This window comes from Rhinolophus hipposideros, assembly GCF_964194185.1.
Source record: "Rhinolophus hipposideros genome assembly, chromosome: 7".
In the NCBI taxonomy this organism is placed as follows: Eukaryota; Metazoa; Chordata; class Mammalia; order Chiroptera; family Rhinolophidae; genus Rhinolophus; species Rhinolophus hipposideros.
In genome coordinates, this window is record NC_138053.1 from 70,088,963 (window position 1) to 70,233,141 (window position 144,179).

Sequence of the window (144,179 nt, forward strand, 5' to 3'; positions counted from 1 at the left end):
AATTAAGTGTATTAAGTAAACCTTTATATGTAATATAAATTTAACACAGCTATATTAGTTTGCACTGATTGTGCATGTAAATCTGGAATTGAGAAAAGGTAATGAATTAATAACAAGATATTGATTTCTAATCCTGATTTCTAATACTGATTCCTATAATGGCTGCTCATGTATCAGGTTTAGGAGTATTCCTGAAACATCATTGCTGGCCAATTCGAGAATGACTCTCCTATCTCTTTTCCGAAGTCAATAATCAGGATCTCCTTTATTCTGCTCTTATCTTTTTCACTCTATGGTAATGATTACAGTCTTACATCTTACATTTCTGACATCACAAGGACATGTCTTCATTATTTCGCTAACTCAGAAAGGGAAGGTAATAAAACATTCTTTATAGTAAGCATTTTTCCATTCCAAGCTCAAAGAAGGAAGTTTTAGGGAGCATGAAATAAATGTTATCAGTCAAACTGAACAGACCTGTTAAGCCAGGAGGTTCTTTCCTTCTCTTACATTTATGGTCCTATCCTGATCAAGGGCAAAACAATGCATGGATAAATTAAGTAGTTCAAGATCATTTTTTTGGAATATTTGATTCACTTCCTAAATCATGTAGTATATTACTCAGCATAGTTCTTCAATTCTCCTTTTTGACTCCATTTCCTGGTTTATAAATAAAAATGCAAGGTCTTTTAGATAACTCAATTAACTTCTTATAGTTTAATATAGCCCTTTATGATATGTCTATTTGCTAAAGCTGTATGGTCCAAGATGACATTTTAAAACTCTTTATAAAAAGCTATGTTGTAAAAGCACCAAAGATCTGTTCTTAAGACTGTCAGTTAGGGGAGCGTCTATGCATATCTGGGGGCAAAGGGTATATGGAAATCTCTGTACTTTCCTCTCAATCTTCCTGTAAAGCTAAAACTGCCCTAAAAAAGTAGTCTTTAAAAAAGAAAAAGAAGGATGCCAGTTAGGTCTTTGCTACTGTTTATATTCTGATACTGGGAAACAAGAGAAACGAGGACCGGGCTGGGCAACTGTTAACATCAATTGACAATATCTCTCTTCACCATAAAAGAGTTAAGAATTATCTGTTTTAGAGAGTAGAATGGTAGTTGCATGGCACGGGTGGAAATGTGGAAATGTTGGTCAAAGGATACAAACTTCCAGTTGTAAGATGAATGAGTTCTAAGGATCTAATGTACCGCATGGTGACGATTGTTAACAAAACTGTTTCATATACTTGAAAGTTGCTAAGACAGCAGAATTTAAATGTTCTCACCACACCGAGAAAAATGGTAATTATGTGAGGTGATGGAGATGTTAACTAACCTTATTATGGTTATCATTTCACAATATATATGTATATCAAATCACCATGTGCATACCTTAAACTTACAAGAAGCTATATGTCAATTATATTTACAAGCTGGAAAAATGAATAGTCTATTTTATCTCTAACTTCAGAGTGTCTGTAAGTATACTGGGAAGGAGATTGTATTAAAAAGGAAAAAGGTGATAGATTTTTTTTCAAGGCAACAAATAGCTTCGAGTAAGTATTTTTCTTATTCTTTGACTAAAGCTTTCAATAGCTTAAGGATGCACTATTCTATCATTGGAACATTGTTATTTTTGGAGTTAAATGCTTACTTTTCAGGAAGCAGGGAAGTAATACCTTTAATATAAAAGTGTTTTATTACTTGTACAAGGCTTATGATGAGATCTCATAGTTAAGGTCAGATAAAGGAAGAGTTCTTGTTTCTAGGTAAAGGGATTGCTTTTGAAAGGAGCTCTTTTAGAGAAATGATTCCAAATGGGCATTGAAGAGAAAATTCCTTTTACAAAACAACCCCCAAGCTATTTCTTACCAAATGCACAAAAAAAATGGTTGTAATTTACATGCATTCATCCATAGTAAGATCACACTTAAAATAATTTGGACATAATAAGACCAGGGAAACAAAGTGCATTTATATGCAAGAACAAGAATTTCATATAAAATCAAACAAAGAAATCATAACCAGAATGACCACTAGAGGGCAGAAAATGGGGGGAAAAGATAAATAAGAATAGTGGGTTTCTAGAATCAGAATTTTCAAGCTTCTGGAACCTGTGAAAACAACTGTAATAGTAACAACAGTTAACATTTATGAGGTGCCTATTATATGCCAGGTCCAATTTTAAGGAATATATGTATATATTTACATTTAAGGAATATCTGTCTATCTATCTGTCTGTCTGTCTGTCTGTCCGTCTATCTATCTATATAGATATAAGTATATAAGTATATACTTATATCTATATAGATATATATTTAAGGAAAACACACTCATTCAATTTGATAATAACATTATGAGGTAGGTACTATTAGTATCTCCATTTTGTAGATGGGGAAACTGAGGTTAAATGATTAGTGCAAGGTCCTGTAAAAAGTAAAAGGCAGTGCTGGATTCAAATGCAGACTTCCAGGTCTGTAGATGTCGTCACTACTTCTCCCCATGTAGGACAACTCTTATTTGTGTGTACTTTTATTACAAAGAAAAGTACATACAATTAGCCTCTGAACTGGGAGAGAGAGCAAGAAGTTTCTAAATACAATTTCCTGACTTGCCTTTACTGCATTCCTGACAAACCAGGAATTTTGTGAGTGGTCCTATCTACACAAACCTTGGGAAACAAAAGTTTAAAACTGTTTTATTAACACTGCAAACTGCCAGCAGTATTGTTTTCTGGATAATCTGAACTAAGAAACAGGACCTATGATGGTATCATCCTTAAGGGTGGGTGTGAGGGGAGACTGACCGCAGAAGGAAGAGTAGCTGTATTAATGGAACACAGAGGAGTAATACAGGGCAATGTTGGGGCACTTCTGCGGACGTAGGGAGACCAGAGACCACAGCTTGTCTGTCAGCTACACTGGCGCTGTGAGAAGGAGGGTGTGAATTAAAAAAGAATGGCTGAGCCCTGACTGTTAAACCACAAGCTGGTCGTACCCCATCCTATTTCTAAACTCACCAGCTGTGCACAAGTTAGGGCCTTAATTTTAACCCCTGCCTCTGTGCATATGACTTGTCAAAGTAAGTAGCTGATACTCCAAAACCAGCGCATAGGAAAAAAATGAGAAGCCTGTCATGTCACGTCAGTGTTATAAAAAAAAGGCAATAAACTGAAACCTAAAATCAGCAGATTAATAGAGAGAATGAGGGTCTAACATCTGTATGGTCAATATTTTTAAGGAGATGCTTTCTTATTTTCTATCAAAATTTAATCAGGCAGTTTTTTGGAGGAACTTAACAATTGTATTCAAAACTATATATGGAATAATGAAGATCCATGAATACTTTAGTTACTTTTATCCAAAGAAAAGCAAAGAATGGGAACACCTCCTTCTGGATATAGTACAAAGATCATGATAATAATGACAAAACCAGTGCAGTTTTATTCAAAGGTGGGCAAATTAAATTAACAATGAGATATGACTTTACCCCCATTACTCTGGCAAAGGTTGACAGCTGGATATCACCAATTATCGGTTAAGAAGTGAGACAGGAAGTATAAACTTGTATAGCCATTGTGGAGACCAAGGTGACAACATAGGGTAGAATTAAAGCTATACAATTTATGCCCTGACAACCCCACTCCTGGGTGTTTCCCAGAGAACCTTCTACACAGATCCATAAGGCAACGTGTATCAAAGCATGTGTACATTACCATATATTTTAAAGCAAGAAAGAAGTTACAAACAACCTCACTGTCCTTATCAGGAGAATTAATTTTTTTTTAAAAAAAGCATACTAGTTCTACTAGGGTGGCATATAGAAGTGCCGAGCTAAAAGAACATGGATAGATTTTTAAAATAATGTTGACTAAAAAAAGTAAAAAACAGCTAAACCAAAAAAGTAAAAACAGCTAAACTATTTAATTAAATTCAAAACACTGACACTCCCAAAATACAGTACAATTTGCAGAGGATAGGGGAGGAAAAACGGTTTTTCCGTTACCCATCTTAGGTTCATTGACTGGGGGCGTCTATATTAGACTAACAGACAGAATGGTAAGAGAAAAACAGTTTATGGACATGTGCATTGTGCAATCATGTGGGAACACAAAATGAGGAGTAAATCAGAAGAAGTGTCTAGAACTTGGTTTTGTATAGCATCTTAAGAAAAGAACACATTTTTTGAGAAGGGACAAAAGGAAAGGACTGAGTTTCTAGGAGCAAATTGTGGGAAGGAAAATATATGGGGAAACTAATGATAGATAAAGTCTAGTTATAGTAAGTTTTGTTATGTAAATTTATCTGGTGCTCTCTTTAGGCTGATAAGGCTTTAAAGTTATCTTCTGTGATTAACTTCTTTTCTTCCTGGTAAAAGGAAATGGGGGTGGGGTGGGGGGGACACCTTTGTAAATTTATGTCCTGCTTGTAGGCAAATAGAGGAAAGTCAGATCACTTTTCTTGTATCTGTTTCTTCTCAGTTTCCTTCAGCTCAAAATAATCCTTATGCTAAAGTGGCATATTTTGGAGTGGAATATTCTGCTACCCTTCAAGTGATTATTACATACATTTAAGAGCAGATATGCAGCAAAGTGCTTCGGCAGTGAGGTGGGAAAGGTGATGGACACAGGACTCAGAGATAAAAAGGAAAAACAAATAGGAACTAAGAAAAGTCAAGTATGTGCTGACAATACTTTCAGAGTAAAATTAACTCAATTTCTGCAACCAATTCTTTTAAAAGTAAAAATATATATACATGTATATATATATATATATATATATATATATATATATATATATATACACATATACACTTTTAAAACAGTAGTGGAAAGCTCTAGATGGAAAATTTTGTCATGATATGTAACTCAAATTCACATTGCTATGTTTACAAACATATAGAATATTAATTTATTTTGAAAATCTATTTCTATTGAAGAAGTACTTTGAATAGGAAATTTTTCTCATGTATTTTAATAAACAAAATTATATTTGAGGTACTGGGGAGAAGAGGCCTTAGATTATGAGCCAAGAGCAAGATGGTTTGTATGACTGTGGGAAGCCAGAGCGCATGGCATATACTGTAGAAAAGCCTTTTCCTACATGCAATTTCTACGTCAATATACTGAAATATGAAAAATTAACAAGAGGAAATCGAGAGTAGGAAAAAAAGGAAGGAACTAATTCATTAAAAACAAAAAAGAAAGAAAAACATTCCAAAATCCTTGAGTTTTACGAGAATTGATTTGTCATTGTCAGGGCCCCGGACAGGCCACCCCAAAATATCCCAAAATGGTATATTGATTACTTTGAACTAAAATTATTTGACCAGCAGCCGGTGCCGGAAGGGCGCCTTGACCCTCTCGTCTCCTTGAATGCAGGAAACAAATCTTCCTGTGAAAGGTGCCCTTCCAGCTTCAGGAAGGCTGAGCGAGACAAGCTGACTGCTAGAGCTAAGAGCTCCAGAGCCAAAGAGTCTGTATAAACAAAGCTTGTTGCCTCCTTTTTAATGGACTATCCAAGCCCAAACCTTGCTTGGAGTCCTTTCTAAACAGCACTAACTTTTTTTTTTTTTTTTTGCTTTTTTTCTTTTGTGTCCTGTCAATTCTTCATAGTTTTATTGTTTCTTTATCTAAAAAGTGTACTATTCTGGTTGGGTCATCATTTCTCTGAGCATCATCATGACTCTTCTGTGTGCAACATTAAATTGTTTTTTTTCTCTCCTGATAATGTGATTTTAATGTCAATTTTATTATTAGTCCAGCTGTTAAACAGTAAGAAGGATAGAGCGGGCAAATTCTCCCCTCCCTGACAGTATTCTCATTGCATCCATAGGGCACTGAGAGGGACACAGGCTTCCTGTGAGGCAAACATTGGCTATATGTATATATGTATATATATACATACATATATATATATATATGTATGTATATATTTGCTCCAAGGAAACCAGGTGCCTAGATGCAAAACCATAAACAAGTGACCAGTATTTTGTATCCTCAGGGTTTTTATCTGTGAAGTAGAATTAGTCACCTTCAAATGAAGGGTGATCAAAGCCACTGAAAGTAAATAAAACATGAAATCATATTTTGATCTATTATCTCATATGGAACTGACAGGGAAAATGGAAACCTTTATTTACCCTTCATTTAGTTTTACAATTCAATAGATACGTTCCAGCTCCCCAAGGAAATATAAAATATTTTTATTCATTGTGCTACTTTTATGATTTTATTAGACTGTAATTTCTCAAAGATCTGAGATCTATGAATCATTTATGAAGACTGTTTATGTTTTAAACTTTCCCATCTGATTTTTACAACCTTTGAAGAACATGCTTATGAAGAGATGGTATGCTTACTATGCTGTAATACGATGAAATTATGAATACATACATAGTCCATTTCATAGTTAGCTTGTTCAATTTCATTTGGTAGAAAACTGTCCCAGTTGTCAATTAATCTAAAAAACATTTTTTATCACTTTACACATATGTAGATAGGTACTTAGCATTGGAAATTAAAAGTACACACACACACACACACACACACACACACACACACACACTATTCCCTGCCTTTGTACAACTTGCAGCCTAGAGGGGTTTTTAGACTTCAAATTGAATTTAAAAATCTACTTTCTTGTGACATTTCAACTGCTAATCCTCTGCAGCAAATAAAACAAACTTATTACCTTCTACATAAGAACTCTTCAAAAATCTTAAGAATCACCAGAACCATCCTTATACAGTTATTATGAGTATATCCTCATATCACATTTCATTTTCTCCAATGCTCTTCTAAAATGCAATACCCAGAACTGAATGTAGATACCATCTACCAATTGCAGTAAAATTATTAAATTATGAGAAAATAGATGGAATGTAATTTTAAAGTAGCCTGTTAACAGTATGTCAGTATTGTTTAGGCTTTGTAGTGTGTCAGTTTGGCTATGTGTAAGGGTGGACCACAGGGGAGACACCAGGGAGATTTGGAGGGCAGAGGAGAAGCAACAGCTTTTTTTGTAGCTCACACATGTTTCCGATCTGCTGACTCACCTCCTAGCGGGTAAGTAGATAGCTGGGCCTGCAACTGCTCTAGCTTGCCCTGGATCCAAGTTCAACTTCTTTTACTCCTGGGTCACTCTTGCACTTACATTGCTCTACATGCCCCCTCTTAGGTAACCACTGTTCTGAATTTTATGCTTATCATTCCTTTGCAGTTTAAAAAGTGTTAATGTATATATTATTGAATTTTGCCAAGGTTTGAACTTAAAACAGCATAATTTTAGACAGCCATATGACAAAAAAGACTTCTAAAATTTACTTAGATCTGTACATTTTGGCTAAAGGATATTTTCTAGATAGATGTCTCTCATCCCATACTATATTTTTCCCTTGTTAAATCTGATCGCACTGTTGTTGGACCATCAACCTAGACTGCTGACATTAGTATGGATCTTGGTTCAGCTCTCTAGCATATTAGATTTCCAAGCTCCCCTTTGTTTTCCCTCAAGTCTTGCTAAGAATATTTTCTATGTTTTTGCTCAAATGATAAAAATAGTTAAGAAGGGAGGTTCAAGGATAAGATACAGATACATGCTAATATAGGTTTCACTTTAGAATGGTTTGTAATTCAATTCCTATGTTGCTTTGCTGTTACCAAAGTGTTCTCAGCGTCATTCTTACCACACCTTGCTGTAATTGTTTATTTACTTATCACTTTCATTAGCTAGATAGTAATATCCTTGTGAGGGGACAAAGCCTGATTCCATTTTATATTTTCTGTGCAATAACAATTCTTGGCACTGAATAGACACTAAATAATTCTTTACTGAATGTACAAGCTTCATTCAGAAGGATAAATAGGAATTCAAGGTATGAAGAAAGTGGGAAGGGATGGTTTAGGCAGTGGATGCAAGAAAGGGGCAAAGTAAACTGGGCAAAATTAGGGACAAGCTTGGTACTGCTAAATTTCCTTGAAGGAATTCATATTATAGAAACATAGGCAAATAAACTAAACCTCACATTGGGCCTTCAGCGAGGCATCTCCACAAGTTTCAGAAAATATTATAGGAAAATGATAGTGGGGACCACTGACTCTCAAAAGAAACGCTTTTATTTTAAAAAGGCATGAAATGGGCTCTGTCTCTTCTTGTCTTACATCTGTTTTGAATAATGTGGTGCAACTTTTAAATGAGCTGAATAAACCATCATATTTTCTCATTTGAAAAAGAAACTCAGAGCAAAGGTATTTGAACATTTGCTTTGTTCTCTTAAGCCAGACTTTTTTGATACTGATTTCTTCTTCGTTATTTCTTTGTTTCTCTCTTTCATCTTACATAAATGGTTTTTGTCCTTGTAATATGCTTGGAGGAAGAGAGAGAAGAGGAGGGAAGGAGAGGGATAAAGGAGAGGATGGAAGGAGAGAAAAGGAGAGAAGAAAGAAAGGAGGGAGGGGTTTATAGATTTTTTCCCCCAAAGATTCTGATTCAGCAGATCTGAATTGGACTGTACTGTAAAACTGTATTTGTAGACATTTCCAGAATTGATGGTGATGGGTAATAAGGTTTGAGAACCACCCTCTAAGGGATATGATAACTGATAGACAAAGGAACACACAACCACAAAACACTATCTATAATGTGAGTATAGTGTAAGCTACTGATCCACTATTAATACTAGGGATACCGACAGTCAGTATTACATCAAAAATACCTCCCCAGGTTCTGGACCACATTACTGCTATCTTTCTGGATCTGAGGGAAATCAAGCACTAATAAAAGTTCTGACATGATTCATGTGCAACAAACTGACCATTTCCTGAAAAGATGTTGCTATCTTATTTTCAGAGTTTCACAATACACAGTTGCATTTGTAATTAGAATAATTTTGAGGCATGAGAGTTTTTCAATTATATTTCTATTGATCTATTTATCTTCTGTATTAATTAGATTATAGGTTGATAAATTCAATAGTATACATGAGAAAAATATAGAAAAAGGGATTGCCTGTAAGAAAAAGCCAATTGTGGACACTGGGTGGGAATGGTAGATTATGACAGGAAGGATCTCCAAGGGGAAAAAGATGACTCAAAATTATTAGTTAGTGCAAAAGTAATTGCAGTTTAAAAGGTTAAAAATAATTGCAAAAACCACAATTACTTTTGCACCAACCAATAGAAGCTCATCTCTTTTAAGCGCTTTCTCACATTAAGAATCACCTGGAATATTATTCCAAATTATTCAATAACAAACTGGTGGAAATTGGAGAAGCCTAAGAAAAACAACTACCCAGAATATAAAGCCATAAAAAATGTCCAAGTCCATGCTGATTTGAATACAATATAGAATCATTAAAGGAGGACATTATATATTCACAGCCCTGATTTTTAAACCAAATGAACTATAATTGATTATAATGCTAAAACTGTGCTTTGCTGCAATGGGTATATTTTGAGACACCTTTATTTTCAGTGGTTTAAAATTATTTTCTAGTAAAATATCTTTAAAAATCAACCAGTATCAGTGCTCCACTAACGTGTAGTTTTGAAACTACAGTGTATTTTTGTCTTTTTTAATATATAGTTTGATTTGAGAAGTTAAGGGTTGAAATAAGTTCAGGTTTCATTCAAGACTGAGAAAGTTGTTTAGATGAAACAGCCACTGCTATTTGACAGGCTTGTGTTGCTGTTTTAGTACCACTAATCAGTTTATATACAAAATAATTCTAATAATGTATAAATTGTATATTTGTACATAGTTTTATATTTTAGAGTAATACGCATTGAATTTTGCTTTTTCAAATAGAATTTGGACATTAGTCAAATATTTGACTTTTCTAACCACATTTCTTAGGGATACAGATTTATTATACTGAAAATTTTGTCATGTATATGAATTTGAAATAATATATTTGAAGATAGATGGGGGAGAGAGAGAAGACAGAAACTGAATTTATGTATTTTAAGGCCACCTCCTGTGCTTCCATTTTCTGAGGAAACTACTGTTTTGTTATTTGAGAATTTCTTAATATTCTTTTTTTAAAAAAAAGATTTTATTGGGGAAGGGGAATAGGACTTTATTGAGGAACAGTGTGTACTTCCAGGACATTTTTCCAAGTCAAGTTGTTGTCCTTTCAATCTTAGTTGTAATCTTAGTTACAGCCCACCATCCCTTGCGGGACTCGAGGAATTGAACTGGCAACCTTGTGGTCCAGAGCTCACTGGCCCATGTGGGAATCGAACCGGCAGCCTTCAGAGTGAGAAGCATGGAGCTCTAACTGCCTGAGCCAGCGGGCCGGCCCCTTAATATTCTTTCTGCAGATAAATAGAATTGAGGAAAATACTTTTGACAAAGTATTTAACAGATATAACAGGTACTTAGATGGTTAATTATAATTTAGACCAGTAAAGGGTATTAACAAGAAATAATACTAAAAGCTGATGTCAATGGTATGAAATTATTATAATGTAGTTTAATGTTGATGAAATTCCCCATCAGATATGAGTATAGAGAAAAATATCATTTTATATTCCAAGTCCATTTATATGCAATGCAGAATGTCGACATATATAGCTATCTGATGAATATTTGTAATATTGAAAAGTTAAATATTATGATTTTAGTTAAATAGTTTTGCATTTACTCTCCTTGAACAGAGTGTTAGGTATATAAGGCACATATCCTACTAATAGATAGTAATCACTAATGACATATATACACACAAGTACATATTTTTAGTAAAGGTACATACATACATTATTCATACACACACAACTATACATATTTCGGACCAGACTCTATTTGGAACGTTGGGAAATTTAAATTTTAGAGAAAAATGTATTGGTTTCTGTCAAATAAACAATAACTCCAATGGTAGAGATGCTAACCCAGTCAAGCACTAACTCTAATGGAAATGTATATAAAGTTAGTGGAATAGCTGAAATCGTGGAAGGAAGCAATTCAAGGAATTTGTTTAGTAACAGACTGGCAAGGGTCTATCTTCTCTTCTGCCTTTCTCTTTCTCTGTGTATAGACGATATTGTCCATCTTCCCATCTATAAACTCGAGTCGATTAGAGAAGTGAAACTGAAAGACAAATGTCTAGAATTTCAGTTCCCTGAGGAGTAATGAGTGATACTGATCTTAAACTACTCCAGTTCAAAAGGTTTGGCTGAAATAGGAAACATAGGTCGTGTAAGGCCACTGATGGGTACAATGAGTTATTTGAAAATACTACAGAAATTGCAAAATACTATGGCATTTAATATGAGATAGGGGCTAACACAAATATTTGCTATATAGTTATAGAGCTATTCCTGACAATGTTTTAAAGTAAAAGTGCTCATTTAAGTTTTTTTTTATCGTTTCTAAAATTTTATTGCATTGTATAATCCTTACAAAAAATAAAATATTCTGTAATGAAATGATAGTTTTTTATGGATAACACATATAATAGTCATAAACAGAAGATAAAATTTAGCCCTGCCAACCAACCTATGAGGGCCTTAAATTAGTCTTGCAAAATGCATTCATTTTCAATTTTGGAGAAAAAGTTGAAAAAGTAAGTGTGTGTGTGTGTGTGTGTGTGTGTGTGTGTGTGTGTGTGTCCACCTGCATATCCAGAATGTCTGTATTTTTTTTAGTACTCATTCTTATGTATATGACATGAATCATTCATCAGCATATTATCCTCTACCCGTGAATAATTTTTATTAATATGTTCCTTTGAGATCTTTTGAGTCATATCTATTCAGGAAAATTAAATGTTGAAATACAATGCATATTTATTGTACGTACATTATAATCTTTTAAAGATTTAATCTATCAAGTAATCATTAACAAATGCTGAGTGAAACAACATGTAAACTATTAATATATATAAACTGTCAATATATGTAAACTGTTAACCCTCATCTTACACTGAAAAATGACAGAAGGAAAGATAGGGCATCCCTTAGTTCCTTTCCCTTTTAGTGCTTCCTTACTCATCACACTAAGCAGCAGGTAGAGAGTGTTGGGAGAATGCACTGGTGTCAAGAAGCAAAATACAAACCATTGAGTTACTTTTGTGCAGTATTTCCACTTAGTTTGTAAAAACAAAATACATATGTATGTATAAGCTGTGAAATATGAATACAGTAATTTCAGGGATTCTGCATCTGAGTTAAATGCTCTTATATATTTGCATTTAAGCTGGTATTGCACATTATAAAGATGAATGGTAAAATCCTTTCTAATAATTACAATTTTTTTGTTTACTTAGAGCATTATATAACAAATAAAAAAGACATGACTAGTTGAGAGAGAGACCATAGAAGAGAGGTAAAAGCTTTATAGTTTATTAGTACTTGTAATGGAACTTCTTCCTGCTTTTGGAACAAGGGGCCCTGCAATTGCATCCTGCACCAGATCCTGCAAATTGTGGGACTATCTCTGCCTTATTTATTGAGGTCCTGGAGAGGATATCACAGAGGCAGAGAGGTTAGTGACCCTGTCTTCTAGGGGCTGCAGCGGATACTTTGACTACACTTTCTGCCTCCACCGTTGTGGTAACCCTCTCCAGATCCCTTCTGCCAGCTTCTTGGGGCCAAGTCACTCAGACTCACACCAGGCGCTGGCCTGCCCTTTTAACTTGCTTCGTCAACAAAGGGACAGCATCTCTAAAATGTTTTTCTCAAAGCATTGCCAAGACAACAGAGCTCTTTTTCCTTGGCTATGAAGCCCTGCCTAGCTACAAACAGATGGAGAATGCAATTCATCTCCTCAAAGGTCTGGAAGGTGCTCAGATCCTGCAGCAGTTGCTCTGCACCTGGCTTCCCCACGGACCCCATGATCTGAATGAACTTGCTGCTTACTTTTCATGCTGTCTCTGCGCCAACGACTTTGCTGAAGGGTTCTATCCTTTTTATTTCTGGTCCATGTGGGAGCTTATTATAGAAGCCATGATGAACTGAGATTTATGGTGTTTAGAACTTAGCAAGGAAAACTGAGAAACTGTAACAGACTCTACTTTATTACCCAGATTTTAAAGACTAAGCCTAATCCATCTATATGTTACCCCCAATGCATTTCATTTCACATTTTTTCCCCCAAGTGGCGACTTTATCTTTTGTACTGATTTACTGGTGCTCTTTTAATATTAAGGTTATTAATCCTTTGTAGATGATGCACTGCACATATTTTCTCCTAATCTGTGTTTTTAAAAATGTTGCAGTGTCTTTCACCATGTATAAATTTTAAATTTTATGTAGTCAAAAATTACAGTCCTTTTTTATATTTTGAAATGTTACATATACCAGGCAAGGCCTTTTCTATCCCCAAAATAATTTTCAAATTTTGATATAGCTTTTCAACAATTTTGTAGTTTTATTTTTAACTCTAATCAACTTGAAATTTATTGTTTAATATGATGTGTAAGATAGAGCTATAAATTTATTTATAAAAATGAATAACATATTGGCCTCAAATTTATTGGATTATCTTTACCTTCTCACTATATAAAAATTTATATTTGCTGTATACCAAATATGAATGTGTCTTCTTCTGTCCATCTATTCTTCTTCATTAGACTATTTGTCTTTTCCTGTACTAATATCACACTATTTAAGTTATTATAGCTTCATATTATATTGTGATAGCTAATAGGACAAATTCTTCAGTTGTCTTAAAAATTTCTTTGGTTAGTGTTCTGACTTACGCTTCATGGATACTTCTGAATCAACTATTTATGATCAGTTACTTTTAAAAGTAGAATTTAAACAGAAATGGCATTGAATTTGTAGATTAATTTGGGAAAGTTTGGCACCTTTGCAATGCTGAGTCCTCCCCATTTTGTTATACCTCTCCATTGTATTGTGTCTTGGAAAATTTTAACTTTTCCTTCATGCATGTAGGTTTACACAATTTTAGCTGAATATATTCATAAGCATATCATTGTTTTGTTTTCATTTTTGTCTTTGTTAAGGGCATTTTCAAATAAATGTTTGTAATTTGTTATCTCTGTAAATTAAAAAGGTATTAACATATATTTTCTTATAATTGGCCACTTCACTAAATTATCTATTCAGACTAATAGTTTTTCTGTTGACTTTCCATGATTTTCTATGTAGAAAAATCATACAAATTGCAACCACGTAATGAGGGTTTTTGTTTCTTCTTTTCCAATATTTATTTCTCTTACTTAATTTTTTGTTTCATCACATTTATTAGAACTGCCATAAAATGACTATGGTATATAATTTCAAACAGCAGAATAAACCAGACAGACTCTGGTTGATTTTGGTTAAAAAAAAAAAAAGAAAAAAAGAAGTGAGTTTTCAAGGTAACACTACAGAATCATATTTGGAAAACAGGTCAGAGAAGCAGCCAGAGTCAAATGCAAAATAAATCCATCTGGTGGACACACTAGGGCTGTTGCTACTGAACCTTGCAACCACAGCGGGCCCTACCAGCCCAGACAGTCCTGGACACTGGGCATTTCCACTGGTACCACTGTCATCTTGTTCCTTGGGAAGCCAGAGTGGCTTCTCATCTGCCTTTGCTTCATTATATTAATTTCCGACTCAAGGTTTTATTTGAGTGTCTCTGATTCTGATTGGTGAAGCCTGTGTCATATGCACAGTCTACAGTGGCAAGCAAAGTTGGAAAAGGCATGTTTCTTGACAATTTCCAGTTCCTCAATTAGTGGGAATTTTCCAAATCATAGAATTGGGGTTTAGATATCAGGCAGGAAAAAAACATTACAAAAAACAAAAAAACGTCATATTCATCAAGACATACTGAATAATGGCAATGAAAGTGTGATTTATTTTCTTTCTTCCCCTAACTGAAATTCCTACAGTATTTTGCTGTTTAATGCACTTTTTGTTTCTAATAGATACCCATAATTATACAAGAGTTCCTTCTATTCCTAGCTTACTATAAGTTTTCTTTTTTAATAAAAAAATTGATGTTGAATTTTTATCAAATAACTTTTGAGCATATATACATATACATATATATATTTGTATATGTTCCTTCTGGCTTGTATCTGCTTATGGCCCCCATCTTCCTCTTATTTGATTGATTGCAGTCGCACAGGGATGAGAGCCCTCAACAGGTCTCACTCCAAGCTGAGCTGACCATGCTTTATGCTGGTACCTGTTTAGCATCCTAGGATCTTCTTTCAACGTCAGCCTGTTGATTCCTGGTCTCACATTTTCCCCCTTTAATTTGATTTACTCTTGATTTTGAGGAGGACTTTCTTCATTATCTTGTTGAGCAAAACTATGCATTTTTTGAGACAGTGCATTCTTTAACATGTTTTTATTCATCCTCATATTTAATTGACATTTCAACAGGTCATATGAATTCTAGGTTGGAAACATTTTCCTTCAGAATTTTGGAGTCATTTTCTGCTGAGAGTGTCATAGCCATTCTATTTTCTGACCAGTTCCAGATCCTTTCCTCCTTCTATGGGATCTATAGAATTTTCTCTTTGTCCACAGTGTTCTGAAATTTGATGGGCCTCTGTTGGGGGTCTATTCATTTGGGGACTTGGTATAATCCTTCAGCCTGTATTATCTTCAGTTTTAGTTAATTTTTAAATCATTTCATTATTGATTGCCTTCCTCTGTTTTCTCTGTTCTATCTTTCTGCTGTTTGGTTGTTGGGTCTCCTGGACTAATCATTTAATAGTATCATTTTTCTCTTCTTACAGCCATCTCTCTGTCCTTTTGCTCTGCTTTCTCTGAGACATTTCTCAACTTTATTTTCTAACACTTCTTTCATTTCTTCCATCGTGGTTTTAAATCTGATCTCCTTTTTTTTTCCCTAAATGTTCCTTTTCATAATAATTTGTTCAATTTTTCATAGATGTGATATCACCTCTTAATGTGAGAATTTTTATGATACATTTCTATTGAAATTTCTTCTCTTTGTATATTTTTTACTTATAAATTATGTGTCTTCTGTTTTGGTTTCTGTTTCCATGTTAAACATTTTCCTTGGATGTTTGGCTTATACTTGTTTAAGATTGTGGAGATTAAAAGTTTATTTTAATCACTCTGAGCATGTGTATGGGACTTTTGTGACTTTGAGCTTCACTTGAATATTAATTTAAATATTTTTTGGGAACTCTTGGGTTGGTCATATATATAACTGAAAATATTATTTTAATATCCTACCTGGCGAGTAAAGGTAATGGCCCATTTGTAAAGAGCTCTCAGCATTCAGCATTTAGTATATGCATGGACACTGATCTTCCTATTTTCCGTGAAGTATTTCCCATAAAGTACCCAGGTGGCCAGCTATATGGGGCCAGAACCAGCTTGTACAGTCACACCAAGCCCCGAGAAAGGCCCCACATTTGGTTTAATTCTCTACTGTAGTCATCTTAAAATTAGTAATTTTTTAACAATGGGCCTGCGTTTTGGTTTTGCTCGGGGCCCCACAAATTATGTACCCAGTCCTGGTACCCACACCCCCATGTCTGTAGATCTAAGACCACAGACCCTGAGTTTGTTCTCTCCACTTTTCTCTGAGAGTGGAAGAGGGGCATTTGCCAACAACATACAATTCTGGTGGGGATCTAGGGATCTAACTGTTTGTAAGTTGGACTTCACACAATTCTCTCGTATTCTCTCTCTCTCTCTCTCTCTCTCTCTGAAAGTAGCTATGCCTAAATCTAGCTTCCCATGGGCATTAAGGTCCCATGCTTGCAAGCTAGCAGCTCATTTTTCTCTACCATTTCTGCATGTGTATGGCCACCCAAATCTAGACTGCTTGTTAATAAGCAGTCTTTTATTCCTCCATGAAAAAGGTTGCTCTTTATCAACAGTGGTCCTTCCTCTGAATGTTAAATCTGCATTGTGTGTCCAGTGGAACATCCTGGCTCTCGCATGACTCTGTGTGATAGGGGGATGTACGAGGTGGGGGTGGGGAGGCACCTGTGCCTTTCTTTCTGGTGACCATACACTTTATAAGTTTCACTAGTAAAATCTGTTTCTCAACCCGTTAGAGTGACTTGGTAGCATTCTTTCTGAGCTCCAGTGCACAACAAGGCACAGCTCCAAATGGATGCATTTTGCACAAAACTGTCTCAAGAAAAATATATTACTTTTGTGAAATCTATAATAATAATGAAAACAACAAAATCACTACAACAGACATTCAAATATTTTGTTTTACAGTTTGCAGTACTGCCAAAACTTTTATCTTTATCTTTATAACATTGGCAGATATGTGTTATTTCCCTATTTTATAGGAAAGGAAACTGAACCTTGGAGTGATTAAGTGATTATTCTCAAGTTCACAAAAAGATTAAGTGGCATTGTTCAAAAACAGAAGCCTTTTTTTTTTTTTTTTTTTTTAAGAATGGTTAATCTGACTACAGAACAAATAATTTTTGGTGATAACGTCACAAGACAAGAGGCATACTGGACAAAGTTATTACCTAAAACTAAATAGACAGTGACAAATGGTCTAAGCAGGTTTCATTTCTCCTGAGGCCCCTTTTCTTGGCCTGTAGGTGGCTGCTGTCTCTTTGTGTCCTCACATGACCTTTTCTCTGTGCGCGTGCATGCTTGGTGTCTGTTTCTCTTCTTGTAAGAACTCCATATTGGATAGGTCTAAGATTAGTCAAATTAGATTTTTGGCCCACCCATATGACTGCATTTAACCTTAATTAGCTCTTTAAAGATACCATCTCAAACACAGCCACATTCTAAGGTGCTGGGGAGTTAGAGCTTCCCAACATACAAATCTGGGAGGACACAATTCCGTCCACAACACCTTTGATCTGTAAAAGTCACCCTGTCCCCCTCGTGTCAACTTAGTTCTAGTGCCAAGTGACAATAGGGTATCAAGATTGGTCTCAGACTTGTCATCTTTGTGTTGGGATGACCATAGAGTCAACTTAGTGCTGGGGGAGCCACACAGCAGAAAGTTTGTATACTTTAAGCCATTTCTAGACTGGGTAGCTAGCAACGATCTGTCTCTGTGCCAAGGGTCTACAAACATAGGAAACCCCCCCAAAATTTACAGCATGCCATCTGACATGAGGGAGAGTGTGATGCAAGAGAAATTGGAGTAGAAATGAATGGTCATATTAAGTAGTTCCAGTTAAAAGTAGCTTAATTTAGCAAAGTTTACCAAAAAAACCCCAGAAAATGAACATGTTACTAGCTCCTGTCCCAGGGCTTTAGAATGCATGTGTATAAGTCAGGGGCCCAACTTCCCCTTCTAATGAGACCATACTCTTTCTGGAATTAGATGGAATGTCTGCAATTGAAATGAATAGAAGCTGTATGAAGCTGGGGGCATCTACTCTCATTCAAAGAATAAGTATGAAGAAAAGCTGCCTGTCAATCACGGGGATGACTGGAGTGGATATGTGACATTGTCAGGACCTCTTTATCATATCTTGAAAACCCTTCTAGATTTGGGTAAATTTTCTCATGATGAATCCTGCCTTCCCCCATTGAGGCCAGAATTCAAATGCTCAGCCCCTTGTGCAGCAAGTGCGTAAGCACGTGCCCTAGCTTTCGACACACCCAGGTGAATGAGAGTGATTCAGATATGAGCAGAGTGGCACTCCCGTTTATGCATAGCAGTGCTCCCATTTGGCTGGTGTAGGTGGCAGCAGGATTACAACAATGAGTTCTGATGCGTACGTAGCATCAGGCATGGAGGCAGCAGTGGGTGTGGGGCATTGTGTTCTGGGCATTTCATGTTTGATGGACGAAGCTTCAGTGTTATCCATATCAGGCCAGTTTACCGTGTGCTTTTTGGTGTTCCTGGAAGCTAATTCTTGAGTCTGTTTCTTCAACAATCCCAAATCCTGTATTACCTAATAATCTTTAAGAGATTTTGTTGTTGTTGTTGTTAAACTAGCTAGACTGGATTTGCTGTTTACAACATTTGTGTATCACATTTTAACATATAAAAAATGCTTACCCTGATTTAGAATTTAAAAAAATACAATTAAACTGTAAAAGGATGCCATTTTTTAACTGTCAGATTAACAAAGATCAAGAATTTGACTAGATGGCATTAATAGGGAAACCAGTCTGCTCACTGCTGGCGAGAAAATAAACTAATACAACTTAAAAGGAAAGCAGTGGGGCAACATCTATCAAAGTTGAAAACACAAATAGCTTTTGATGAAGCAATATTATTTCCCAGATTATAGTCACCATGTATACTTTCTTCTGAACCACTAAAGAAACACACAATAATATTAAGTTTTGAATTGTTTGTAAATGGGAAAGGGCCAAACAATATAAATGCAGTCAATTGAGACCTGGTAAATACCTGGTTGAACACCCACAGAAAGGAATAATATTTAGGTGTTTAAAGGGGAAAGCTCTATATGGAAGAAGCAGATGTACTATAGAAGAAGAAAAGCTGGGTGTGGGACAGTGCACACAGGATGCCATCTTCTGTGTGGAAGGCACAGGTACCCAGAAACATTTTGCATAGATTTAGAATATCCCTGGAAGAAGGCAGCAATGGATAACTGTCATCCCTGGGGGACACTCCAGGAGATGGTTACTTTTCAAAGAATATCCATTTGTAGCTTTAGAGTTTCATTCTTTCATTCTTCAATGGTGTGCTGGGGCACTGAGCATGCAAATATGTAAACCAGGCACTGTTTCAGCATTTAGGAAACTAAACGATGGAAATAAAACAGATGATTATAGCATAATCCACAAAAAATTGAGATGAGTGCACACAAGGTGTGTGGGAGCCCGAGAAGAAGTTCTTAAAGAGGGATAATCAGAGAAAGAATTTTCTGGAGAAAAGGGCACACAGAAATTCAAGTGAGGATTAGGCAGCAGATCTATAGGAAATACTATTCCAAAAATCAATAGACAAAAAGGGCAGGGCAGGGCAGAGGAGGGGAGGGGAGAGAAAAAGAGGTTGCCAAATTGGAGAGGGGTTGGTAGGTAGGTGAAAAAAGTGAAAGGATTAAGAAGTACAAATTAGTAGTTACAAAATAATGATGGAGATGTAAAGTACAGCATAGGGAATATAGTCAATAATACTGTAATAACTACATATGATGCCAGGTGGGTACTGACTTATCAGGGGGTCTCTTTGTAAATTATATAAATATCTAACCACTATGCTATACACCTGAAACTAATATAAAATAATTGAATTTCTTCTGTAATTGAAAAATAAAAAAAAATAAAAAAAATAATGAGAGGTAAAGTCAATGAGGCGCACAGGACAGCTGACTTTGGGCGTAATTCAAGTATCTATCATGAATAGAGTTCGGGTGAGGGAAGATGTTGAAAGGTAAGTTAGAGTTCAATAAGGGCCAGATCGTAAAAAACCTTAGATATTGCATATTATTCCCAAAGCAAAGGTGAGTTATTAAATTAGGACGTAGAAGGAGAATCTCGTGTGAAGACAGTGTAAGGCTTTTATTTAAATTAAGGCAGGGCACAGAAAGTTCTGGAAGACAGGAATGCTGTCAGCTGCCATTTAACTGAAAATCCAAATAATAGTGCTGTCACTAATAGCACTTGTTTTACACAGGTCAGGAGGTAGGCATCTCAGGGCTGGTGCAGCAGCTCACTGACATCACCAAGAACCCAGTCTTCTTTTCTCTTTCCTCCGCTACTTTTGGAAAAGTTAGCTGGACACCACATAACTGCAGAGTCACCACTGCCAATCCTGGCATCAAGGCTATATTCCAGGTTGAAAGAAGGTGTCAAAAGGATGTGGCAAAAATCTTTGTCTGTTTAAGGATTTTGATCTCTTTGATGAGAGGAGGCCTCCATAGATTTGCTATTTTTATCTCATTAGCTATGCTTCCCCTTAGACATACCATTGCCAGGGGGAGTGAGATTATACTCATTGCCTCAGACCAATCATGATTGATCTCCTGGGATGAGGTGGAGGACCTACATCCCTGAGATCAATGGATCTCCCTATGGTGCTTAAATAATTTAATTAAAAATATATGCATGTATATGTACACACTATATTTGTATGTATATACATGTACATGTATGTAAATACACAAATACACATGCATACACATATATATATTTTTTTCCCTTCCTTCCAGAGGAGAGAAAATGACTATCAGTTGGTCACCGGTTCCAATTTAGAAATGATACAACCTTCTGAGTAGCTCTGGAACTTTTCATTTATTCTTATTAGTATACAGAGATGAGTAGAGTACTTTCTTCTTTTTCCTTCCATACCAACATCTTATCTTGTTCAAATATATAATTATTTTCTTATAGTGTGACTAGAATCAAATCTGATGTGCCCTCCTGCATTAGTTTTCTATCGCTACATAACAAATTCCCTACACAACAAACTTAGCTGTTTAACACAAATTTATTATTTCACAGATTCTGGGTCAGAAGTCCTGGGTACTCTATTCAGTTCTCACCAGGCTGCAATCAAGGTGTTGGCTGGGACAGTAATCTCTTATAAGGCTTTGGAGCTTTTTCCAAGCTCACTGGTTGTTGGCAGAATTCAATTCCTTGGGGTTATAGGACTGACATGCTCAGCTCCTGGAGGTCGTTACTCTCAACAGGCAGCTAGTTCACAATGTGACTGTTTCTTCCAGATAAGCATGAGGGCATCTTTCTCAGTAGGAATATTTCAGCCTGCTATAATGTCATCTAATCAAGGCAGTGACTACTCCATCATATTCACAAGCCTGTCCACATTCAAGGACAGCCAGGGCATGCAACCAGGGGGGCAGGAATCTTGGGGGCATTGCAGAATTTTAGCTACCATAACCTATGACTTGTGTTTGTACTTTTGGGTTTTTGTTTATTTTCTAGTAATCATCAGTAGCAAATTTTTGTCTTCATTTTTAGTACTTTACATATTACTGTCTGATATAATGCTTTTCCCCAATATTATTTAAGTAAAATATTATTTTTCAATAAGCAGTAACCTACATCCACATTCTCATTCTCACTTTCACATCTTCCCACACACTTTTCACTCAATGACAGCTTATATCTTAAAAGAAAAAACAATATAGCATTATTTTATAAACATGAGTTTATAAAAAAAATAAACGTTTTTCCTATACTAATTTTCTAATAAGTAAAAACATAGCACACTAAAAGTACTGTTTTAAGACACTGTAAAGAATATAAAGAATTATAGAATCATTTCCAGGTACTGAAAAGTTATAATATAGTTGGGAAAGAAGATGGAATCACGTAACAAGTTGAATACCAATAAAATATTTAAATGGAAATTCAAGCCAAGAATGAAGGCCAAGTCACAAGTCTGTAAATTATTAATTGTCAAATTAATCCTAGGGACAGTATGAGTTCAGAGGAGAGTGTTTGGGTTATTTCTTGTGGTGACTCAAACTACCTCAACATTTAGTGGCTTCAAACAACAGTGTTATTATACCTCACAACTGAGTGGGCCAAGAGTTCAAGCAGGGCTCAGCCAGGCAATTCTTCTGCTCCAAGGAGCATCATCTGGGATCATCAAGAGGTGCTTGGCTGGCCTTGTTTAAAGGCTCCAAGAAGCAGTAGGTGCTACAAATCTAGCACCTACTGCTCTTTGGCTTGCTGCTCTCTTTCCACATAGCATTTCATTGTTCTGGGTGCTCTATGTGGTATGGGCTTCTCACAGAAATATGGTAGTCATAGTTCTTTCCTGGCAGCTGTCTTTTCAGAGTGAGGATAAAGGAAGTGGGTGCTGTTGTGGTTTGAATTTGGAAACTCAGTGTTACTTCAGCAATATTCAATAGGTCACAGAGTCCACCCATCCTGAGGGGAGGAAACACAGGACTCTCCTTCCTCAACACACCTCATGATGAGGAGAATGTCAAAGCATTTGTGACCACATTTAATTCACCATGAAGGTAAAGTTCAGTTTGGAAAGGTCAGAAAAAGTCATACAGGGAAGCTATTATATAAACTGGTTTGAAAGGATTTGGAGCATTTGAAATGAGTGGGGATAAAGCTAAAAATATCAATATCTAAGTATAAATAGTATCGATGGGAAAAAGACTTTCAAGATGCTTAGTGAAACAAGAATTATATTTCTCAACCTGTTCTGCTCTAACAACAAAAGTGATAGTGGGAATTAGCCTCAACTTGGGCAAGTCATTTTTTCCAGTTCATATGCAGGCAAATTCAACTGGAAAGATAAATGAGGTCCTTTAAATGAGGTCAGCTTATTTGAAGAAAAATGAATTTGAGAGTCAAGATTATACAGGACTAAATGGAGGAGATCTGTTACAGTTCAGTTTGTTTTGAGAAGTGCTTACCATTAAAACTCTCCTCAGGCATTGGCAAATGTTTGTAGTTCGTTCTGTGACAGGATGCAGGACAGCAAACAGGTGCGGTTTAGCAACCAATGATCAGGCGATTTGGGTTTAGCAAATTGAGCAATTTTGGTTTAGCAAATTGAGCCAAGGTCCTGAGGGGGCGGTCAGATAAAATGTTTCGTTCTTCAAGGTCTCATAAGGCTTTGTTCAGAAAGACTTAATCATTATAACCATAATTTTCTGACTGAGAAAAGGAGGCTTTTGTTAGATTTGCAGTTATAGATAAATAGCTTTCTAGATTAATTACTGTGTGTGTGTGTGCATGTGTGTTTCTTGCAATACATGCAGTCTATTTTGAACATAATGCCTGCAACTTGGTAGATATTTTATATTGGTTAATGAGTTGTATTACTCAAAGTCTCTCAACACTGATTGAAATAATCTACACTCTTTTCCACAGTTTTGCCCATGTAATGTTGAACCAGAAACAGTAGAATATCTTAGTAACACATACCAAATAAAAATTAAATATTTCTGCCTGAACTGAGTGTACCTCTCGTGAAGCACTTCAATTTTTAAAATTTGTATGTAACATTTGTTTTCAACCCTCTTTTTCTGGACACAGATATATTTTGAATTTATGAATATCAAACCTGATGTCCAAAAAACAAAGAGAAAGTAAACAAAGCTCAGGATAAGTACTTAAAAACAAAACAAACACCTTTTCAAGTGTTATAACTTCCTGGGGAATCATCAGATCTTACTCTTTTGCTATAATGGAGATTCTTCCTCCCTGCTCTGACAAAGCAATAGCTTTTAGTTGTTTTATTTTATTTGGTCAAGAGCACTGAAAACTCCAAGCTACAGTCTCACTGGGTAAGGAATAGCATTGTAAACAGTCTTCAAGTTCGACTCAGGTCCACAGGTTTGTGCCGTTTACATAGCAGTTATATTCGGTAGTTTTTGTTTGTTGAGCTCTAGGGGTTCCTCAAAACCTGTTAGGCCAAGAAACAAAAGGAAAAGAAAACACACACACTGCAGGGCCTTGGGACTCTGAAACCTTCATCTGGAGAGAACCCGTTAAGCCTTCAGAGACTGGAGGGGAGGGTGTGTGCAATTGGTACTTGGTACACAGAGTAAAGAAATATTAGTCCAGGAGGTAACGCAAACTTGTCTCCTCCGTAATAAGCCAGGGATGTCGGGGGAGGGGGTTGAGAAGAGTGTTTGTTCTCCTCTCATTTGTCCCATCAAAGTAAATAAGTAAATATATATATATATATATATATATATATATATATATATATATATATATATATATATATATATATATAGTTTCAACCCCTCCCCCAGCAGATCAATTAGACAGCAACTGCCCCGCATCTTTAGCAGGCTCCGTCTCAGACCTGCCAGAGCCCAGATGACAGAGGCTGGAGAGGACGCCGCTGGGATGTGGCCACAGTACATCCGGGCGCGCCTGCAGCGGACAGCGCGCTGCATAATTGATGGGGGGCCGGGCGCAGTTCTGGGTCGGCCTCGGACGCGGTGCGAGTGTCTCCAGGGAGCAGGGCAGGGCAGCCGGGCCCCTCCTACTTGGCCTTTTCTCGCGTGTCGCGCCCCTGGAACTGGCATCGGGCGCCGGGCCACCAGCGAGTATGCGCAGGGACTCCAGGCAGCGACGCTGGTTTGCCGAGGGACCCGCCTCGGTGAGAACAGCGGCGGACTCACCGACAACCATGCGCGCCTTCTCTCGCCTGCGGGGACCCCCGGCGCCTCCGCCCCTGCCGCTGGTCCTCCTGTGCTTCCTGGCCGCAGCGCGCCCGAGCTTGGCGGACGGCCATCCCCCAGGTGTGATGGGTGCAGGACGCGAGAGGGGACTGAGGGCGGGAAGGAAGGGGCGCGGGAGGTGCGTCCCCGCTAGCGGAGGGCTGGCCGGCGCACCCAGGCGGGGGTGCCGGGGAGAGGCGCGAGGATGCTGGCGGCCGCAGGTGGACCCGGGCGGCCGCCTCCTCCCATTGGCCACGCTCGGGTTACCTAAGCTGGGAGAGGGGACTGGGAGGCTGTTGTTCCTCCGCCCCGGCTCCTGAATTTGGAAACAACAGTGCCCGGGAGTTGGTAGTAGGGCAGTGTCAGGGTGTTCCTAAGGAGAGGGCGGTAGGGCGTGTGGGTGCCGGCGGGCGCTGGCCGCGAATGGCCTCTGCGAAAGGGGCAGTATTCTGGAAGCCACAGTCTCCAAGGCCCACGCTCTTCATTTGAATTGATAGTGAGGCTTAAATATCACCTACTCTTTTCCCTAGCGGGTAGATTGGCTTTGAGGACGTGAAACAACAACTTAACAACAACCAAGCAACCAAACAAAGCCCACAACTCATTGGATTGTGTATCTTTTTTTCACACCATGCTCTTTGACAATGAAGTTTTCCGTGGTGGTCGTTTTGTTAAAGACACTTTGAAAGTGGTATTTATGTGGAGACCATCATCAAAACCAAAATCGAATTTGCCATTTTAGCTTCACGTGTTTATAATTACCTTTTATGATGAAAGTATTCCATCTAATCTACTTTCTAACACACATTATGAATTTCAGTGCGTTATGAATTTCAGTGTTAGCAGCCTGTTAGGATAATACACCGCCTCACAAGTTGGCCAACATTGCCCATCAGTTAACTAAAATTGGGATATTGTTCTACACAAGGCTTTCAACTTTTCATAGGAATTCATTTTTATGAGTTCATAGCATGTGGATTTTTCATAACCTATAAAAGATGGAAAGATAATCAAAGGATACGATTATTTGTTGTTTTCTTTTTAAATAAATGTCCTTTAAAAGGCCTCTTTCACAACTTGGACAAAACACTTTTGGGTTGCTTCAGTTTCTAGATTTCTTTGCCCCACATCTCTTCTGTATTCGTACCACTTAAAAAAATTGTCCAGCATATTTTTCCCCTTCAAGCTATCCTTAATTCTTCTATCCCTGATTAACCCATCCTTCACCTCAAAATATTGCAGTTGTGAGGACCAATGCATTCTGGGTTAGTCCTAGAACGTTGGTTCTCTATTTGGCTGTGTGTTAGAATTACTGGGGAGTTTAAAAATACTACCTGGATGCTGCCGTCAAAAATTCTGATTCAGTTGGCCTGGGATTCAGCCTGGACATCAAGAGTTTTTTTAATTGCCTTGTTATTTTAATCATGTGATCCTATGCAGGTGAAAACCAGTACTTTAAAATGATATGGCCTAGAGAATGCACTGTTGGGTGGATATTTATTCTGTTGGCATCAGAGAGTGAGGTTCAATTTGACATTCAGAGTAGACTTCTAGAGAGAAAGTAGGAAACAAGTGAAAGTGGAATAAATTAACAAAATTGTAATTAAATGGGACAGTGTATGTATGGCAAATGTCTGTGTGTATATATATATATATATATATATATATACTCACAGACATTGTATATATATATATATATATACATGTATATATATGTATATATATATACATATATATAGTGTAAGTCCTGTCCTACTAGCTTCACTTAATATGGAATAATATGCCATATAAAAGGCATGAAGTTAGCATCCAAAACTTTAAGGGAGAATTAAAAATTGTCAGGCAACTTCATCTTGTTTTATAGATTCTGCATTGATTTCTGTGAGATTCGGTTTTCTCTTTGCTAAAGAACATTGTGAAGTTTACTGCTATTTTTATCTAGATGCTTTGAACTTAAATATAGGTGTTCTAGAAACCTAAGACTATTGGCCAAATTTTCATAAAAATGCTTATAATTTTTCATTTTTACTGTAGGATTATGTGCATTGCCTACACACTGCATTATGCAGTTGATAGATAGCCCTATGGTTTAGCTCTTATTGGCCCTGATTTTGAGATGAGGAAATTGGAATTTAGGGAGGTTAAATGATCGCCCAAGTACACATAATTAATTAAGCAGTAGAGCAGGAAATTTAGCATTGTTCAATCCAATTCCTAAGCCTGTCTTCTTAAACACAATACTCAGTTGTCTCTGAGATAATTGGATGTCTATGAAAGTTTGGAACCACTGACAAAGAGCGCAGTTGTGAAGCTAAATGCTTGATTTGAGCTGAAGGACATGCTGACACAGTGTGAGTCCTGCAATACAGTGAGGCACAGGACTCACCTTAACTCTTTGAGGCTGTTTCAGTTAAATAAGAAAAGTAAAATATCTTTGTAAGGAGAAATATGACTTAAATGGGAATATTCAAACATCTTTGTTTTTACTATTGTATGGAACAAATTGAGAGACTGGCTCGTGTTTATCTTTTGAAATAACTTGAAATGATCATTTTTAACTTCTAGAGTGACATGGCCTATGTGCTGCCTTTATCAACCTCCATCCTTTCTCTATGCCCCACCTCCCCATCCCAGAGCAACTGCCTAATAACAAATATTTGTTGGAATAAATATTATTTGAGCACCTAGATGTGCCTGATATTGTGTCAGTCTATATCTAAGTAGAACTTCAGCAGTTTTTAGCTTTCAATGTGTTTAATATGTCCAAAGGAACAGGTTGAGATAAGCCTATATTTAATAGGGTTGTATCTGATACATTAAAATATTGATCCTAAGTTTATCATATTTAAAATTACATTATGTAAACATTTTTAAAGATTTGGTTCAACTGTCTCTTCCATTTCCTGGTCTTCTGTCCCCGCCTGTTGTCCCTTTTCTTTTCCTTCCCAGAATGAGGTCTATAACCAGGAAGTGGGTATCCTTCTGTGTTGGAGGGTGGGATCCAAAAAGGCCCAGATCAGGGAATTAGAAGCTGTGCTGGGTCAGGATGGTGTCTAGGAGGAGAGTAGCCCTGTTGTAGTGTTTGAGCCTGAGCACAGGGAGGTGGACGCTCCTGCAGAGAACTGGCCTCGTGCTGGGCTTCAGAGCTCAGCAGAGTGACTGGGCCTCTGTGCAGGGCTTGCCGGACTTGTGGTGTCTAATGCTGATCAGGAGATGGAGGTAAAGCATGCAGGAGAGCAGACAGCGCAGGGTGTTGGAGCCTGAGTGAAGAAGACATCTTTGGGGTCTGGTGTGGCAGCAGCAATTGGAAATGAGTTATATATAGGGTGCTTGAGCAATTCAATAAAGCTAGCAAGGATAATAGGATACAGGTTTTTCAGTAGAAAAGAAGAAAATAAAGGCGGACAACTAGAATGAACCTTGTGGTATTAGATTGTAATTTGCAGCCTTAGTGTGAATTCATGACTTTAAATATCTATCTATTCCACTCTTATATTTACATTTGTATAAATAGATATGTAGATATAAATGTGTATATGTGTAACTATATGTATGATGCATATGGCATATATTTATATGCATATGTACTATACCAATTATATATACATAATGGGTATAGTACTTATGTATATAAATATATGTATGTGTATGTATATATAGTGTGATCAAACAATATGGTGGACGTTTAAATAAAACATTTATTGCAGTAAAAGATGTATTGCCATTAATCCCCCACAAAATACTCTCCTCGATTTGAACACACTTATCCTATCATTCTTGCCACTTTCTGAAGCAGTTCTGGAAGTCCTCTTTAATATGTTTCCTTACTTCATTCTCCATCATAACAATGCTCTCTGTCACACATCGCTTCTGGTGCTGCAATTTCTGTCAAATAAAAACATGACGGTGAGTCCTCATCCACTGGATCTGGTACCATGTGACTTCTGGCTCTTCCCTAAAGTCAAAATGACCATGAAAGGTAAATGTTTTGAATCAATTCAGGACACCGACACAGCCACGACAGCACAACTAAAGACACTCATGAAAGAGGACTTCCAGAACTGCTTCAGAAAGTGGCAAGAACGATGGGATAAGTATGTTCAGAGCGAGGGAGAGTATTTTGAGTATTTAATGGCAATGTATCTTTTACTGTAATAACTTTTCAAAAACACTCTCTGTATTTTGTGGTCACACCTTGTATGTATGTTGAATGTGTGTGTGTATGAATATGCATGCATATATTCTTAACTTTGTCCATGGAGATGGAGCAGTGATTTCCCAATAATGATAAGTATGCTTAGCACCCAAATCTTAATTCAAAACACTATTCTTTACTAATAATGACTAGGACTTGTTGGAGAAATGGCTGATTTTGGGCCTGGGATGGTGAAAGTATAAGATAAGCCAGGAACATCTTGTGCCAGAAAGCAATGAAGTACTTAAAGAATGATGGGTAATGTCAAAAGGATACAGGAGCCCAGAGTGAAGGGGCTCCCACTAGACAAATCTGGGACAGAATAAATAATAATACTAATGGACTAGTATTCATTAGTATCGACTGAATAATATCCATTGAATAACATTGGTATCCATGAGTACATACTGTATAAATTAATTAAATGACTCAATTAAAAGTTTGATAAGGCACAGAATATTACATAGTTTTAAAGTAACTTCACACAAAATTTTTACTAATGAAAAGGGAAAAAGAATAACTTTACGGTGGAGAAGCCTGCCAGATAGCACTTTAATGAAATGATCGAAGTGAAAATTATTAGTAAAGAGAGAAATAAAAATTGTATGCCATCTGATAGGATGCAATGAGAAGAACACAATCACCTCTGATATTCCTGCCAAAGATGTCTACTCTGAGTCTAAACATATTACAACATAACTCTCCTGGGACTTTCACAAGTATCAGTGTCATAAAAGTCAGGAGTAACTAAAGTTTTTCAGAGTGAAGGAGAAGAGAGGGATATGGCAGCGAATGGCAACATGGGATTCTGAGCTAGAACCTTTCGCTGAAAAAAAGTACATTTCAACAAAAGGACTTTTGTCGAAACTCAGATGAGGTGTAGGATGAGATGGTAATGCATAAATGCTTAGTTCCCTATTGTAACGTCAGTATTGGGGTGATGTGGGGTTATGTCCTTTGTAGTAAATATACAGTAATGTTTTAGATGGAAATGAGTCATCAGGTCATTAACTTATTCTCAAATGGTTCAGGGGGAAATTCTTTATTCTGTACTTGAAACTTTTCTGTTAGTTCTAGATTGTTGAAAAGAAACAAAAAGAATTTCAACTGAGAAAGTCTGAGTTAACATAGACATTAAACCACAAGGAATAGTTGAGAAATGGTCATGAGTGTATTTATAATAATTAGGTACCATTTTCGAAAGGAGTATTTGTTCTCAAATAGTAACATTATGTATCAAGGTTGTTTGTCCTAACCTGTAATCTTTTGAAGTTACTTTTGTATAACTGGCCTCCCGTATTTCACAATAATACATGAACCATAGAAATAAACAACTTAGGACCTACACACATTGACGTTGAAGGAAAAAAAAACCCTCACATTTTATTAAAAATAAACTCTCTATTCCCAATGAGACAGTCACTATTCATGCATAACAAAACATCTCAAATAATATATTATTAATTATATATTATTATACTATAATTATATTATTATATAAGTACTAATTATATTATTAGTACAGAAATAATAGATGTTATCTTTAAAAAGTGTGTTATTCTTTTAATTGACAAATTATATTTTTCTGGCACTTTTAAAGTTATTGTGGTTATGTCCTTACTAATGTATCCCTACTCCCAAGACAGAATCTTTTTTTTTTACACTCTTATAATTACATCGTTCTGAGATCCTGAAAGGGAATTGAGATGTAATATTTGATAGATCTTGAAGCCTAAAGTGCTTCTGTGATGTGGCCAAGAGCCTGCAGCTAGCTAGTAGCTATAACTTGTTTCCTGGTTAGTGTTTCAAAACCCATCCAGTAACTGGTGCTTCTTCGTAAAAGGTCCTCAAGGCAGGCTCCTGGCAGGAGGGTGTGGTTAGCAGGGAAAGGATGCAAGAAATGCCCATGTTTTAAAATAACTGCACCTAAGCTAAGTAAGAACAGGACCTCAGGGTGACAGGGCCATGGAAGATTATTAAAAATCACATTGAAGAATCAGAGTTGAGGATGTACCTGTTTTGAAATTAGGGCTTCTCAATCTTGGCTTTATCGACATTTGGGGCTGGATAATCTCTCTTGTTGGGGGCTGTCATGGTACGATGCTGAGCACCATCCCTGGCCTCTGCTTATGTAGTGGGTGAGTTGTGGCTCACAAAAAGCAACGGTCCAATCCTGACCCTTGGTATCTGTGAGAGGGACGTTATTTGAGAGTAGGGTCTTTGCAGATGTAATCAAAATAAAGTGAGGTCGTACTAAATTAGGATAGGCCCTTAACTCAATGACTGTGGTCTTCAGGAAAGAAAGGAGAAGGAGATTTGGATACAGAGACACACACACGGAGGAAAGATGACCCTGTAAAGACAGAGGTAGAAATTGGATGATGCAGCGGAGACTCAAGGAACACCAAGGATTTCTGGCTACTGATAGAAGAAGCTAGGAAGAGGCAAGAAAGATTCTTCCCTAGAGCCTTCAGAGGGAGCAAGGCCCTGAACCTTGATTTCAGGCTTTTAGCCTCCAGACTAGGAGAGAATAAACTTTAGTTGTTTTAAGTAAGCCACCATATGCATGGTAATTTGTTATAGCAGCCCCAGGAAACTAATATAACTTTCTAGATACAAGTCATAACTTTCCCCAAGTTTGACAACTAAAATATCTCCAGGCATTGCTAAATGCCCCCTGAGGTGGGGAGTAGGGGGTGGAGCAAAAACACCTCCAGGTGAGAAGTGAATACAATTTAAATCTTACCAAAGAATAACTTACTGGGTGAAACAATTGAAAAACCTACTGTCTAGAAAGAGCAGAAATCATAGTCAAACTTTTGGGTTTTTGTTTTTTAAGAGTTTTATTTGGCATAAGTTTCACTGTTAAAATATCTTCATGACCCATGCAGAGGTAGTTTGAAACATAAGTTTCCATACTGTACTTCAACATATATTTTACTGCAAAAGTCATATTTTAAAGAAAAGATCAATTTATTTATATTTCTATATGACCAAGTTTTAAAAGTATTTTTACAAGGCTGAGTGAAAGTACACATTGCTCTTGCCATTAGGCTTTTTGATTGTTTATTTAACTATTCTAAAAATGGCCTTCTTGTCCAACAGTTACCATATTATGTTAAAAAACCCCAAACAAACAGATAAACATACACACAAATTTGAGTTCCCTGTCTGGACTGTTTTCAGTCCCTAACTTAATCTGACTTATAAATGTCCTCATCAAGAATTTATTTTCTTGCCAAACCTTCTTTTCTCTTATTTTTTGGACAACCTCTCTCCCGAGTATAGTGTTTGGGAATCAGGGTAGCCTTATTCCCCCTTTTCTTCTTATGCTACTACTGCAGTTATCGATGGGATGGGAATACTAATATTCCCAGAACCCAGAAGTAGAACTCTAAATGTATTCTTTATAGGAAATATTGGTAATTCGCTATTTTAATGCTTTAGTTCAGCCATATCATGACTTAAATGGCTTTTACAATTTGGGATGATTATATATATAGTTGCTTCCATGAGGAAATATATTTTGATTTCCAAAACTATGTTTTATAAATAGTATCCATTCCTATGTTACAGTGCTCCTGTAATTAGGTTGCACATTTATAATGCTATAAATCAGAATGCTAAAATTAAGATTTATTAAAATAATTTTAATTATGCATATTGATAGCAATTGATTCATTGTGTGAATGAAAGAGAGAATGACATCCGAATAATAGCTTTTTTCTTATACTTTTCTCTACATGAGGTCTGGACTCTTCCAAGATTTTAAAATATTTAAAAATTTGGGGGCGGGGGAGATGGCAAGTTAGAGACAATTCTAATTCTTAAACAGAGGTATAGTTGGACTTATTTTCTGATTTAAATAAAAGCAAATCATAAAATGCAATGTAATTTTCCAGTGTTACTCATACTCTTTCTTTCCTACCCAATTTACTCCAATGAAATGGGGACCCAAAGTTAAATATGTGAAAATGTTACCTTAAGCAGAAATTACAGCATGTTCGTTTCATTTGAAAATATCAGTAGCATACATAATAAGTCGCTCTAACAATGTCTATTTTAAAATGTAATATATGAAAGATATTTAAGTAGATACTTTACATGAAATAATAATAGGTGACAATTAGGATGTTATTCAGTTCTTTGATACAACATCCTCATGCCCCGTCTCCCCTGCAGAGGGAGAAAAGCAAATCTTTTAATCTCTGGAACAACTATGAGATGTTACTCCTCTATGCTGGCATTTTTGCCACTACCTGTAAAAGAATACCACATGGAAAATTTTCAGCAATGCTTAAGGGACGAGTGTGATAACTTGAGGCTGTGTGTTCTGGTCATTGCACTCTCACTCAGTATTATATCCCTTTTCTTACCCTCCCTTCTTTCTCCATGAAATGAAACCCTAAGCAACAAGTCAGTGGCAGAACTTGGATTAGGATACAAAACTCCTGCCTCTCCATTTTGTGTTTCTTTTTGTGAGTCAGCCTAATCCTTTCAGGGAAATATTTAAACCACATCTGCCTGAATTTCCTGCCAATTTCCTTTAAACACCAACATCAGCTGAATCAGCCTCCTGCCAGCCGTCTTACAGAAGGCAATAAGGTTTACAGTCTCACTTTTTTGATTAAAAGATATCTTGGCTAAACAAAGAACTTCTCACTTTTACTATTCTAACACCTTCTCTAGACTGCCCTGCTTTGACACTCAGGATGTTTGTATATATTTGCCTCTTAAAGGGATTTTTCCGAAGGCAATGATCACAACAGATTTACATGTTCTTTTGCACTCAGGCCTTGTTGGGTAGAATCTGGAGCCTGATCAAGATGAATGCTTTAAAGGGAATACGAAGTTAGGAAACGGGTCGTAGCTGCTTTACGGGTATCTGATTGTATTTTTAATATATGAACTGGCAATTGGAAGTGGTCACAACAGCTAGAATATTCTGGAACCCCCCATACTTCCCTACTCCTGAAGCTTGGTTTTTTTCCTCTTCCTCCGATTCCTTCAACTTCCATAAGTTTAGATTTTGCCCAAGCCAAGTTTAGACCTCTGTTCTCTCCTTGTTCTAATGCAGGACCTCGTGAGCCTTTCCAGATCCTGATAATGCGTAATGGGAAAGTCACCCCAGCCTCAGAGCTCACCTCTTTGGCATTATGCCCATCTCTATTCCAGAGCCCCTCAAAGATGTAAAGCAGGCTTCATACTCTAGCTAACACGCCAACTTGTATAAAATACACAGGCTAGTTAGAGAGCATACTATGAATGGGCGCTACTCTAAATTCTAATGACTCTCAATCACAGATTTTTGTGGGCCCAGACTGATACTGTGATGATTCATGTAGCCCTTTGGGGACTGACTTTACTCCACTTCATACTCCTTATCAGCATCAAGCAAGTGCCAGGTGATCTGTGTGTTAGGTGACTCTCTTATTGTTGTGGATAGGGTGAATATAATAATAATAATAATAATAATAATAATAATAATAATAATAGTAATAATAACAATAAATGATGCCAGACCATCTCAAAAAGATTATGGGCTTGTTTCAAAGGTAAGAACCCTCAAGATTGCATTCTGGCAGCCGCCTAGGCCAAGAAAGGAGAACTCCCTAGCAAGGAAGCAAAGCTAGCAAAGAACAGATGATAGAACAGCTCCCTCCCTCCCTACCTCCCTCCCTATCTCCCTCTTTCCTTCCTTCCCTTCCTCTCTTTTTCCATGCCTCCATCTCTTTCTCCCTCCCTCCCTTCCCTCTCCATTTGCACCCTCCTGGCTTTCCATCCATAAGTGAACAGCAGCTGCCTTGACTTCCTGAGATAGTGTCTTTTTAATACAACCTCTGAGGGAACTATGCCCAAGAATGGAAAAAAGAATTTTCATTAGGAGAAGAATGTTGATAAGAGCCTTCTGGCAGTGATGTGTGTGTGTGTGTGTGTGTGTGTGTTTTAGAAGCAGAGAGAATGAATGAATATTAGATGTGGGTGGAGGAATAGTTTTGTATTCCTTAATAACCTAGTAAGAAACTCAGGCATATTTTCCTACGTACTGTCAGAGGGTACTACGAATTAGGTATCGAATTTGTTAAAGGATTATTTTATGGGAAAGTGCATTCATTCCACCTTCCAAAGCTGAATTAGAAGTGATCAAGCCTTTGGAACACAACTTGCTGGAGAATTAGGTTCTGCTAGGTAGATTTCATTTATTAGGCAAAATTGTAAAAGCTATGTGTAAGCTGAAGCGACACAAGCAATCACTACCTTTTGATAACATTTTTCATACAAAAAGAAATGGAAATAACTGGAAATCTCATCTTGCACTAGTTTAGAGAAGATGTTGAGGAAAATTTGCCTTCATTGGTTGATGTGAGCTTTTGTCTGTTAGCTTTTGTGTGTTACTGCATGTGAGGTTATGGTTAGCTTAGGGTTAAAAGAATTCTGTGCTGTGATTCGGCGTTGAGTAAATTCCCCGTTTGGTTTCATTCTCCTGAGCAGGGGAGATATGAGATGATATTGCTTTCTGTGTTAGATGAGGTTGCTTTTCTGTCTGTGCTGTGATTATGGGTTGAGTAAATTCCCCCATAATGTTGCTTTCTGTCTGTTTTGCTCGCATCAGCAGATGAAGTGAAGAAGTAGCTAAGTTATATCAGGATGACAGGACAGGTACGTTGCCAGGCTTTGGAAGACCTTGTGCTGATGGTCCCAAGCAGTGCTGATGTGGCTCGTCCGGATGAACTAGCCCTTCTGCCGGATAAACAACACTTTTATCATTGACTGCAGGACCCTCCTGGAACTGGGCATTTCCTGAGGGAGAGGCAGGAACAAGAAACTTGGCTCTAAGGTACATCTGAGAAAATATATAAGATAGACCTCAGTTAGTAGTGTAAAGTTTGTCATTTGGTCATTTGTCATTGGTGATTCTTCATCATTTTAACATTTTGGAGACTCTCAGCAACATGCACCTTACAACACCAGGAGATGTCCTGACTTCCAGCCACGGATGTGGTGAGGTCCGGCTGGTTCCCAACCTCTCCAGTGTTGTTTCCCATAGTTAGCCTTCTTGAGAACTTGTTAGCATTTTAGAAGCTTGTATGCAGCTTGCAGCGTACAGCATCAGAAGATGCCGTAACTTCCAGCAACAACAACAACAACAACAACAACAACAACAACAACAAAGGCAACAGCAGCAACATTCTTGGGAACTAGCGAGCAGTGGTGTGGGATCTCAGCTACAGACCTGGCAAGGTTTTGATTTATGACTTTTCCAGTGCTGTTCTCCCCCAGTTTGGTGAGATTTTGGCATCTACTGTAATAGTTACTATCTTATAAAGCTTATTACTGCTTTTGGATACTCTTTACTGATGTTATTTGTGTATTTAGCCAAGTGATTTTTGATCAATACCGTTTCCCCCCGAAAATAAGACCTAGCCAGATAATCAGCTCTAATGTGTCTTTTGGAGCAAAAATTAATATAAAACCTGGTCTTATTTTACTATAACATAAGATCGGGTTTTATATAGTATAAGGCCGGGTATAGTATAATATAATGTAATATAATATAAAATGTAAAATATAATACCGGGTTTTATATTAATTTTTGCTCCAAAAGGCGCATTAGAGCTGACTGTCTGGCTAGGTCTTATTTTTGGGGAAACAATGGTAGTAAACATATATTGAGATCTCTTAAACTTAGGTGTATGTATACTCCTTTGACATGACATTGTTATCAATGTATATAGTTTAGTCTTAACCACCTTTACTTTCTGTCATTAGCACATTCTTTTAAGTACCTCTGTCTTTTTCTATTGCATAATGCTAAATAAATTGATTAGATAGTGCTAAATAAATTAATGAATCCCACTCTAGCGTGTGTTCTCCTCTCTCTTTTCCCCACTTGTCATTACAGCTAGGAATAGCTTCTTGAGTGGAACATATAACATGTAAAATAAGAAAAGGCCAGGTTTAATTTAAATTGAATGAAGTTTAAGGAATGCAGCCCAACTGACAATAATTGTTTTCTTTTTTTCTTCTCTCACTTGTTTGATAGAGTTGGGGTGTTTTTTGTGGGAGATAAGGTTTGGGGCCCTAAAGTCAGAGAAATAGTAGCCAGTGTAACAAAATGAAGCTTTGAGGAGAGTGAGAAAGGTGGAAATGCAGACCTTATTTCTTTGATAAAAGTTTTCAAAAGAAGATATAAGTCACAGAAGAAAATCAAAAGTCAGTTTGGTAGAGGACACATTGTACTGTCACCAGAGCTGGAAAAGGAATAGCAGCCCAAATTCGTACTGTGCGTCCATTTTATCGTCTCTGTTTTCTAGTGTTCAATGCTCTCTATTTTATTCCTTTTTTATGCCCTTTATTATGGTGTCTCTGTCTCTATTCTCTCATCGTCTGTCTTCCTCGTCATGCCTTTCTTTTTTTCTACCACTGTAATTCCTCAATGTTTTCATTTGTGTTTTATAAAGAAACCACAAATTGTAGGATAAGAAAATAAGTTTTCTGCTCTGGACTCTGCCTCTGGCAACTGCTCTCTCAGTGCTTCTCTTAAATAAAGTTTCTAACTTCTTAAAAAAAAAGTTTTTAAAAAACCACTTACTGTAAATCAATAGGGACTTTTCAGTAGAAAAACAACATAGGAAAAATTGGAAATTGGGTCACAATTTTTTTTTTAGCCCAATACATTTCTGAATATCTGTGAAGCATATCAGACCTAGTTAATCACATGTTCCTGAAAACATTATTTTTCATTAATAGCATACAATAACATTTTAGCTCTGGTAAACCAGCATTTAGCTAGTCATTGAATCTTGGTAAGAGTATGTAATCACATGTTCTTTTTCTTACAGCTTTAACTTTTACAAGTCTACCTGTCCAAGAAGAAATGCTGGCAAAATATTCTAACATTTCCTTGGAGAGTCATAACATATCGCTGACTGGTAAATATATCATATTTCAATTAATACTATGCCAATGTAAGTTTTTATTTTTAATTAAGTCACTGCATTTTACCTCATGAAGTACTAATCCCTGTTCATGGTCTTGTGGGAGAAACACACCAGTCCTTTATGCAATTTTAGTATATGACATCTGACAATTAAGTTCGCGGACTCATCCTAGAAAAAGCACTGCATACCTCATTGCTGAATATCACTACGGTCACCTTTGAAGTACTCCCCTTGGGAAGCTATGCACTGATGCCAATGCCTAGTCCACCCTTCAAAGCAATTTTGGAACTCTTTTTCTGGAATGGCCATCAAAGCTGTCATCATATTACCCTTTATGTCCTGAATGTCATCAAACTGTCTTTCTTTCAACATTTCCTTCATTTTCCGGTGAAGAAAGAAGTCATTGGGGGCCAGATAAGGTGAGTAGGGATGGTGTTCCAATACAGTTGTTTACTGGCTGAAAACTCAGTCACAGACAATGCTGTGTGAGCTGGTGCATTGTGATGCAAGAGCTATGAACTGTTGACGAAAAGTTCAGGTCATCTAACTTTTTCATGTAGTCTTTTCAGCACTTCCAAATAGTAAACTTGGTGAACTACTTGTCCAGTTGGTACAAATTCATAATGAATAATCCCTCTGATATAAAAAAAATGTTAGCAACATCATTGCAACAAGTTAGCGAACATAATTGTCAGACCTCATATGTGTGTTATACATAGTACCTTATAATATATAATGTAGAACATGGAAGTATAATGCCATGAGGATGGTGTATTCTGTATATATGGAGGAAGCAGCTAGTCTAGATATGGGAGGGCTAAAAAAGACTCTCTAGAAAAGGGATAGCTGAGGGGGAGGAGGGTTTATTTTGATTTGTAGATACTTTTATTTATTTATTTATTTTTTATCAGTTCTTACTGGTTATCCATTCAAATCACTCTGCATTGAGAGGACAATTCATGCATCTAGTGGAAGACACTTAGGCAGAGAAATTAAAGATGCTATCAATGCGTCAATGACAGTGCTATAGAAACACAAGTAAAGAATTCTGAAATTCAGTTCTGCTTTCTCTCTTCACAGTTTTGGATTCCAGTGTTTCAAAAGTAAGCTCGGAGATCTTTAAATGAGGAAGAATAGTTATCTAGTAGTTATTAGTAACCATAATTCAAGGCTTAATTGGCATTTAAAATATTTTAAATCTGTGTATTAAGTCAATACCAAGTTTTATCCAATTATATGTCCAGTCTTTAAATGTCTTTTCGTCAGACGAACTGCTTTTGTATTTCTGTTTGGTAGGAACAAAAGGTGTGCTTTTCCTTCCCGAATCTGATACCAATGAAATGTTTGCATTGAGCTTTTTGGTAGAACATTTTTATGACATTGTACAACTCCTAATTGTCCCCAACTGTCCCCATGCTAATAGTTGGAATTTATTCTTCCTTGTAAAAATTAATTATAACGCTCCTGTGTTATTTTTTCTTTTATTTTCGGCATGTTCTAGCTGTCGGTTTCCTCTGTTAGGATGCAATATGGAAGAGGGATTCCAGTGATAACACAAGTTTGCAAATCCTTTGAACAGCTTCGTGTTGTTGGCAGCAGCATACCCCTCATTTCCCCAGTACAGTTGGAGGCTGGGGCGAAAAAAGGGTTAGAGCAAGAAAGGCCTAGAGCAAGACACGGACTTTTTAGTTGATGTTAGGCTGGTTATTTATTATACTTAACCTATTTGGAGGGTTTAACTCCTAACTATGCTTTTATTCTATGACTGCTGTTAAAGCCAGTATTTCTACTGTTATGAAGAGATCAAGTGTTCACAACTGTTCACTGCTTTCTTACCTTTGCCTTGGCCTGATCCAACTTTAGTCAGGATTTTCTCTTCCTCCCAAGCCCCTGAACTTCCGCTTGTCACAGGTCTGACCACTCAAGCTGTCTGTTTCCACCCACTAGTTTGCCCAATTTCTTCTCAAAAGTTCCTGCCAGACTGCTTACTCTTCCCTATAAAAGGCTTATGTCTGTTTGATTTTGAGATGCTTGCAGATCCAAAGTTTGGACTTTTTTTCTCTATTGTAATAAACTTTTTGAATGAAGTTTCTCCTTATTTAAGGCTGGATTTGTTTTTAGTTGATGAAAGAAAGATTTGACATTAATTTTGAAATATTTTGGATTTCTGATCTGTGACCTAGATGGTTGCATTTTCATGTAGGTGGTTGTTCTGCTTGCCTTCTCATGAAAAATTTTGGTTTTAGGAACTGCCTTTACTAAAATATAGAAGTTAAATCTGAAGATGTATTTATGATTATTAGGAACCACAGGCTTTCATCTCATTGCTATCCCTAGGATTTTTAATCCAATTTATGAATGGAACGTTTTCTTGTCATATCATTGTTTATTTGGTTTGTGCCAATATTAATTATGTCATCACTTAAGTTCATCTGTAAATGTCGCTTACATTTCTGTGGTGTCACTTAATTTATTTTCTCTTTCTCTCTGGTCATTTTAGAAGTTGATCTCTCTTTTAGGATAAAACTTTTCTTGTCAAGAAATTCAAATGTAATGCATTAGTGGCAAATTTTGGACCAACATGACAACATTGTCCCAGTTCTTAGCATATACTTAACTTACTAAAGTAAAGTAAAGCTTGAGACTGGGAAACACAGGATCCTGTGCCTGGGAGAACGAAATACATGACCTTTGATTCATGAATTCCTGGTTGTTTATTATAGTATGTTTTTAAAATGTTGCTAATTATTTACTGAATAGACACATGGTGTTGACGAGGTACCATGTACAGTCCTGCATGACAACGACTGGGATACATTCTGAGAAATCCCTGGTTAGGAGATTTCATCGTTGTATGAACATTCTAGAGTGCACTGACACAAACTTAAGATGGTACCCTACTCCACACCCAGGCTATGTGGCATACCACCGTTGTACATGCAGTCTGTCATTGACCGAAAACTCACTATGTGGTACGTGACTATGTCTTTCTAAATAAAAGTTAATTTAATCCTCATAACAACCCTGTGCAATGGGTAGTATTATCATTTTAATTTGCAGATGAGGGAAAAGAGGCACGAAAAGAGTTAAGAGAACCAATAAAGGTCACAGGTGGCAAGGAGTTCAGTTTTAAACCCAGGTAGTCTGGCACCAGGGGCCATGTTATTAACCCTTATATTATGCAGCCTTTCTTAATGCCCAATTACTAATTCCTTTCAACAGCATCATTAAAACAATTATACCTATTTTAAGGAAAGTTACATTAGTTTGAAACTATGTAAGTTTCAAAAAACAATGAAAACAAATCTATTTTAATTGCCTTATTTCTAAATAAGTTTGTGTTAGAAATTGCATTTGCTGAAAGAATGAATATATTGTGAAGGTGTAATTGATTTAACTAAAATTATTTTTTCCTTTCTGATACCACTGGACTTTTAAACCTGATCTTTTGATAATGGACTATTTTTATATCACTGTACTGTTTCCCATTGTCAATATTTAGAATTTATTTTATGTGTCATAGCAGTAGAGTGTTTCGTTATTGTTATCTTTTTTTTTTTTTTTTTTTTGCACTTCCTCTGCATATTATACTGTTTGGTATCTCGTTCAGTGTGTTATAATTGAACCAAAGAAATTAAAATCAAAACATCTGCTGGCAGTTTTCTTGACAACCTTGGCAGTGCCAGTGTAGGCTTTCCCCAATGGCACATTTTATTTATCATGTTGACATGTGAGCAGCTGGCCTGACATGGTCCTGGTAAGAGATAGAGGTAGATAAAGCAGTCACTAGATGTAGAGATATGTAGACTAAGGTACAGAGTAAACTTTGGGAAGACGAGTCAGGGTCAGGAAAGGTAGCCGTGTTGCCTTGGAGCCAGCCAGGCCACAGGCCTGAGTGAGGATCACTCAGACTCCAGGGCTAGATGCCTGGTCAATGAGATTGAGAAAAACAAGAAGCAAGAGTCCCCTACATTTGGCTGCTCAGATATTTTGCTGCAGAGAAGGTCCTAGAATGAATCAAACAAAGTGCAAATGTTTATGATGTTTTTCAGAGGCAGACTAAAAAATGAGTGCTAACATTCACAAAGTAAGAGAGAGAGAGAAGATAGAAGATAGATCCATTGTAGTAACATAAGTGGCAATAGTTGCAATTAACTTTTGTTTTTCACCACGGTTTCTCATTAGCAAGAATATGGAAATTGTGGGCTGGATAAATCTTTGTTCTGGGGGGATTGTTTGTGGGGATTGTAGGTGTTCAGAAGCATCCCTTGCCTCTATCCACTAGGTTTAAGTAGCACCCACAAAGTTCTGACAACTAAACACATTTCCAGATATTGCCACATGTCTTCTGGGGGGGGGGGCAAAAATAACCCCAGTTGAGAACCACTGCTCTACAAATAAAAAAGAGCTGTGTAACTGCCCCATCCCCTCAACATGGGAAGACAAATGATTTAATAATCACATGGTTGTTAACATTTAATGAAGACTCTCACCAAAAGTTAGATGATGGTGCTGAGAAGGAGACATGGGACCTCCTAGCATAAGTGGGACAGGGAACCTAGTGGGTTATAATCCCATCTTTTTCCTCCCCTCCTACTGATGTTCAAACCCTTCCAGTCTTTGAGAGTTAAGTCAAAAGCTACATCTTCAATAAAGTACATCTAGAGAAGTACTGTTTCTATTCCTCTGATATGTATTTAGCATATTTTATTAATTTTTAATTGAATAAGTAAAAATGAGTTCATTAAAAATACTGAAATATTATTTTATTTTCAGCAATACAGTAAATCAGAGAATCAGAAAATCCTCCCGCCTTACCTAGAAAATCTAAAATACAGCAAATCTCTTTTAAATATATAACTAAATATACAAAAAAGTAAAGACAATTTCCACTAACCAAAACCGGTAACCAACACATCAGGTCTGTGAACTGATGTCCTGTTAGGTTCCCTTGTGTTTGTTGCCAAGGCACTTAAGTTTCAAGAGCCACAGAGGTAAGGACAAAGCCTTGAATGTAGGCAAGGAGGGGAGATGGAACTGGAAACTCCCAGAAAGCTGATCCTTCCTAAGCTATAAATACAGTGAAAGGTTTGACCTAAGGGGTAAAAAATTCTCTGATCAGCTCAAGGCGATGAGAAGTTGACTTCTCAGTTTCAGCTCTTCCTCTGCGTCGAAAACAAAAACTCCTGAGTGTTCAATGACAAGGGCCTGTGCTGAAGGAGGTTTGGATCACAAATTCACATTACCTGCATTATACAGGAGCTTCCAAGCTGATAACAAAAATGGCCATAGAAGGCCATGCATCCGCAGGAAAGTAAATGGCAAACGTCTATGGAAGGATGCATTGTGCACCCTCGCTATGCAATCTCTACTGAGGACCCGCTTACAAGACAGACACACAGAGAGCAGTGAAGCCGCCCCCAACACTGAGAGTGAGCTAAGGAGCAGTAGGATTAGACAGTCTAGAATTTCAGACTGCAGAAATACTAGATAGGGACATAAAAATGAAATAGTAAAACATGAGAAAAGAATATTCTCCTATTTAAAAAAAAAAGGATAAAACACGTTTGAAAAATAGCCAAATAGAACTTCTGGGGATAAAAACTAAACTTGTCAGAGGAAGTCAAAGCTCCTTGGACCACCCACCACTTCTGTCTCCGTGTGCTCTCTCTCTCTTCCAGCTCTCTCTCTTTTACTGTGTTCAATGTGTGTATGTATCCTTAGAAACTATATAGTACTACATAATGTTGTTTTGTATTCTTTAATATGAGTGGTATCAACCCATACTGTTGTTCTGAAAATTGCTTTTTGTTATCATCCGACGTTAGTTCTTGGAGCTCTAGCCAAATTACACAAAACTAGTATGTTTCCTTTACTTGTGTACACAGTATATCAGCTTACTTATTTTTCTCTTCATGGACTCTAGTTTGTTTAATTTTTTTCTATTGTAAACCATGCAGCAATGAACACTTGTACATATCTCTCTCTGGGCATGATTGTGTGTTTTCCTGGATAAATACTACAAAGTAAAATGGCTGAATTAGAAATTCTGTGCATAAAATAGATACTTGGAAATGCCCCTCCAAAGCATCTTTACAATTTAGCCCTTCTTCCCACCTGCATATTTGAGTATAATTTTTTCTAGATCTTGACCAGCACGTGATATTATTAAACTTTTTTCTCCTTGCCAGCATGAGTGTGAAAAGCTATATCATGGTTGGTTTAATTTGCATTTTGGAATTGGACATACTTATATATGTGTGCATGTTTGTTAATATGCTTTATCCATTTTCCTATTGGGTTTATATATTTTTTAATTGATGTAAGTAAATTAGAGAGCTATAAATTTTGAATACTAATCTATACTTTTCATAGAAGTTGCAAATATTGTCTCCCACTTGTCTTTAAACTGTTTGGTGTTCTTTATTGTGAAGAAGTTTCATTTATTCTTTTTCTTCTATTATTTTCATAGTTCTTTACCCTTTAGTTTTTAACCCATTTGAAATAGTATTATGTATTGTGTGTGATAGGGCACTAACTTTATTACTATTTTGAGATACATAGCTAACTAATGTTTCAACACCCTTTACTGAATGGTTCTCCTTTTTCCTACAGCTTTGAAATACTAACCTAATCATATTCCAGATTTCCATATGCTATTCTGTTTCTCTATTGTTTCAATGTTTTTCAAACGTCTTATAATGCTAGCCAAAGAATTTATCCTGTAATCTGATGCACCATCCATGCATGCATGCACGCAACATGAAATGTTCATCAAGCAACACCCACCCCTAATAGGTGTGTTAACACTCTGATAGTTTCTCTTCTCTTCCAATACCACCATTAAAACAATCTGGTGGTAACTATTAAATTGACTTTCTGACTCACAAATAGTTTCTGACTTGAAATCTGAAAAAAAATTTGCCTATTTTATTCTATTCGTTTCCTGGAGTTTTCTAGCATCATTAATATAAACTTTTTGACACATTTGATATAGCTTTATATCTTTGTACTTTTTTTTTTAAAAAAAATAGGTTTCTCTGTTTCCTGGACTTTTACTCTTTCACAGATTTTTTTGGAATCAGGTTCCACAATTTTTTTTTTCCTTTTTAAAATATATTTTTAAAATTAAAGTTGTATGTACTTAAGGTGTAAATGCTTAACATGATTTATATATATATATATATATATATATATATATATATATATATATATATATAGAAATGATACTATATAGCCAAACTAATTAACATACCCTATTCACTCATAGTTATTTTTGTGTGTGATGAGTGCACCTGAAATCTACTCTCTGAGTATGTTTCCAGTGTTCAATAGAACGTTAGGCATGGTCTTCATGCTTGTACATTAGCTCTCTATTTTTCATCCTATAACTGAAACTGTACCATTGACAAACATTGCCTCATTCCTCCCACTTCCCCAGTCACTGGTAACCTACACTTCTACTCTCTGTTTCTCTGAGTTCAACTTTTTTTTTTTTTTTTTTTTTTTCAGATTTCACATGTAAGTGAAATACAGTATTTGTCTTTCTCTGTCTGGCTTATTTCACTCAGCATAATGTCCCCCAGTTTTATCCATGTACTGTAAAAGGCATGATTTCCTTCTTTGTCATTGATGAATAATATTCCTGTGTGTGTGTGTGTGTGTGTGATATCTTCTTTATTTATTCTTCTATTGATAGACACAGGTTGTCTCCATATCTTGGCTATTGTGACTATGCTGCAATGAGCATGGCAGTGCTGATACCTCTTTGAGATTCTGATTTCATTCCCTTTAGGTAAGTACCCAGAAATGGGATTGCTGGATTATATGGAAGTTCTATTTTTAAATTTTTGAGGAATCTCTTTACTTCCATAATGGCTGTACCAATTTACATTCCCACCAACAGTGTTCAGGAATTCCCTTTTCTCCACGTCCTCACCAACACTTGTTATCTTGTGTCTTTTTGATAACAGCCATTTTAACAGGTGTGAGGTGGTATCTCACTGTGGTTTTGATTTGCATTTCCCTGATGATTAGTGACATTATGCACCTTTTCACATATCTGTTGTCCATTTGTATTTCTTCTTCTGAGAAATGTCTATTCAGGTCATTTGCCCATTTTTTAAAATTATTTGTTTCGTTGCTATTGAGTTGTTTGGATATTAACCCCTTATCAGATTATAGATTGCAAATATTTTCTCCCATTCCGTAGGTTCTCTCTTCAGGGTGTTGTTTCCTTTGCTGTGCACAAACTTTTTAGTTTGAGGTAGTCCCACACTTGTTAATTTTTGTTTTTGTTGCCTGTGCTTTTTGGGTCATATCAAAAATAATAATTGCCCAGACCAATGTCAAGAAGCTTTTCCCCTGTTTTCTTCTAATAGTTTTATGGTTAGGATGGAAACCAAGTTCTGGAATATGCCGAAGATCTAAGAGGACAGAGAGCAAGGAACCCTGAAATAGTCTGGTTAAGATATTGATACTAGCACTGGACTCTTAATATCAGTGCCTAGAATAAAAGCACATAGTAAATTTTTAGTAAAACTGAATGAATGTTTGAATGAAAGGCATGTAGTAGGTGTTTAGTAAATAAATGTTGAATGAATGGGTAAATGAATAAATGATGTCCTATCATTGCTAGACATATGCCATTGCTATGGTGATTAATTTCTCAATACTGCCTAAAGCACCCCCTCTTACTTTAAAGTCCTGGGTGAGAGGATATGATTAGTCAAGTGGCCATGCCCTCACTGTCAGATGGGGAAGGAGAAGGAATATCTGGCTTTTCGGTGTCCACAGTGGGGCTTTGCCTCTCACCAAAACTTACAGAGGGGAAGGGTGTTCAGATTCTGGCTACCCAAAATATAATAACCCATTGCTACAGTGTTAGATTAACTTTGTGTTAATTATTTGAAAGTAATAGTAACCTATTTGATTACTAAAACAGTTTCACCATTTGCTATAGTTTCTCGATAACTGATGTAAACAGTAGTTACACTACTGTCCTGTTCGTTATGCTGTGGAAAAATGGGTTTAATTCTTGGGTTATTACTCAATCCTGTATCTATATTACACTGTTGAAGATGAGAAGAAATATGCCTTCCTTAAATTCAAATGGAACCATGTACCTTTTAAATTTTTTCTTTGCAATGATCTTAAAACAGTTTAGAAAGTAAAGAAATAACCATTATATCTGGTACTGATTGAAGTGGAGGGAAACAGTGACCATAGGAACTTTGTCTAATAAAATTCAGCCAACATCTTTTGTTGGCTAATTTTAGTACATTTTCCATCATATTTCTGAAACTTTGATGAATTATGTTTGGTAAACCTGGCTTCATTTGTGTAGAAGCCATCCACATTTTCTAGTATTTCCCTTTATTTTTGAGGATGCCTGCATAAAATTCCCAAAAGTTTGAGAATAAGCTGTGCTTATATAATACCAGCCACTTAGTCCATGGGTCTTGAGGGCTTCCAAAGACAGAACTTGGAGGCGGCGGGGGGAGGGGGGAATATATATATATATATATATATATATATATACACACATATATATATATATACACACACACACACACATATATATATACATATATACACATATATATGTATATATATAAAATAATTTCTTAATCATATACTTTTGTACTCAAGTTGAACTTAACATCCTTCAGAGTTTCTCTGCACGTTGGTAGGTTTACTTTTTAAGCTTATGATATAGAATTCAGGAGTCACATGTATTTTAGATTGTATCACATGAGTATTGCACTGATTAGATGGCTGATATAAATAGCTTGTTGACAGATTCAGTGAAAAGAAATGATCGTGATTCTTGCTTCAATATGAGATTTAATTTGGGAGGTGGTACCAAATGACAAGAATCGAGGAGTGATGTTCCTGTATTATTTTACAAAAATTAAATATGAAGTTTAAGGTACTGTGTTTTATTCTCACTTAGAGGAGTTATTTTATAAGGTCAGTGCAATTCCATATGGTAAGAAACATCACATAAATGGAGCCACAGCATGTTAAAAATAGGATTGATTGCTTCAATTTTTAAAGGAGTGTTGGCCCCATGTCAGAATGGCCTTCTGACTATTTCTGTAAGCATTCCGGATGTTCCATCTATATTTTAGGATGTAATATGGGACCTCATTGACTTCCATGGTAAAATAAAGGAAATTATTAAATAAATTATTACAATTATTTCCTGTCTCTTCTGCTTAGAGTCGTCCCATTTGACGAGCTTTATATGTTGTAGTGCACTTAACTCTTTTAAGTAAGAGTTCCTGCTTTTAAAGCATGTTTGGAAACACTGTCCTATGGAAGAAATTTTAATTGGCTTTTTCCATTTTTAAAACTTTTTTATAAAACAACAAATTAGACTTTTATTACACGTGATATGTTTCCTAAATGGACCCATTAAGGTCTACCTGTTGTCGTTTCTCTGAAAATAACAAACTGCTTCAAAATTTAATTATAAAAATAAGAGAATATTTAGACATGTAAATTACTGTATGATTTTAAGAACAGTCTTTTAAAAATATAGTTCAGTAACTGAGCAAATATGTATAGTCTTGGAAATGTAGATGTCATGGATATTTTTGCAACACTCTGATAAAGCAGAAATGCCCTGCAGTTGTGGAGTTTTGGGGAAGTTGAAACATTGTACACTGAGTTCAACTGACATATTAGTTTGTTGGCTAACCATAAAATATTTTAAAGTTTAAAAATATTTTAAAACATTTACAAAGTTCTAGGTAAAACATTTACATATGCTTGCAATTTCCTGATAGGAAAGAAAGCAAGCTGTAGAAACACCTGCAAAGTATTACAAGACACAGTGAGATAACAATCAGGCCTTGGAGAAGGCCTGTCATAAAAAAAGGCTCCATTGCAGTTCTAATAGAAGCATCTAGGTGCAATTGTGAATGTTTCAAATACGTTGATCATACCATTCCTCTATTATCACATTGCTATACTGCTGCATTATACATTCATTTCATCTTCTATTAATATTTTCTTTCATTTAAAGTCTTGAATCAATAGTTTGAAAGTGAAGAAGTCAATTCCATTGTCAGGAGAATTTCATATTTTTGAGTGTTGGTATATACTGTTGGTTATGAGAATCTGGGCTCAGCCTCACCTAAATTTGAGATTCACCTCTGTCATTATCTTGATATATGACCTGGCACAAGATACTCAACCTCTCTGTCTCAGCTTCCTCATCTGTGAAGTAGGAATGATAATAATGGTACTTATAGAACTGCTGTGAAGAATAAGTGATATAATCACTACATAACTATTAGCAGTATATGTGATATCTTTTGTTACATTAGCCAGTGAGAGCATGTTAGGTGTTCTTACCACAATTGAAAAAAAAAAGAACAAAGATACTTTATTTGTAAATGAAAAGTATGTAATCAGGACAGCAAAATAACCTAACCTGAGTTTTGCTTTAGAAGGAAAACTTTGGTGTTATAGAAAATATGAAGAGGAGGAAAAACTGTAGCCGAGAGAAGCTAGGAGGTCATTGTCTGGTCCTGGTGAAAGATAGTGAAGGTGAGGGTGGAAAAAGTTCTCCTAGATCCTCTTAGGGTCCCTGCCTGGGTCTGAAAATTAAACTGACAAAGACAGATTAACAGGAGAAAAACATACAAATTTATTTAATATGTTTTATGTAACATAGGATCCTTCATAAGGAAATGAAGACCCAAATAAACAGACTTGAGTCTTTTATGGTGGGTTTGATGAAAGTGGACAGCTGTGGAGGCATGTGATAGATAGGTCAGAGAGTGTGAGATTAGTATAATAAACCGGGGGAAACTTAGCAAGGGCTGTTTGTTAGGATTCTTCTCTGTCTTTTTGTCTTCTGAGATAAGGATGCTTCTTTCCTCCAAGTATAGGAAAGTACCTCTCACCTGAGGGTTTTATGACCTGTTTCAGGGGAGAAGGGTAAGGGGGGTCAGATGGATCTTTCTGCTTTTGCTGTTTTCTCAAATTCCTTCAGTTTAAAATATTCAACATGCCAAGGGGACATGTTTGGGGGGTAGTGTGACCTGAAACTGGGTGAATTGGTTTGACATTTCAGAGGTAAAATCAACAATTCTACTGCATGTGACTAGGAGAAGAGAAGTCTAATGCATCTCCCTTGGATATATTGAGTTTGAAGTACCTGTGGGATGTCTAGGTTTAGATACTCAGTAGACACCTGGAGCTCTAGACCTGGGGATGAAGAAGGAAGGAAGTCTTGAATGGAGCCAAGAGGTTTAGAAACAAAGGATATCAGAGATAACCACTGAATCCAACATGGGAGTGTGAAATTGAAAAGTAAAAAGGGGGGGAGAGAGAGAGAGAGAGAGAGAGAGAGAGAGAGAGAGAGAGAGAGAGAGAGAGAGAGAGAGAGATCGACATTTACAGGTAGTTGGAAGAATTAGTGTAGCTAACAAAATGTTAGACATGAAACAGAAGCAAAGTAAAGGGTATTTCAAGGAGTAGGTAGTCTGTGGCAATGTCTGGAAAAAGCACTTTCTGTAACATGGTAAGATACCAAAATATGCTATATTGAAATGAGAACATGGATGAAGACAGAGACTGTGTGTAGAGAACGCCTTCATGAAATTGACTAAGGAAGTGCATTTCTTTGACAGAGAGACAGGACTACCTTTTTAAGGGTACTCCAGAGCTAAAGGTAAAGTGAGGAAAATTGACAGAAAATAAACTCAGGACTAAATATAGTACATTTTGAGACATTTTCTTCTATAACTAGTACCTAGTATAATTTCTGACGTGTAGTAGATGCTCAGAAAATGTACTGAAATGTGTACATCCTTTTAGTTTTATTGACTCAATTTTCCCCCCATATAATTGTATCTTATGCTCTTGCTATACCTAAGGTGTTTCTTTTTTCTTTTTGTGCATAAAATCAATTCAACAATTTTGGAGTTACATGAACAGTTATTTCAAACATGTGCTCACAAAGCACTTCACACTTAGCTGTACTTACCTGTCTGCAAACTTTGCACCTGGTCATTGCTTAAGGAAGCATTTTTGTAAAATTTTGAATGTAATCAAAAGTGATATTATTTTAAGTTCTGTTTTTTTTCCTTTGTACATTTTGGCTCTGCATTCTACTTTTCATGATACCATACTATTGTGCACAAGGTTGACAAATGCGTTTATACAATGAAGTCCTTCTCCCAGAACAGCTCTTTCAGAGTAACCACCCCTTCAGAGTAACCATCGCTATGCTGATTTCTGTATAGGCACGTCCTTGTTTTTTGAAATTGTTTTATTACCCAGGTGTGCATTCTAAATATTATAATTTGGTTTTAACTTTTTTCCCCATCCTCTGTATTTCCTGTAAACTAGCAAGTGGATCTAGAGACTTAGTTTCAGGAACCCCTGCCCTTTACTGCCAGATTATTTCCTAGGTAGTGGGGTGTTCCTCCTTAAAAAACACACGATTCTGTTTCCGAGATGTTTGTAGCAGTTGATGCAAAATGTCTAGATCCATGATTTATTAGAGATTATAACATCATTGTACTACATTTCTTCACTTATTTGCTGAAATTCTATAAAATTTTCCTTCTCTATTATTTGGTTACAAGTGGTACATTTAGTATAGGAAGAGCATGTACTTGCTTGATTTTTCTTTTTTTTATTTACCACTGTTTGGGAAAAAAAAGTTGGGTCTATGCTTCCTTCATAAGTGGGATATTTATGTCTGTATACTTATATATAGATATATCACCTCATGGCTTTATACTGATATTTCAATTTTAGTAAAAATTCAAAACTACGGGATGTTTATTTAAATTCATGTTACATCTGTGTCTTTACCCAATTCCTCCAAGTTCTTAAGGAGTTAAGAAAACTGGGAATGACAGAATTAGTGTATCACACAAACCTACAATATACACAAAGCATTCTTGTACTAACTACCAATAACATGATTACTGAAAGAAGTTAAAATAATCATTACATTCTCTCCCCATTAGCTTTTGTTTGATTTTATAGTTGCACTGTTTCTATACTGTCAGCACATATGGTATTATATCTATACTGCTCTCCTTCCCCTATATTTGTGTCAATTAGAGATTTTAAGAGACTAAAGTTAGGCTTTTGTGATTCTGTTAATGTTTTAATAAAACTTTTCTTCAGCTGTGTTTGTGAAAGAATAAAGGGAACCAAATCTATGTTGACAGAAAAATCATTCTTGAAAGGAATGTTACATTAAGAAACTGTCAGTTGAGTGCTATTGTTGATGATTTAGACTGTTTTTATATATTGGATTTCCCCTAAATGTAACTTTTACATCTTTTTCGTTGTTGTTTTCTTTTCTGGCTCATAGAACATTCTGATGTCCCAGTAGAAAAAAATATCACTTTACAAAGACCTTCTAATATAGAACTCACATGCCAGTTCACAACATCTAGGGATGTGCATTCAGTAAATGTGACTTGGAAAAAAGGTGATGAACTACTTGAGAATAATTATCTCATCAATGCCACAGGAAGCATCCTGTATACCCGGTACATGTGAGTATACCAAATTTTAATCTGTGTGGCTAGATGTAATTACTAGTGAAATTCTAAATATTTTTGCTGACTGGCATTCTTCCCTTTGCTGTCACATAAATGTTATGCTAATATCCTAATTTGCATATTTCAAGAATTTTTTTTTTCTATTTTAAAATTTTGATTAATGGCTAAGTCTTCATTTTCATTAATGAGTGTTTTGAGAACTACACCTATATTAACAACATTATCTTTAGGTTCACCATCATTAATAGTGAACAAATGGGAAGTTACTCTTGTTTCTTTCAAGAGGAAAAGGAACAAAGGGGCACATTTAATTTTAAAGGTCAGTACTAATAATTGGTAGACTAACTTCAGCATTATATTCTTAGCATTCTAAATCCCCCAAATTTGAAATTTTTATCGTAATACTAAACATAATGCAGTTGAAAGAAAATTGTATGCTTCCAATTGAATCATAAGTGGCAACCTTGAAAATAATGCTTCCTAATGTCTTCCCAGTGATAGAATTTGTATTTCCTAATCCATGCCCACTCTTGCCTTCTTTCCCTAGTTTAAAACACAGGTTTTAGTTTCAAAGACCAGGCTTCCAGGTTATTTGTAGATCATAGCAACCTCTTTTATCTCTCTATCTATCATCTATAATCTCTCTCTCTCTCTCTCTCTCTCTCTCTCTCTCTCTCTCTCTGTAAACTCAGAGCTATCATAATAGTCCTCTAGGTGTCTGAGTTATTGCACTCCTAGACTATGAGAATATGCTTTGTGTTCTGTGTCAGTGGCTCCAGGATTTGGGATTTTAGGGATACATCAAATTTAAAAATAATATGGAGAAACAAAGGGTTGCCTGCTTTTGATCTCATCAAGTAAGGACAAAACACCAGAATATAATCCATAGCTCTCCCTTGTGGAAACAAACTAATTAAAGTATTTTACTCTTACCATCATTAAATCAAAACTTTAAAGGTCTCACTCTCATAGTAAAGACTAATCATTCGAGTTGGACGATTATCTTCATGGAAAAACTCATATTCTGCGATAGATTACCGAACCACAAGGTTTGTAATGCTCTTTGAGAAATGAGGTCGGTTGCTGTATTAACTATTTTGGGCTTTGCTTCACATCAGTTTCGAAGGGTACATGAGAAATCATGCTCTTCTTTTCCTGAAAATTGTGAACTCTGGCTAGCTGCTCTGACAAAATATGGATACTGCCCCAAAGGCCCATCAATAGCAGAATGGCTTACTTCATCATTGCCATGATTTAAGATTGTTAGCTCCTATATCTCTCCCATACTCCCTCTACACTCAGACTCATTTCCTTCATGTGGTTTTACAAATGTTTCTCTTGGTAAATATAATAAATCCTGGTGTTTACGCAATTTGGTCTCTGAAAAGGCAGAAACTATTATCATTCTTTGACTATTTCGATCACGTATTTTGTATTTTCTATTTTGATCATGTATTTTCTATTTTCTATTTTGATTATTTCGATCATGTATTTCTAATTTTCTATTAACCTTCTCTCCACCATTTGCCTAATTTAACTTAGTGAAGTATAGATACACCATATACAATTCCTTTCTTTATTCCTTTCCTTTCATTTCTTTTTTTTTTCCTTTTTCTTCTCTTGTCTTTTTCTTTCTCCCTCCAACCTTGCTTAACATTATTGTAACTTTTAAGTATGTATAATATTGGGAAGCTATTTATAAAATTAATAAATTAGGCCCTTCCAGATCTTTTTTACTAAAATAATTCTTTGTAATTCATCGAAATTGAATATTGTTTGGAGAAATAATTTCATTTGATTACAATTTAAAGATGTTTGGCATCTGCAGAACAACTCATATTATAGTTATATGATTAGATCTGTAGGGCTTATAGAATGGTATATATTTTTTTCAATATCCTATTATGCTCTTTCTCCATCTAGGTTGCTTATGGTTTTTCAGAAGGAGAAGGATTATCTTTCCTTAGCAGCACTATAACTGAGTGTGGATGAAAAGCCTGTTTTATCCTCTATTTTAAATTGAGCAAAAAGAAAAAAAAAAGTCTGCTATTGACTATATGAGTCAATTATAGTGCATGAGCCTGAGTTCTTAGAACAATTCATTAGCAAAGTTCCTGCTTTTGCCTTTGTGGAAGCTGGTTGATTTATTACTATAAGATTGTAAAAGGGCCTCCACATCACTGATTAATACGATGCAAAGAAACCTGTTGACTGTGTGTTTAACTATTGATGCCAGTAATAGAACAGATAGCAAAAGTCACACTGGAAGCTTGCGACTGAGCAATGTGTTGGTGAATACTTTTCATCCAAGAAAGACAAGTGATAGTCTACAATATTTCTCGGTAGTGAGTCAAATATTCTGAGGTAGTTGCTAAAAACTACACTATTCATCAATGTTAAAATATCTTAGCAGAAATGTGGTTAGTAAAGCACAAGTAATAGGACATAGGACATTTGGGAAATCATGGTGAGATTTTGATAGTACCAAGTCTATGAAATCTGTTTTGGCCCAGCCATCTGTCTTCATTGGGAGGTACCTAAGGAGTCAAAGTATGGAAGTGCAACATAATAGAATCAGTTGGAACTTTAGCTTCAAACCCGGGCGTTGAAGTTAGCTGTCTTTGACCATATGGAAGAATCTTTAATTTGAAAACACATAAATATTCTTGAACCAAAAATGACACAGGTTGATTTTTTTCTAGTCCCTGGATATGCAGACAGAAATCTCCAATCTTACCTACAAAGGACTTTCACTTTCATTGGGTAGATCTTAGACCCCACTTTCCTAGACACTAGTCTGAATCAGCAATTTCACCATCTTCAAATATGGATTCTTTCAGTCCCAAGACTCTCACGTGTCCAGCTTTATCCAAAGTTCCAAAAGGTCAACAGGACACATTGTAATATTGTATCACTGTCCTTCTAGTCATAAATACTTCCAAACATAAGCAGCAACCCAGAACCAACGATGACCTCTGGAGCAGTTCAAACAAATTGATCTTCCCTGAGCATAGTGCATTTTATAATTTATCGGCCATATAAAGCATAGCAGAGCAGTGGTTCATGTCATCTTGGCCATTAATCTAGGAGATAGTAAAAAATAAAAACCCCAAAACAAAAAAGAAAACAGAAGAGATGAAAGGAAAATAGAATTGGATTTTATTTCCCTCTGGCATCACTGTCACTGTCAGCTATCTGCAGTCTATACCCTGATCTTAACATTTAACTGAGATGGTTTAATAGCATAGATATGTGTCTCCCACCCAAACCTCAAAAAATAGCCATGATTTTCTTGACAAGTCCCTTTCAGGGAGCAGTTATGTTTCTCAAGCCTGTGCCTCCTAGAGGCTTACTGAGAAACAGTGTGTCTGTCTTCTGCCATGTTTTTCCCCAAATGTTGCTTTTTATCCACTTTTGATTCTTAGTCTGTTTGAGTAAATTTCAAAATTTGGACATATTTAAACACATATTTTTCCAGCTAACACATGACCTAATTTATTTCCAGAAAGAAGTATGCTGAGATTGAGAAGTAGGGTTGGTATCTGGGAGATCAGCAAAATGAGAAAACAGAAACTGTGCCCTTGACTAGTGCCCAACACAACCAGTTTCCAAGTCTTCCTCCAGAGCAGTGTTTGTTTTACGGTGAGCCTAGCCTGGCTCTAGAATTAACGGCATCACAGCTGCATTATTAAAGAGCAGTGCCAAGCATGTACATATTGTACCTCTCCAAGTGGTACGCCGGTGTGGCTCTGCTCCATCTGAGGTTTAGAAGGAACCTTGTGGTTTTGGAAAAGAACTCCTATTTTAGCCAAGCTCAGCTCTCTGCTGATTCTGCAGGTCTTTAATTGAGGCCTCTCCTAAAGTAGGGTTGATCTTTCCAAGTGGGCCTTTATCTTTCAGGTGCCTCTATGTTCTCATACTTCATATAATAATAAAACTATACCCAACATATACTTCACTTAATAATAAAACTACACCAGGTGTTGGGTGTATCAGAATGAAATGTGATTAGAAAGCGATATTGAGCTGGTCTTATTTCTTCTCTGTTTCACATGGACAGCTGGCCCAGTCATTCTTGCATATGATGATAATCTACCCAATAAAGCTGGCTAACGACCTCTATGGAGAAAGACCATGTGCATTACAAATGGCTCAGTTAAAAAAAGCAGTATCATTACATGATCACAACAAAAGTTTGAACTTTGTGATGTTTACTCTGCACCAAGCACATTATGTATTATTTTCTTGTACTTAATTCTTTACAGCAACACTGTAGGATGGGTATAACCTGCCTTTGTCCTCAGTATCAATAACACTGAAGCTATAATTCTAATCCACATATTTCTTGGACCCAAATCTTATCTTTGTTACATCATTGTCACACTGTGCTGTCTCTTTCAAACACCTATGACCTGGGCTTTGAAATGGACACATATTAAGTATGTGTCTCTTAATGTCCCTCAGCTTAATGGTGGCCAATAGAAGGTGGGGCACTCATAGCCTCTCAAAAGTTGTGCTCAGAACACCTCTGGCAAAGTCAGCTCACCAGTTTCTTCTGGCTGGATAACTTCAGTCAAGTTTGTTACATGTACTCATCTCTCTCTTCCCTCAGGAGCACCCTCGTGGTACCTTACCAGGTTTTCATAAACTATTAGTGGGGTGATTATAAATTCTGCTTGGCAATTAACACCTTTGGTTGATGTAAAATTGTAGACCATTCAATTTTATCAAAACGTGTTTCCTTGGTTATGAAAAGTGTGAGAACCATTGACTTACAGATTGCTCGGTCATCTTATTTGAAACATTTACTTATTTGAAACATCTTACTTGAAACATTTATGCTTTCATGGGTGACAAACTTTCCTGTTACTTGCACCTCTTTATTACTAGCAGTGCCTCATTCAACACTCTGTTGCTCGAAGTCCTGATGACGGACAGGGTGATATGTGTAATTACATTTAAGCCTACTTAAAACAATTAGGAGAAAAGAAGACTTCCCACGCTCATCATTGTAATAATCACCTAAGGACAGAACCCATAAAGAAATATTCTCCAACTCTATTTTCCCCCTTCTCTGGTAGTTATACAATTATTCTAGTTATTTACCAATTCTAGTTGTTACCAATTATTTCCCCCTTCTTCATCTTTAAATTCATATGTTCAGCAAAGGCCTAATTATCTTTGGGTAGTAGAAAGCCAAGAACATTTAGAAAATGCATTTAATCTAGAAACCTAGTTTTAGTAATAAAAATTGATCTTTTCACGCCCCAATCTGACCCTCCCAAAAATAAAATCTAAAAATAGGATAAGTGAATATCAAATAATATCTATAAAATTTGTCAACATAGTATTAAAAATTATTTCATACATCCTCTCTGTTGCAAATAAAACAACAAAAAAATACGAAACCAAAAACCTGCTAAAGTTAGTAAAAGAAAAGAAATCAACAAAAGTAATCTTTGTTGATTAGTCTGTACCTTGAATGTAAAAATAACTACATATGTCCTTTGAGGACAATCAGAAGAAACTGGTTTCACCACGGAAGCTTTTGGTTGGCTTTTTATTACTTTGCTTATGTTCTTTATGTTTCAATTTATTCACCAAATTATTCACATCCTTAAAACTTAATTTTTCTAAATTCAGTGCTCATTTTAATTTTGTTACTAATTGTACCTACTTCAAACTTTCTAAATAAATTTATTGTAATGATTATTAATGATTTTTTACAAAACCACATGAAGTTTTTTTATCTCATTTTCTTTCCTTCTTTGTTTTCCTCCTCTTAATTTTTGTGTATTCCTTTCTCATGTTCCCACCTTCTCCAACTCTTTGATAGCTTTTCATAAATCTGTATCAACTAAAGAATGTATATCCTTAAAATATGTCTCCTCACTCAAATGCCATCTAAGGGCAAAAGTTTGGGAAAAAGAGTTCTAAAGTAACTTAGTAGGTAGAAATAGTCCTAAAATGTAAATTATCTTATCCAAAGTATGTAACAGTTTATTACAATCCTTGTAATTGCTATTATACTAGGCTCAATCACAGAACGTCATTTATCTATTTCTGCATTCCAGACAATTATATTGAGCTATCTACTACTATTACTGTTACTGCTATGCAGCCTACTATAAATTGTATAGAACTAAACTAAAACTACTTAAAATCATATGTTAATGAGAAACTGAAAGAAAATATTATCAACTTGAATACATCCTCCCCTATTCAGACTCCTTCATTAATATATATTTCTCTAAATTTTTCTTAGTCCCTGAACTTCATGGAAAAAACAAACCATTGATCACTTATGTGGGAGATTCAACTGTCTTGATATGTAAATGTGAAGCGTGTTTTCCTTTAAATTGGACCTGGTACAGTAGTAATGAGAGTGTACAGGTAAGATCGTATTTGATTTGAAGAAAACAAAATTCATAAATAATAAGATTATAACAGACTCAGAATTCCTAGGACAATTTGTACTTCTGTTATTTTGTTCTTTGGTATGTCTTCATGAAGAAAGAACAGTAATAAATGAAGTTGTCATTTGATGATTTTAGCATATTATACATCTGAAGGTACTCTTAATGTTTCATTAGCTGGTACCTTGTTTTTCAGATTTAGCAATTTATTTAAATTATTTGAAAAGAAGTTACAATTCATTTTTAGTGGGTGAGTTTAGAAATAACCCCAACAAAAAAAGATTCTTTTTTTTTCTTATAATTGCATGAAAGTAACTGGAAGAAAAGGGAGTCTTCTTTTTTTGCTTCTGTCTCTGGAAACATTTTGATAGAATGCAATACAATGGCACCATTTGAGAGAAGAATGAAAATTTGGTAATTTAAACTTAGGTCTTAAACGTTCTCTTAGTAAGTGTGATTGGCCTCTTTTGGCCTTCCAGAGACTTAAGGAACGCCAAATACTTAAAATTCCTATTAAGGATTTAATAACTATTTAAAGAGCTGATATTAAGAAAAACATGAGTATTCAAGAAATCATTTCTGGCTCTCTGTCCTCCTCCCAAACAACCTCTAATAGCAGGGAAATTTAGGAAATTGCCCTTTAGGGGAAACCTTTCTATTGCTCTAGTGCTAATCATCATTGTAATTAAAGTCTCGGAAAGGCAAGCTGTAATTCTAGAAGGAACCGGGATGAGACAGTGTAGATCTTACAATGAAATATTAAATTACTTCTTAGACAAAATTGATGCTATCATAGACTGTTGAAGGAAACAGACGAAGGACTTAAAAGGGAGAGTGACTGATTCTGTGCTTGTTTTCAAAGAAGTAGCTCAAAATCATTTAGGAGTAGACTTAAACCATTAATATTTCTGCTTATCTTCTTATTGATTAGGAAAGGTGATAATTTTGTATATGTATATATTCTTTAAAACACATTAATTTAGAGAAATATATCAACTGTAGCATTTGAAATAATTTATTTATGCATATGTGATACTAGAGAAAAATAACCTAAATCTAATTTATATTAAACTTTTTAGAATGTAGTCTGTGCTTCTCTCCATTTGCTACCAACTTTCTCTTACTTTCGCCCTAAGCCTGGTAATATTAGGATGTGAGAAAAGTGCAGGGAAAGGGGTGCAGGTCAAAACTTTAGGTCAAGTGTTTTTTCAAAATGTAGACCAACCATCTGCATCAGAATCACTGGGGATGCCTATTAACCATGCAGTACTTCAGTTGATCAGCTCTTGAGTTAGAAAGGGTACATTTGTAATAGGCATTATTCTTTATCAGACAACCTCTGAGAATATTTGTATGCAGATTAGCATTTATTGAGCATTGCAGTTGAGGGATAGAGCAGTGAAGGCAACAAATGGCCTGAGAATAAAATTTAATTTAAATGGATTAAATAAATAAGCCTCCAAATAGCTTAGTATGGTTCCTGAGAACCACACTGAATGAATCTCAGAAGCCCGCTTGCCTGATAGAGAGAGAAATTCAGATATGAGAAGACAGAAGGTGGGCAGACGACCACATACACGAGGCTCACTGGGGATTTCTGCCGTTCCTTTGACATCAGCTTCAAAGGCCTGAAGATTTCATCTTCAGTTCCAGTCAAAAAAACTTGCAATGTCAGGATTTAGTGATCTTCCTTTATAGGAGTGATCAGATTTAATAGCGTCATTAATTTAATAGTTGATTTAATGTAGTCCTATGCTTGTGAACAAGGAAGTTCTTGAACAGCTAATAAGGAATTATGAAACACAGATGGCTGGGGTTTTTTTTGTATGTTTAATTCTCATATAGTATTTATCCACAATGACCTACATGCTATAGTTTCAAACATTCAGTGTTAAGTACTGAAAGCAAAGTACACTTTTCCTCTGTTTGCTACCTCTGGGAGATCAAACTCTTATAAGACTTGAGCTCTGTGATGTATAAGGCTTCGCAAATTTTAATATGCCCTTTCCTGGTAAGCAGTTTTCTTGGCACTATCTTTTTTATAACTTTCGCTCAAAACTGTAGCTCATTTATGACATATATCTTTTATGCAATATTACAGGATTTTCATGTCTCCTTATATTAGGTTCCTCTTGATGTTCAAATGAAGGATAAATACGTGATCAGTGGAAAACATGCTAATGAAACAAAGCTGAAGATAATGCATCTTTCAGAGGAAGATCAGGGCTCTTACTGGTGCCATGCGATATTCCAGTTAGGCGAGAGTGAAGATCATGTTGAACTGGTTGTGCTGAGTTATTTGGTGCCCCTCAAACCATTTCTTGCAATTGCTGCTGAGGTTGTTCTTTTAGTGACTATTATTCTGCTTTGTGAAATGTACTTCCAGAAGAAGAAGCACCCAGGTATCATTTATTTTTTTAGATAACATTCTCATGTTACGATTCTACATTACAGGGACTTTAGAGTTGTGGGGAAAAATCTAGTCTTTGTTTTTGGAGTGGTCTTTATGTTAATTTCAATGGTTACAGTGAACTATGAGTTTGTATTGATGGTCTTTCTATTTCAACTTACTAAGTAGATCTCCCCTCCCCCCTTCTTCTGTGTTACTGGTACTGACACACCAATTAATATATGCGTTGTACTAAAAATATTGGAAAATTCTGTTACAGCTTAATAAAAAAGATTTTAAAGACAAACAGTTATTATTTCACTTTGATAACTCATTTAAAAAATATTTTATAAAACATTCTGGAGTTCTCGTAAAGGAGACATTGTCCTGTCAGTTTCCTGTTTTTATATTAATAGCTTGTACCTGATGGATTATGGGTTAAGAAACCAATGGCTCCCTTAAGAAAACTTATCTTAAATTCTGTATTGTCTTCTGACTTTGGTTACTTATAACGTGAGTAATTTTGTAACCAATAAGTCAATCCTGTTTTTGAAAATTCCAGGCACTAGACTATGCTTGATTGAAATTGTAGGTAAGGTCTGGAGAGCAGGAAAAGACGTGATGGAGGTGCAGCTGTCAAATGTAGCACGTCTCTCTTTCATTCCAAAAATGGGCAACAACATAGTGAATTCTTAACTCGGGGAAAGTTGAACCGAACATATAGGCTCTGTAAGAATCATGAACCCGTCTTAATATGTATATTCTTCTTTTGTTTACACAGATGATGGGAAAGAGTTTGAACAAATTGAGCAGCTGTAAGTATTAGTTTTTACAAATTAATTTTCATTTGAGTAAAATACAGATAAAAATAAAATAGAATAAAATGTTTACAGTTAGGGACAACAATCACAAGAGTATATCATGTGTGTTATTTTCTGTACATGTGCGTGTTGTGGTGAAAGCATCTGGAGTTTGCCTGCCTGCATGGGGGTCTCCCGCCATCACGTACTACTTCCACTTCTCTGTGCTTCAGTTTTCTCAAAAAATGGGATAGCACATATGACATAAGGCTTTTGGATTAAATGATATTATATATGGAAAAATGCTTAGCATGGGCTTGGATGCACAGAAGGTGTTCAGTAACCATAAGGAAGTGCAATTTGTGTAAAGCACCGATTCTCAACCCTGGCTATATTTTTGATCAGTTAGGATGTTCCTTAAAATTACAGTTACTCAGACCTTACTGGGTCTCTGGGTTAGAACCTCTGGGATTGGTGCGTGGGCATCTGTATTTCTTCAAAATGTCTATCACTGATTCTGATTCTGTGTGATGTTGAAAATCACTGGCCCAGAATTCGTTTTAGTCATTATTTTTGAAAGCACACAAATTGTGTCACTAGTTCTCTTATAGCTCCCGCCCCACCTTTGTTTAGAGTTGAGCACGACTCAACTCTAGGGAGGGCTGGGAAGGAAATTACCAGGGATTTAATTTGTTTTGGTGAAGCTGGGAGATACTAGTTCTTTCAAACCAGAGAACTGAGAGTGGAGTCCAGTGGTGGAGGTGGCCAAGACTGGGATTTACATTTGAGTAACATTTACTTTATAACCGGAAGTTTGTACTTACTCCCCTTCATGGTTTTCATCCACCCTTCTGGGCAACCATCTGTTTGTTCTCTGTATCTATGAATCTGTTTCTGTTTTGTTTGTTCATTTGTTTCGTTTTATTTTTTGTGTGTTTTTTTTAGATTCCCATATAAATGAAATAATTTGGTATTTGTCTTTCTCTATCTGACTTATTTAACATAATACCCATAAATAAGCCACGGGATGTAATGTGTAGCATAGGGAAAATAGTCAGCAATATAACTTTGTATGATGACAGATGGTTACTAGACTTATTGTGGTGATCACATTGTAAGGTATACAAATGTTGAATCACTATGTTGTACACCTGAGACTAATGTAATATCTATGTCAGTGATACTTCAAAAAAACAAATATCTGAATAACAGAGCCATGGGTTGGGGACCAGGAACATGAGGACAGATGAAAGCAGCCAAGAGAAAACTAGGAAATTGGAGGCCTGAGCAAAACTACTCCAATGAAACATAGCAATTAAGTTTATCTTTATCCGCCAACGGGAGCTGTGAAGTGTGAGTGCTATAGCCATGGTTAAAGAGCAGGACTGGGGTGTACAGGTGTCATTTAGATGTTTGTAGACATTATTCAAAATAATTAATTTACTCAATTCACATAATGGTGGGTAAAATAAATCAACATGACAGGAGCTTCCATAGGAGTTCCAGAACCCTAGATAGGAAAAACACAGTGCTGTCTCAGAATCATAGACTATTACAGTTGCACCTCTTTCTGGACAGCTTGGACACCTTATTTATATTGATTTGAATTTTTTATCTGTCTGGTTCCCATGTATAGAGTCCCTATAAGATACATGACAGTCATTCCAATAGTTGAAACAATGATAGCCTTGCCTGATTCTCCTATTCTCCCAACTCCGCCTCCCCAGTGTTTCCAACCATTTTCTTGCTGTCACATTTGGTTGGGGGTTGGTCTGGTCTCAGTGCACCCTGGCTTGTTAAAAACACACTCTGAAAGGTTGGTGCCAGAACAATATGGAGCAGACTATCAATTCTTAATAATTTAATTTTCATTTATGTAGCTTACCTTATTTAAAAAAATATTTTTAAAATATTTTTTTCTAGAATACCTTAGGAGCAATGTCAGACAGATGCAATCTCTAGTATAATGAATTAAATTTTAATTTTTGGAAAATTTGGATATTGTACATCATTTTCTCCATCCTATACTACTCTGCAGAGATCGCTGAGAGTGTTTCAATTTTCTCATCTTTAATTATTCATCAATATTTTTAGATTTCATACAAGTATCAAGGGCACTTGAATGCATTTACACAAACCTTTTACCAATGCTACTTTAGATTTGTTAGTTAAGAGATGAATTTTTCTTGACAGAGAATACATGCTATTTATTAATATAGTTTATATATAATTTATATATATATATGTGTGTTTAGATATCAGCAATTCACAGTTTCTTGGTGAAAATGAATCTTAAAAATAGTATTAAATGTATAACATCAAAACAAGCTACTCAGTTCAAATTGTTCAACAAGAAGCTCACTCATTATCTTATTCATTCAAATATTTAATCCATTAAATCTCACCTACCTGCCCTCCTCCCCCAAATTTTGACTTAACTGATAGTTGAATAGGTGGTTGAATTTATCCTCTGGTGATAATAGCTTAATGGGTTTAAGCTGCCCCTAACCTAGAAGGTCACTAGTTATACACCCTTGTTACCTAGTTTAGTCACTCTTGTCTTAAGAATCTGAAGGCCAGCTTTGTATTTTTGCTTTGATACATATTAGGTAGATAAAAACCATGTTTAGCCTCTAATTCAATGTAATAACATGTCAAATTACAGCACTTGTTATCTCGCATACTGGCTGAGTTCCTGATTGGCTATTGTCTTGCATGTGTTGAAACAACACACAAGTACAGCCATGCACCCAAACCCCCACACATGCTTACGGAGAAGCAACTCTCCCTGCATTAAGTAAATAGGTCTTTGTCAATGTCATCTGTGGTAACGGTTCCTCTTCAAGCAATGGCGCGCACACACACACATCCACACAATAAAAACTAAAATATAAATCAATCAACATTATGAGTAAGACATTTTTAGGAAGAGTGTATTCTGTCTATGTTGCCCTTTCACATTAACCTGAGAGCCATGATGTAGATGGTATACTGACTTAATTTTATGCAATGTAAACATCTAGTGGTTTTCCTTTTTATTTTCCATACAGGAAATCAGACGATAGCAATGGTATAGAAAATAATGCCTCCAGGCACAGAAAAAATGTAAGTTACTTCCAAATGTTATTCCAAATAAACAGTGAAGTCCAATATACATAGGCTGTCTATTAATCCAGCTACTTTTTTTTGTTTCATAAAAGATCTAGTCCATCACTATGTACTTGAATATGCTTGTTTACAATATTACAGGAGAAAACATACTTATACAAAAACAAATGTCATCTTTTTTCCACCAGAAAACAGGTAGCAACCAATCTACAAGTAAATCTATTGCACTGCCTATGTATTTTTTTCTTTTGTCACCACGGGTTAGTGTCTTTTATAACTTTTCATGTGGTCTTACTATTCCCTTCTCTCATTTTTTCTGGATTCTCCTATTTTATTCTCATGTATTCCCATATATTTGGTCCATATTGGCTTATTTTCTTTACTGATTAGAATCAACATTTTCGTAGTTCATCGGCATATTTTTCCTGAGTATTTAGAATAAGGTTGGTTTTAGCAGTAGTTTGGATCACCCCTTCTCAGCAAGTTTTGCTTTGCTAAATTGATCATAAGTCATTACAGAATAACCAGGAGATGCTAATTATGTTTCACTATGTTTCATTTAACTCAGGAATCTGTGGGCCAATGAATGAGAAACATAATGTCAAGAGTCATGGGAAGATGGACAAAGAGTTTCTATTTCTGCTTTGTTATGCTTCCTATTAAGAACATCTGAGTTTTTATTTTTAGAAGAATAAAAAATTGATGCAACATGCTCAGCAGTAGCTTCGTAAATAATATATGCTATCTGAAATCTAAAGATGTATTTTCATTTTGTAATTACTTTACACAAAAACAAGGTAAACTGTATTAAGTATGTTCTGTGGGCTATAACCCAGGATAATTAATTTCATCTTGGTCCTCAAGAGGCACACAGAACAGACACCAGCAAAACCAGTTAATAGTTCATAGAGCTAATGTCACTCAAGACCTGATTATAACCAAAGAATTCATGAAAAAGGAAGCCTTTGCCATTTGTCTTTAAAAGTTTTGTTTTTTTTTTACCCCCAAGCATGCTTACTATATATAGAAGTATTTGTAATAATTTTTATGTGAAGTTCATTCTTTTGTCATATTGAAAAAAATGTGTGGCTTTACTAGGAAATGAACACTTGCTTTCTGCCTTTGATATCGATGGTCACTCTCTACAATCTCCACAAGAAAAACATAGTTTTCCGTTTTCCTGAAAAACCATGCAACTTGCCCCATAGCTCCATCACCACAAAAGCAAATTTCCCAATCTTTATTCCACTCATCTCCATTGCTTTCCCATATATATATCAGGCTAAAGTGATGCTTAGTCTTTTATGCAATTTTTTTTTAAAGCCATGGGTTTTGGATTTCTTGTTATATCTAGAAATGATGTCGGGTGCAGGTCCATACAGTCATAATATAGCACTGCTACAAGCATGCTTCTGTGGTTCATGGTTTCCTGGTATCTTTGATGTAATACCTGGTTTCCCGGTGTCCATACTGGCTCAATATCTAAACCTGCATTATTAGTGCTTTATAATACTAATAATTTTGTCTGAAATCCAGAAGTACTACAGTACTTCTTCTATGTGGTTGCAAATACCCTAGATTTGTCTTCAAAAATAGAACAGTTTCTATTCCATATATAACTGAAATACTATAAAGTCACGCTTACCAAATCAGATGAAATCTGAACAGACAGGCAAAGCTGTCAGTGGCTTTGAATGGGGTATTAAAATTGTACTGCAGGATACTGGAGCGGGTGGTAGATGGTGATACGAAAGTGCTGGCTGTCCTGGTGGTGGTCCCTGCTGTGGTGGTACGTGCAATGCCCCCCTTCTCACAGCGCATCAGGGTTCAGCACCATCAGAAGCAAAGAGGGAAATTTGGGGTGATGGCAAGGAACCCACACATTATTGGTGACGAGGGGATTAAAATTTGGAGAAGAGTTCAATTTTAAAAAGAATGTTTCATAGAAATTTACACTGTGTGCTGACCGAGAATATTGTAATAAAATTCTGGGAGTGAAATTTATAATTTATATGGCATCCTAAATAGTGTTAAAATATTACTAATATATGAATAATACACATAAAGTAGTAAATCGGAAACTGCTCATTAGTTTGTTGTAGCATTATTTTGTGTAAAGCGTGTTAACTATACACACAGGTTTTGTTGAACTAGAATACATCCCTTCAGTAATGGCAGATTTCACTTTATTCTTGGTCTCAGAGCCATAAGCCATGCATTTGTTTGGGTTTAATTCATTATTAATTTGATAAAATTAATTTGGGTGATATCTATATGATGACAGAGAACCAACCAGTTCACTTAATTCATCTGAACAATTTCAATTCAGTGCATTAGACCTGTTATTTGACTAAGTCCAATTCAAAACAGTACGTTTGTGGCTGGGCACATACAAAACCAAAAACAATTTGTAGCCCATATGACTGACTGCATATCCTTCCATTTTGCTACTAGTATTTAGGCTAAAATACATTTCAAGCAAGAACAATTGCTGTCCCAACGTAAAATAATCTGAAATATTTATATAGTAAATTTAATTTTTAAATGGCAGTGCTTGCAATTTTTCCTAGCAAAGACAATTTATTTCAGTAACTTTAGGCAAAAAAACGTACTCAGAAAATTAAAGTTGATTTTTGGCTTTTTAGAGTCTCTCTGGAGGACTGCTGGAAAATTACTTTACCACTGTTAGATTGAAAATGAAATGCTTCCATTAACTAACCTCATGGAGATGATAAATTGATTAATTCATAATGAACAGTTGTAAACTGACTAAAAATGTTACGCGAGCAGAACAGCTGAAATAGGAAAACTACTGCACATTTGTTTTATTAGATGCCTTGGGAAATTCTATTAATCTTTTCAGCTAATAGGGTTTTGTAGCATATTAAGTAGATTTAATGATGTCATAAAATTCCCAGACACTGTCATATTAGTTTATATCAATGTGAATATTCTCCCTTTGTAGTCTCTCTTTTCGCAGTATTTAGTTATTCAGGCCAAAACCTAGAACTTGTGCTATTTTCTTCTCCTCTATTAACTAATATGTTTTAGTCATGAATCTCTCTTCCTTTAACCTTCTTAATAGCTCCTTAATCCACCCATTACCCACCCCCCACCTCATCCTATGCAGCTGCCACAGCAAAGATTTTGATTTTCCTACCTCAGTCTCATCATCTATTGATCCATTTTTTGCATTGCTGCCCAAATCATCTTTCTAAAACACAAATTGCACTATGTAACTTATGTGGCAGCTTCATGTCTAACCTCTGCAGGTTCCCCTTTGCCATTTCTTAACATTGCAGTTTTCTAAATTGCTAATCTTTCTCTACAAATAATGTCTTGACTTAGCTTTGGCGTTTAGAGATCCAGTGTAGAATGCTGCCCCCGCACACCTCCCCATTGATGAATTCAAGTTTAGCTTTCAGGACTTTAATCTGATGTTACTTCCTGGCAGATCCTTCTTACCCAGTGGAGTGTGTACCATCTTATGTGCTCAGATAACCACACATTTCTTTGTAGTTACTACCCTGTATTGTAAATATACATTTATTTGCATCCTCGCTGGATTCTGCTTTTTATTTGTGTCCTGTACTTACAACAGGATACATTAGAGTTGTCATGAAATGTGTGTTGGATGGATAAATGTATAAGTAAAAATCAATCAAATTTCATAAATTTGTTCTTACTTTTAAAAGAACAATCTAAATTATGACATCAAAATTTAAACAAAATAGTTTGACAGAGATAATAAACAAGCTTTTATAACTTTAACTTTTGGTTCTATTACTTTGAAAAACACATAGTAATAAAATAAGTCCTGTCAGAATTTAATGATATGTTAATATCTAATGAGCAAAGAAAGTTCTGATTCCTAAACTATAACCGAGGGTATATTGCTTTCAACCTAATTAAATTACTATTATCTGTTTTTTTATGGACAGTAAAAATGTTAACCTTAATTGTGTCCTTTCTTTTAGTAAGATAATGTAGAGACTTTAATTAAATATAAAGAATTTGAGCACTGTGTTCCTTTGCATGGTACTGTTGGCAAGTGTTGACATTTGTGTCCACTCCACTAAATTTCTCATTCCTCTTCCCATCAATGCCTTGTAGTACCTTAGAATATCTCAGAATCCAATTCAACATTTTATCTTAAAAGAAACAATTTTTCTAGAAAGCTTTAATCGTTCAGTTTTGATCACTGAAAGTTTGTCATTAATCAAATTCATCAAAAGTAAAAAATGTAAGTTCTGTTCCCTTATTCCCTGGGTCTTCATCTTTGAGCCACTTAAACAGATTTATGCAAAGCAATTTACTGAATATCAATTACACTTTATGGAAAATGAATCTTTTTTTAATTGAACAAAGCTATGCAATGAATCAGGGACTTACTTCCTATTAGCATTGTTAATCTTAGGTGGGAGCAAACTCAAGTATGTATTCCAGTATTAATTAAAAGGCACAGTGACCTAATTATAACATGCTCTGAACTAATATTTACTGAATAAGTGAAAAATTGATAAATGACTCAATAATTTTGGAATCTTAAATTATACATATCTATGTAATCTCTACTTTGATTTTGATTAACTGTGAATTTATCCTACTCTAGTATAGATAAGAAAAGTGGAACTCTCTGTGTACATTTCTCTCATATGATATTTAGGAATATATTTGCACTGTATCTAGGTCGGTTCTATGCCCTGTTTGTCCATTGAGTTCTTTATTGAGGATATATGATATTAAACAATAATAACTAACATTCCTTGAGTGCTTGTCATGTGACAGACACTGTGCTGAATGCTTTGAAATGTGTTGTCTCATTTAATTCCCACATCATCTTACACCATAGGAACTATTATCATCTACTTTTATATAGATGAGGAAACTGAAGTTTAGAGAAATTAAGTGTTTGGAGCTGGGATTGAAATCCAAGGAGTCCTCAAGAGTCTAGGTTTAACAACCATGTTGAGGAGCTTTGCTCGTTACTTATGTGCTTGTTAGAAAATGAGGCTATTGTCTGTCAACTATTTTTTTTTTTTTAATGTCACTCATTTAGATTGTCAGTCAAATAACAAGTTCCATAATCTTATTCTTTTTTTTTTTTTTTTAACAGTAATTTTTTTTTTTTTTTTTTTTTTTTTTTTTGTTGAGAGCCCACTGGCCCATGTGGGAATCGAACCGGCAGCCTTCTGAGTTAGGAGCACGGAGCTCTAACCGCCTGCGCCACCGGGCCGGCCCCATAATCTTATTCTTAAGGCTTATAGGACTTGTGTTTACTTGTGTCCCTGCAGGGGTGCTGGGAATCAGTACACTTTTGTGTGTTTTGGGAGTTTTTTATCACCCCCCCCCAATTTTACTTCTCAATAGCTAATGTTACCATAAAATTTATCACCCAAATGCTGAGACTAAAAGAAGGTGCTATTTATAATTTTACCGGGGCAACAGACAGGTAATGGAGTGTATTAGGTTTTCCTAATATGGAAAGCGGAAAAAATTCCCGAGAACGGGCAGAAATTCCCGCCTGGAAACCCTAGATTGTATGGTCACATTTTGAGCTTGTAGGGAAGAGTGAAGTATTTTATGGATGTTCTAGCTTAGACACAGCAGTAATATCAGCAGCAAGTTTGAATAATAAACATAAATTCACTTTCAGGGAAAGAATTATTTTTAGCAAATGCCAGGTCAGTCTTACTAGAGAGAAATGCCTATAATGAGATAATTTAGTAACTTTAAAAATGTATTACTTTCCAAAAATAATTTAAACTTTATTAGCGTTCAAAAAGTATGATTCACAAGTTGTAAGAGAAGCTGGAAAAGAAAGTCATGTTTTTGATGGCCTATGAAATGAAATGGACAATTCTTTGGACTTGTTTATTTTCACAATGAATGTGTCTTAATAATAACATCTGTGTGATTCTCAATGAATCAGGGATGCCTGATTATGTCTTTACAATAAAATTTGCTTATGAAATCAGTGATTCCTCATGAATAATATTGCCAAAATTACTTTCAATCACATGATTAACCTGTGACATATATATTTCTTACTCTCTCATTTCCCAAATGGTAAAGTGCTAAGGAAACTAGTGTATTGGTTAAAATCTATATGTTACTTTGGTGTGTTATCTATTATCTTTTAGAATTTTGCTCATAAAAAGTGATTTTGTTATTTAACTTGTAATTCACTTTAGAAAATAATTTAGGACAAATTCTTATTTTTCTAAAGTTTACTTGATAAACAAATGAAAATATGAGACTTATTCCATATGCAATTAACTATAATTCTGTTTAGTGCTACAAAATTATAAAATATATTTATATCAACTGCTTATCTCTTAAGATAGAAATATGATCACGAACTCTACTATTTTTTAAAATAAAAAATTATGGATGTATTGTGGCATGTTTCCATAATTGTAATTTCCTTTTTATACCATTTGTGTCTAAATTCTCAATGCCTTTCTGTATTATGAAAATAGCATAGAAAATGTCTGTATTGGAATGTTTTTTTAAAAAAAATTTATTGCATATAATTGAAAACCTGTATCTAATATGGCATTAAATTCAATAAATTTACTCTGAATTAAAAAAATAACTGAGTATTAGAAAATATATTTTGAATTTAAAATTAGTAATAGTGGTTTAAAAGTGAATTTAAAGGACTGGATAATAGAAAATATGGATTTTTTTCCCCCTCTGGTTATACTCACAGGAAATTCAAGTTTTGTTAATTCATCCTTCTCAAGTCCAACGAAAAAGTATACCTAGAACTGGGGCTCTGTATTTTGACACATCACACAGGAAGTTAGAAAATAATTTTCAAAACATACCAAGTATATTTAGAAAATTTAAAAGACAACTATGGCCTTGATATGAATGTACATTTAAAATTAATTTAATGTATGGAACATATTTGCTTGTTGTCTTGCATCAATTTTTTAAAAAAATTGCAGTGTCATTTTAAATTGATTCAGCAAAAATGGTTTCAAAATTTGTATCCTATGACAATGTCTACTGCTAAAAAAGGGAATCAACATTCCAAATAGGCATTTTAATGATTCCAACAGTCAAGGAAAAAAGAAAAAATATTCAGGAGGATAATAGCACATTTTACTATGCTTTATACTTGATTGTTACCTTAATTGAAATAATTAAATATATATGTTACAGTGATTAACAGTTAATAAAGAAGTGTTGTAAAGCATGTGAAGCCAATATAAAAGGAGTATTTTTAATTGGGCAGTGACAAGATTAAAAAACAATGGTTAGGGAAATCTACTTCTGAAAAGATGGAATAGACATATTTTCCCCTAGTTCTCCTCCTAAGTACAACTAACAACCTTGGGCCTTATTAAGCATACAGTAAACACTAAAAGGTGAAGAGAAGAATGCAGACCAACTAGGGACTTTGGAACATGAAGTAATAAACACCAGTGACACTCCTGATTTTTCTTTTTGCCTCATATGTCCCAGACTAGATGCTAGAGAAGCCAATAGCCTAGAAATACCAAAAGGTACAGATACAGAAAGCTCCACCAGAAGCCTGTTGTCTTTACCCAAAGAACCAGGACAGGAGATACATAGCAAGACAGAAAAACATTTAGACAATAACTATTGTACTTCTGCCAAACACCACTATTGTGGCTCCACCCCCACAACCAGCAATGAAGTCTGAGTGGGGAGCTGAGACTTTCAACCCACCTGGTGGTAACGAGCACCCCCTCCCACTCTGGTGGAGCCTGAACTCCCACTCCTGGCCTGGAGGAGCAAGGTATCCCTCTGGAGTGTTAATAGGAACAAAATAAAGAACTTATATGTCCAACTGCACCTGAGAGTAACAAGGTGAAGTACCTCTTTTCCTACCAAAGTGTCTCATAATACCTAAATTATCTAGGTTTCAGGAAAAATTCAAACTCACTTGTCATACCATAAATCATGAATTCTCTCCCTGAATTTTGACAAAACTCAATACCCAATCATGACAAAAACTTAGAAAACTAGGAATATGGGAGAATATCCCCAACTTGATGAACTTCTACAAAAATCCTGTAACTAATATGTTTAATGGTGAAAGTCAACAGCTTTCTTCTTAAGTAATTGTGAACAATGCAAAGGTATCCTTGTCCAACATATTACAGGAAATTCTATGAAGCCCGAAAAGGTAAGAAAAGGAAATAAAAGACTTACAAACTGGAAAGGAAGATATAAATCTATACCTAGTTGCAGATGACATGATAGTCTACATAAAAAAAAATCCTAAATAATGTACCCAAAACTCCTAGAACTGATAAATGAGTTTAGTAATGTCTCCAGATCCAAGTAAAACATACAAAAATTAATTGCATTTATATATAAAGCAATGACTACATGGAAACTGAAAATAAGAATGCAATACATGTATAATTTCTCAAAACAAAAAATCAAACACTTAGGTATAAATCTAACAACACATGCACAGGACCCCTATGCTGAAAACTACAAAATACTGATGAAAGAAATCAAAGATCTAAATGAATAGATAGCTCGTGTATGTGGATTGGAAGACTCAACAAAGTAAAGATGCCAACTTTCCCCAAAGTGATATACAGATTTAATCAATTATTATAAAAATCCCAGCAAGAATTTTTCTAAAGATAAAAGTGAGATTATTCTAAAATATATTTGGAAAGGAAAAAGAAATACAACAATTTATAAAAATCAGAATAAAGTTGGAGAAATTGCTTCATTTGCTTTCAAGATATGTTATATAGCTACCTAATCCAGACTGTGTGGTACTGGCAGGATAGATACATGGAACAATGGAACACTAAATAACTCAGAAATAGCCCCACACAAGTATTGCCAAGGAGTCTTTTCAACAAATGTTGCTGGAAGAATTGGATATCCAAAAACATGAACCTCATCTAAAACCTCATGTATTTTATAAAAATTATCTCAAAATAAATCACAGATTTAATTATAAATCTTCAAACTATAAATCTTTCATAGCAGCACTATTTATAATAGCCAAGAGGTGGAAGCAACCCAAATGTCCAATAACAGATGAATGGATAAACAAAATGTAGTATACTCATACAATGGAATATTATTCAGCTTTAAAAAAAAGAAGGAAATCCTGTCACATGATACAACATGGATGAGCCTTGAGGACATTATGCTAAGTGAAATAAGCAAGTCACAAAAATACAAACACTGTTATGATTCTACTTCTGTGAGTTATGTAAAGTAGTCAAATACATAAAAAACAAAACAAAAAACAAAGTAGAATGGTGGTTAACGAGGGCTGGAAACGAGCAGGGAAAAAGAAGTTGTTTAGTGAATATAGAGTTTCAGTCCTGCAAGATGAAAAAGTTGTGGAGATTTGTTTGGCAACAATGTGAATATATTTAACATTTGTGAACTACATACTTAAAAATGGTTACGATGGTAAATTTTATGAATGTGTTGATTTCAACCATGACAAAAAAGTGACAGGATAAAAAACATTAACTTATAAATCTTTTAGAAGAAAATCAAGAGAATATCTTTGGGACCTAACTACGCTTGGTCCACAGGCATGACAGCAAAAGAATAACCCATAGAAGAAAAACAAACAAAAAAAAAAACTGATAAATTATACTTCATTAAAATTAAAGTTTTTAATCTGCAAAAGACACTCTTAAGAGGATGAAGATAAATTCCACACTAGGAGAAAATATTTGCAAATCAGGTATCTAATAAAGGGCTTGCATCTAGAACATATAAAGAATCTCAAAACTCAGCAGTAATAGCAAAACAAATATTCCAACTAGAAAATGAGTAGAACTATGACATCATAAAATGGCAGCGTGAGGTGAGTCTCGTGAGTCTCTTGAAATATCCCCTAGAATTTACAACAAATTGAACAACTATAACTCCACAAAGGACTCCCTGCACAGCAGACAAGCAAAACTAAGAGGTGCACTACTGAAACCATCTAAAGGTGTGTAAATTGCACAAGTGGGGAAGGTGGGAAGGAAGAAGTGCGGAGACGGGGCCCTAGGGTGCAGGTCACAGACGTAGCTCGGTGTTCCGAGCTCACTGCATTCCAGAACCACCGCAGCTGCGGGAGAGGGAAGAACTCGGACTGCTAGGGCTCCGCTTATGGTCCACAGGGCTGAAGAGACAGCACATAACATGGCTGAACCCAACGCTCATGGCAGAGACCTCAGAGCAAAGACTGAGGGAAGAAGGCTCAAAACGGTGGTTTAAGAGCCTTACACACTGAGACTAGCCTCCCCTTCCCAACCCTCCCAGAGCTCGCCCTGCCCCCACCTGCCCAGTGCTAGCAGCAGAACAGTAGCAGTGTCAGGTCAAAAGAACAGAATATTTGCTGTTCTGAGAACTGCAGTCCGCAGGCAAAGACTCACAGCCCAACTAGTTCCGGCAAAGGGGAGGGAGCTGTGGAAGCAGGACTGGCTGTGGTGGTGGTCGCTGCCATTGCTCTGCACCACCTCTCACAATTCACCCTGCCTTGTCCCCACCTATCTGGGCAGATCCCTGTAGGAGTAAACAGAACTGCTGAAACACATGGGCTCTGAATCTGGTGCAGGAAGAACTTTGGAACTTCAAAAGCTCTCCACATCCCCACACGGACGGGATGCCCTATGACCCAGGCGAACTGTTACAGAGGAGAAGCCGGCCCTTCAGGGAATCCTCCCATTGTGTGAGAAGCTGGAATAGTGCAGAGAAAACATAACACTACAGTGTGAGAGAGAAAAAAAAGGCTGCAGTCCAAGAGAAAATAAAACATTCTAGCAACACATACTGGAAAACAAAAGAAAAACCTCTTCCTGTCAACCTGTTGCAGAACCCACTCCTGTAGATTTCTAGGAAGAGAAACAATAAATCATTAATTGTCATGAATAACCAAGGCAATAAGACAGCTCAGAAAGAAAGTGAAAAGTCTCCAGAAAATGAACTTAAAGATACGGAAATATGTGACTTAAATGACAGAGAATTCAAGATTCCAGTTCTGAAAAAGCTCAACAAGATGCAAGAAAACACAGAAAGGGTGTTTAATGAACACAGAAACACAATCAAAGAACAACATGAACACTTTACAAAAGAGATTGAAATTTTGAAAAAGAACCAAATAGAATTTCTGGAGATTAAGAACACAATAGAAGAAACGAAGAATGAAATAGCCAGCTTAGGTAGTAGAGTTGATCAGATGGAGGAAAAAATCAGTGACATCGAAGATAGAAACCTGGAAATGACACGGATGGAAGAAGAAAGAGACTTGAGACTTAAAAGAAATGAAAGAACTCTACAAGAACTTTCTGACTCCATCAGAAAGAGCAATATAAGAACAATGGGCATACCAGAAGGAGAAGAAAGAAAGAAGGGAACAGAGTATATTCAAACCAATAGTCGATGAGAACTTCCCAAACTTGTGGAAAGAACTGGATCCATGAATACAAGAAGCAAATAGAACATCTCATTATCTCAACCCAAACAGTCCTTCTCCAAGGTACATTTTATTGAAGCTGTCAAAAATCAACAATAAAGAAAGAATCCTTGAGGCAGCCAGGGAAAAGAAGATGGTAACCTACAAAGGAAAGCCCATTAGATTATCATCAGATTTTTCAGCAGAAACTCTACAAGCCTGGAGGGAGTGGAACCAAATATTCAAACTATTGAAAGAAAGAAATTCTGAGCCAACAATAATATACCCAGCAAAGATATCCTTTAGATATGAAGGAGGAATAAAGACCTTTCCAGACATGCAGAAGCTGAAGGAATTTTCTAATACACGACCTGCACTACAAGAAATACTAAAGAAGGCTATTCAACCACCATCAACAGGGACAATTTGTGACGACCAAAATATAAAAAGGGGGAGAGTAAGGCCTCAACCAGCATATGGGAATGGAGAAAGTAACCATGATGAAGAACATGGAATACTCTAAATATCAAGATTTCTTTTACATAAACTTAAGGGTAACCACTCAAAAAAAAAAAAATCCAGAACTGAAATATGTACTGTAATAAAAGAAGAAACAGAGAGAAAAGTCATAGAATACCACTGCGCAGAAATAATAGCGAACAACAAAAAGGCAAAGAAACAATGAAGACACAGTCTTACCAGAAAACTAAAGATAGAATGATAGGAAATCCTCACATATCAATATTCACCCAAAATGTAAATGGATTGAACTCACCAATAAAAAAGGCACAGAATAGCAGATTGGATCAAAAAACTAAATCCAACTATATTCTGTCTTCAAGAGACTCATCTCAGCTACAAGGACAAGCATAGACTCAAAGTGAAAGGATGAAAATTGACAATCGAAGCAAATGGTATCCAGAGAAAATCAAGTGTATCCATACTGATATCAGATGAAACAGACTTCAAGTTGAAAAAGGTAACAAGAGACAAAGATGAGTATTTCATAATGGTAAAGGGGACTATACAACAAGAAGACATAACAGTCATCAATATTTATGCCCCCAATCAGGGAGCACCGAAATACACCAAGCAACTACTAACAGAACTAAAGGGAGAAATTGACCAAAACACAATTATACTAGGGGACCTAAGTGCATCATTGACAGCTATGGATATATCATCCAAACAGAAAATAAATAATGAAATAGCAGCTCTAAAAGACACATTAGATGAAATGGACATAACTGAGATTTATAGAGCACTTCATCCTAAAACATCAGAATATACATCTTTTTTCTAGTGTACATGAAACATTCTCAAGGATAGACCGTATATTGGGACATAAAACTAGCCTCAGCAAATTTAGAAGATTGAAATCATACCAAGCATATTCTCTGATCACAAGGCTTTGAAATTGGATATCAACTGCAAAAAGAAAGCAGGAAAAAACACAAATACATGGAGATTAAACAACATACTTTTAAAGAATCACCAGGTCAAAGAAGAAATTAGAGGAGAGATCAAAAGATATGTAGAAACAAATGAGAATGAACATACATCCTACCAAAAATTTTGGGATGCAGTGAAAGCAGTTTTAAGAGGAAATTTATATCATTACAGGCCTATCTCAAGAAAGAAAAGTCCCAGATAAATAACCTCATGTTATAACTTAAAGAACTAGAAAAAGAACAAATGAAACCCAAGGTCAGCAGAAGAAAGGAAATACTAAAAATCAGAGCAGAACTAAATAAAATAGAGAACAAAAAGACAATAGAAAAAATTAATGTGACAACGAGCTGGTTCTTTGAAAAGATTACAAAATTGACAAACCCTTGGCTAGATTCACTAAGATAAAAAGAGAGAAGACACTAATAAACAAAATCAGAAATGAAGAAGGGGACGTTATCACGGACACCACAGAAATACAAAGGATCATCCAAGAATACTATGAAGGACTATATGCCACCAAATTCAATAACCTAGAAGAAATGGACAAGTTCTTAGAAACATATAGCCTTCCAAGGCTGAACCATGAAGAACTGGAAATTCTAAACAGACCGATAACCTGTAATGAAATTGAATCAGTCATCAAAAACTTTCCCAAAAGCAAAAGTCTGGGACCAGATGGCTTCACTGGTGAATTCTACCAAACCTTCAAAGAGAATCTAATACCAATCCTGCTCAAACTCTTCTAAAAAATTGAAGAAGAGACAGTACTCCCTAACTCATTTTATGAGGCCAACATTACCCTGATACCAAAACCTGGTAAGGACAACACAAAAAAAGAAAACTACAGACCAATATTTCTGATGAATACAGATGCAAAAATCCTAAACAAAATTCTAGCAAATAGAATGCAACAATGCATTAAAAAGATTATTCTCCACGACCAAGTGGGGTTCATCCCAGGGGCACAAGGATGGTTCAACATCCGCAAATCCATCAATGTGATACATCACATAAACAAAATAAAGGACAAAAATCGTATGATTATATAAATTGTTTCAGAAAAAGCATTTGACAAGATGCAACGTCCATTTATGATTAAAACACTTAATACAATAGGTATAGAAGGAAATACCTTAACATAATGAAGACCATATTTGACAAACCCTCAGATAATCTCATAATTAATGGTGAAATACTGAAGCCCTTTGCTCTATGTTCAGGAACACGACAGGGCTGTTCCCTATCACAGGGCTTTTCAACCTACTGTTGGAAGTCCTTGCCAGAGCAATCAGGCAAGAGAAAGAAACAAAAGGCATCCTAACTGGGAATGAAAAAGTTAAATTGTCACTCTTTGCAGATGACGTGATGCTATATATAGAAAACCCTAAAGACTCCACCAAAAAGCTATTAGAAACAATCAAAATATATAGTAAAGTTCCCAGCTACAAAATCAACGTACAAAAGTCCATTGCATTCCTATATAGTAACACGGAAATCTCACAAAAAGAAATAAAATAATAATAATTCCTTTTGTAATTGCAGCAAAAATAATAAAATTCCTAGGAATAAACTTACCCAAAGATGTGAAAGACCTATATGCTGAAAACTATGACATTTTTAGAAGAACTTTGAGAGGACACAAAGAAATGGAAAGACATTCCATGCTCATGGATTGGAAGAATCAACATAGTTAAAATGGCCATATTACCCAAAGCAATATACAGATTTAATGCAATCCCCATCAAAACCCCAATGGCATTTTTTAAAGAAATAGAACTAAAAATCATCAGATTTGTTTGGAACCACAAAGACCCCAAGTAGACAAAGCAATCTTAAAAAAAAGGACAATGCTGGAGGTATCACACTGCGTGACTTGAACTTGTACTACAGGGCAACAATAATCAAAATAGCATGATATTGGCAGAAAAACAAGCACATAGACCAATGGAATAGAATTGAGAACCCAGAAATAAAACCACATAAATATGGACAGATAATTTTTGACAAAGAAGCAAAAAATATACAATGAAGAAAAGACAGCCTATTCAATAAATGATGCTGGCAAAATTGGAAAGCCATGTGCAAGAATGAAACTGGACTGCTGTCACCATGTACCAAAACTAATTCAAAATGGATCAAAGACTTAAGCATAAAACCTGAAACAATTAATTGCATGGAAGAAAACATAGGTACTAAACTTATGGACCTTTGGTTCAAAGAGCATTTTATGAATTTGACTCCAAAGGCAAGGGAAGTAAAAGCTAACATAAACAAATAGGACTATATGAAACTTAAAAGCTTCTGCACAGCAAAAGAAACCATCGACAAAATAAAGAGGCAACCGACTGAATGGGAGAAGAATTTTGCAAACAGTGCCTCCGATAAGGGGCTAATATCCAAAATATACAAGGAACTCATGCAATCAACAACAAAAGAACAAACAACCCAATTGAAAAATGGGCAGAGGACCTGAAGAGAAGTTTTTTCAAAGAGGATATACAAATGGCAAATAAACATATGGAAAAATGCTCAACATCACTAATCATCAGAAAATGCAAATAAAAACCACAATGACATATCATCTCACCCCAGTTAGAATGGCTGTCATCAACAAGACAAATAGTAACAAGTGTTGGAGAGGCTGTGGAGAAAAAGTAACCCTCATACACTGTTGGTGGGTTGCAGACTGGTACAGCTGCTATGGAAGGCATTGTGGAGATTCCTAAAACAATTAAGAATAGAATTACCATATGACCCAGCAATCCCTCTCCTGGGTATCTACCCCAAAAATCTGAAAACATTCAGCCATAAATTCAAGTGTGCTTCAGTGTTCATTGCAGCTTTACTTATGGTGTCCAAGACATGGAAACAACCAAAATGTCCTTCGATAGATGAATGGATAAAGAAGTTGTGGTATACATATACACAATGGAATACTATTTGGCGGTAAGAAAAGATGAAATAGGACCATTTGTGACAACATGGATGGATCTTGAGATTATAATGCTAAGTGAAATAAGTCAGAGAGAAAAAGCAGAGAACCACATGATTTCACTGATATGTGGTATATAAACCCAAAACAACAAGACAAACAAATGAGAAACAAAAACTCATAGACACAGACAATGGTTTAGTGGTTACCAGAGGGTAAGGAGGGAGGGGAGTGGGAGACGAGGGTAAAGGAGATCAAATATTTGGTGATGGAAGGAGAACTGACTCTGGGTGGTGAACACACAATGGGATTTATAGATGTTGTATTACAGAATTGTACACCTGAAATCTATGTAACTTTACTAACAATTATCACCCTAACAAACTTTAATTAAAAAAATTAAAAAAAAAGATGCATTGCCATGAATGCCCCTCAAAATACTTCCCTTCACTGCGAACACACTTATCCCAGGGTTCTTGCCACTTTCTGAAGCAGTTCTGGAAGTCCTCTTTCCTGAGTGTCTGCAGTTGTGCTGTCCTGGCTACCTCCACGTCCTGAATCAATTAAAAACATGTACTTTTCATGGTCGTTTTGATTTGGGGGAAGAGCCAGAAGTCACAGTGTGACAGATCCGGTGAATAAGGTGGATGAAGACACCCCATAATGTTTATATTTGACAGAAATGACCATTCCAGAAGTGATGTGTGACACGGAGCCTTTCTGTTGTGATCACAAAATATAGTGAATGCTGCTGCCGAGTGTCATCCAATGGAAAGGCAGGGATCTCCCATATAGGAAGCGGCCCACAGAACCTTAGTAACAGTGTGTGACAAGTTTCAACTTGTTCGGTAGAGTCAGTCCGATGTGAACTATGGTTGAAAGAAGGTGTGTTTTGAAGTGTGCCGTAAATTGTCCTCCATCATGACAATGCCCTGCGTTGCACATCGCTTCTGGTATATGGTGACTTCTGTCAAATAAAGGCATTACGGTATGTCCTCATCTACCTTATTCACCAGAGCTGGTACAATGCAACTTCTGGCTGTTCCCAAAAGTCAAAATGATTCAGGACATCGAGGCAGCCAGGGCAGCCCAAATAAGGACCTTCAGGAAAGATGGCTTCCAGAACTGCTTCAGAAAGTGGAAGAATAATGGGTTAAGTGTGTTCGAAGTGAGGGGAGTATTCTGAGGGGGATTCATGGCAATGTGTCTTTTATTGTAATAATTCTGTTTTAAATTTAGACATTCACTGTATGTTTTGATCACACCATGTGTGTGTGTGTATATATATATATACACATATATATATACATATATATACTTACATTTTTAATGTAATTTTTAATGTAATAATAAAAGAATAATTTTTATTCTTAATTCACAACACATGTTTGTAAGTTTCTTCCCATCATTGACTAATTGGCAATGTTTATATACAAACTTAAAATCAGCTGAGCACAAGGATCTTCATTTTGTGCTTTGTAATATAAGAGATATAAGTTATTTATATTAAATCTCTCATTGTACCTAACCATAGCTGCAAGGGACATTTTATACTGATTTTATACTGATTTTATATTGAAACTAAATCCATATTCAAGAGTGAATCAAAACCTTGTACATTTATAAAACTATATCTGCACATACAAAATACCAGAGTAAATGTTTATATTCACATCACCTTATTATAATTATATTTACTCATATTTGTTTCCTTGAATAGGGTTCTGGAGCCATTATAATCGCTACCATGCGGAACCGGAGATAAGGGTGATCCGTCGGGTTCATAGTGATTTGCAGTGGCAGGTGACAGTTTTGTGGCTAGAGATGGCATTTAGCAACCCATGTTTCCAAGTGAGACAGATATCTGCCCCTGATGATACCAAGAGCCAATCTGTTTGCTCTTCTAGGTCAGGTAGCTCAGAAAACACGAGATGTCTATGCTTTAAGAAATATTCTATGTTTTTAAAAATTTTGCTGAAATTCAGAAAATGATGATCAAATTATACTCCAATTCTGTTCTTAGTGATGCCCTGAAGGTTCCTGAATTGAGGCAAACAAAACCTTTAATTCAATACAAAATAAGATTGTTTAAAATGGTATGAAAATAAGTATGTTTTCTCAAAAGAGAAACAAGTCTTTTCAAGTTATAAAAGTACACAAAGAGATGACAGAAACAATACAAACCTTTTTATATGAGGGAAATCACAAGTAAGAAAATGAATCCTCAGCAGTGAAAATTAGATTTCTGTTCTCTCACCTTGTAAGTAGCGCCTTACTATTTTCTATGATATTATTTTGAGCTTCACAATTAACTGAAAGTAGTTGAAGAGATCATGATCCAAAAACTTGTCAGCTGCAGTCAACATTACAGTCAACTGCAGAAAGAAATAATGATGTGCCTTTGTAAAACGGAAAACAGACATCTCATTTTGGGCTCTTAATCTAACTTTAAACCATGGGAAACCTGTCATTCTTACTTTTCGGTTTTAATCATAGAAATTTGCCAAAATACTAATTCCTCTGTATCTATGTTCCTACCACTGTATACACAGTCTAAATGGGTGCCAATTACTGTAATAAGATGTTTCAGAAAAGCACTCAGTATCCATAGGATTGAGTTTAGGCTGGAAGCTTCTTAGCCCAAATCAGAGTTATTAAAAGACAGGAGCTGAAAGGTCTAACTTAAGAAAGCATGAACTATGACACCGTTGAATTTTTACAAAATCCTGGCTGTGGCAAAATGTTTTACATTCATAAGCTTTGAACTACTGAGAACATAAATAAGAACTTATACGTTCATTTTCCATCCATTTTCCTTTTACACCACATATAATAGAATGTGTTGGAGTTTACTAACTCATGTCTGGCAAAAATTGTTGTTAATTAGTATCTGGTGAGGGAGAAAGCTGGAGCTCAGCCAGGATCTTTGTTATAGCTTCAGAAATCCCAAGAAGTTACATTTAGGGAGGGAAGTTAAGGTATTTATAGAGACCATAATTTGAAACTAGCTTGTTTTCTTGGAATTAGGTCACAGTTGCGCCCAGACGAAAGGGCCCTTCTATTTCCATGTCTCTTCACAATCTCTTCTCCACCCCAAATCCTAGTTTTGTATGTTTTGAAAGAGAGAATAGGAGTTGACAAAAGGAGGAAATGAACTTCTTAAACTTAAATTGTGCAGAGCAGTCTTTTCACTTTATTTCATCTCATCTAGGATAATACCTGAACATTTTTGCAATAAGGGTATATTGAAACTTTCCTTGCTCATGTTTGTAGCATTTGTTTGTTAAAGCCCTTAGTGCCACTTAAGATTCAATTAACATTGTTATGACAGGTATGTTATACCTGTTATTTCATCCAAATCATGGGGATGACTGTAAATGCTGTGAGACTTGCTTATGCCTTCCGTAAGCGATAATCGGGGGCTTACTTTGCTCACTGGTTTGCTAGCCACTGGAATACATGACTGAAAGAAGCAGTTCCTAAAGAATTTACAGGCAGTGTTGGGCAACAACAACAACAAATTCACTACAATGTGAAAAATGCTTTCTTCCTCGGTGAACAATTTCTGGAACATACATAGAAGAGAGCATATAAGAGAGATCTTACCTCAGTCACTTTCATGAAAATGGGATGACCTCTGCATGGGCTTTCATGAAGAAATAAACACCTTCTCAAGTTCTCTATTTTACCAATTCATGGCATTTTTTCAGAGTCCTGGCTCTTATGTGTCATGTCCCTCTAGTTTGTCCCTCAAACCTCCTTTGATGCTGTGGTGCTTCTGCCTCAGCTGTACTGCCTGTGTTATTGCCATGATGCCATTTGCCATTATGACAAAACAAATTTTGGGCATAGCCCTACCCAGGATGAGACTGACACTCTGAATTTTGGAAGAATCCTCTTACGTTCTCCTTGACTGCTTCATCCAAAGATGTGGAATAGTTCCTTTCCTTTAATTTCTCATGACAGATAATATTTACCAAGATATGACTGAAGGCCTGACCATACGGGAAGGAAATATAGCATAGAGAATAATTTGCAATTATTACACAGTTGCAGTCCTGTGCTACAGAATTGTTACCAGGCTCCATCTGTTAAATATAAGTTGCTCCTCCAGTGGGAGAACTCCCAATGTCTTACATGTTCCGGCCACATGTCCAAAACACTTAGAGAAAATGAAAGCTTTTCATACTTCTCACCCTAAGGTATCCCTCGGGAGGCTCGTTTTCTTCCCCAGGATTGACGTCTTTCCAGTGTGACTGACTGTAGGAATACTCACTGAGGTAAAATTCTACTCCTGCCCATAAAACAATCATAGTGAAACAATCCCACAGAGGTGGGAGATCTAGTATATTTCCCTAATTTTGAATTGTATAATGTTAAATAATAGTTTGTTGTGTCAAACAGTGCTGTTTAGGAGGGGATACAACAAATTCATTGCATTTCCTTTTTGGTCTCTTCCCAGCAAATATAAAAAAAAAATCTAAATTTAGATATAATCTCACTAAGATTCTTGATGTGCATAAAAATGAAACCAACAACATAATAATTCACCAAGTAGCACTTTGAAGATTCGTGAGGATTTTTTTAACAAACTTACTATCCAAAAAAAACAAATGACCAGTATCATACCAGTTTACTATCCTTATTATATTGGTTATAATAGAATAATAGATGTGATATATACTTCATGATTATATAAGAACAGTAGCTGGATAAGTACATGTATAATCAATTATTCATCCATCCATCCATACATACATATTGTGCAACTGTGCCTGGAATGGGTGTTGGTCTGGGAGACATAGTGGCAAACAAAATGAAATGCCTATTTCAAATTTATCTTCTAGTGAAGAAGACACATACACAAAAAGGCAAATAAAGTATAGAATATCTTAACTGGGATTAATAAACGCTGTAAAGAAAAATAAAGCATACAAAGAAAGACTAACTTGTTTTAAGAGATAGTGATCAGAAGGCTTCTCTGGAGGAGGTCCAAGTGGAGACCGGACTGAAGTTATGTGTGTATCTGGGGGAAAGAGTGCAACAGGCTGAGAGACAGAGAGAACCGAGGTCTTAGATAATAATGTGCTTGATGTGTCCAAGGAGCAGCTGAATGAAGACGAAGGGTAGGAAATAAGAGACAAAATTAGCCAAGGAACATGTTGGGCATGAAAAGGATTTTAATTTTATTCTCATTGGTGTGAAAAGTTAGAATTAGGTACAGCTTCAAGTGATGAAAAAATTAGAACAGTTTAAGAAAGATAGAAGATTAATTCTCTTTTCTATAAAGGCATCAAGATATAGTTATCCTGTTCAGCTTCAAAAAATTATCAGACACATAGATAGCTTCTTCTATCTTGCTGTTCAGTCATCCTCAGAATATAGCTTTAGCCTCAGCAACTGAAATGGCTGGATGAGTTCCAGCCTTCAACTCTGCATTTCAATCAGCAGAAAGTACAAAGGAGCAAAGAAAATCCTTCTATTTATAAAGTTATAGCCAAGAAAGTTTTCAGGACATTTATACACTTACATTCCATTGAATAGAACTTAAGTCTTATGGCCACACTTAGCTTTGAGAGAAAGTAGAAAACATACTTTTTGTTCTAGGCATTTGTGAAGGTATCAGGGGTTATAGTCTGAAAGAAGAATGGTAGATAGTATTAGTGAAAAAAGAGTAGGCTCTGATATAAGGAGTCATTGGATGGTGTAGAGCAGAAGCAGGACACAATATGACTTACAGTATGAAAGGATCACTTTGCTATGTGGAGAATGGGAGATGTAAGAGTTGATGTAGGGAGAGCAGATAAAAGTTTACAGTGGTAGTGAGAATGCAGTCTATAGTTATTATATAAAAGGAAGGAAAGGGAATGGAAGGGAAGGGAAAGGAAGGGTAGGGAAGGGAAAGGAAAGTAAGGAACGGAAAGGAAAGGAAAAAGGGAGAGAGGTAGAGAAGGAGAGAAGAAGGGAGGGAGACAGAGAGAAAGGAAGGGAGGGAGGGAGGAAGGAAGGAAGGAAGGAAGGAAGCAAGCAAGCAAGGAAGGAAGGAAGGAAGCAAGCAAGGAAGGAAGGAAGAAAATGACAGTTATCCTTATGAAGGGCTATGGTTGAAGGCAACAAGAAAGATCATCTGGTAAAGCTACTTACAGTTTTGACTTTTCCTGGACTTTTCCTGTAATTTCCCACATTAATTATCTCTACAAAATGTTTTTGATGATGTATGAACTTTTTTACCAAAGAGAGAAAAATTATGCTTTGTTTCTGAACAGACATATCATCCAACTTGGCTATGAAAATGCAGTTTGTGTTGTGCATCCTTGAGGACAAGGTAGAGGGAAAGAAAAATATAAGAAGAAACAGAAGCCAGGAAACAAGTCATTATTTTTTCATCAGCTAAAGAGCATTCAATTTGATTTCCAAAATGATTTGGTGTGTTTGGTATCTTGGTATTAAGGCCAGCTGTCTTTAGTGTCTGATTTGAGTAGTACTAGGAAAATTCCACCAATTGTAAGTATTTCCTCCACTCTTTCAGTGAAATCATTTATTTGGGAAAGCACCACTTAGAAAGTCAGGCGCCTATAAAGAGGAGAACACCAAAAGTCAATTTTGTAAAGGGCAGTATGGTGGCTGGTTCCATGCCTGACTATATATAAATGAAGAAGGATAATGTTTCAGTATTTTTATACTTCACTTTAGTATGCTTTGGAGTTTAACAGAATTATTTTAGGAAGTTTTTCAATAAACAAAATATGCCAAGTCAGCACCAAACCTACGCTTAGTGAATCTACACTAAGTTGAATCTATAAGGATGCTATACATTTAGTGTAACTAGACCAGACCTATCCCTACAGTCTAAGAATGGCTAGGAACTAAAGATGAAGCACAGTAATTCCCCCTTAGCCACATCTTCACTTTTCATGGTTTCCGTTACCTGCAGTCAATCGCAGTCAGGAAATATTAAATCAAAAATTCCAGAAATAAGTAATTCGTAAGTTTTAAATTGCTCACTATTCTGAGTCATGTGTTGAAATCTTGTGCCTTTTTGGCTCTGTCCTGCCAGGAGGTGAATCATCCCTTTGTTTAGCTTACCACATTGTATAAGCTCCCCACCCATGAGTCACCCTTCTGGTTATCAGATATACTGTCCCAGTGTGGCAGTGCTTGTGTCAATAATCCCTATTTCACTTAATAATGGCCCCAATACACAAGGGCAGTAATGCTGGCAATTTGAATATGTCAAAAGGAAGCCATAAAGTGCTTCCTTTAAGAGAGGAGGTATCTATATATAGGAAATAACATAATATATATAAGGTTTGGTATTATCCATGGTTTCAGGCATCCTCCAGGGGTCTTGGAATGTACCCCTGTGGATAAGGGGGGACTACTGTAATTGCTTCAGAGTTCTTGATAGTCTTCATGGATCATCAGGGAATTTGATTTCTCCAGGGTATTATTTCCTTTATATTCTGCTGTAGATGTGTGGATAGAACCCAAAGAATACCCTGTTCATGAGTACAAATGATACTTGAGATCAACTCTAACACTTATGAATTAGAAAATACCAAAGTGTCTTTTTATAGAACCATGGCTTCTTTTCAAAATTTGGAATTAGCATACAAGCTCCTAATTATGTCTCATCTCATAATTAATCAAGAATAAAAAAAATTCATACAGTGAAAACAATTGAGCTCTTTAATAATTTAAAACGTCATAGATCTTTAAATGTTTTTCTTTTTTTAAGAATATGAAATGTTACAGGAACTGAAACTTGATAATCATAATGTATATCAAGGAAAAGGTCACCATATGTTATCAAAATGCTACGTGAATTCAGTTTTAATGAATCATAGATGATTGATTTTGTTGAATATATTGCTTTGATAGTAATTATCTTCTGAAAAAGAGAAACATATTCTCTTGCTTATATGTTCTTTTGATCATCCCACTAAGTGGTTCCTATTTCAAGAATGAGAAACGACTCCTGATTTGATTTCTGTCCATATAATCATAGATTATTTGATTATTACTAAAAGGTAGAAATTCAATGGAAAAATAATATTTTTAACTAGTGTATAGATAATGGAGGGAGTTCTTCAGGAGGAGAGAACACAAACAAAAGTGCATAGATGAGAGCTACAAGGCAAAGTCAAAGAATGCTGAAAACTGGGGAACTAGTTATTAAAATGGAGACTAGAAGTGGAAGGCTATGAGTTAAGTGTTGATTACTGAGTCTGTAAAAGTAAATGGGAGCCAATTTGTGAAAAATCGTGAATAAAAATCTTGAGTAGCTTATAATTTCTTCTACATATAATTAAGAAACGCAAGTGTTATTCTTTGACTTTTAAAACATTGACTCTGTTTAGCCAAAGTAATGGTGACCATTTAAATGAAAATCTCCTAACATATTCTTCAAAACAATACAAATTAACAAGAACAACAAAGAAAACCACACAAATCCAAGTCTTCAGTAGAAGTAGAAAACAGAGAATAGTACAATTTCAATTTACCTGTATGTAGAAAACAAGTATCACTTTCTGCTGGAACTATTTCTTGAGTTCCTACCAAACGTCTGCAGAGAGTAAAGGGAAGACATTTTGAAAAATAGTCTGGAAAATAGGAGAAGGAAATGGAGAGCTTGACAAAGGTGGCAGTTGGGAGTATAGGTTCTGGACTGGTTTGTTTGTGTATGAAGGGCATGCTACAGGTGAGTTTTTTGCTGTCTCTAAGAATTAGCTAGCCTTGGGAGGGGCAGTCCATCCAGAATCAGCAAGGCCCCAAGACGACAAAGCATCAAAAATACAGAATAAGACATGATTTATATATTGGTGAAAGGGGAATCAAACTAGAAATAAAGAATTAAAAAAAATATTAAAAAATACTGTAGCCAGTGCAATACAGTAAGAAAAATAATATAAATACTTAAAGGTGGGAAGGAAGAAATAAAGTCGTTCCTATTTACAGATGACATTATTGTTAAAGTAAAATATTGCAAAAAAATCTACAAAAAGAAATTTCTAGAACAAGTAAACTCATGTTATAGGATACAATGCTAACAAACAAAAATGAATTCACATACTAAGGATGAAACAAATAAAAAACACAATATCACTTACAATCACTCCAATAAAAGCAAAGTCTTTACAAATTATTTTTTTATATGTGTAATATATGTATGCTGAAAATTATAAAATACTGATTAAAAAATCAAAAAGACCTAAATGAATGAAAAGGTATACTATGTTAATTGATTGGAGCCTCAATATACTGAAAAAGTCAATTTTCTCTAAATTGATCTCTAGGTGTAATATAATTTCCATTAAAAAACAACAACTCATCAAGAGTTTTTGTAGACATACATAAATAAGCATATTTTAAAATTTATATAGAAACTCATTGGATCTAAAATTATAAAAATGATATGTATATAAAAGAATAAAGTAGGAGGAATAATTCTACCTGATATTAAAGCATTCTACATAGTTAATCAAGACTGTGTGGCGTTGGTGGAGGAACAGACATATTTTAGCACTTATTTTTGACAAAGTTGTAAAAACAATTAAATGGAGAAAGGATAGACTTTCCAACAATGGTGCTGGAGCATGCCTAGGTGTAAATATATATATGTGTGTGTATATATATATATATATATATATATATATATATATATATAATCTCACATCTTATACAAAAGTTAACCAAAATGGGTCACACACTTAGGTCTAGACAAGGACAACAGAAGGGTGGTTACCAGAGGGGAGGGAGAGGAGGGTAGGATAATGTTGACTGGCAAAAATAACTCTCCAGAAAATCTACCAAAAGAGTGGTTTATTCGGGAAAACAAAAAGGAAACAAAAATCACCACGCAGTGCAGGAACGCACACCTCCAACCCGGGACTCCAACCAGCTGCCCACGTGAAGAAGAATGATCCTGGTTCCAAGATGGCTATTCTATATATCCGCATCCCTCCCCGGATAGTTACCACAAAGTCCAACAGGAAGTCAGGACCAGAGAGCTAACAAGGGGCCCAGCTCCACCCACAGTCCTCCCAGCTCCATGGTTAAGCATTTTAAGATGCCAGTTCACTTTTATCAATAAAGAGGTTAAAGGGGTCATATATATGGTGACAGTAGGAGACTAGACTTCGGGTGGTGAGTACACAATAAAACATACAGATGATGTATTATAAAATTTTACACCTGAAAGTTATATAATATTATTTACCAATGTTACTCCAATAAATTTAATTTAAAAACTTAAATGTAATATGTAAATCTATAGAATTTTAGGAAAAAACATAGGAGAAAATCTTCAGGACCCAGGGCTAAGTAAAAAGTTCTTCGACTTGACACCAAAAACATGATCCACAGACGTAAACATGCATAAAATAGACCTCATCAAAGTTATAAATTTTTGCTGTACAAAAGTTTGCTCTCCAAAACCTTTGTTCTATCCTGTGAAGAGGATAAAATGACAAGCTGCGGATTGGGAGAAAATATTTATAAACCACATAACCAGAAAAAGACTTGTATTTAGAATATGTAAAGTAAAACTCTCAAACCCAATTCTAAAAAAATAAAAAGTCCAATTAGAAAATTAGCAAAAGACATAAATAGCCATTTCACTGAGGAGGATATACAGATGGAAAATAAGCATATAAAAAGATGTTCAACATCATTTGCCATCAGGTAAATGCAAATTAAAACAACACTGAGATAGCCCTATACATGTATCAGAATAGCTAAAATGAAAAATAGTTATAACACTAAATGCTAATGAAGATGTAGAGAAAGCGGACCACTCATATATTGCTAGTGGGAATGCAAAATGCTATAATCACACTGGACAAGAGTATGGAAGGTTTTTATAAAACTAAACTAGTAATGACTGCATAACCCAGCAATTGAACTTTTGGACATGTATGCAAGGGAACTAAAAATTTATGTCCCCATAAAATCCTGAACATAAATGTTTGTAAGAAGCTTTATTCATAATAGCTAAAACCTGGAAACAATCCAGATGCCCCTCAATAGGCGAATGGTTAAACAAATGTGGTACATCCATGCTATGGAATACTACTGTGCAATGAAGAGGAATGAGCTATTGATAACACAGCAATTTGGATGGATCTCAAGGCATCAGGTAAAAAAAGTCAATCTCAAAAGGTCATATACTGTATTATTCCATTTATATAGCATTCTTGAAATGACAAAATTATAGAGATGGGGAATGGATTTATTTGTTGCCAGGAGTTAGGAGGGGGAGAGAGATAGATAGGTTGTTGTGGCTATAAAATGGCAGCATGAGGGATCTTTGTAATGGAACTGTTCTGTATCTGGACTATGGTGGGGGGTCACACAAATCTATATGTGTGATAAAATGGCATAGAATTACATACATACACATAAATACATGCATGACTGGTGAAATCTAAATAAGGTTGATGGATTTTTGTTAAAGTTAATGTCCTGGTTGTGACACTGTAGTACAGCTATGCATATTGTTACCAATGTGGGAAGCTGAATGAAGGCTATGTTGTATCTATACTTAACACTACATGTAAATCTACAATTATCTCAAAATAAAATGTTAAAAAATCACTACATCTCAGAACTTATGAAATGCACTTAAAGCAAAGATCAGTGGGAAATGTATAACCTTAAATGCTTATATTAATAAAATTGAAAGAATGAAAATTAATGTGATCCCAACTCCAAAACCTAGAAAAAGAATGCCAAATAAAACAACACAAACATAGAAATAATAAATATAAAAGTGGAAATTAAATGAGGTAGAAAGATTAAAATTTATATCTAATAACTCAAAATCCTGTTGTTTTGGAGAAAAAATAAAACAAACCACTCACTAATAGACAAAGAAATGGGACGAAAACACCAATATTCACATAATATATGACAAGGGGTGAAATAAACATTGAGAGAAAATATATTAAAAACATGTAACTGTTGACATTTCCTGTAAATAAACATGAAAACATGGATTAAATGAATATTGTTTCTAGAAGACTAAGCAAGTTCTGTAGAAGAAATAGAGAACATTATCTGAGAATACTCTACAAAAAAAGCACTAATGTCAGATACGTTTACAAGAAAATTCTATAAAACCTTCAGAAACAAGAGGGTCCCAATGCTATATTAATTGTTACAGACCATAGCAAATAAAGGAAAATTTCTTAATTCTTGTTTTAGATGGAAGCATGACAATGATACCTAAATCAGATGAGGTCGTTGCAATAAAATTACAGAGCAATGCCACTTATAAATATTATTGCAAATATATTAATAAAATATTAGTGGCCACAATATAATACAACATTAATAAAATACATTATATACAAATATAATTTATTCCAAGAATTCAAAGTGGGTTCAATATTAAAAAAAATCTATTAACATAAAACACCTAGCAATCCTACTTCTAGGGATTAACTCTGAAGAGACAGTTGAAAAATAAAAGAAACATATACTTAAATTTATGAATTGCAAGCAACATTGTTTATAATATTAGCAACAACTTAAAATACCCTGACATAAGTGATTAGTTGAATAAACTACTTTTGGTATATTTTCATAGAGCAAATAAGTAATGTACTGACAGTAATCAGATTCAGCTATCTGGGTTGAAGAGAAGCATCAGAGTGAATATGCCCCCAATTCCCTTTTAGAACAAGGAATTTTTCTCCTGTTTGCTGGCTGACAGGAATCCATGGGAACTATCCTTGGCTAAACAGAACTGCCTAGCCTATCACAGAATGTATGACCCAAAAATACAGCATACCACAAACTTTTATAGAGCTATTTGATTCTTATTTTAAATAATGTGCCTGAAAAATAACGTTAACCGGGGACTTGCAATCTATGACCCATGGGCCAGATCCAGACTGCTTGCCATCTGTTTTTGTATGTAAAATGTTACGGGGCCATACACATGTCTAGTTGTTTATATATCATCTGTGGCTGCTTCCCTTCATAGCTGTAGAGCTAAGGAGTCACAACAGACACCATATGGCTCACAAAGCCTACAATATTTACTATCTGGCTCTTTACAAAAAAAAAGCCAACCCCCTGCTCTAAACTACAAAATTATAAAATATAATTTAGTTATTATAAAATATGCATCAAGATAAAAGGAGTTATAGGACCTATATAGGTCAACTGCATTTTATCATGTTCTCTATAATTAACAACAAGAAGGAAATTGATCAAAAGATATTTTCTTAATTGGTGAAGCCAGAATTTTCTAACATTACTAGTATTGAACATTGGTCTCTGTGGATATTCTTTTTAAAAAAGGTTCTGCAGTTAAATAATTTTGAAACATGTTGCATAGTATCTTCCTCTCCTGCAACATCCTCATACTCATTGCAGTAAAAGAGGCCCTGAAGAGCCACATTTGCTATTTTGAGTGCGGAGAATAAAACATGTTTCTATGACTTGTGTGTGTGTGTGTTTTTAAAGCACATAATAGTCCAAATAGGAAAACCATTATAGCCTCTAATCTCACTGTACAGATAATACTAGTGGAATTAAAAACAATTGAAAACAATAATAAAACTATACACATACAAGGATAGAAAACTAAGCAGTATAGAAAGTTCTAGGATTAAAAACTAAAAATCTCCTTTTTCCATTTTACCTCTTTCTGCTTCTCAAGGTAATTATCATTCTTTGTTTTTTTCTGAATTCTTCCAGTTTTTTTTAAAATAGAGGTTTGTCTACTTGTACATTCATTTTGTTGTTATTTTATTTAAAAAGGGATTGTATGGTACAGTGTTTTGTACATTGAATTTTACATTTGAGTGGGTACTTCAAAGAGCTTTTACTATCAGTGCTCATTTTATTTCCTATGGTAGCTATTCTTTTTTTTTTGGTAGGTATCCCAAAACTTATTTAACCAGTCTCCTGCAGATGAAACAGGTGTTTTTTGTATTTGGTGTTTTATCTATCTATCTATCTATCTATCTATCTATCTATCTATCTATCTATCTATCTATCATCTATCTATCTATGCAATTACAAAAAGGCTGAAATGAAGTCCTTAAGATATATTTTGATAAAATTTGTGTATCTATCTATAGAGTGAAATCTGGACAGGAGGATTTCTGGATAAAACTTTAAAATATAACTAAATCATCTCATATACAAGTTGTACTATTATAGATACAGCAATGAGTGGGGTGCTTTCTCCATACTCTGAGATGCAACAAAAATCCTTTTATTTGAGAAATACCTTTAAATGTATCATATTTAAAGGTAAATATTGAGGGAATACAATGCTCCTCCTTTATAAAATAATTGCTCTTCCTTTATGAAATACAGCACATAGTGAGTGACATGAATAAATAGAATGGAATTAAGCACATATTTATTATTTATCATTATTATATTAATATTTATAAGTATATTTATTCATTTTATGATATTTATAAGGTTGAAATGTATAAAAATGTATCACTGAATTCAAGAAACCTGTTAGTTGAGTAGCATTTAAAAAGAAAGATTGCAGTTAATTATTGAGCAAAGTTATTATGTGATTATTAAACTCATCAGTAATAACTCCTAAGACTTCCCTTCCTAAAATTAGCCAGCTCAAATACCAGAGAAAGTAATTATTGGTGTCCTGTAAATGTTATTTTTATAATTGCTTACACTTGTTTGCGAGAGTCAAATGGCGAGGGATTTGAAATGGATCTGAATGTCTTCCACCTGTTTTGTTGTTTGTCCTTATTGTTAAGTAATAATCCTGTTGGGTATTTTATATCTCTCTCAGGAATATCACGTTTACATTAACCACAGGCTAACAAGACCAGGTAATAGCAATGGGAAGAATCAGGTGTAGGGTTAGCACTGTAGCTGTTTTCCCAGAGCACCTCTCTGGCAGTCCCATAGCCTTAGGGCTGAGACAGTCTCTTCCCAAATGAAGGCTTTTTGGGATTTGGGGCGAGCTAAATGCATTTATATGTGTATTTTTCTGAATGTAGTGACACAATAAGACTTCATATCTAAAGGAGATTATAAAAGCTTGTCAAAGTCATTGAAAAGTTGGCTTCCTGCATGATTTAAAAGTTGAGCTATTTTCTTAATTCTGGGTTTCCCTGAAAATAAGGCTGGGTCTTATGCTAATTTTTGCTCCTTTAGGGCTTATTTTCAGGGGATGCCTTATTTTTTCATTTACAACAATCTACATTTATTCAATTACAGTCACGTCATCTTCTTCTGGAATATTGTCATAATGTACTACATGCATCCATCTGGCTGAAATCTTAACTGGGGCTTATTTTCAGTATAGGTCTTATTTTCGGGGAAACATGGTTTAAGGAACCAGATACTTTCTTATAGTTCCTTCCCCTTCTGTGATTCTGTGACTTTGTGATACAATTGGTTTGACTGGCAATGGCTGCTTTTATTTTCCTCAACTATCCTGACTTTTCATAGAGCCAGAGTTAGAAATGCACAGAAAATGTTGGAAAATTCCATATTTTCCAAAAGAGTGACAGCAAAAGGCTTCTTTTTTCACCCCCATTTGAAAATGATGAGCATTGGTTAGGCTGGTTTTCTTGCTGTTCAGGGAAAATACTATGCTTATTCCTGAATTTCTGGCCCTCCTCCATTTCCTTTACTTCTATTACTTACAAGCTCAGCTACATTCTCCTCCTGGAAGCCTTCCCTAAAAACTTCAGAACTCATTGCCAGATTCTTCTTCAAATTTCTTTAGGCATGTTCTTTACTTTTGAAAATACTTCAATTGATTTCACATTTGAATATGAGACAGGCACAGCATATAGAAATCAGCCTACTTTATAGATGAGGCTCATAGGTTAAATAACTTGTGCAAGATTGGCCAACCAGTAAAAGACAGCTGGAACTAAAGCCCATGTCTATTTGCCACTCCAGTGCTCTTTTGCCTCAATATGCTGCTGGCTTAATTATAGTAGGACTTATTCTGCAATTGTTTATTGAATGCATACTATGTGCTTGATAATCTATTGGGTATTGAAGGAAGACATAAAAGGTGTAAAACATATCCTGAGCTTCTCAAGTACTTACCTAGTTGGACAAAAAGAAACATATATTCTTTAAGAATAATATAAACTAAGGGAATATTGAGAGGAGGTAAACAATGTAATCCAGAAAGGTCAAAGGTCAATTGTGAGGTAAGACCCAAAAGATAGGTAGGGTATGAATTATTAGAGGGAAAAGCAAGGAGAAAGTCCCTGAGATCAGAGGTGCTTTTTGAAGAGTATCTTAACTGGAGTTGTGGGCAATGTTAGGAAATAAGGCAAAATTAGAGAAGTGAAACTGAAGGTAGTGAACATTTGTTCCTTTCTTCACTGATACTCATTCCTCCTCTTTATAACCCAAAGTACTCCTTCCTGTTTTCAGCTAGGAAGTTTGGGTGGGATTAACTTCACCCACATTGCTTAAGCCAATAAAATTGTACCATCTCCTATCCTCAATGATTAGTACAGGTTTGAGCAAATTAAAGTCAGTGAGATGTAAAGACATGTTTAGTGGGATGATGGGAAATATCTCTTTCTTTTATAGGAAGTGTCCTCTGCAGCTCTTTTTTATTTTTTTATTTTTTTTTAAGGAAGGTGCAGCTCACAGTGGCCCACACGGGGATCGAACCAGCAACCTTGGAGTTATCAGCATCGTGCTCCAATCAACTGAGCTAACCAGCCACTTCCACTCTGCAGCTTTGATAAACACTTTCCTATCATAAAGGAAGAGCCCAGCTATTCCAGAGAAAACTAGGTCAAGTCTGAGGATCAAGATAACACCTCAGAAGATAGGAGGAAGCAAAAAGATGAAATATGCTATTGAGGATATAGTATAGTTTGAGCGGGATCAAGCCTTGCCTAAGATGTCTGTCATTGCTCCTATTAAAAAACCAGATCTCACTTTTTATTTGGATGTCTCCCTCTCTCTCTCTCTCTCTCTCTCTCACTGTCATTGGACATACAAGCCTGAACATCAAATGTATAACAGGTTTAATTAAAGTCATAAACAGGATCGTTTATGAAGGATCCAAAGACTGAGCTTTGTAGAATGGCTACTCTTAGGAGAAAAGTGGTATAAGAGGAACCACCAAGGAATTAGGATGGGAGAAGAAAACATCATTCAAGATAATAAAAGTGAAGAGGGGACAAAAATCCCTACAACAGTTAGATGTCAATGCCAAGTCCCCAGTTTTTGAGCTCTTCATCAGCCAGGATGAGACGCTTTTGAAACAAACCTATAGATTTGAGATTTACTGTCATCCCAGTTAAATAAACCAAGTCCCCTGGCCGTTATTTGCAGTGTCCACTGTCTTTTAAGAACTCCCTCTGTACGGTGTGGTTCGTGGACCAGCACAGGTGTCTCAGACATGTAGAACCTTGGTCTCTTTTCTAGAACTGTTGATTCAGAATCTTCCTCTTAATGAGTTGCTGAGGTAAATGATTGTGGAACCTAAATTTGTTCATTTCTAACTATATATCAGTATCCCTATACATCAGTGTCCCTCCCAATAATTATCCTTCACTACCTGATTGTCCCTATACTCATAATGTTCTCTTTTCTATTCTTTTTGAACTGTCCACCTTTCCAACACTAATTTCTCCATCTTGAAAAGCAGATCTCCCTCTACCTCTGTATCCCAACTAAAAACCCTACTCTTTTTCCAGATCAATCATTTATTCCTATGTACTATGTTGCATTTATATGGAATGATAAATTTTTATTTATTTGTTTACTTCATTAGTTCACTCATTGATTCATAAAGGCATCAATGAAAGAGTAATATTTGTGTAAAAACTTTGAAGGTGAAGAGCTGTGTAAAGATCTTTCCAGGCATAGAAGAAAGTCAGTCCCAGGTTCTGACGTGAGGGATACTTGGAATATTCAGAAAACAGCAAACAAACCAGTGTAGCTACAGAGATAAGAGCCAAGTGGTCACAGGATGAAATTATCAAAAATCACCAATGAAGAGAAAAATCTTAATAGTCCTCCCCTTCTCTGGAATAGATTGAGGAATAAGTTACATATGAAGAATTAAAAATAAAGATTTTAGCAGATTTCTCATGGGACCGAACATTAAGTTGTTAAATATCAAATACTTAATGAAGAAAAACACTGTTTACAGAAAATAGAAGAGGAGGGGTATTTCCCAACTCATTTTATGAGGCCGACATTACCGTAGTAACCAAACTAGACAAGGATATGATAGTTAAAAACCACACAGAAAAATATTTCTCATAAATGTACATATAAAAATTCTTAACAAAATTTTAACAAATCACATTCAACAATATATTAAAAGAATCACAACCAAGTGGAATTTACCCTAGGAAAGCAAGATTTGTTTAATATTCAAAAATAAATCAATGTAATTTATTATGTTAGTAACAAACTTAAAAAGACGTGTATGAGCATTTCAATAGAGGAGGAAAAGCATTTTAAAAAAATCTAACACCATTCCTACTTAAAACCCTCTTGAAGCTAAGAATAAAAAGAAATTTCCTCGACTTGATAAAGGGCATCAATTTAAAAGCTAAAACTAACATCATACTTAGTGAGAAACTGAGTTTGTTCCCTCTAAGATCAGAAACAAAGATTTCACCCTCAGCACTTCTATTCAACATCTACCAGTATAATAGAAGAAATAAAAGGTGCTCAGATTGAAAGGAGAAAGGAAAACTGTTTGTGGACAACATGATATTCAATATAGAAAATCCTATGCAATCAGAAAAACAAAAAAACCCAAGCAAATAACCCCTCCCCCCAAAAAATTCATGAGCTTAGCAAGTTTGCAAGCTATAAGATTAACATATAAAAATTAATTGTACTTCTCTACGCCATCAAAGGCCATCAGTAACACATGTGTAATTAATTGTGCCACAGGGAGTCTTAGGGTCTTAATAAGAGTGTTTTGGAAAGGACTTGTTACAGGATTTGAGTTTTAGTTAGGTAATTTGGAGGAGGATCCAAATAAGCAGGGATTTTGAATTGGGTGCTGCCAGGAAGTAGGGACAATTCCATGATCGAGTATCTTACTTACGGTAATCTTAACTCAAAGGAGGACAATAGTAGACCAAAGTCATAAATGGTAAAGAAGCAGTAGATAAAGTATATCACTCCACGACATATTCCTATAATAAAGTAATATATTCAATACAGTCATATTAGCCTGGAGAGAAAGCCACTGGATATTTTGTTATTTGTTTGTTATTTGTTTTTCTTTGCTTAGAAAAAATGATCAAGTGGTCTTGTTTTGTAATACAGCTTCATGTTTGCAGAGTGACCTTGTTCTGTGAGATTCTTTATGTCCAGCAAAACAAGAACATGGCCTAAACGTGAGCATCAGGACAGTTTCTGAAAACATCATGACCTGGTTGTTTCAGGTTGGTTCTCAAATGTCAAGGATTGCTTTTTTATTTCTAACATAGCTCTTCTAGAGGTCAAGTTTCTGAAAGATGAAGCAAGAGTGGAGGCAGGGGTTGGTGAAATCTGACAGGCTCCCTCCCCTATTGCTTGTCACAGTAGCTACAATTTTGGCTGTTATGTATGTGGAGAAACTTCATAAAATATTGTGTTACTTAAAAAAACAAACTGAAAGGCACACTGTGTGTGTGTGTGTGTGTGTGTATTGTATGTGTGGTCTATATTAATATTAATTACACAGGCAGTGATGTGTAATATGTAGCTTGAATTGCCCTCAGATTTGATATTGCAAAAATAGTTGAATGCCAGATTTACAGAAACCCAGCCCTACTAGCATTCTTTCCACTACATTGTGCTGCAATTATTATTTTTTTAATTGGTAGGAATTTCTTCAGTAAATCCCAGATAATACTACTTCAATGTGTAGTAGTAGTAGTACCTCATAGTTTTCTCATATTAATGATTCTGGTCATGAAATATATCCAACATAAAAATCATAATTTTTAATATGTAGAAATGGCATAAGTGAAAGAAAAATAAAACATATCCCCATTTTTAATTTAATTTCTATTAACAGAGTCCTTGAGTATTCCTTCTGGAAGACATATTTTTCTTTAACCTCCATTATTATAATGATTCATTTCTGCTTTCCATTCAAAATGTTTGTCTACAGATTTTTTTTGTTAGATACCCAAGAGAGAGATTATTGGGTCATAGGGTAATTGTTTTTAATTTTTTGAGAACTCTCCACACTGCCTTCCATAGTAGCTGCACCAATCTGCATGTATGTACCTAAAAAGTCTGAAAACATTTATCTGTAAAGATTGATGTGCTTCAGTGTTCACTGCAGCTTTATTTACGGTGGCCAGGACATGGAAACAGCCAAAGTGGCCTTCGATAGATGACTGGATAAAGAAGTTGTGGTATATATACACAATGGAATACTATTCTGCCAAAAGAAAAGATGAAATAGTGCCATTTGCGACAACATAGATGGACCTTGAGATTATTATGCTAAGTGAGATAAGTCAGACAGAAAAAGTAGAGAACCATATGATTTCACTGATATGTGGGATATAAAAATGAAGACAACAAAAGAACAAGACAAAAAAACAAAAACTCATAGACGCAGACAATAGTTTAGTGGTTATCAGAGGGTAAGGGGGGAGGGGGAGTGGTAAATGAGGGTAAGGGGGATCAAATATATGGTGATGGAAGGAGAATTGACTCTGGGTGGTAAACACACAATGTGATATATAGTTGATGTATTACAGAATTGTACACCTTAAATTTATGTAACTTTACTAATAATTATCACCCCAATAATCTTTAATTAAAAAAAGTTTGTCTACATCTCATCTGCACAAATGTATTTTCCAATGCAAAAGTGAGACAACAGTGTCTCATTCCTTCTTATGCTTAAGTCAGAGGTTCACACAACGAGCACCCAATGAATAGTTTCCTATTGGTAACATTTGGAATCACAACATAGAATTTGAATTTGAATATATTTAATGTTTAAATGCTCAAACGATCATTCATCTTGGACGCTACTTTCAGTCTCTTAGGTGTAAGAATGTTTCATTTATTTTAATAAAAGCAATTTGTATGCAAAATGATATAATTTTTGGTATAATTTTGAATCAAGTAAAGTCAGTAAGAGTGAGCACTTTAACAAAAAGTGGATGATTAAATAAATCAAAGTATATTCAAAGCATCCATGAAAAATAAAGATGATAATGATTTTTGTGGAAAAATGAGAATTCTAAGCAAATAGTGATAAGTGCAAAGATAAAAATATTTGACATACAGTCATTATAATCACAACTCTGATAAGCTGAAAAAGGCATTTTCAAACTGGTAGTAAAAATTCCCAAACGGGAATACAATTTGTATTTACATGATGGTGCAAGATTTCAAGTTTTATTTAATATTTTAAAAAATCAATTTGGTAAGGCTGTTATATTACTTTACAAGGAAAATTATAGGGATATTTACATTTGAACTTAGTTTAAAATATTATCGTATGATACTTTTTAAACGAGATTTAAGTAATGTTGAGGTTTAAATCTTGCTTAAGAACTCTATTTAAAATATTGACCCATCATTTCATTTTAAGAGTAAAAAATATGAAATTATAAACAAATTTATTATGGAAAGTAGAACTCAAAACGCCTACAAAAATATTACTTATGATTTTTACCTCAAGGGAACACTGAGAACCAATTCTTGTTTTGTAAACTGAAATTGAAATTTAAATCCACATAACACCTGTGCAACTTCATAGGGAGCCACCAGATGTCAGACTCATCCTACCTTATGAAATACTGCAGAGCGAAGGCAAGCAGCTGGCGTTTTGTGACTTGTTTGAGATAATCAATAAAGTAAATTAAATATAAAGAGAAAAATACATAATGTTATTCTAGAAGTTGGGAAAAGAACATTTAAAACATGTTTCTAGATAAGAAATATTAACCTGATGATTATGAGATGCAAAGTCTGGAAAGTTATTTGGTGTTTATAATTGAGATAAAAAATTCATACTGTTTGAATTAAAAAAATGAGGCAAATGTTTATGTATAAATATAAAAAATATTTCATAATAATTAACTGGAAAATAGTAGTATAACCATTATATGTATCTGTGTGTATATATATATATATATATATATATATATATATATATATCACAAGTTTAAAAAGTACATACATATATTTAAGGGCATCACATTGTTAATGGTGATTACAGATAGTGATATTCTATTTACATGTTTTACTTCTCTGTAACCTTTTTACTAAGTTTCTAAATTATCTGTATTTTAGAATATGTGTTATGCTTATTACAAAATATAAATATTAAAAAGAAACATTTCTCTAAATTATTTGTGCTCAACATCAACTCCTGATTCATTCTGGTGATAAAAACTGATGAAATCATAATGGCAATATGAGATGGAGTCCTTTTAAAAAGGAATCCAACTTTGACTGGCTTGATGTTGGAATCTGATTCACTCACTTCCTTACCCTGCTCTCCACAATACTTTATTTAGCATTTGTTCTACTCTTGAGCATAATGGCTCAGTTTCTGCTTTGTGATGTTATCTATTTTTGTATTTTATTTCTTGTTTCATTAATCAAATACTTAAGTAGTACATTATCTATTTCTTAATCCTTGTAACAACCCTAGAAGGTAGGTGCTGTTTTTATTAAATTAAGAGACTGAGGCACAGAGCAGATAAGTGACCTGCTCAGCTCAACATTAGAGGAGTTGGGATTTGAAATCAAGCAATCAGATTCCATGTTTGTAACTCCTTGCTAAACCCAGAAATGTAATATAGGAGGATGAAGACATTTTTAAAGTGATAATTATTTTGTAAATTAGCTAGGTACAAATCGTAGTTTATGAAAGTTAGATGTAAAGAAATATAAGTTAATGTTGTTTCTGTCTTTATCACTACTTTAGATCTGGTGGGTTTTTCTGTTGTTTGTATTCGTGTGAGTGTGGGAATTGCTCAGCTGCGTCCATGTCCCATCAGCTCAGGGGACTCTCTCAGGATGCAATCTACAACCCTGTCTGTCCATACACAGTAGATATCTCTTCTTTCTCTGGGTCTTGTAGCTTCTGGGGTGTTTCACTCCTGAAACAGCATACCGACTTTTCAGTTCTCAGATCCCACTAACTTATCGGTGGTGTTGATTCTTTCTAAGGCCTCTCTGGGCCACTGAACACCTGACCCCTTTCTCCCATATCCTCTGATGTCTCTTACCTAATGTTTCCCTCCCCTGAGGAAATAAGCATTAAAAAACAAAACCAAAACAAAACTGAGTAGCCTGAACACAGCAAAAAGTAAAAAGAAGGTACGGAAGAAAATATCAGGAGAAAATTTTGATTGATATTTTATAACACATCATGAAATATTGAAAAGAGAAAATTAAATTTTAAAAATCAAATGTGCACATATTCTATCTGCAAATTTTAATAGATCTCATATTGCATTATTGATTTAAGAGTTTCCCACAATTTTTAAAATGAACAGGAATACTTTTATTTGTATACAGGTGAATAATAGCCACCACATGAAGACTATTAGTTTCTAATTTCTCTTCTTTCTTTGTTTCAGAGAGAGAGAAATAGAGGAGAGAGAGGAGAGGGAGGGAGGAAAGGAAAGAGGGAGAGGGACAAGGGGAGAGAGGGGGGGAGGGAGAGAGAAAGAGAGAGAGAGAGAGAGAGAGAGAGAGAGAGAGAGAGAGAGAGAGAGAGAGAGAGAGAGGAAGAAAGAGAGAGAGAGAGAAAAAGACTCATGATTACTTTAGAACAAACTAATCTTTTTCCTGTTGCTGCTATTTCCCAGCTCTCCACTGTTTGGAGCCATTGCTTTATACTTCAGTGAGTCTCTTTACTGAGTTTTGTTTGTTTAATTTTTGTATGCTTTTCACAATATTTACATCTTCTTAGAAGTTTCTCAGATATGCAGTTTTCAGCTCCCATTGGCATATGTCTTTTCAATGGAATTACAGTTAGTGTATTGCCCCTTGTGATCGAAAAGATAAATAAACTTTGTCAGCTTCTGTGGATAGCTTTGCCTGTTTGATACCCAGCTAGGAAGGCACTACTAAAACTAAGAAGTTGCCATCTGTGAAATGTTAGGGATTCTGAAACTTGGGCAATAGTTTTCAATTATCTTTTGAAATGCATTCCGGCACTCTGCCTGGAAATCAACATACTATACACAGTCAAGGTTTTGCTGTTGTTGTTTATTTGTTTGTTTGATTTTGACTTGAGCTGACTGGATATGGTCAGTGTATATGGAGTGAAAGGCATATGTGCTGTATGTTACTGTAGATGGACAAGACTATTGTGCCTAATCCTTGCTAGATTAGACTTTCATACCTGCTGAGATGAGGACATATAGTCATGCATAGCACTGCATTCTAGAATGTATTTCCCTGACTTTATGTATGAAATGTGCTGACTTTGGAAATAACAAGACAGATTATTTTTCATAGGAGGAAACCTTGGGTAAAAGAACGATCTATTCTTCATACCTTCCAGAAATGTTTGTCTAACAGATAGGAATTTGAATATTCCCTAAAATAAAAATTCTGACAGAAAGTGTTACAATTGCTGCCATCAATGACTCAGTCTTTTAGAATATTTTTACCTTATCAGGTTCTGAGTAGAGCTGGCCACTCATCAAAAATGTAATGTTAAGTGTCTTAATTGTGAAATCATACGGAAAGGCTTCTAATTTAATATCTTCAGTTCTGAAGACTAAAAACTATTATGCTATTCAAGCAACCATCAGCTGTCTAAACATAAGATTTTTTTAGTCTGCTGTAAAAGCATGTAATCAATGCAACTTTTATGTAAAAAAATTCCATTAAATATTAGAAGCACATTTGAGAACATTTTTAATTTTCTTTCAAAATTCTGGGTTTTTTAGTGTTGTTGATTTTGATGATGATTACATTTTATTTTTTGGAATTTTAATCACGGATTTGAACTAATGTGAAGGTAACTCAAAAGTAGTCTGATTAACTTAATAATTATAATAACTAATACCAATAACACGTTATGAATTTTTTGTTACAGTATATTTTGTCCAAATGCTTTTGATGACAAATAGTTCTATATGAAAATAAGTCTTAATAATGGTCAGTAAAAAAAGAAGGAAGAAGAGAAGAGAAAGGAAGGCTGACCAAACTTGTCTCGCCAATGTTTCAAGCTTCTCATGAAATTGAACAGTGCAAATGAACCTTTGGGTATCTACAGCCCACATGCAAAGAAGTTCAAGCATAGAATTATCTGTGGGAAAAGATAAGTTTGACAACAGGCCAGCAATATCTATTGTTAGCCAAGGAAGACAGATTCAATGAAGATATTGATATAGCCCATTATTCTATGTCAGTTTTCCCAAGGTCTGTGAATCGTTGGCCCAATTTTGTCTTTTCTCCTTTGTATTCCTTAACTTTCTGAAATGGAAACATCATGCTTCATTTCAGTATTTTTTTCTATTGTTGTGGTTTGGATATTGACTTATGAAAGCAGTATCTGTTCAGATGAGTAAACTTCTGTTTACATACAAAAATCATTCCTCCATAGGTTAGTTTCCAGAAATGGTAATGTATTTTCACTCCTTTCCCCACTCTTCCTTCCATTTCTTTGCTATTTCTCACATTCATGGTTTGGTCAGATGGAATCAGGGGCACAGTCAATAAAATGTGCTCTTTGATTGCACAGACTAGCCCTAACTAAGCATTGATTTATCCTTAGGTTGTGACCCTGGCCTGGCCAGTACTAAGCACTTAATACACATTTGAATGAATGACTACATACAACTTCTGGATGAGGAAAAAAAAGAAGCCAGTTGATCCATGAGGGAATTGAATTTGTAATCTTAGCAATATCAGTATAGGTCTCTATCTCCAAATGTAATTGTTGGGGTCCTACATATTTCATAAAGAAGCTTTTAACACCAACATTTTGGATGGGATATTTCCCAAATGTCACTTTTTTTTTTCCCTTTTTACCATTTATCGCTTTAAAATCAAAAGTGAACTTACACAAGGGAACTAACGAGGCTTTTGAAGCTGCTGAACCAAGTCTGTGCCTGACGTCTGACAGAGCGATGAAGGACATGAATTGCAGCCTAAGCATATAGCCTTCTGGGGAGAAAGCCAGCCACAGGTAGTGTGGCACTATGCAGGACATTCCTTGTCACTGCGGAGGCATTAGAGTGAGCTCGACTGCTGAAAACCTCTATTTATTTGCTCCTAATTTTAAGCCACAAAGTGTTAGAGTCTACTTGTCTGTACTGTCTTGTCTTTATGTCATTAGAAGTGCCATCTTCCACAACAGCACCAATAGTGAAAGTAGCCTGAGTCTGAGATATAGAAGGTTCCCAGAACCTGAATTTATCACATTATTTAGCTGAAAACACACTCTAAATATAGTATTGCTCCTCTTACTATAGATAAATCTCAAGTTTCTCAGTAACCCATCCCTTCCAGGAAAGCAATAATGCTGAGAAAACCTGACATTTGGACAACAGTATCTTATTCATTATTTATTTCACCTAGAAAGAATAAACTACCACATGCATTAACAATTTCTGAGTGTGAAGGTTTCTGTCAGTTCTAATGTTTTATGATTCTAACGATAGAACAATATTCTTTAATGGCTGAAATAATAAGAGTCATAAATGTTTATTGAGCATTTCTTTCTTTCTTTCTTTCTTTCTTTCTTTCTTTCTTTCTTTCTTTCTTTCTTTCTTTCTTTCTTTCTTTCTTTCTTTCTTTCTTTCTTTCTTTCTTTCTCTCTCTCTCTCTCTCTCTCTCTCTCTCTCTCTCTCTCTCTCTCTCTCTCTCAGCATTTCCTATATGCCATATACTGTTAAGTAATATACCTTATTTAATTTCATTCTCAGAAAATGTCTGAGATGTCAACTAAAATGTCTACTTTTTTTTTACCCCCTGAGGAAGGCAGTGTTCTTACGCCCCACTGACAAATGAGAAAGTGAGGCTTAAGTTCTCTGAGAGTAAAGGTATAACGGAGCTTTAAACCCACCAATTGACTCGAGATCCCAAGTTTTAGGCACTCTATACTGTAACCAAAATGTTAAAAGCTCTTGTTTGTTAGTACAAGATTTTACCTGAAATAATTTTATTTATCAAGTGTGTAGATTCAATAGAAATTCTAAAGATAGCATTTCAGGCTAAGAGGAAGATTATGACTTCTTTCCCGACTCCGCTCTCCCTGTCAAACACTGAACACATGAGCCAAAAATGGAAAGGAGGAAAAAAAGGAACTATAACAATAAATTTACCACCACCATCTATGTAGGGTAAATGGCATAATTTAATTCAAAATCCACAGTAAATAAACAAGCAAAACCCAAAACTTTCAGTAAAGAATGATACATTTCTGAGCAGAATAGAGAAGCACAGCCTGGGATGACTCCTCACATTAACCTCAAGCCCAGAGTCTTCTTAGTGAGGGGAGAATTTCATTAATACCCAGGAAATTTGGAGGAAAACAGAATGTTGATCCTCCCCACCCCCCAACTTCTAAAGAAACATAGTGAAGGCACTTAATGATAGAAACGAAGAGAACGCAAATAATAGGCCTTTGGAATTGGAGTTCTAGTTCTACATTCTGCATTGGAGAAATTATTCAAAGTTCAATGGTATTTTTCCCATAGGAATGGTTTACCTCTCTGCCCCAAACTCCAAGCTTGGTGGAGTATACGGTTGCCAGATAAAATACTTATAATAAACAATATGAATGTAATATTTTTATTTGCTACAGACATGTAGTTAAATTTGAATCTCAGATAGACAGTGGATATTATGTTAGAACAAGTATATCCAAAATATTGCATGGGGAATACCTATATTGAAAATATTACTTATCTGAAGTTCAAATTTAACTGTACATTCTATATGTTTCTTTGCTAGATCTGGCAACTCCAGTGACGTAGGACCCCTAGTACAGGACAAATAACAAACTCTCAGGATTAAAAACAAACAAATGAACAACAACACAGAGGGTGTGTAGTGTTGTAACAATGAGAAGTTGAAAATATGGGACTTATTTAAACTAAGAAAATTGCTGCAACTATATACATAACAGAAAATTAAGCCTGGGATATATTATAATGTAAAGCTGGATTATTTTTAATTAAAAACTCTCTTTATTCTAATGCCATTTTAATAAAAATATTCCTAGTGTCTCTCTCCTATCTGTCAACTTATAGATTTTCCAGTTGATCTTATATATACATTTCCTCTTTTCTATCTCTATATATGTATTTCAAAAGATTAGAATGATATTTACTTAATGATCACAGTGATAATTTCTCAGTTTTTTTCAAGTTATTTTTTAGAAGTGTTTTTATACTTTCTGCAATGCTAGGTTCTTTATAATGAGTATATATATATATATATATATATATATGAAATGATCTTACAAACAAGAACATGAATAAAAAATATATATGTGCTCGCTTTGGCAGCACATATACTAAAAATATATAGTTGTGATCCAAAAGGACACGATGTTAAGAGTGGATAAATCTGATTAGTGAGTAATTGTTATTTTTTTCTTAGTACTGTCCTATATATATTTTTTAAATTAAATAAATTCTAATATATATATATATATATATATATATATATATATATATATGCTTTCCAGTGTCATTTAAAACTAAAAATCTAAAAGAAATGGGAAGAAGGCTTATAAAATATTAGAAATTATTTTATTTTTCCCCAAGAAATACATCTACCTGCTTGTAAGGAAAGAGATAATAATATTGGGCACAGGTGGGGGGAAAAAGGCAAGAAGAGAGGAGAAAAAAAAGGCAAGGGAATAAGGAGAGAAAATTTTAAATTATTCTGCCTAAAGCTAATTTTAGACATTTTATAGAAAGCCAGCCTTGTGTTATAAGACTATTTCATGGAATAATCCTCATTTACTACTCCATATGAGAACTGGTATTATCCTAAGTGAGGATTATTGAATTTCCATCTGATCATCTTCTACTCATGGAATTTGTTTGCTGATTACAGAGAAGCAAGGAGAGTTACGCTGACTTTTTCCTATCCCTACTTTTCACTTTCCAAAACATCTGGTGACTGCACTACTCAGTGTGAGGGACTCATGCCTGTGCTTGACGACCTGTTATGTCCAGACACCCCTTTTTCCATTAGTTATTTCTCTTAACTACCTTTCCCCGATCCTGAACTTAGCTCAAATATTTCATTCTGAGGTATTAGTTATGTTATCCAAGCTATAATTAATCTAAAATGGCTAACTCGATTATTAAATTTAAATAGGGGATTATTATTATTTTGGATAGAGAACCTTTAAAAGGGTGGTTCGTTGCTGCTACTACAGCTGCTTCTGCTGCTGTTATGACTACAAAACTTCAAAAAATAATAGTAATAATAAGAAAGCAATAATTACAATGATAATGAATAATAACAAAGAACTGTTTACATGTTTGTTTATTTTTATATAGATATATAATTTATGATAGCCTGTTTTATATTTAAGGTTTTAATTTACATATATAAACACTTATTTATAATAATCATAGTTATAATAATTATTTTGGCTACAAACCTCAGGATCCCCCATCCCACTGAAATAATGAATCTCAGCACATTAGACGCCCGCTTGCCTATGGGCCACCTCTGTCACCTTGAAAAAGGTTCCACTGCTTTCATGCCCTTGCCCTCTCGTCCTCATCCTCATGTGGTCAATCTTGGGAGACCATGTGAAAGCAATTTCACCACAACCACATTAACCAACGAGTCGACCTCCCAACTTAGCGTCTTGAAACAAGAAGCTAAGTACAAAACAGTGCCAACGAACAACTGGTGACCAGACTCGTCATTCTGGGGTCTAGCTCATGCCACCTATCAAGCCAACCTAATCTTCCTCAAAACTTACCCCACCTAATGGTCAGAGTCACATTGCGATGGTAATTTGACCCAGGGACAGGACTCTGTCGCTACATAGGAGCAAAGGCGGGAATAAGGGGACGGGTTTGGGAAGGAAACTACACATGAGCCTACCCGAGAGACCATCAACGTCCAGGATGCCCAAGCCCAGGGCCAAAGCCCCAAACACAGACACAGCCCCACAAGGCACCAGATAAGTGTCAGATAAGGTTAAAAGCCGCAGCAACTCAAACTCACAGTTTCATTTTTCTCGAGGTCCATTGTTCTTCCTGGTGCCATGAGGTGTCTAGAATTTGTAGCAAGAGATCATTGCTGATGGCTCCTCAAGTCTTTTCCCCTGAAGAACAGCCTCAGGGCACTGCTTTCTCTTTCTGACCCAGTCCAGCTGCCAGCACCTTGCAATGGGTGAGTTGGTTCCTCAGGAAATGTTTTCTTTTGAAACCTATGGGAGACGCCCAAGGGCAGGGGCCTTGGTCTGGTGGTTGTGGTGGTGGGAGGGGGTGGCAAACAGGACCCCGAAGATGGAGCTGTAGCTTGTAGTACGTGGCTATAATGCAGGGACTCGGCTCCGGGTTCCGGCAGTTGAATGCAGGAGACGTGAGGCACTATATTCTCACTGGAGGCTGGGTTGGAGACACAGGAAGCAGGAGCTACATGATGCGCAATCTGCTATCTGCTTCTCTGCCAAACAACCAACCCCCTAGCATAGCCATGGCAGTTATATTAGTGACTAATGGCTAACCGGTTGTTAGATGGCCCACAGATGGCCATCTAATTATAGCTGATAGCCATCTAATAACCCAGCCAGCACCTTTTCACGTGAAGCCGTGAGCCTGGAAACTGATCTTTGGGACTCTGTCCTCACAGTGGCGTCACATGTGAGTAGGAAATAAGTAAGGGTCCTGAAGAGGAGCAGAGAGAGGAAGTGCTGGGATGTGCTTAGAGTTAGGTGAGGCTCAAAGAATGGCCGAATCAGGCCTCAGGTGATCCACTTCAGCCACTCTTCCCAGAAGAAGCTGGGTCCCTGAGGATCTCGGGAGATCTACGCAGGTCCACAAGGGAGTCCTGGGAACCGGAAGTCCATCCTCCCAGTCTCCTTTGGTTCTCTAGGCCTGGTTCTCTAGAACCTTCCCCCACTATCTCCCCTCTGCAGCTCCCCCTCCAGTGTTGAGGTGCTGTGTTTGGGGAGGTGGGGCACGCTCTGGTCCAAAGGCTGTATACGGTCGGAACTGCCTGAGTCCAGAAGAGGTAAGTAAATGGCTGCCAAAGTCCAAGGCCACAAACAACACAGTTTCATTATACTCAGGGCAACTTGTTCCTCCTGGCAGCTGCAAAGATGCTTAGAATTTTTCCTAGGAGACCACGCACTAGTGAATAAAAAGAAAGAATACTTAAATGAATTGTTTCTAATGATAAGCATACCACTCCTACCAAAATAACAGGGGAGACAGATACAGGTTGTGAGATAGCTATATATGTATTTTCAAAAGCTTTTTCTTTTGTTTGTTTAAGCCCCCTTTTATCCTACACATCACCACCACTCCTAATGTTTTAAATATTATTTTTAAACAGCAGTTATTTGTAGGCTATTAAGTATTTGTTTATTATTCTTTATTTTAGTATTTTTGTCTAGATATTTTTCATGCAAATGAAGTGAAAAAGATTTTTTCCACTTTAATAATGTCGGTGGAGGGCAACTACTGTATATTGTGATTTATATTTTGTGTGATTTGGTACAGAACATTCTAGCACATAGAAATGTTGAGACCATAGTCAAAATAGACCAGTATTTTTTGGGAAGCACAACTTGGGATTTCATTCTTAGTTTGCCATTAACTAGCTCTAGGACTCTGAATAAGTTCCACTGATATTTAATAGTTGTATTTTTCTGAACAAGATTCAGTTGTGGTAGAGAGATACCCACATTTTATTGGCTAATCTGGGGCCATCTATCTACCCACTGTTCAGAGGAGAATTGATCTTCTTGATTTATAGTCTTACCAAAGCTGTACCAAATGATAGATCATTTTCTTAAAGCAAAACTGAGATATTGTTACCAAAGGGAATCCTGGGCAGATAATAAAATGGATTTCCACTTAGGATAGGTGGTCATTAGTGTCTTAACAAACTTAGTTTGTTAATATTCTAAAAAATGGTTTATTATAATGTATTTACTTGTACTTTATTGGGTGCTATTCTTTATTTAGAAGTTGCCAGAAAGTTCTCCAAATTCAAAACCTGAGATGAAAATAATCAAGGTCAGTTTTTAAAATGTGGCGTAGTGTATTGCACTGGTGCTTTACATTTTTTCCCCTTCTGTTAAAAGATTAACCGAGGCACAATAATATTTTCAAGAATTTGAGCAAACATCAATTTGAATCAAATAGTGTCAACCCAAAAGTTGTTAGGAGAGTTTTGCTGAGAGAACTTAGGAGAAAAGCTTTTATTTTATAGAGCAGATATGGAAACAAACTAAGGAAATTATTTGATTGGCTGTGGCTTAAGCAGTTGCTTTATTTGGGAAAGCATGGTTGGCTGTTTGTGATTGGTTGTTCTTAAGTTTTGTTTTCTCAAATAGAAGTGTGTTTACAGGAATTGACTGTGGCTTAGATTTTGGTTTGCTTATGTCGGCTACTGACACTTTAGAGCTACCTCTGTCTAATGGTCTCCTTTTTTAATTAGTTTAACACTTTTTTAATATCCTTAACCAACTGAAGAAATAAAGAGATGGAAAAAGAATGGGTAGCAAGATCTTAAATAATTACATCAAGGAATACATGAGAAATATGTGATACATTGGAAAGAGTAAGAGATGTTAGAGTACTGTCAGTTCAGACGGCTTCTGTGCCACCTGAATCTTGATATACTGTAAAGAAAGAAGTCACATTTAAATCTCTGAGAGATCTCCTCTCCCATGTTTTTTACTCTACCTAGAGGATGATGATTCCTACCCCTATCTCTAGGGAAGATCTGTTTATTTGAACACTCAGTCTATTTGTCCGACTGCTTACTTGACATCACTGCCAACACATCTTTCTTTCCAAACTTTTCACTTCTTCGAGTGCTCTAAATATTAGTTAATGGCTGAGCCAGAAAACTTGGCATCATCTGTGACTCTTCCCTTACCAAAGATATCCAATGTTTTAAACTTAGTTGGCTCTACCTTCTAAATCACTTTGTTCTCTGCCCATAGTTGGATCCATGTGGCTAACACTTGCCAGTAATTAATAAATACAGCATGTCGCTTGCTAATTGAATAATTCACAGAAGTGAAGAAGAAATACACAATAAAATAATTTCAGTTATGTAATAAATGCTATTACGGCGGTATGAATAAATTGGCTTATCTACCCCCAGGCAGTGTACAGTAGTGGAAAAGGGACAGAAACACAAGCCTGGATTTGAATTCTGATTAACGGTATGACTTTGGGCAGATTATACAATCTCACTTAACCTCCCTGCCTCATCTATTAAAATGGAGACAAAAATATCTACTTCATGGGATTCATGTAAGCATTACATGAAATTATTTATGTATATTGTATATATGTATATATATATATTACATGAGAGTATGAATATAGATATTTTTATACATTTGACATGCATTTATTAATCAAGTGCTGTTTGTCAGGCACTGTTAAAGGTTTAATAGTGCCACTATTTAAGGAATTTATAATCTACAAAAAAAAACCCCAAAATAAACAATAAAGTCTAACATTTGGAGATGGCTTTCTATGTGACCAGTGCTGTTTTAATAATCTATGAATAATAATCCATTTAATTCATAGGCTAATCCTTTGAGATGCTATTAATATACTGACATTACAGGTAAAAACATTGTATCACAGATAGGATAACTTATTTGCTCAAGGTCATATACATAGTAAATAGTGGAGACTAGGTTTGAGTTCAGGGACTTGTAGATTTGATGGTATGAATATGCTTTCCAAAGCGTATGAACCTTATGCCTAGTTATGACAACTCATTAGTCTCTTGTGCCTCTTTCTTTTTTATCTTGTATCCTCTTGAGCTGGTTTCCTAGCTCTCTGCATTTACCATTGCATTGTTGACATATAAAGTGAGGAAATTCATTGTAAAAGCACAGTATTAATCTTTTTTCTCTGTGGTTATTTCATGAGATAGAAGAAGACTAGGTCTCCAAATGACTGTTAAGAGTAGAACTGACCCATATTGGACAGTGACATGAGTGAGGGTGTGTGTGTGTGCTTAACAGTAGATAGCATTGTTTATGATGAGTAGTACAAAGAGAGAAAAAAATTTTCTTTTATGGCTGAATCACAGAATGTTCACCATCCATTCATTCCTGGTATTGGGGAGTAACAGAAATAGAAAGCAGTAATAATGTCAAATATTATGTTTTGAAAGGGCAACATTTGAGTGATGGGAGTTAAAAAAAGAGGGTTAGCAGTTAAGTTGATATTACATAAAACAGTAAGCAAAATTTCAGTGAAGGCTTGTAATAAAACTGCTCCCCCCTCTCCCTTTAAGACAGATGTCTTAGAAGTAAAGTTTAGTGAAAAGAAATTCAGGTAAGAATATAAAGTAATAAATTTGTGGGAGTTTATATCTGATTGATGTTGTTTTCTTGATGAAGTAGTATTTAAATTAATCTTCTAAGAATGAAGAGAGGTGCTGGAAATTTTACAGTTTATCTTAGAATTTAGTGAATTCCACATTCAGAAAAACTATGGGACTTATAAATCACAGAAACGAATGAATAATTTTATAACTTTACAAAATACATTGTGTGAACAAAACCTAATCTATGGTATTGGATTAAATTCCCTGCAATGACATTAACTGCATAAATGTATTCATTAAACACATTTGTCAGTACAGTGGCCTTTCTTTCTGTGCATTCATGCAGAGAAACCATCCTCATTCTCATAATAGAATACCTCAACCAAATGCCAGAAATAGGCCTGGGAATAGAGGTGGGAAGGATTTTAATTTTTTGCTTTTCTTCTAGATGATGAGTGAAATTTCACAATCTTATTTACCTTACCTTGATAGGTTGCCATCCTTAGAGAAACTTGTCATCTCCTGAAAAGGACAGGTTAGTCAATAAAAATTGCTCAAAGCTACAGCTTCCTATTTTACCCATAGGAGAAAGTAACTAACATGAGTCACACACTGTACCTGTCTTTTATAGCTAGCACAGCATGTAGTTTAGCAGTTTAGATTCCATTTATCTACTGCTCAGGAAAGCTTAGCATTAAAAAAAAAAAATGTAACAGGTTAGCGAGATCACTTATAAAAGTAGATCTAAAGAAAGAGCGAATTCCATTTAAATTTCCACCTGAACTTTTTAAATGCTGATTCACTGGCAGGTGCTTACATGAACGCTTCATAGTGTTCTTTAACAACATCCTGGACTAAAATAAACCTTTCTTTGGGTTTTGCAAACTCCATGGGAAACTACAACTTGTAAGGAGGTGCCAGACACAAAGATCAGCAAGCCTATAAGAGGATAAACAATGAAAGGTGCCAAATATTTCTTCTTTGGTTGGAAATTTTGCACAAAGCATAAAAGATGAAAATGAGATCAGGAATGAGCAAGGGCTGCACTGAAAAAACAATCGCAGGCTTTTAAAATAAGCAGGAAATGTGAATTTTGTGAGAATATGTTCTCACATCTGTGTTGCCTTCCTCCAAATCCCCTTTACTTGACAATACCCTGTTATCTTGCAGTCCTTAAGCAAATGAAATTGACATTCAAGCATTTTTGACGAGAATACTCTTTCTTAAGGTCATTGGAAAACTATACTGAAAGAAAATTTTAAATGTTTGAGTGTAGGAAGGAAACATCGGCTGTCGACATTTCTGTCAGACATTTGTATCAATTTACTTTCTTCAAAGCAGTTCCTCTGCATGTACATTCATGCACACTATTTTTCACCTACTTTTTAAAGTCTTTGATGTGAAACAAATTTAAGCTTATCCAAAATAAATTTTCTATGATATAGGCTTGTGAAATAGAAAACTTGTAATAAGGATTTTAAATGCTTGTTTAAAGAAAATGAATATATTTTAAAAGTGAAGTGGTCTTTAAAAAACTTTCGTGTATGATATGGAAATAACAAGTGAGAAAATTATAGCTCATACTCTTAAATAGCAGAAACAGGTAGTTTCTTGGGTTTGCTTAACTTTAGGGCAGTGGCCTCTACTCCAACCACTGGAAATAATCATGATTTGTTGATTTAAGGTAATGCCTGTCTCACTAGTGCTCCGATGTACCATAAGGCTACAGTGGTGGTTAAGTGACACAATTTTGGCCAATGAAATGTAAAGAGAAGTCTGCTGGAAGTGGGTGGTCCCCTGGAAAGGCTTTGATTTCTTGATAGGGATGAAAACATTTGTAAAGGTTTTTGTGTAAACATATGTTTTCACTACTCTAGGATAAATATTCAGGAGTGGGAGTGCCAGGTCATGTGGTAAATATATATTTCACTTGGTTAGAAATTGTCAAACTGTTTTTGGTTTTTTTTTCAGCATGGCTGTTTCATTTTGCATACCTGCAGCAATATATGAGAGTTCCAGTTGGTACACACCCACACCAGTGCTTGAATTGTCAGAATTTTTAAATTTTTAATAATTTTAATATGTAACAATCATATATGTCTTCATTTATTTAGCTCCTCTTTAATTTTTCATCAGTTTTTTTAGTTTTTACCATTTAGATATTTTATTAGATTTATACCTAATCATTTTGTATTTTTGCAGACATTGTAAATATTCTGTTTTAATGTTGATTTTGAATTCCAGTTTCCAGTGGCTGATATATAGAAACATTATTGATGTGTTTTCCTTGTATCTTGTGACCTTACAAATTCGTCACTAATTAGTTCAAGGAGTTTTTAAAAAAAGATTTCTTGGGACTTTTTTTTTTTTTTATATACAGTCATGTTATCTATGAATGGGAAGACTTTTATTTCTTCCTTTCCAATCTATATGCCTTTAACTCTTATTTCTTGCATTATTGCACTGGTTAGGACTTCTAGAATGATGTTGAATAAAGTGGTGAGAGTGGATATCCTTACCTTGTTTCCATTGTTAGGGGGCAGTCATTCAGTCTTTCACATTTAAGTACTACTATATTAGCTGTAGAGTTTTTATTTATTTATTTATTTTGTAGATGCTTTTTTATTAGGTTGAGGAAGTTCCTTTATACCCTGAGTTAGCTGAGCGTTTTTATCATAAATGAATTTTGATTTTTGCTTATACTGCTAATGTGGTATACTATACTGATTGGTTTTGTAAATATTGAACCAGCCTTCCATTCTAGGGATTATGCAATTATTCCTCACTTCGTTATATTTAATTCTTCTCTTTATATATTGCTAGGTTTAATTTTGCTGAGCATTTTGCCTCTTTATTTATGAGGAACATTGGTAGGTAATTGGCTCTTTTTATCCTGTCTTTGCACAGTTGTAGCATCATATTAATGCTGGCTTCATAAAATGAATTGAGAAGTTTCTCTACTTTGTTCTGAAAGATGTTTTATAGAATTGGTGTTATTTTCCCCCCTAAATGTTTGGTAGAAATCAATAGTAAAATGATCCAAACCTATAGATTTCTTTTTCAGACATTTTAAACTATGGATTCAATTCTTTAATAGTTATAAAACTATTCAGATTCTTTATTTCATTTTGGGTGTTTTGGTAGCTTATGGTTTTTAAGGAATTAGTGTGTTTCATCTAAGTCTTGAATTTATGTTCACAAAGTTGTTTATAGTATTTCCTTATTGCCATTTGAATGTGTGCTCTATAATTATATCCTTTCTTTTATTTCCCATATTGGTAATTTGTCTTCTCTCTTTTTTTCTTTGTGAGTCTTGCTGGAACTTTATCACTTTTATTGAATTATTTTCAAAGAACTGGTTTTTGGCCTCATTGATTTTCTCCATTGTTCTTTTGTTTTCTATTTCATTGATTTCTACTTTTATAGTTATTATTTACTTTCTACTTTCTTTGGCTTTGTATTGCTCTCTTTTCTCGAGTCGTTTAGAGTGCAAACTTTGGTTATCGATCTGAATTTTTCTTTTCTACTACAAGCATTTCTTGCTATAAATTTCCCTTTAAGCACCACCTTACCTCCATCTGGTAAATTTTGATAATATGCATATTAATTTCCATTTAGTTGAAATTATTTTCTAATTTCTTTTGAGGCTTATTCTTTGAACAATTACTTAAAAATGGGTTATTTAATTTCCAAATGTTGGAGATTTTAACCTTGTATCTTTATATTATTGATTTTAGTTTAATTTCATTATGGACAGAGAATATACTTTGTATGATTTCATTTCACTTAAATTAGTTAAGATTTGCTTTATGTTTCAGGACATGTTCTATTTTAGCAATTGTTCTGTGTGCATATGAAAATAATAGGTATTATGCCTTTATTGTAAGGAATTTCCTAAAAATGTCAAGTATATCTTATGAGTTGATAATGTTATTCAATTCTCTGTCCTTGCTGATTTTTTAAAAAAATTTATTGGGGAATATTGGGGAACAGTGTGCTTCTCCAAGGCCCATCAGCTCCAATTTTTAGTTTCAGGGTGCACAGCTCACTGTCCCATGTGGAAAATGAACTGGCAACCATGTTGTTAAGAGCTTGCACTCTAACCAACTGAGCCATCCGGCTGCCCCTCCGAAACCTCAGTGGCAGCTCCTTGTCTTCAATCTAGTTGTGGAGGCTACAGCTTACTGGCCCATGTGGGAATTTAACCGGCAACCCCATTCAGAACTCGCACTCTAACCAACTGAGCCATCCATCTGGCCCATGACCTTGCTGATTTTCTGTTGACTAGTTTTAAGGAAATTAGTGTTGACTGTTCAACTATAATGGTAGGTCTATCGATTTCTCAGTTTTGTCAGTTTTGCTTGATGTGTTTCAAGGTTTGTGGTTAGATGAATACACATTTAGGATTGTTAAGTCTTCTTGCAGAATTGATTCTTTTGTCATCATGTAATGTCCTTATTTATCCCTAATTGTTTGTTTTGAAGTTGACTCTGTTTGATATCAGTATAACAATTCCAGCTTTCGTTCAATTACATTTTGCATACTATACATTTTTCTATCCTATTACTTTTAACCTACCTGTATAATTTTATTTGGAGTCAGTTTCTTGCAGATATTGTCGAGTTGCATCACTCTATTTCAAATTGTTATTGATAATCATTGTCCTTTATATGATGTGCTTAGATCATTTATGTTTAATTATCAGTGCATTTGGAGTTAGGGTACCATTTTATTATTTATTTTGTTGTGATTCTTTTTATTCTTAGTTTCCCTGTCTTCCTTTCTTGTCTTCTTCTGGGATGTTTGAACATTTTCTTACTATTTTAGTTATTTGTTTTATTATGTTGCTTTGTACAGTTTTTCTTTATTGTTTGCGCTAGGGTTTAAATATACATCTTTAAGTCTTTACAGTTTAATAGGGATCCAAATTTTGCCATCTCAAGTGTAAAGTGGAAATGTCACCATACAGATTCTTTTATCTTTATGTCTTTCTGTTGTCTTACATATTATATATAGAGGGTGCCAAAAAATGTATGCATGTTTTAAGAAAGGAAAAGGCTGTGTTAAAATTGTAATAATATATACCAGTAACAGAAGATGAATACAAATCATGTATATGCATTTTTTTGGCACCCCTGGTACATATGCACTGAAAATTCCATCAGGAAATGTAATTTGTTTTCAACCATCAAACGTATGTTAAAAAAACACAAGAGAAGAATTGCCTATTATATTTACCCAGATATTAAACATTTCTATTGCTTTTCATTGCTGAAATTCAGAACTTTCTTCTGATATCATTTCCTTTCTTTTCTGCCTGATGTCATTTAGTAATTAAAGTAGTTCTGCTAGCTCTGAATTTTCTGTTTTCCTTCATTTGTGAATGTCTCTATTTTACCTTCATTTTTATAGGATATTTTGCTGAATATAGAAATTGGGATTGCAAATTCTTTTCTTTACAAGTGTTACACTTCCTTTTGGTATCCATTAGTTCTGACCAGAAATCCCCATTCTTTCAAATCATTATTCCTGTAGAAGTAATGTAACATTTTCCTGTGGTTGCTTTCAAAACTACTTCTTTACCTTTGGTTTACAGCAGTTTGATTATGATGCGTTTTGGGCATTGGTTTCTTTGTATTTATCCTGTTTGGACTTTTCTGAGCTTCTTGAATCTATAAGATTATTTTCCCCAATTTGTGATGTTTTCATTTATTATTTCTTTAAATATATTTTCTACACCACATTTTTTTGGTCCTCTTTTTCTGTGACTCTAATGGCACAAATGTTAGACGTTTTGGTATTTTCCTATAGGTTCCTGAGTCTCTGTTGATTAAAAAATATGTTTTCTCACAAAAAGGGATCCTACTGTATGGGAAAAGATATTTGCCAATGATATATCTGATAAGGGATTAATATCACAAATCTATAAAAAACTTACTCAACTCAACTCCAAAAAAACAAACAACCCAATTAAAAAATGGGCAGAGGACTTGAGACATTTTTCTAAAAAGGACATACAGAAGGCAAGAAGACATATGAAGAAATGCTCAACCTCACTAACCATCAGAGAAATGCAAATAAAAACCACAATGAGATACCACCTCACTCCAGTCAAAATGGCTATCATCAATAAATCAACAAACAACAAATGCTGGCGGGGATGTGGAGAAAAGGGAACGCTAGTGCACTGTTGGTGGGATTGCAGATTAGTGCAGCCACTATGGAAAACAGTATGGCGGTATCTCAGGAATCTGAAAATGGAACTACCCTATGATCCAGTAATTCCACTCCTAGGCATCTACCCGCAGAAATCCAAAACTCCAATTCAAAAATCTGTATGCACTCCTATGTTTATTGCAGCACTTTACACAATAGCCAAGATATGGAAACAACCGAAATGCCCATCGGTAGATGACTGGATTAAGAAGCTGTGGTACATTTATACAATGGAGTATTACGCAGCCATAAAGAAGAAAGAAATCTTATCATTTGCAGCAACATGGATGGATCTAGAGAACATTATGTTAAGTGAAATAAGTCAGAAAGAGAAAGACAAGTACCATATGATCTCACTTATATATGGAATCTAAAGAAAAGACTATGTGAATGAACTAATCAGAAATAGTTTTGGGGACACAAAGAAAAAACCGAGAGTTGTTAGATGGGTGTGGGGGGGGGTTGGGGATAAGGGGAAAGGTGAAGGGATTTGGAAGCAGCTGGTAACCACAAGATGGCCTCAGGGTTTTTTTGAAAATTAATTTGGGGAAGGTATTCAATAATGTTGTAAAGATTTTGTTGGGTATCCGATGGACATGCGTCCTATTTGGGAGACCACCTCAGGGATACTGTGGATACCTGATCATGGCATTGTACACCAGAAGCTAAACATTAATGAATGCCAACTATAATTTTATATATATAATGTGATGGTTCAGTGTGAGGTCGGAGGGATAGTGGATGGGGGGAGGGGGTCACAGTGTGAAGAATATAAATGATGAACGTCTAAGTATTACCTTGTCTTGTACACCTGAAACTAATAAATAAAAAAAAAAATGTTTTCTCTCTGTTAAGAAGATTGCATAGTTTTTGTTGAGATTTCTTTTTATATTTATTTACTCTTTCTTTTATTAGGTCCATTGTACTATTCAGCCCATCTAGTAATATTTTAAAATTTTGGTTATAGTTTCAGTTTGAAATTTTCCATTTGATTCTTTATAAATTTTATTTCTTTATAGTGTCTTTCTAGCTTTCCATTCATTTCAGGAGTTTTTTTGTCTTCATTTCTTTGCAGCATTTATGAAATCTTTGTCAAACAATTCCTGCACCTCCATCATCTTGGTGATGGCATATGTTTGTTATCTTTTTCATGCAAATTGAGATTTTCCCATTTTTTAATATTCCAAATCATTTGGGATTATGTCCTGGACATTTTGCATATTATATTTTAAACACTGAGTCTTTTAAATTCTGTAGAGAATATTGACATTTTTGTTTTAGAACACAAAACACCAAATGGCCTTCAGACCACAAGTTCCAACCAGTCTTCTGGTCATTGTAGTTACAATGTCAGTTCTGTTTCCAACCTCTCTTCTGTGCTAGGTAGATCTGCCCCATATTTGTGTTATCCAGTAGCCAATATAAGACCTGAACAGTAATCTACATTTTAGTTCAGTTTTCAAAGTCTGTGGTATACAGTTTAAGGTCAAAAACACATGCACAGCTCAGTGATGAGTGCAGTAGTTCATACGGTAATTTATAGGGTTACTTTCCCTCTTTGTAATCTCATTGGTACTTTCTCATTCCTTGGAAATTTTTCTGTCTAAAAATGCAGGATTTGACTTATCCTATTCTGCCACTCATTTTCCTTGAATGTGCTCATGTCTGGAGTCAAGCAGTAGAAGAATAGAGAAACATGAAAGGCAGTGGGGCTACACCCCATATTTGGGGGCCATGTTTCCATTTATTAGAGGGGATCTTTCCCCTCTCTCAGAGTTTTCAACACCAGTGGGCCTCATGGGCTGGGGCAGGAGACAACAATGAGAGGATGACACAGGAGAGCTTTCTACTTATCTCTCTGAGCATTATGAGACTCCTTTCCTTTTCTCCAGCCATTGAAACCTTCTCTTCATTGAAACCTTCTCTTCAGCTTCCTGTTTGTGCTGAAGCCCACTTGCAGATTTGGGGCTTTGTAGAAAGTAGGTTAAGAAATACTAGAGGAAAATAAAAATGGTAAACTTACCACCCATTGAGAGTACTTCTACTTCTAGTCTTCTTCCACAACCCAACTACTAGTAACTACTTTTCAGAGTCCTCAAACAGTTGCTCCATGCATTATGTCCAGGACTTATAGATGCATTCATGAAGAGAGGCAAAATTGCAGCATCTTATCTGGGACTTGAAAATAATACATTATATTTTAATAACAACTATGATGACTGGTATTTCCCAGGTACATGTTCCTATTGTAAGTACTTTTCTTGCTTTATATCATTTTATCTTATTAGCATCACACAATTGAGTGCTATTTTTTGAGGTGGGAAAATTGAAGCTTGGGGAATTTATAAATACCTTTAAGATCATGGAGCTGAAAAAAAATGTGCTTCCAGGATGCAAACGCATGTTACTTGACTCTAGTATTTATTCTCTTGGTCATTCAGTGTTAATTTACCTCCCATATAACGCATGTTAATCCATGAAAAGACTCAAGCTACTTATTACTAACATTGAAGTACAGTAAGTTTTCTGCTAAATAGTATAATTCTGGCAACTTAAATCTGTGTTAATAATAAATGTTTGTATTACTGGAATAACTTAAAAATATTGGAGAGCTTCCTTAGAGAAATTATTATAAAAATTATCATTACACTCTACATGTAGAATGTTAGCCAATTCTTGCTACATAACAAGCTCTTACTATCTTTTTCATACATTCTCCAACTTACTTTCTTTAAACTTAAATTATGTTTATGACACTTTGAGGCAGTATGTTCTGTGGTGTCATCACATCAATAAGAAAGAAGATATGATAAGAGCAGTAATATAACTAACACAATCTAGTGTGTTATAATGCAATTTGACACACTATCTAAAAGTGATTTTCAAGATTCTGGTGAGCTGAATGGCTGCAGTGATTGACGTTTGTTCAGCCACTAATCAGTTCAGTATAATGTAACTGGAGGGCGTTACCTTTGTCAAAATCTAACTTCTGCAAGAAGACATTAGCTAGAAGAAAGGAAAACTTGCCCTTACATGTAGGAACAATCTTTCTCTCTTACACACACACACACACACACACACACACACACACACACACACAGAATATTACAGTGATTAATAATGCAGACATTGTAGTCAGACCATTTAGGTTTGAATCCCATCCTAGTCATCTACTACCTGAGTGACCTTGGGAAAAATATTTATCTCCCTGACCCTTAGTTCTCTCATCTACAAGGTGGCTATCTTGATAATATTATCTTTGTCATCATTTTGAACTTTAAATGGTATATTACACATGGCCCAAGGTATTGTGTAATCTTTCTGTATTTCGTGATGTATCTGTTTTATGTGTTTGTGCATATATGCATCTTGCCCTGAAATTTTTAGATTGCATTAGTCAGTATTGTTAGCATTATTGAAGTATTGCATTAGTTCCATGACGGCAAGTAATTATGTCTATGAAGTGTGATGGTTGATTTTATAAAAAGACATTTTGTTTTTTTTCTGGGGGTGGGGAGGATGGCTAAGTCAGGGGTCAAAAGCGAAATGCCTTCAGAAAGTCCCAGGGGGATGATGCATGTGTGAGGCAGGTCAGAATAAAAAATGGGGAGTGATACCAACTGCAGCAAACTGGTAGATACATAACTCACCCAAAGGTATTCAGTTTTACAAGCACATCTGCCTGCAGACATTTCACCTATGAGCCTTGTGTTTTTGACCATTGGTTTTGGGGCAGTGGGAAATCCTAATCTACATGATCAAGGCTATCGGTGTGATAATGAAAAAAAATGTCAGTGAAAGAAGAGAATTATAAAAATTATACATTCAGAATTTGAACCTTAGCTAAACTACACTGTTAAATCAAATTACACTAGAGGTTTAACCTCAAAAAAGAAGATACAATGTCACCCTTACACTAATACAGGATGACAAACCAGACCAGAAACGGTAAAGGTTTGAAATGTGCAAATCTGAAATAGTAGAGAGGTGCCACTTAGGCAGGAAATGATCAGAAGCTTGTTCTCTATTCTGTTACAATCACCATTATAGACACCATCATCTCATCATCATCATTATTAGTAAATTTGATTAGTATAATTTTATTTTTATAAAAGTTTATGTTCATAAAATACTTAAACTATACATTCAGAAAAGAATATTCTATTTTTACATGAAAAATAATATTGATTTACCTGAAATGTTTAAAAAAAATGGGAGCATCCGTTAATTTAAATTACTAGAATGATTTACCATTCCCAGAACCATATATATATATGTGTATATATATATATATATATATATATATATATATATATATATATACACATATATATATACACATATATATGTATATATATATATATATATGTAATAGGGATTTCTGTAGTAATCGAAGAAATCATTGGAAAGGTCATCTATTATTGAGGAATTTGGAATTAGTCACCTGTATAGAGCATTAATTACTATGAACACAAAATTGACTAATAATTCTCATAGCTACCTTGTTTCCCTGAAAGTGGGACCTGGCCGAACCATTGACTCTGCTGCGTCAGGAATTGGTATAAGACCCAGTTTTACATTATATTATATTATATTATATTATATTATATTATATTATTATATTTATTATATTATAAAAACCCGGTCTTATGTCGTAGTAAGATAAGGCTGGGTCTTATGTTGACTTTTGCTCCAGGAGATGACTTGGAGCTGGTAGTCTGGCTGGGTCTTATTTTCAGGGAAACACGGTATGTCAGTCATGCCAGAACATCATGTAAAAGGTGTACCCAGTGAACACCCTCACCAGATAAATCCAGACGACCATCCGGATGGCTTTATTGGCCTGCAGATGGGGGTACCGCACCCAGTCTTGAGCATGAAATCAGAGCTCTCTGACGGCTGATGGCTCAGGCCTCAACTGACAAGCTGACAGCTGTACCTGCACTAGTCCCAGACGGAGTCCTTGAAACCTCGCCTCCTGACCATCTCACCAGCTGGGCCTGATGCCGGATGCTCTGCAGCATCTCACCAGCACCGAAGGGACTCTCACTGAACATTGGACTCTCTCTCTCATCCTTCTTTCATAAGACTCTGTTCGCCTTCCTAATCCTATGCTTGCAAACCTGTATGACCCTCTTGTGTGACACCACTCTACCTCGACATTGGAGGCTATCCTCTGGCCGGAGCCTTGGTTAATGCCCGTGGTAAACGGAGTCAGTAGGACTAGATCCATAGTTTTATTCTAATACAGTCTGACATTGTGGAAAGAAAAAACATTAATAATAATTTGAACCTTACTTTTTATTTCAAAATCAAAATTCTTAAACATGCCTTCAATCCCAGTCCTTTGATGTGGGTCAGTGGTCTCTCCTGTAAGTATGCAAAATGATGACTATCATCTTTCTGATGTAAGCACACTATCATCTACAATTTTGATTTTTAGTTTCATGAAAGTAAAATGGGAAATTGGCATCAACTTTGAAGTGATCTGAAGGCAGAATCTTTCCAGATTTTATGAGTTTCCTCCCAATATTATACCTAATTTGATGGCATTTTTATTTTTTGTGATTGCATTTATAAAAAAAAATCCAAATCCTCCAAAAGAATTATGACAGAAGCAAAACATTATTTATATGGAAGATCACATTTATTTATTTAGAAAACATTTAATTGAATTTTAGAATTTCAATGACAAGTCAAAGGAAATAAACAGTTTTGGGAATGATACAAATGCATATATATATATATATATATATATATATATATATATATATACACAATGCATATATATACTAGGATATATATATATATATCCTAGTCTTTACTAGGAGTAAGGAAACTGGATGTTTATTATAAAGAGCTATTGCTCTGTAATAATGAAATACGAAGTCAGTTTAAAATTCCATATATTTTGACTTGAAACTTTGGAAGTCACAATAATCTGAACCTTCTTTAAAACACCTTTCATTTAAATTTAGGAGAAAGTCATGCTAACTTTATTTTAAAACCTTTTAATTCCATAAGCACCTTTATTTAGGTTTACAGGACTTGTCAGTCAGTTAATAAACACTATTTTATTGAGCACTTTATCTGTTAGATAAGCTGTACTAGTCTAACAGCTTCTGAGCACACAAAAATGGAGAACTAGTTCCTGACCTCATGGTAATTACAAGAAGAATGCTATTAAAGACATAATTACACGAGTGATATACGAAATGTGGAAGTGCAGGATGATTTGGTATTCTCAAATATGAGAGTTGGAAGGGATCTTAAAGTCTGTGTCTGTACCCAAAATCTCTGCTAAGTGGTCTTTTGGCCCGTGATTGAACGCCTCATGATGGGAAATCCGTAGTCTGCTAAGTCACTGTTTTGCTCCTGAAAATATCAACAATTTGTTGCTGGTAAATTACGAGTACTCCATTCTTACTGTGTTTCAGTATAGAGCTGAGCTAGAGGACAAATGCCTGAGCAGAATCTGCATGCCACCATATGCTATAGCCCTTAAATTCCTTGACTCTTATGGAATTATATGTTCATTCCTATAGGAAATTCTGTTGCTATGTCAACATTTTAGGGGTTGGGCTTCCTTCTGTACGTCTGATAATCTAAACCAAAGATCTGAGCATCAAATTTCTTACATCATTTATCCATTGCCTTACTCTTTATAGTAAAAGGTCTTGATTCACTTATTTTTCCAATGCGACAGTGGTAGGACTAACAATGTTAGATTGAAATTTGTTATTTCCCTCTTGACGATCTCAGTCAAAGATTAGTAAAATATGTGGTGTTCACATGTAGTGACTTTGCAAAGGAATTTGTCCTACAGCCCCAGTCATTTGTTATTTGGAGCGAGTCATTAATTTTATCTGACAGATTGAAGATGGTGTGGGAGTACAGGTACAGAGTGCAGACCACCTGTCTCAGCTGACTTAACCAAGGACATCATTCTACCTTCTACTGTCCAACTAAATTTGTTCTGAATCTCCGACCAATGCATGCAGCTCCAGAAGATACTTTTTCAAATGACCTGAATCATGACTAATCATATTTACGTCTGAATTTTTCATCTGTCCTGCATGATAAATAGAGGTCGAAGCTGATTAATATTTTACAGTTATGTTTGTAATTACTTGGGGGAAATAACCAATAAGTTATCACTCATTGAAGAGGATCTTGGTATTTCTTACATGCTTTAGATGACTGCTCTCTTTTGTTTTAAAAAAGACTTGTTCATCTCTTTTGAGGTAGAGCTCCAGTGAATTAGGCACTCCTTGTATCCATATACCTTTCCAATTCGTTGCAATTAATCTAGCTAAATTATGTTTTAATTTAAGCCATTACCCACACATGATATTATTTTTTTAATACCCTCTACTAAAATGATGATATTAACATGAATGAAGGACACTTCAGCAGCTCTCATGCCTGCTGAGGATAGCGTGCTAATTAGGTTTCATGATTGACTGGCTTCTCCAGCCAAACAAATGAATCGGGGAAAGGAAATATAAATCTGGTTTCTTTCTGTCCTGAAGAGAAAACATTATTGAAAAATTGTAAAGGTTTATGCAAGCATTCATAAACTTCCCATAAATAGAGGAAATGTATTAATGATAAGAGAGAAAGGGGGAGGGATGAAGCTCAGCATTGTTATTACTTATGTTATTACAAACATATATGATTTGCCATTGATGTCTGGTAGAAAAGTGATTGTTATTTAATCTTGCAAACAATATTTAGTGAGGACCCACTATGTTTAAGGCATTGGGAATAAGAGAGACACACTCCTTATACAAAAGGGACATTAAATTAATTTGAGAATGCAAATATTTATTATTTTAAGGAGTGTCTATTGGGATATGTGAACAGAGTAATGAAACCAACACTGGGGAGTCAAGAGAGCCCTCTTTAAGGGGACAGTGGGTAGACTGAGAACTAAAGGGTGAATAGGAGTTTGGCAATGCTTATGTACATGCCCAGCACCTCTCTTTATCACACTTGTTCAGGTAATATTACCTCACCCTATCGGAGAGGCCATTCTTCCCCACCTCAGTCAGAGTTCTGGCTCAGATTTCCATTCACAGTTCTCTACTTTCTACTCTTTGACTACAATGGAAAAGTCAGAGTTTTAAAACCTCACAGTTTTACCTTGGTGCAATCATGGTGTTCAGTTTTCAATTCAACTGCTTTTGGTCTAAAGATGAGAACGACCTAAGCTGAGAAAATCATTGTATTTCCTTTGAATTTTTCTTAGTTTAACTTAAGAGCACGTTCTTTTTTTCCTCTGATCTCAAGATGACCAGTAGTACCTGATGGTCCATTTCCCCAAGTAATGAAGAAAATCTATAAAAAACTTCAACAGCGTTCACAAACTGAAGATCAGGTAGCCATCCATCTCTGGAGCCCTGGAGGCCTCAACATTATCCTCAGGTGTGTGACCTTTACACAGAAACCTTTAGATTGCGTCTTGGTCGTGCTTCTTGAGCTGAGTATGCTTAAGGATACAAAGCCAGAAATATGCATGATTATTTTTAACAGCACTGATTTCATTTAAAGATTTACAAAAAGAGTTAATTTAACTTGTAGGTAGCTGAAACCACCTTTACATTAAAGGAAACATTGATATACTGAGTAGAATATGAAATTTGCAAGCATTTTTAAAGATTATATGGCACTGTAAATATTTCCAATTATAGATGGCACCTTTGGGATATGCCCGCAGGCTCCCTGAGGGCTGTATTAAATTTTGTAGGCCATGAACTAAATGGAAAAGTTTAGGAGGATTATCCTAGGTGCTTCTTAATTTAAACAAACAAACAAACAAACAAACAAAAAAACAAGTCTGCATATTTGTATCTTCCAGCCCACATCCTTGTTTTAACAGACCTCTCTGTTTCTTCTCTGACAATGTCGCCATTTTCTTTGTTCTCCTCTAAAGACTAGTGTAGGAGAAGCCTAGAGTCTGAAAAATTACTGTGGGCTACAGGCACAACTTAAGTGATTTTCCATTTCTAATTGGTAGCCCCGGGAATTACAGTTAGAAAAAGCCTAGCAGATGTTATAGTTCCTCCCGAGCACCTAGTGTAAAAGTACTTGCTAAGGATTTTAATGCTATTCACTTTAAAGTTTTCTTGTCTCTAATCCTTTCTTTGAATATTCTTCCAAGAATCTATTAAGGAACTACATTTAAGCATATTTACTTGATTCCTAAAATTTCCCAAAACTGTCTCCGAAGTAGACCTTTGGATTCAAATTGATAATTTTCTTCAATACTGGATCATAACCATATGATTGTAAGTCATTGGTTCCTCATTTCTATAAATTCGAGGTAAAAATTGAATAGTGTTAAATTAAACCCAGACAAAGGTTGAAGTCTGAAAAGTGAAGCTAGAATATATGATGCTATTAGGAAGATAAAGTCATATACACAGAACCTGACAAAAATAAAATGAAAAACTCCTTAAAATGTACTTTCTTGTAGTATTCAGTATATAAGATTTGTGAAGAAAAAAGTTGAAATAAAAATTTCAGGAAGTTTGCTCTTTTGAATCCCTTCATCTTCTCCCTAATATCCTGCCCCCCCTAGCAACCAACAGGTTTTTTTTTCTATATCTCTGAGTATATTTCTGTTTTGTTTGCTCATTTATTTTGTCCTTCAGATTCCACATAATAAGTGAGATCATATGGTATTTGTCTTTCTCAGTCTGACTTATTTCACTTAGCATAATATTCTCAAGGTCCATCCATGTTGTTGCAAATGGTAAGATTTTATTCTTTTTTATGGCCGAGTAATAGCATAAGGAAGATAGTTAATGGTATTGTAACAATTAAATAAGATGTCAGAGTGGTAGCGGGGGTTATCACTTTGTGAGGGGTATAACTGTCTAACTATTATGTTGCTTTGTGTACCTTAATCTAGTAAAAAAAAAAAATCAGGAAATTGAGTCTGGGGATGCAATCGAACTACTCATTCACTGACCAAAATTTTAAAAAGTATATATATATGCTTAAACAAAATCAGACAGCAGTAGAGGTATAGCTCCCTTAATATAATAGGTGGATTTTAAAAATACATATTGAAACATCATTTCTTTCTACCTTATGAAATCTTTTCACTGGAGCCTTGTCTTCATTTACGCTTGGTATCCAGAATCAAGTGGCTCCTAGCAATTTAGGAGAAGTGTTTGTTCATAGGCTTCAAGTGAGTAAACAATTATCTTTGAAGAAACAATGGCGGTGTTTATGGGTAGATAAACACACAAGTGAAAAGTTTTCCAAAGTTAATAATCTAATAATGTGAACAATCTTCCTTAAATTATTATTTCTTTTGTTTAGTTTTTAATTCTATATTTGCATGCCAGATTTTCTTAACTGTTACATGTCTATCCGTATATTAACCCCTGTTATTAACAGCTTTTTCACTGTTTAATCTCTATTGGCATGAATATGACATGCTTTCTCTGGGCTCGATTAGTTAGACTTGACTCATTTAATTAGAAAAATCAGCCATGATTTTCTTCAGATTTTTGGGAAACTTTAAGGTCATGTCTTTGTGACACTGACCAGGAAGTTGTTTTGAACTAAATATTTGAATAACTACCCAATTGGAAAGTCACAGATCAATGAGCAGGCCATCCACTTTCTTACCAATTTCTTTCTTTTTTGAGATATAATTGACATATTATGTTAGTTTCAGGTATACAACATAATGATTCAACATTTGTGTATATTGTGAAATGATCACCACAATAAATCTTAAGTTAGCGAACTTGTTGCAACACTATTGCTAACCTTTTTTTTTCATATCAGAGGGATTATTCCTTATGAATTTGTACCAACTGGACAAACAGTTCACCAAGTTTACTATTTGGAAGTGCTGAAAAGGCTGTGTGACAAAGTTAGATGAACTGAACTTTTCACCAACAATTCATGGATCTTCCTTCACAACAATGCACCAGCTCACACGGCACTGTTTGTGAGGGAGTTTTTAACCAGTAAACAAATAACTGTATTGGAACACCCTCCCTACTCACCTGATCTGGCCCACAATGACTTTTTTCTTTACCTGAAGATAAAGGAAATATTGAAGGAAGACATTTTGATGACATTCAGGACATCAAGTGTAATATGATGACAACTCTTATGGCCATTCCAGGGAAAGAATTCCAAAATTGAGTTGAAGGGTGGAACTATGTGCTGGTTTTGGTGCATACCTTCAGAAGGGCAGTCCTTTGAAGGTGACCATAGTGATATTCAGCAATGCGTTATGTAGCACTTTTTCTAGGAAGAGTGGGCGAGTTTAATTGTCTGACCTCATATCTAGCAACATCAGGATCCACATTGTTTTCAGAAAAATGTAACTTTTTAACAGAATGTACTCTTCTTCTTATCAGATCACCAGCCTTGTGTGGCTGTCCAGCTCATACTCAGTGGTCCAGTTATCCTGACTATGCTGTTTCCTAACTCTTTCATGCTGTTTCAGTGCTTCTGCACTTATGCTCATCACTTGCCTCTGCCAACAGTGTCTTCCCTGCTCGTATATTTTCAGAGCTGCTCTATAAGCATGAGTCCCTGTGGAAATGTTTTCTTAGCATTTGTAGGCAGAATTATTTTCTTCCTTGTCTGTGCCCTTAAGTATCTTGCTAACTACCATTAGTATCTTGCTACCTACCATTAGTAGTATATTCATTACAGATTACAATAGTTATATGTATTTATATATCTGTAATTAGACTATTAGACTAAAGTCAAGAGCTTCGTTTTATTCTTTTATTCTTTATTCTCAGTGCGTCTGTCTTTGGCATGTAGTATAAAATTAACTTTTTCTATCATTTTATTATGCAGATATGCAGGAAAATGCAGAATTGATAGAATTAGCACTTGTATTCACAAGCTACATTCAACAGTTTTTACATTTGCTATATTTGTTTAATCCAAATTATCATCTATAACTTTCTCTCTCTCCATGTGTTAACAAATAGGTTGCAGATATCATGACCCTTCACGATAAATTCTTCAATTGGTATTTCCTAAAAATAAAGACTTTTCCTTACAAACCACAATGTCATTATTACACCTAACAAAAATAACACAATTTAATGATATCATCTAACACCTAATTTACAATGAAAATTTCCTCAGTGGTTCCAAACTCATGATTGGAGGTTTCTGTTTTTTGTTTTTAAAACCAACTTATTACTAATTTTTTGATTGAATAAATGAATCCTGAAACCCAATATTGGCACAGCTTGGATTTTTTTTTTGGGGGGGGAAAGGGGGATATGGAATGCATATTTGATATTTGAAAATCTGTAATTTGAAATGTTGTAGTAAAGCTAACAGTTATGGCAATTGGCATGATGCATGTAGAGTAGATTATAATTGAAGAAGCTTAATTAAAGCAGTACAATATAGCTGCACTAGCACTTACAGCCTCAATAGACAAGCCTTTGAAAGCAGCCCAACTAGAAGACAGTGGCATGAATCAATCCTGGTAGGTATAAGGCATCTGCTGCTATTGTGCAGACATGAGGGCAGTGAAAGGTCATCACTTACAGACTTTATCTAACTAAGCCATCCTTATTTAATGCAATACCATAAAATTTCTTGGATGTATATAAATTGTGATAGTACATGCAAGCACTCAGGTCATTTTTACCATTAGCTCACCCAGAATTGCTGACGGTAGCCCAACATTCTAGATCATTGCCATCTACTGATGACTGAAGAAAAATTGTTAAGGGATCCCTGCATAAAATGCTGCGTAGTTTTTAAGGGAAGCTTCTGTCTTGTTCCCAGAATTTTCCATTCCAGTCCTTCCATAGCCTTTGCTTTCATCAGCAAATGCTCTGTGTGATTCCTCCTTTGCTATTTTTCCTACTCATTCAGGGTGGTGATTGCCGTCACATGGTAACCCTGTTAGCTGAAAGTATAATACCTCATTGGCAATTTTTTCCACAGACATCAAGATAGAATAAAGGGAAATCAGAACAATCTAGTGCCAAAGATCAGTAGTGAAACTGCATGATTTAAAAATAAAACAGCTCAGGATGTGGAAGCATTATCTTTGGGGTGATGCCTTGAAAAAATCACATCACTTCTCTTCAGTTTCCTCATCTGTAAATGGACATTAAACACTTGTATCTCCTGAATGATTACAAGGAAGAAATCAGTTAAGGCCTATCTATGAATGTTCTGTGAACTAAGCAGCATCTAATACAGACAAAAAAAATACTGATTTATTTCTAGGGACTTAGAGTCTTTTTACATATATCTGACATTTTGAAGTCCTGAAGCATGATAAGCAGTTGAGCTTGTTCCCTTGAAAAATATTTACATGAACCATGCTAAACAGCATCAGCAATTTATTTTGGACACTCGTTGGAGGAGCTAAACAGGTGATGACATTTCTCCATTATTTTCTTGAATCATGGACCTTGGCTATTCTAAAGTGTCAGAAACAATATTTGTTTTATTTACTTTTTGGCTGTCAGGAGTATTGTGCTCAAAGCAACTCTGTCTGTTTCAAATTAAAGCACATACTTGAAGCTGTTGGGACAGAGAGACTGTTGCATTGGTTTTATTTTTAGGTTGTTTGTCCAAATCTTTATTGAGAAGACCCCATAGGTAACATTACCTTGCATGCGTTCACATAATGAAGGGCTGTTTGTTCATTTCTGTAATGGATTGGTTACTCATTGCTCTCAGCTAAGAACAGCATGGGTTCCAGAAAGAGAACCATTATGCAACATTCTAAACCACAAACCTGAATAAAACTGAGTATTATATATTCAGTACACAATTAATAGCTTTCTGTATCAAGAGAATTGGGATACGTCCCATGAGAGTATTCTAAGATAAGGAAGATACAAGCCTATTTTGGTGGAAAGGATAAGTGAAAAAAAAAAAGATATTTGTAAAACACGAAATACAGTGAAGAACTATCTACAGAGAGGTTTATATGAAGTCATTTCAAAAAAAAATTCTTGGAATTTCTATTCACTATGTTGAAAAATTCTCCTCAGCTCTCCCTGATTCTTCCCTTACTGACATCAATTCTCCTCAAGGGATGTGTTTTACAGAGAAAATGTGTTTCCTTCCCCTTTACTGGATGCTCAAGTCACTTGTGCTAATAGCTTTCGGCCTAGACAGAAAGTGGAGACATAATGAAGAGTGAATTTAAAGCAGGGCTGACTCCTTGGAATAACAACATCTTGGAAGGATGTGGTGATGGCTATAGGGGTGAGTTGCCACTTTATGCCAAGTACTAAACTGACTCACCTGGATAGGGAAATAAATAAATACATTTTTACACAGTGCTGTACAGTATTTTATTAAAATTGGCAGTATTACTTAGATTTTAAACACAAGAAAGGAACTCACAGAGAAGAGTACCTGCCCAATATCTCACAACTAAAAATGGCACCAATTACTAGTGGACAAGCTCTCTTAGACTCCAGCTCTACTCTATCATTTTTCTTGGCAGGCAGCTGAAGACCAGAGTGATATAGTGGAAAGAAAGAAGGATCAGGACTCCCAGGGTTTAGTGAAGTCCTGATAGGAAGTCCAAAGCCAAAGTTGGAAAGCACAACTAGGCAAACAAAGAAAGTCAATTGTACCTGGAACCAAAATAGTGTACTGTAAACTATATTTGTATGTTTATTTTATTTTATTTTACTTTATTTATTTTATTTATTTAATTTATTAAATAAATTACATATTTAATTTTCAATTTATTATTTAATTTATTATTTTATTATTTGATTTATTTAATTTATTATTTATTATTTATTTATTTATTCTATTTATTTATTATTATTTATTTATTTATTTTATTTTATTCATCTTATTTTATTTATTTTTTAATTTTAATTTTATTTTTTAATTTTACATTTTTATTTTACTTTTTAAAAAATTTATTGGGGTGACAATTGTTAGTGAAATTACATAGATTTCAGGTGTACAATTCTGTATTACATCATCTATAAATCCCATTGTATGTTCACCACCCAGAGTCAGTTCTCCTTCCATCATCATATGTTTCATCCCCCTTACCCTCATCTCCCTCCACCCACCCCACTTACCCTCTGGTAACCATTAAACTATTGTCTGTGTCTATGAGTTTTTGTTTCTCATTTGTTTGTCTTGTTCTTTTGTTGTTTTTGGTTTGTATACCACATATGAGTGAATCATATGGTTTTATGCTTTTTCTATCTGACTTATTTCGCTTAGCATTATACTGTCAAGATCCATCCATGTTGTCACAAATGTTCCTATATCATCTTTTCTTACCACCGAATAGTATTCCATTGTGTATATATACCACAACTTCTTTATCCAGTCATCTATTGAAGGACATTTTGGTTGTTTCCATGTCTTGGCCACCGTAAACAAAGCTGCAATGAACATCGGAGCACACGTGTCTTTATGTATACATGTTTTCAGATATTTTGGGTAGATACCCAGGAGAGGGATTGCTGGGTCATATGGTAATTCTATTCATAATTTTTTGAGGAATCTCCACACTGCCTTCCATAGCGACTGCACCAGTCTGCATTCCCACCAGCAGTATATGAGGGTTCCTTTTTCTCCACAGCCTCTCCAACACTTGTTACTATTTGTCTTGTTCATGATAGCCATTCTGACTGGGTGAGGTGATATCTCATTGTGGTTTTTATTTGTATTTCTCTGATGATTAGTGATGTTGAGCATTTTTTCATATGTCTATTTGCCATTTGTATGTCCTCTTTGGAGAAATGTCTCGTCAGGTCTTCTGCCCATTTTTCAATTGGGTTGTTTGTTTTTTTGTTGTTGAGTTTCATGAGTTCCTTGTGTATTTTGGATATTAGCCCCTTATCGGAGGCACTGTTTGCAAAAATCTTCTCCCATTCAGTTGGTTGCCTCTATTTTGTCGATGGTTTCTTTTGCTGTGCAGAAGCTTTGAAGTTTCATATAGTCCCATTTGTTTATTTTAGCTTTTACTTCCATTGCCTTTGGAGTCAAATTCATAAAATGCTCTTTGAACCCAAGGTCCATAAGTTTAGTACGTATGTTTTCTTCTATGCAGTTTATTGTGTCAGGTCTTATGCTTAAATCTTTGATCCATTTTGAATTAATTTTGGTACATGGTGGCAGATAGCAGTCCAATTTCATTCTTTTGCACGTGGGTATCCAATTCTCCCAGCACCACTTATTGAAGAGGCTGTCTTTCTTCCATTGTATGTTTTTAGCTTCTTTGTCAAAAATTATCTGTCCATATTTATGTGGTTTTATTTCTGGGTTCTCAATTCTATTCCATTGGTCTATGTGTCTGTTTTTCTGCCAATATCATGCTGTTTTGATTATTGTAGCCCTGTAGTACAAGCTAAAGTCAGGGAGTGTGATACCTCCAGTATTGTTCTTTTTTCTTAAGATTGCTTTGGCTATTCGGGGTCTTTTGTGGTTCCAAACAAATCTGATATTTTTTTGTTCTATTTCTTTAAAAAATGCCATTGGGATTTTGATGGGGATTGCATTAAATCTGTATATTGCTTTGGGTAATATGGCCATTTTATCTATGTTGATTCTTCCAATCCATGAGCACGGACTGTCTTTCCATTTCTTTGTGTCTTCTTCAATTTCTTTCAAAAATGTCTTATACTTTTCAGCATATAGGTCCTTCACATCCTTGGCTAAGTTTATTCCTAGGTATTTTATTCTTTTTGCTGCAATTGCAAAATAAATTGTTTTTTGTATTTCTTTTTCTGAGATTTCATTGTTAGTATATAGGAATGCAATGGACTTTTGTACGTTGATTTTGTAGCCAGCAACTTTACTGTATTTGTTGATTGTTTCTAATAGCTTTTTGGTGGAGTCTTTAGGGTTTTCTCTATATAGCATTATGTCGTCTGCAAAGAGGGATAATTTAACTTCTTCATTCCCAATTTGGATGCCTTTTATTTGTTTCTCTTGCCTGATTGCTCTGGCAAGGAGTTCCAACACTATGTTGAAAACCTGAGGTGATAGGGGACAGCCTTGTTGTGTTCCTGAACGTAGAGCAAAGGGCTTCAGTTTTTCACAATTAATTATGAGATTAGCTGAGGGCTTGTCATAGATGGCCTTTATTATATGTTAAGGTATTTTCCTTCTATACCTATTTTATTAAGTGTTTTAATTATAAATGGATGTTGTATCTTGTCAAATGCTTTTTCTGCATCAATTGATATAATCATATGATTTTTGTCCTTTATTTTGTTTATGTGATGTATCACATTGATGGATTTGCAGATGTTGAACCATCCTTGTGCCCCGGGGATGAAACCCACTTGGTTGTCATGAATAATCTTTTTAATGCATTGTTGTATTCGATTTGTTAGAATTTTGTTTAGTATTTTTGCATCAGTATTCGTCAGACATATTGGTCTGTAGTTTGTGTGTGTGTGTGTGTGTTGTCCTTACCAGGTTTTGGTATCAGGGTAATGTTGGCCTCATAAAATGAGATAGGGAGTACTATCTCTTCTTCAATTTTTTGGAGAGTTTGAGCAGGATCGGTACTAGATCCTCTTTGAAGGTTTGGTAGAATTCACGAGAGAAGCCATCTGAACCCGGACTTTTGCTTTTGGAAAAGTTTTGGATGACTGATTCAATTTCATTACTGGTGATTGGTCTGTTTAGATTTTCCAGTTCTTCATGGTTCAGCCTTGGTAGGCTATATGTTTCTAAGAACTTGTCCATTTCTTCTAGTTTATTGAATTTGGTGGCATATAGTCCTTCATAGTATTATTGGATGATCCTTTGTATTTCTGTGGTGTCCATGATAACTTCCCCTTTTTCATTTCTGATTTTGTTTATTATTGTCTTCTCTCTTTTTATCTTAGTGAGTCTAGCCAAGGGTTTGTCGATTTTGTTAATCTTTTCAAAGAACCAGCTCTATGTCACATTAATTTTTTCTATTGTCTTTTTGTTCTCTATTTCATTTAGTTTTGCTCTGATTTTTGTTATTTCCTTTCTTCTGCTGACCTTGGGTTTCACTTCTTTTTCTAGTTCTTCAAGGTGTAACATGAGGTTATTTATTTGGGATTTTTCTTGTTTCTTGAGATAGGCCTGTGATGTTATAAATTTCCCTCTTAAAATTGCTTTTGCTGCATCCCAAAAATTTTGGTAGGGTGTATTTTCATTGTCATTTGTTTCTATGTATCTTTTGATCTTTCCTCTAATTTCTTCTTTGACCCAGTCATTCTTTAAAAGTGTGTTGTTTAGTCTCCATGTATTTGTGTTTTTTCCTGCTTTCTTTTTGTAGTTGATATCCAATTTCAAAGCCTTGTGATCAGAGAATATGCTTGGTTTGATTTTAATCTTCTTAAATTTGCTGAGGCTGATTTATGTCCCAATATATGGTCTATCCTTGAGTATTTTCCATGTACACTAGAAAAGAGTGTATAGTCTGATGTTTTAGAATGAAGTGCTCTATATATGTGAATTATGTCCATTTCTTCTAATGTTTCATTTAGGGCTGCTATTTCATTATTTATTTTTTGTTTGGATGATCTATCCATAGCTGTCAGTGATGTATTTAAGTCTCCTAGTATAATTGTGTTTTGGTCAATTTCTCCCTTTAGTTCTGTTAGTGGTTGCTTGGTATATTTCGGTGCTCCCTGATTGGGGGCATAAATATTGATGACTGTTATGTTTTCTTGTTGTATAGTCCCCTTTACCATTATGAAATGTTCATCTTTGTCTCTTGTTATCTTTTTCACCCTGAAGTCTGTTTCATCGGAAATCATTATGGCTACACCTGCTTTTCTCTGGGTACCATTTGCTTTGAGTGTCAATTTCCACCCTTTCACTTTGAGTCTATGCTTGTCCTTGGAGCTGAGATGTGTCTCTTGGAGACAGCATAAGGTTGGGTTTAGTTTTGTATCCAATCTGCTACTCTGTGCCTTTTTATTGGTGGGTTCAGTCCATTTACATTTACGGTGATTATTGATATGTGAGTATTTCCTGTCATTCTATCTTTAGTTTTCTTGTAAGGCTGTGTCTCCATTGTTTCATTGCCTTTTTGTTGTTGTCTGTTATTTCTGCGTGGTGGTATTCTATGATTTTTCCTTCTGTTTCTTCTTTTATTACAGTATATATATTCAGTATTTATTACCGTATATATATGTATTTTTTGAGTGGTTACCCTTAAGTTTATGTAAAAGAAAGTTTGATATTTAGAGTATTCCATTTTCTTCAGCACACTTACTTTCTCTATTCCCATATTCCGGTTCAGGCCTTTACTTTCCCCCTTTTTATGTTTTGGTTGCCACAAATTGTCCTTGTTGATGGTGGTCGAATAGTCTCCTTAGTATTTCTTGTAGTGCAGGTCATGTATTAGAAAATTCCCTCAGCTTCTGGATGTCTGGAAAGGTCTTTATTCCTCCTTCATATCTAAAGGAGATCTTTGCTGGATATATTATTCTTGGCTCATAATTTCTCTCTTTCAATTGTTTGAATATTTGGTTCCACTCCCTCCTGGATTGTAGAGTTTCTGCTGAAAAATCTGATGATAATCTAATGGGCTTTCCTTTGTAGATTACCGTCTTCTTTTCCCTGGCTGCCTTGAGGATTCTTTCTTTGTCATTGATTTTAGACAGCTTCAATACAATGTGCCTTGGTGAAGGCCTGTTGGGATTGAGGTAATTAGGTGTTCTATTTGCTTCTTGGATTCGAGGATCCAGTTCTGTCCACAAGTTTGGAAAGTTCTCATCCACAATTTGTTTGAATATATTCTCTGTTCCCTTCTCTCTTTCTTCTCCTTCTGGTATGCCCATTATTCTTATATTGCTCTTTCTGATAGAGTCAGAAAAATCTTGTAGAGCTCTTTCATTTCTTTTAAGTCTCAAGTCTCTTCTTCAATCTGTGTAATTTCCAGGTTTCTATCTTCGATGTCACTGATTCTTTCCTCCATCTGGTCAACTCTACTACCTAAGCTGGTTATTTCATTCTTAATTTCTTCTATTGAGTTATTAATCTCCAGAAATTCCATTTGGTTCTTTTTTAAAATTTCAATCTCTTTCATAAAATGCTCATGTTGTTCTTTGATTGCATTTCTGAGTTCATTAAATTGGCTTTCTGTGTTTCTTTGCATCTCGTTGAGTTTTTCAGAACTGCAATCTTGAATTCTCTGTCATTTAAGTGACATATTTCCATATCTTTAAGTTCATTTTTTTGGAGACTTTTCACTTTCTTTCTGATCTGTCTTGTTGCCTTTGTTATTCTTGGCAATTACTGATTTATTATTTCTCTTCCTAGACATCTACAGGAGTGGCGTCTGCAACAGGTTGATAGGAAGAGGTCTTTCTTTTGTTTTCCAGTACTTGTTGGTAGAATGTTTTATTTTATCTCCGACTGCAGCCTTTTCTTTCCGCTCCCACACAGTCGTGCTATGTTTTCTCTGCAGTATTCCAGCTTCTCACACAATGGGGGGATTTCCTGGGAAACGAGATTCTTCTCTGTTAATAGTTCCCCTGGGTCATAGGGCGTCACATCCCTGTGGGGATGCGGAAAGCTTTTGAAGTTCGAAAGCTCTTTCTGCACCAGATTCCGAGCCCGTATGTTTCAGCAGTTCTGTTTACTCCTGCAGGGATCCGCTCAGATAGGTGGAGATGAGGGGGGGGGGTGGTGTGAGTTGTGAGAGGTGGCCCAGAGCACTGGAGTTGACCACCACAGGTGGTCCTGCTTCCACAACTCCCTCCCCTTTGCTGGAACTAGTTGGGCTGTGAATCTGTGTTTGCGGTCCACAATTCTCAGAACAGCAAATATTCTGTTCTTTGGATCTGACACTTTTAGTGTTCTGCTTCTAACTCCGGGCAGGTCGGGGCGGGGTGAGCTCTAGGAGGGTATGGAGGGGGCGGGTAGTCTCAGTGCCTATGGCTTCTGTTCTCTGCTCGGCAATGAGGGCTCAAACCACCGTTTTCAGCTTTCTTCCCTCAGTCTTTTCTCCGAGGTCTCTGCCGTGAGCGTGTGTTATATGCTGCCCCCTTAGCCCTGTGGGCCATAATTAAAGCCCTAGCAGTCTGCCTTCTTCCCTCTCCCGCAGCTGCAGTAGTTCCAGAATGCAGCGAGTTTGGAGCACTGAGCTAGGTCTGTGTCCTGTGCCCGCTCGGCTCCGTCTCCCCACTTCTCTCTTCCCTCCTCCCCCGCTCGCTTGATTCGCCCACCTTTAGGTGAATTCAGTAGTGGGCCTCTTCGTCTTGCCTGTCTGCTGTGCAGGGAGTCCTTTGTGGAGTTATGGTTGTTCAATTAGTTGTAAATTCCAGGGGAGCTTTACAGAGGCTCACCTCACACCGCCGTTTTGATGACGTCTATATTTGTATGTTTTTAACGGATTAATTATGGGCAGAACAGAAACCTAAATGTTCATGTACAGTGTCACAATTAATAAGCATTCAATAGCCAAAATACGTAAAGAATTTAGGTCTGGAGTGTTTTTAATCTCAAGGCCATAGCAGATGGTTTTGTTGGTGTGATGGTTAATTTTATGTGTCAACTTAACAGGACTAAGGAACACCCTGGTAGCTGGGAAAACATTATTTCTAAGTGTGTCCCTGAGAGTGTCTCAGAAGAGATTAGCATTTTAATTGGTAGACTGAGTAAAGCAGATCATCCTTCCCATGTGGTGGGCAGCATCCAATCCACTGAGGGCCTGATTAGAACAAAAAAGCAGAGGGAAAACAAATTCTCTCTCTCTCTCTCTGCTGGGACTGAGATATCCATCTTCTCCTGCCTTCAGACATTGGTGCTCCTGGTTCTCAAGCTTTCGGACTCAGACAGGGATTTGCACTATCAACCCCCTCAATTCTTAGGCTTTCAGATTTGGACTGAATTACACCAGTAGCTTTCCTGGTTCTCTAATTTGCAGATGGCAGAGACTTAGCCTCCATAACTTTGTGAGTCAATTACCATACTAAACCTCCTTTTAAACATATCTCTGTATATGCTATTGTTTCTATTTCTCTGGAGAACTGATTAATACAGATATAATCCTTTAATTGGCCTTATATTGGACCAGGAGTCCGATTTCTTTCATGTGAGTCTTGGATTTGTCATTGTCGTATACCTTTTTGTTATTAACCTCCTCTATGAAATAAGCAGGTGAACCTAGACCAGTTGCTTTTCAAGTTCCTGCCATGACCCAATAATGGATCAAATGAAGTAGAAAATGGCGAAAGGCATTCTTTTTAAAATCTTTCATTTTGGTGTTTTTTTGTATTGTTTTTGTTGGAGAAAAATATATATGTATATACATACACATATATATGTATGTATACGTGCATATATGTATATGTATGTGTATATGGC

At 35.5% G+C, this 144,179-nt stretch overlaps 1 protein-coding gene across 1 annotated transcript; it reads left to right on the forward strand.

The window, feature by feature from the left end:
• Positions 1 to 24,748: 24,748 nt before the first annotated feature.
• Positions 24,749 to 70,161, forward strand: EMB (embigin; the record flags this gene model as incomplete). The annotated part of the gene is made up of 9 exons (XM_081053181.1): positions 24,749 to 25,091; positions 38,049 to 38,138; positions 52,498 to 52,684; positions 52,921 to 53,009; positions 58,956 to 59,083; positions 61,232 to 61,508; positions 62,277 to 62,310; positions 65,346 to 65,400; positions 65,972 to 70,161. The coding sequence occupies 9 exons, from the start codon at positions 24,749 to 24,751 to the stop codon at positions 65,987 to 65,989; spliced, it is 1,221 nt and encodes a 406-aa protein (XP_080909307.1). The 3' UTR covers positions 65,990 to 70,161.
• Positions 70,162 to 144,179: the final 74,018 nt, after the last annotated feature.